The sequence below is a fragment of the Poromitra crassiceps genome (assembly GCF_964638095.1).
Source record: "Poromitra crassiceps genome assembly, chromosome: 13".
NCBI lineage: Eukaryota > Metazoa > Chordata > Actinopteri > Beryciformes > Melamphaidae > Poromitra > Poromitra crassiceps.
The window spans coordinates 21521732-21652560 of record NC_139644.1 but is presented as its reverse complement, the minus strand read 5'-3'; the positions used below and the strand labels follow the sequence as shown (position 1 = coordinate 21652560).

Below are 130829 nucleotides of genomic sequence, written 5' to 3'. Positions count from 1 at the left end.
TGTGTTACAGTCAACTGATTTGACCCTAACCCTGACACGACTGTAAATGCACACACAATACACACACGCGCGCGCACACACACACACACACACACACACCGTACGAGCACACACTGAGGCCTCATTACTGTACATTGCCCTCAGGGGGTTCTGTGTCTGGGTGAGCCAGCATGCTTGTGTGCCTGTACTGTCATGGAGGTTAAGCACAGCGCTCTGTTGTACTCGATGAGTCGTCTGCCCCCTGAGACGGCTCTAAAATAGTCCTGCTCTCCCCCGCTGACCGCCTCTGACACCAGCAGCCTGAGTCAGCAGTCCAGATGAATCACTCCTGTCACATCCACACCTCCCCATCTCTCCTCCTCCTACTCCTCTTCTTCCTCCTCCATCCTCCAGACGGTGAGATGGAGCGGCTACGCAGGCGGGGCCGTGTCTGCCATGAAGAAAGCCTTCAGCCAATACAGCCTCACCTCCCTCTCCTCGCAGGTCAGTGGCAGGGGAGGCCGAGGGGCGGGGCTTGGAGGACTTTAGGTTTGGCGATGGGCAGGAGGGGAGTGAGCAGAAATGCTGAATCAGTCACGTTGACATCAGAAAAGCTGTAGTGGACTGAAATGGGCCTGCGAGGCGTATCTGTGTCGTAGTGCTAGCATTAGCCTGTAGTGCTAGCATTAGCCTGTAGTGCTAGCATTAGCCTGTAGTGCTAGCATTAGCCTATTGTGTGTGATTGATTAATGAGTGTTCCTGAGACAAGCCATCAGGCAGCGGGTTCTCTCTGGGGCCGGTTGCACAAAACTCCTTAAGCTAAGATTTTCCTTAAAGTTTTCCTTCAAATAAAATCGCTTGCGCGATAAAGATTTAAAATCTTCACTCAAGTATTTTAAGATTTTCACTTTATCTTGGTCTTATAACTTAAGGAGTCCCTTAAAGTTAGTTAAACAGTTGCACAAATGACCTTTGCAACCAAAGTAAGGGGGGAAAACTTAGTGTACCTCTGGCTCTATCTTAACTGCAACATGGCTGAGTTTATGGCAGTAAATGAAGAAAATAAACAGACTATCTATGGGCCAACTATGTGAGATAACAGGTGAGAAGATAGGCTAACAGCTATCATAAGTGTAAACAACCGGTCTCCATGGAAACTAGAATTGTATCGCTGTAAAATCTCTTTCAATTCAGTAAATGCCTTAAAGTTTTTCCTTAGGAAACCTTTTAACCCATTGATACCTGATGCAGCATTTGTGTGTGTATCCCTTTAAGGCCGCGAACCGCGTGAACGCGGTTTGCGGTCTTAAAGGGATACGCACACAAATGAGGAATATACACACAAATGCTGCATCAGGTATCAATGGGTTAAGGGATTCTGTGCAACACCCTTAAGTAAGTTCCTCAGCGAAGGACAAATTAGCCTTAAGTGTCATACTTAAGGAGAAAACGTAAGGTGTTTTGTGCCCCTGCATTTAGTGTGGGGAAAATGTGTGAGGACAAGACAGTTAGCTTCAGTACTGTAACTACTGTGCTGTGCGAAAAAGGCCATGATTTTAGGAAACGTGAGTAAATGCATGGCCTTCTGGCATGAGCCTGTTTCCTTGTCTTGTATTTGTCTTTCTCGCCCTCATCGCTTCCCCTCCTGTCTTCTCCAGACCAAACTGGCCTTCCAGAAGCAGCTGACCAAGAGCTTGACTGGCTTCATGCCCAGCCCCCTCACCACGCCCACTCTGTGCACCATGGCTAACCCGCTGGCCCTGCGCCACCCGGCGGGCACCACCACCTTCATCCAGACCCCCTTCCACTTCCCCTCACTGTTTCGACCGGCCCCGGGGCCACTGCGGGCCACTCACGCGCCCATCATCTTCTCCCCCTACTAAAGACTCCACCCGCTTCCCTTTGAGCTCCGCCCTCGTCCCTTTACCGAAGCCCCGAAGCCCTCCCTTAGTGTGATCCCACGTGACAAGGGCCACACGCACTATGCAGCCCGCCAGACCCAAGATGAAAAGCGTGCACAAGCCCCGCCCCTGGTCGGCCGTGAGGCCCGAGGTCCCGCCTCCCCGCCATGCCTTCTGTTTGCTCCTGCTATCATGACCTTAGCAGCAGCACCGGCCTCCAGACAGTGACTGGTGCAAGGAGGTCTCTTTTATAGCCATTTCATGGGTCAACATTGTTTGGATTATGGATATTATTGTGTAATTTATTAGAGAACAAACATAGAGAAGTCTAGATGTATGTTTAGTGTGGTTGCCACAAAATAAGGTCCCTTTACTTGATGCTCTTTTAAAACATTTTTAACTTATTGGTTTTGGGGTCATCTTCATACGGCTGGACACGACAGGTGGACCAGCCTTTTTCAGATCCACAAGCTCAATGCAGTCAGGATCATCTCGTGTCAGATGGAATCGCACAGTATCTGGAATATATGGCTGAGGTCAAACAACCTTCTGGACAAGTAGCCACTCTCTAGATCAGCTTTGGAAGGACAAATATGCAGGTCCTTGTCATGAGCCTCATGTGGACCTGTATCTGTGTCCATGATGAGGTTCTATAGCACCATATAGACCTCCAGCCCTCTCGCCAGCCGTGAACTCATGATATAATTTCTTCCTTTTCGCTCTTTGTTTCTGTGTCACAGCCACAGCCGTGGTCCCTCATCATTTATTTCCTGTCCTGGATTAAGCACTCATTAAGGTCCTGAAAAGGTCAGCCTGTCATCTTGACTTTGTTTCCATTTTCAAATCTGTCCCCTAGAAAAAAAGATTATTATTATAATTTTTTTGCTCCAATAATTCACACAATGCAGCTTGAGCATTTTTGCTCTCGCCCAAGCTAGCAGCACAAAAAACCTTTCTTCAGATATGTGGTGTCTTACATTGTGAAATTGCCATTATTTATTTTCCCTCGTGATTGATAGTTTTCCTTCCCTCCTACTCCACACCACTGCCCCCCCCCCCCCCCCCCCAGCACACACACACACACACACACACACACACACACACATGATGGAAAGACAAAGGAAAAGGATTTCAAAGCTGATTGAAACGTTTGGATGACAGTGGTTGGAGGGACTTGATTGACACCCTCACTGCAGCGTCTGCACACAGCGAGCGAGGGAACAAAGCACAGTGCCATGGCAACCACATTAAAAGCACCTTAAAACAGAGTTACTTACAAAAGCAATGACAATATTGTTTTGATGTTTATCTTTTCTTTACTCCTTTTCTTTTCTTGCTCTCGGTGTACATTTTCACAATCTCATGTCGGTTTAAGTGAGCGTTTAACTTAAAAACAGAAGAAGAAGAAGAAGAGGAAAAAAAAGAACAATCAAGTGAGAATGATGGCATTATGGTTTGTCCATGACTACGACAAGTCTGGCTCTCAGATCTCACATTTAAAGCAATACATTCAAATAAGTTTATGTTTAGGATGTTTCCGTGTGTCGATGGCTTTATCTATTATAGCGTACACTCCCGTGACGATGTATTATGTACTCCTACACAGCCACGGGCCCAACTCTGAACTGTGAGTGAAGAGCCATTGTGAAATGACAAGGCTGTCTGGATGGGACTGCCCTTGATGCTTGATGCTCATGGTCAGTCTGTGCATGTTGTTGTGACTCGAGGCTGAACTGTTCCACTTCTAACTGTTCTCCTCTGGCTGTGGAGAGGCTGCTTCAGCTCAGTATGTGACATTGCTGTTTCACCTTTCAGGGGGAACAGCAGAACTTTTGTACGACTTTCCGCTGAGCGACCGGAGTGATGAGTGTCACAAGTGCAACATCACATGTCATTATTGCCGTTCATGCTATGTACTGTCCCCCCAACCCCCCCCCCCCGCGCCCCACTCCCCAAATGGACACCTCTGGCGAGGTCTTAAGAGGACTAAGAGGACACTGAAGGAGTCAACCCTCCTTCAGTGTTTTACCCAACAACATCCAGTTACAGCAATATGCATTTTCGTTGTGCAATATGTAGGCTATTTGTCTGTGATGCAGCAGCGCCATCTGTCGTTGAAACCCTGTAATTGCCATCCAGTGCTAGTGCTTCTCCCAAATCCTTTGATCCTACCATTCTGTTTGAGCCCCCCCCACCCCCAAGTCTTTGTGGGAAAACGAAGCCAGCGGGTCTCCTTGCCATACTGTCTGTGATTGTCCCCAGTCGCACTACTCAGTGAACCAGCCAGCCTTTAAAACGTCACTTATTTGTTTGTTTCTATCACTCAGTGGGAACTCTGACCTACAGAACTGAAAACAACTTCTTATCAAATAAAGAATCTATAGAAGGCAGATTATATGTAGAGACCATAGAATAACTATAGAGATTTTATCAGAGTTGCTATTGTTATTATCTGTATCATGATGAATTGCTATCATAGAAGAGAGTAGATGATGTTATTGTAGGCTCTGTGCAGCATACAGGGGAAGGGGAAATGCTTTGCTTGTTTCTTTTTCTCCTTTGTTTATTTACATGGTTTTACCTACATGTTTTTTCTTTTTTTAAGTACAAGAGACAAAAATATTTAAAACAAAATTCTTGAGTCGGTTTTCTTTTCCTTGTTGAAGGTGACTGAATTAATTCATTAATAAAAAAGGCCTTTTCAGAAAATATCCAGAACTTAGCCGGGCCTTCTCAGGGGTGACAGGTTGAGCGAATGCTAACACACGGCCATCCATTCAGGAGGTCCCTCCATAGCTCCAGAGAGCAGGAAACACTGTACTTATGGGTGGAATGAAATAAAAACTTACAGAGAGGACAAGGGATGGATCATTTTGGACAATAAAGCATTTAGAACTTGTAAAGAAAAGTTAAGAATATGTAAATACCGGTGTGTGTGTGTGTGTGTGTGTGTGAGTGTGTGTGTGTGTGTGTGTGTGTGTGTGTGTGTGTGTGTGTGTGCGTGTGTGTGTGCGTGTGCGTGTGCGTGTGTGTGTGTGTGTGTGAGAGTGTGTGTGTGCGTGTGTGCGTGTGTGTGTTACGATTATGTAAATACTGGTGTGTGTGTGTGTGTGTGTGTGTGCGTGTGCGTGCGTGTGTGTTTGTGCTAACCCTGCATTCTGGTAACATCCTGGAACATAATTGCTCACATAGTTTATATATCCTGAGCCAAAATAACACTCTTCTAATCTCCTTTGGATGGATTTATTTTCGGTTCAGTCGAATCAAAGAAAGAGAGGAGCTTGAAAGAGAAAACAATGCCATTTTAAATGTATTTATGGATCACATCCTAGTCCTAGCTGAGGAAGTGGGATTTGATGTGTGATCGTGAGGTCTTTGGGCTCCTGTGAAAGTGGGCAGCACCCTCACAGCATCTGTTCTTGTGGCAACCCAGAGCTAAACTCATGTTCCGCCCATTTCAGGCAACAATCTGTGACTGTGGGTTTGGTTGAGATGTCGAGATACAGGTGCAAAAAGAGAATGCAAATAAGTCTAAGATAGCACATCCGAGCAGTGTTGCCTCGATGGCACAGAGTGGAGTGATGCAGTAATATACACTTGAGTAGCTGATGTAGTTTAAAGACAGGCTAATCTTCTTTATCTTCAGATTATTCTCCACAGATGGCCACTACGTCGTAGTGTGGAAAAGCTCCAGCTACTGCAGGAAGATTAGGTGCTGAACAATGCTTCAATCCTACTGAATTATGGAACAGCAGAGATGACTGCTGTATCCTACCCAACATGTGTGTTTGGCACGGCACAGACAACTGCTGTATCCTACCCAACATCTCCTGTGTTTGCCAATCAGGACAGTGTGTCCAAACCCAGTGCTGCCTGTTTGATTACATTTACACCTGGTGTTAATATGTGTCTCCAGTGTCCACATTGAGATCCGATTGCGACCTGTTCAGGAAGCTCCATAGCGTAGAGCGGCAGACAAACAGCGGTGACTGTTGTTGTATGTGGTTTGAGAGGACACATTGCATTTACACTTGTGTTCAATGTGGGCACAATGCGTACCTGACCACCTCTGGAGGTGGTTTGGCCGATCAGATCGCAATCCGTCCTCAATGTGTCTTGGGGGCGTTTACACTTGTACTTTCAAGTGGTCAAGCAGACAAGCACTATCCGATTGCAATCTGATCACAGGAAACACATGTTAGTGCCAGGTGTAAATGGCCCCACTGAAACCAAGCAGAGGAGCCTCTGTCCCCGGACTGCTTCTTATATTGTGATGAATCGTGACATCCCGGCATTTAGTGAATTTCTCTCTCGCGCCCCATAAACATGTGCTTTGCTCCATTGGCTTTGTCTTTCATTTCCAATGTCTTTGTTGATTTGAAGGAGAGCCCTTCTATGTGTTGTTGTTGTTGTTGTTGTCCTCTGCGCCACAGGCCCTCACGCCCGCCCTTCCCTTGTGGAAACGGTAGATAAGCACAATATCAAGTGCAACGCGTCCTGTGGTGCCAATCAAAGCAGCGCCGTGGAGCCCTGGCACTGAGTGCAGGAGGACCGTGACCTTGGCTAAGCCGTGACACCGCTGTGTCGGCTGTATCGATCCAGTACCTTATCTGAGCGCTCGAGAGGGATGGACTGACACCCTTATCTCCTGTTGTGGTCTGCCACCAGTGCACCACACCCTCCTGCACTCAATGTCAACCCACAAAAACATAGCCTCTGTGTGTCTGTGTGTGCGTGTGTGTGTGTGTGTGTGTAAATGCATACGTAGATGTACCATATTCATATGATCTGTTTAAAGCAGTGGTGTAATGTAACTAAGTATAAATACTCAAGTACTGTACTTAAGTATTTTTTCTGAGTATCTGTACTTTACTTGAGTATTTATATTTCTGTCAACTTTCACTTTTACTCCACTACATTTCTCAAATAAAATGGATACTTTTACTCCACTACATTTCCCCCAAGCATCTTAGTTACAAAGTAAAATCAGAAGAAATTGCGTAGCCTGCAAGCGATCAGGTTTGGCAAATCAGTGCTCCTAGTTTGCAAGTTACGTTAATCACGATCCACACGCCATTCCATTTGGTGGCTGTAAGGCAACATAACGTTGTTTGCCAGCGGCTATAAAAGTCAAGAAGAAGAAATAGACTTCCACTCAAGCCCAGGCATGTCTTTTGCTTGATTTTTTTTTGCAGCATTTACATCTACCGTACTTTACTTTTTACTTTCAATACATAAGTACATTTAATATCAGAAAATTACTTTTGATACTTAAGTACAGAAAATATATAAGTACTTTAAGACTTTTACTCAAGTAATATTCTAACGAGTGACTTTGACTTTTTCTGGGAAGATATCTTTACTTTTACTTAAGTATGGTTTTCGAGTACTTTATACACCACTGGTTTAAAGCAAATGGAATTTGACAAAAAAGTTGATGATGTAGATGAAAATAATAGGTTAGTATAGTAAGGGACAGTTTTCTGTTGCGACACCTTTTCCTTAATATCTATTGTACACTTTGCTATCATGCCTTTTATGATATAACATGATAACTGTAAGGTGGAAAATAGATATTTTTAAAAGATATTGCTTCAGTGGGATCTTTCCTCCATCTGTATCCTGTAGAGCAGATGCTGCGAGCTTATACTAGAAGGATGGAAGGAGGAGGCAGAGGGACGAGTTGAGCAGTGAAATAAATCGATTAGTTCCTCAGCTTCCACGGTGTCTTTATTTAGAGCTTTATTGGGCTTAAAGTGTCCGTCTATTGACTGGAGGGAGACAAATGTGTCAACATGTCCTCCTGCATACTGTCAAAGGTGTCAAATACGTTCAACATGCTCCGAGTACACATCCAAAGACACACATGCACACTGCATGGTTTAATGAGGACTCCAAGCGACAACTAAGATCCCATTTTTGCACAGTTCAGTATGCCTTAAGCTTGACTTATCCCAGATTAAATCATGTGCGTTCAGGCTAAATGATAGGCCTCAGATGATCGTGGGCAGACAGCAGGAAAACGTAGCATTTGACATAACTGACGGCTTGAGGGCAAGTGACATTTCCAGCCCACAGAAACAGCCTGATACCTTGACAGTATAAAGGTGACCACTGACATTAAAAATGTGTGCTCAGTGCGCTGTGGAATTGTTTCTCTCTGAACCCGTGAGTCCCTGGCCTCCTGATGGTGACATGGTGCTGGCTCTGTGACAAGAGGGGTCAATACAGCAGCTGCCAGGGCTGAAGTCCATCATCTCCATGTGTGAAGTAAAGGGATCAAATCCTATTTGTTATATGTGCCATGGGAGAGTTGGATGCTCAGTTGTGGTTGTTCTGTGTGCCATGGGAGAGTTGGATGCTCAGTTGTGGTTGTTGTGTGCCATGGGAGAGTTGGATGCTCAGTTGTGGTTGTGCCATGGGAGAGTTGGATGCTCAGTTGTTATGTGTGCCATGGGAGAGTTGGATGCTCAGTTGTGGTTGTTATGTGTGCCATGGGAGAGTTGGATGCTCAGTTGTGGTTGTTGTGTGTGCCATGGGAGAGTTGGATGCTCAGTTGTGGTTGTTATATGTGCCATGGGAGAGTTGGATGCTCAGTTGTGGTTGTTCTGTGTGCCATGGCAGAGTTGGATGCTCAGTTGTGGTTGTTCTGTGTGCCATGGCAGAGTTGGATGCTCAGTTGTGGTTGTTATGTGTGCCATGGGAGAGTTGGATGCTCAGTTGTGGTTGTTGTGTGTGCCATGGCAGAGTTGGATGCTCAGTTGTGGTTGTTCTGTGTGCCATGGGAGAGTTGGATGCTCAGTTGTGGTTGTTATGTGTGCCATGGGAGAGTTGGATGCTCAGTTGTGGTTGTTCTGTGTGCCATGGCAGAGTTGGATGCTCAGTTGTGGTTGTTCTGTGTGCCATGGGAGAGTTGGATGCTCAGTTGTGGTTGTTATGTGTGCCATGGGAGAGTTGGATGCTCAGTTGTGGTTGTTATGTGTGCCATGGGAGAGTTGGATGCTCAGTTGTGGTTGTGCCATGGGAGAGTTGGATGCTCAGTTGTGGTTGTTCTGTGTGCCATAGAAGAGTTGGATGCTCAGCTGTGGTTGTTCTGTGTGCCATGGGAGAGTTGGATGCTCAGTTGTGGTTGTGCCATGGGAGAGCTGGATGCTCAGTTGTGGTTTTTCTGTGTGCCATGGGAGAGTTGGATGCTCAGCTGTGGTTGTTGTGTGTGCCATGGGAGAGTTGGATGCTCAGTTGTGGTTGCACTGCCATGGTAAAGAGGAGCATTATTGGTGGAGACACAGAGGCATTGTCTTGTTGTGATGTGACAAGCAAGGGGGAATTTCTCTTTCTGCGGTCGGCACAGGCTAATGGAAGAGGAAGGTTCATAAATCATATACGGGCAAGTGACAAATCCATCCCTTAGTTCTGGTGTGCTCAGAGAGCGTATTTCATATTTTGTATTGGATTTTCTCTCTTTTTTTCTTTTTTGCTGGAGGTCAGTCCAGCCATGGAGCCATTATAGACTGCAGAAATGGCTTTGGTGATCTTTGACAGGGAGATGTATTGACAGTGCAGGATGCCCAGCGCAGGAGCCTGTTTGAACTCTGGCCTTCTGTGCCGAGACATAAAAGGCTCGTTATTGTGTATTGTCATCATCCAAATGTGTTGTGATACAATAACTGAACCATTTTGTGCGAGGCAACACTGGCTGTATTCTAGTCATTACAAAGGACATGATTGAAATGAGATGTTACATGATAGCGCCCTGAGGGGAAACTAAGGTGAGTGCAATACCGTTTCATAAATGTTCCACTTGAGGTTTTCTCATTAGACTGCATTAACCTTTCCAGTCAGCGGGCCTATGTGGAGCTAGCGGATCGTTTCCTCTGCCCAAACTACTGAATAGACCCTTCTCACGGGGGCCATTTTGTGCCGAAAAGGCAGGGCAAACACAGGTGCAAGCAGAACACTAATGAGGGTTTCCAAATTCCAATCATGGAAGTTGGAAACCCTCATTAGTGTTTTGCTTGCACCTGTGTTTAACCTGCCTTTTCGGCACAAAATGGCCCCCGTGAGAAGGGTCTATTGCAGCATTTTCACAACCAGTCAAAAACTGCTGCATCGCAATGCTGGTGCAACGATTGATACGATGAACTGTGTTTTGACTCGGTAAACTCTAATGCATATCTAGGCAGTAGTTCATCATGGGTAGCCTAGCCTCCAACATTGTTGCAATGTTAGAAGAAAAAAGTTACATTCATGTTTTGGTCAAAGTGGAGGAAAAAAATTAATAACTCAGTAGTGAGTAGTAGAAACTGTATGGCACCATTCACACTAATCAGCGTATCTCTCTCTGGCACAGTAGGGGGCATTTCCTGTGAATCTGTCTGACATGAATATTTCATTTGTTTTTGTGTCTTTTAGAATTTGCATTTTGCAGGTAATCAAAAATCATCATGTACCGTACGCTGAAAAGCTGACAGCTCACTTTGCTCCCTGGCCCCCTGTTCAGTTTTATTTAAGTTTTTAAAACCGACTAAGAAACATTTGGGAACATTTTATTTGTTCATGAGCATTTAAATAATTAATGTAGCCAATGAAACCAAGAGAATGCATCATAAATACAATTTGCTGTTTACAGGAATAAAAGGGCTGTAAATCCTCCCAAATGACAAGATATTCAATCAAAATGCATAAAATAACTGTGTACACAGAGGAACCGAATAAATCATCCCAGTAAACTCATCTTGTAAATCTATCTTAATTACCATGGATATTGATATTTGATGCAGAAATCAGGTAGCAGCATTATGAAGGTAAATGAAGCATGAACATTTCTATATTGATCCTTGATCACCCATTTTATATCCAGTTTCACGACCCCATCCTCTCTGTATCCTGTGTAGGCCAGGGGTGCCAATAGATAGATCATGATCTACCGGTAGATCTCGGACCATCAATAAGTAGCTCGCCAAAGAAATAATTTTTCTACTAAACTAAATCCCAATCATGTAGCTAACTCAGTATCTACAGTATTTAACATTATAACATTATTAAATAATGTTAAATAAATAATATATTAGTTAAAATGTGCTAAATATGTACTTGGGGGGGGGGGGGGGGGGATCAAGGTGCTACAGTAGATGACTTCCTTTTTGCAGTTGGAGGCTTCAATAGCTTCACTACTACTGACACTGTACCCGTGATAAGGGGGCAGACAACCTTTTTATATAGTGTGGGTTTTACCAGCCCAGCCCATCATGATCCATTGAAATCCATAGACTTTCATCCATTACTGTATGCTGAATGTTTGCCCATCTTGATATAACTCTCTTACCACATACAAATGAATTATCACCATTCTTATTCTATATCATTTGAAATTTCTCTTTTTGATTTATGCAAGTAACCAAGGTGTTTGTTGGGCCATCTATATTGGACAACATATTTTTTCATAAGCTAACTGAATACTGTAGTTCTTGTCTTAACTACAAATGCAATGCACACTTTTGAGTATCTGGAACAGACTCAACAGCTTGTTGAAGTAATGCGGTATTTGTGCTGTAGAAACGACGTGGCATTGTTTTTTTTTTGCAATTGTACGAATCACAATCTAGGAATTATTATTGTCCATTATGTAATCCACAAATGGTCTGGAGGACTGATTTCGCAGAACATCCAGAGTCCAACTAGAAGAGCAGAGACATCTGCTGGCCATGAAAAAACATACAATGAAAATGACTAGCTATCAGTGATCGTTGTGTTTATATTAATTAACCTTTTAAAATGTATGTGTTCCATTTTCTGATTTGACTCAACCTTTTCAACTCCACATTTAGGGAGGGTGACCATTGAACAACCTCGGTGTGGCAGCAGCTCCCCCTGCTGGCTCCCTGCTGGCTCCCTGCTCAGAGGGACGTGCTACTCGTGGATGCAGAATCATTTCCATGATGAAACTGTGACTGCACTGCATCTAATTACTTTATGAATCATAGCACAACCACTACCACCAGTCAGGCACAGGGGGGAAAATGCTTTTATTTGTTTACAAAAACATGCAAACAAATATCAAGTGAACACATCTCAGATAATATTGATATACACTGATAAAACACAAAGATAAAAGACACAGGTAGTGTTGATATGATACCGGCACAGCCGCATGAATAGTCACAAAACAATAGCAACGTATCTGCCCTTTTTGGATGAAACAAACATGACATGCTGCACAAATTCACACCCTGAATAAAGCCAAACATCTCAGTGATCATCGATTAATGTGTATTTATGCAATTATTTTCATTTTACAGCTGAGTGCTTGAGTAATGACTCCTATAATGAGTCATTTCTTGAAATAATGTCTTCTTACATGCTGTGCTCTGCAGCTTTTATTCACAGCAACTTAAAAACATGAGAATACCACCTGAGCCTGCAGAAATCCTTCTCACTTGGAGACATGTTTTTTCTCTCTTTTTTTGTCTATTCAAAATCCTACAGCCTGTGCAGAAGGCAGTTGCAGTATGTGATTCTGGCAAATATGTTGAGGGAAAAAGGAATGGATCTTCTTTAAGGAATGTCAATCATTCATTGTACAACAGTCAATGTTGAATCTCAGCAGAGGACATAGCAGTAGTGTAACAAATCTTCACATTAACAAACAGCATATTTACATCATCATCCATCATCCAAACCAGCGTGGATTCCAACATTTATGTGATGAAAACATCTGCTTACATTTAATGCTTCCATATCTGATTCAGTCTGTGTATACATTCAGTAATACACATGTATATGGTACTTATATTTATATACAATGAACACCATGAGTATTGGACTTCATACAATTTTGGATTGTCAGTGTCAGATGAGTATGAGATTTACATGTAATGTTGATTATCAGCAGATTGTGATGATTTACAGCAAAATCAGTGAAAGTATTACCTACATTTTTTGTATAGTGTTCCCCCGTTTGAGTGCTATCAATTGTAGTGGCATCCTTGTGGGCAGAGCAGCCGACCACAAACAGGAAAATTGCAATTTGATCCCCGGGGAGTGGAGAGTGTAACTGAGTGAATGTGAGTCCTCGTGAGTCCTGGGTGGTAGCGAGTAAGTTGGTTAAAGTCACTCCCCAGTATAAAGGCCCGTTAACGAGCTCCGCCAAGTGAGCTAGCTCTCTTGGGGTTGAGAGGTTAGCGCGTGCAAGCGGAAGATCGGTGGATCGAATCCCGCCTCCACCCCTGGGCAAGCCGTTTACATGAGTTGCTGCCAGAACTGTCAACACAACGCAAGCTACCGCAATGGAAACAAGCCTATGGCTTTATTGTGTTTTTATCCTCGGTGATTGTCTGTATTCCCTGTCTCATTGTTGACATTCACCAAATAAAGTCAATCAATCAATCAATACAGGAGCAGATGGGGAAATGCTGTGGAGGCCATGAAGTGGACCAGTATCTCCGCTCCCCGACTCCTCCTGATGTCACCAGTGAAGATACTACGCCAAGGCCTCACCAGCAGCACTCATGTTGCTGTACTTCACAGTGCAGCACACATAGAATACATAGTATGCAGGACATAGTATGTATGTAGCATGTAGGATATATAGATAAGGCATTCGTATTAGGTAGTAAGTGAATGGAGCAACTTGTCAGCTAAATCACCAAACCCCCCATGGCTATTCCACTGACTGGGCAATTAAAATAATTTTGTAAAAGACTTTAGATGAATGCTCTATTTATAATTGCATCCACAGTAAAACGGGGATGACATGTACAAAGTAAACACACCCTGTAGTTCTTACATTTTCCCATGGCAGAACATTTCTAATTAAAGTTAAAGATCTGCACTTTTTTGCCATTTCATAGATTTAAATTCCACATCCAAAATAAAACCGCATTCTGCTAAAACATCAAACGCTATAGAAATACGGATGGTGCTCACTGTATATGAATGTTCATACAATCATCCTGCCTTGCTTTCTCTCACCACAACCTCTCCTCTTTCTAATAACTCACGCCGCGCTCACCTTCCCTTTTGCGTCCGTGTTGATCCTGAGCATGTCTGCTGCTTCAGCTGTCTAGAGAGCCACTCCCCTTGTTCTTGTTGCGGCTGAGGGGGAAGGTGGACTTGCTCTGCGGCTGGGTCATCTTGCTGGCCAGGTAGACGAAGGGCTCGATCAGAGTGCGCCGATCCACCACCGACACCTCCCACAGGCGCACCTTCTCAGTCTTAGCCCAGTTCTGGGCCACGTTAGAGTCCACTCTCCTCTCCTCCTGCTTGTCCAGCTTGTTCCCCAGCACCACAATGGTCACCTATGGATCAGCAACATCACATCAGTGGGATCTCTAGCACTGCTCATTGTGCACCTTCACTATATATATCTCAGCTGTAACTGTGGCATTCTGCTGAAGATAGGCTTACTGTGCATGTTTGGCAAACAAGTTCTCTGTTCTCTTATTTAAGGGAAATAACATTCCAACTGTGGGATAATTGTGTGGGTGGCAACTAGGAATTCATACTTGTTATTGTAATGGTCTAGGACGGCTCAATCAATATTTGTGAACATGAACAAGTCTCTCCCAAAGCCAGAAACCGGTGAGCCAACAATTTAAATCTGTCATGATAACAAGTGGTGATTGGTGACTGAGAGGTTCATGAATATATAAATATTAAGATGTGGCGTATTCTGCACAGTCTATATTAACATTTCTATTAAGTTTAGTTTACCAATGATCTTTATATGTACATGCAATTATCAATCCAGCCAGCAGTAGTTTGGTTTATAATATACTGGTACCAGAGCAAGTTTAATAAGATCTGTTTTGCAATGTGTGCTACAAACTAAACCACAATTTATGATAAAGACAATCGGTCCTTCATTCCTTGCCTATAATTGAATCGTATTTTTAGAAAAGGAAGTACATGTTCAAGACTTCAAGTCTGTGTGGGGAGTTATTTCAGTACCACATTCTGAGTGCTATTCTATTACATTTGGGACTGATGGAGTATAGCATTGCAGCTAGACTGATTTCTGCATTTCCTGTGTAAAAAAGTAAAAAAACAAACAAGCCAAATTAATCTGCGACACCTTCAGAATACAAATACAAACACCGGATGTTAATGGGGGGGCATGTATCAGTAACATATTCCGTAACGTTGGCGATTGATAAGCACCTAAAGATCAAACAATTGCGAATACAAAGACTAGCACTTTCTCTGGACATTTCGGCGTGCCTCTAGTTTGGTCTAACACACCTCCAGACTTCTTTGCTCCTCACCTCTTTCTTATCTCTTTGACGGTCAATGTCCTTCTTCAGTGCCTCCATTCGCTTGAAGGACTCTTTACTGTCGATGCTGTAAACAAGTACGAAGCCATCGGCAAAAGAGTAGTAATGTCGAGGAAACTCCATTCCGTCCCGGAGGCCCCGAGTGTCGTAGAAGCGCACCTGCTCTCGCGTGCCACGGTCCGTTTCTATGGAGCCGATGTAGATGTCCTCCAACGTCTCCATGGGCTCAGAACCTGACAAGTGGACAAATAAAGCCAGGTATGGGACTACTGCATATAGTGCAGTGTTGGGCAAGTTACTTTCAAAATGTAATATACTACATATTACTAGGTAGTTACTTTCATTTGAAAGTAATAACTTACTTTACAATATTACTGTCTGTGTAGAGTAACTTGTTACTTTTTACACTACTTTTGCATTACTTTTACCAAAATAACTGCAGTAGCAGAATGACATCGCCAGCCCAGAACCATCCCGAAAAACAATTTCAACCATCTTGAAGTCAGTGTAAACCGTCCAAAATTCAAAATGTTATCTTTTTTCTTTGTTATTCCCAATAGTGGTTATTTGCATAAAAAAAAAAAAAAATTTGATTAGGAAATGATTATATCTTTATTTAAATATGTGCTTTTTATAAAAGAAAATGTAACTCAATTTGTAACTTGTGTTACTTGACAAAGTAACGTATAATATTACTGAAATCCTATTGTAATACGTTATATTACTGAGTTACTGCTAAAAGTAATATATTACATGTAATATGTTACTTTTGTAATGAGTTACCCCCAACACTGATATAGTGATACACCATACAGCTATTAGAAGGATTGCTTGCATCATCAAAACACAGACTTTGAATGATGAATATGAAATGCATTCCTGTATTTCACTATACATGAGCATTTTCACAGCTTTCAAATCCATTGTCTCTGTGTGTAGTTCCTCAATATTCCATTGCAGTATCTTTTTGTATTTTGTAGTGTGTTTTTGAAGTGTGTGTATTTTCAGAATTTTACAAGGCTATAAAAAATGGGTTGACAACTAATACTGCATTCAATATTTCGATATGCACACTCACAGTCATGTACTGTATACTTGTAATGTGTATACATAAGTATAAGTGTAAGTTTTAAAATGTGTCAACATTCAATTCTGCAATTTAAATATGCTATTCATATGACATTCATATGACATTGGACTAGAGCTAAAGACTACTAATACTACTACATTATCTGAGTCTCCTCATCCCCTAATCTGTGACATCCTGCTGATGCACACTCCATAAAGGATGGATTACTATTAATCTAAAATGTGAATGAATGCAGCCAGAGATTTGATGGGGATACGTTCAGACATACTGTTAGTTAGTTCTATTATAAACAGAGCTAAGCTGCATGGAGGAAAAGCTTGAACTATGAGCTATGAATCCATAAAATATTTTTTGTATCCATTATCAATGGAGGAGACATCACATGATCGGTGTCAATAAAATGTGAGTACATAGTCCATAACCAGGTGGCTCTCCATACAGAAATATGACTTAGTGAAGTGTTAAACCATAATTAGAAGCTTTCACCAAGCTCACTTTGATGGTTTAAGGAAAAGTTATTTATTTTATTATTTATTTTGCGCAAAATCCAAAGTTGTGCTGTGACAGGTCTATTGTTATTCTGAAGTTAACTGAACATTTCAAACGGCACATTTCCACATCTCTGCACACTGTCACAGGTGACTTTGTTCCCAGTAGAATACAACAGATGGTCGGAGTGTTACGTTTTCCTGCCAAAATCAATGGTCTCATGGCACAGATGGGAAAGTTGGTCTGATTAAAACAAATAACAAATTTGGAATAATTAGCACAGAGACTTTGTCACCTGTCAATGGGTGCGTCATAGTGCATAGTGACACCATTGGACTATCAGTGGAACAACTTGAGCATATAAATGTATAGAACATCACAGATGAGAGTCTTAGTTGTCTGGCTTCCACCTTTTGGAGCAAGTTAATTATATGCTGCAATCACATAGACCAGAGGTTTTCAAAGTGGGAGGCGGGCTTCCCCAGGGCTGCTCCAAACAAATAGCAATATCGGGCTATCTTCGGGGGTGGGGGCTTTTTCCAAACTTTGTCTGAGGGGAGGCCCACAGTCTCAGACTTTGAAAACCCCTTGTCTGGAAACCTAAAAACCTCGCTCCGAGTCTTCCGGCTATGGGCGGAATGTAGGAACCAAAGTGCTGTACTCCAGGAAGATATTCCGCTCAATTCTTGCGTTCCGTTCAGACGTAATGTTATGGAACCGTAAAGTTTCTTCAAGTACTTTGAATACTTGGTTTGGTATGTCCATGCTTCTCATTTTTTCTCTAACTTGTAGCGACTTGCGAGGTTAGGCTGCCTACTACTGCATTTCTATGAGGGAACGAAAACACTGCGGACCACCGGATGATCCACCGGAACGAGGGGCGGGTGTTCTTCTGTATTCCTGCCTGTAGTTACGCGTAGTTAGAAAACCCCTGACTTCTGAATATTTGTTCTTTTGTTGTCAATCCAATATACCAAATATGCAAATAATTATATGTTTGAATTGCTTGCCTTGAACATAGCACTCTCTCTCAGCGAGAGCTGCAAAACTGTGAACTGTGACTCAAATGGCCAACCTGCACACAACTGCCTTTGCAACCAATTATGAATGATTATGTGAGCTAATGCACATTAGGTTTGAATGACGTGGACGCGCTGACCTCTAAATAAGAACAGCCGTGTGTAGGCTTACTACTAAGCTATGATGGAATGCATGAACTATGAATGACCTACCTGCAACATGATTGGCATACAGTAGTTGCTCCAAGACAGCAGTTTTGCCAACTGCAGCCAGGCCACACACCACCACTTTACAGCTTTTGCCCATGATGGCTTCTCACTCTCCGGTCAAGAAATCTGAAGCAAACAGATGGAAAAGTCAATGTACGATGAAGAATTGTAACGCTAATCGTAGCTTGCTGATCAAATCTGACAAGTGTTGTTGAGCTACACAACATTCAACATTTAGCTTAGCATTAGCCTTCGGAGAGCCACGACATCAAACACCAACTCGCAAACGTTATTTGAAATTGAATAGTTTTGTAAGTTGACTCAAAACTCATGACTTAAACATACAAACTCCAACATCAGCTACTGATAGGTACTTTTGTCTCTATTTGCTCATGGATTTACTTGCCAGCTAAACATTTACCTTCTCACCTGACGAACTAGCGTTACTTCCTGTTTACAGTTTTACGTAACGACTGCAGTGTTCCAAGGGGGCGGGGCCTGTAGTTCTGACACGCCCATCCTCGCTATCGGCAAAATGGCGGCGACGGTGGACTGTGATGATGTGAACATGGACCCTGACATGGAAATACTCAGTGACGAAGAATTGGAGAGGTATGACAAATAAAGGTTATGTCGTTCAAAGTAGAACTATAACTGTCAACTAAATATCTTATTGTCAATGGAATTAAGTGTCATATCCATGTCAATTTTCTTGTCGCACCATAAAAGCTAATTGTTAGCTAGCTAACGTCCTCCACTCAGCTCATCAGTTCTGCATTGCCAGGGCTGGAGTCATCCATTAGCTACCGATAATAAGAAGTGATAATAATACTGTGCTGATAATAATAGTGGGTCGGGAGGAGTGGTCTGCTTTGTGTTTCTGTTATACTGTGATTAATGTAGCTAGATACTGACTGGCTAATGACACCATTCACTCAGACCGTTTAATCATGAAACAAAGGCTTCAGAGATACACACTTGTCACCTTTAGGTGACAGTCATTTTTTTTAAATCCCAAAATAGGGCTCTGAATGAGTTCGGAGTAGTTTATGAGTCTGTTGTGGTATCTGTCACCCTTTTCACTCTAAGAGTTTGGATCCCTCTGGGCCTCCCAAAAAAGCAGTGGCAGTTGCCCACTGTCCACACCATGGTGTCATATGTTCCTGGCTCTCATCTCAACCGTCATAAAATACCCACGTGTTGGAGTGGAGTAGACACTTCTGCACTGCTCGTTTGGCTCTTGCTATGTTTAGCTTATGTTGTCCAGTCAGGATGTGCATAAGAGCCCCCTCAATGCATACTGCCATTCACTATGACATGTGCTTGGGAAGGTAACTTGATATCACTTACATCATTATGAATGTGAAGCACAGACTTAACACCCTTGCAGTGTGCATGCTTCTGTGTGTAAAAGATAAGAGGTACAAGTATGTACTGTCTGTAAAACACACCCAGAGTGACGTGACCCGTATAGCCTCAGTCTCCTTTTGTCTTCATAATGGCAATGGCACAGTGATATTATTATTATAACAACTCCTTCATCTCAGACTCTTCTTAACTGAATTTGCATTAAAGCATTTTCTTTGTTTCCACTCCTTTTATCCAGGGAAGCAGAGGTCTTCAAAGAACAAGGCAATGCATATTATATCAAGAAGGATTACTCTGAAGCATACAATTACTATACCAAGGCCATAGGTAATTATTTAATCAATATTTTTGATTGTTCGTCATTTTGTTAGTTAAGTGGGTGATGTTGATTACCACATTGGACCGGAAACAAAATGTGGACTCTGTTCCACTGTGAGTAGGTATCGATAAGTTGTCGATCTTTCCACAGACTTGTGTCCGAAGAATGCAAGTTACTACGGAAACCGGGCGGCAACTCTAATGATGTTGTGTCGGTACAGAGAGGCTTTGGAGGACTCCCAGCAGGCGGTGCGGTTAGACGACATGTTCATGAAGGTAAGTTGTGGAAAATATAAGCTGAGGCAGCACTTTAAGACGGGAAGCAGTCAGGGTTAGTCATTGTTTTTTAGTTTGTTTTTATGTGCAAAATACCCAACTGAATTAAGAGGAATGAACATTCCAGTTAGATTTAATAAGGGGATGTTTTCACTCCAGTATGTGAACTGTTCATCTTTTGCCCACAGGGCCATCTACGAGAGGGGAAGTGCCACATGTTGCTTGGCAACTCAATGGCAGCCAGCCGTTGTTTCCAGAGGGTTCTGGAGCTGGAGTCCGACAACAGCCAGGCCCAGCAGGAGGTGAGACAGAGCGTGATCTGACAACTTCCACATGATTATTCACTATCAAATCAGCTAGTGCAAGGTACAAAAGTCTGATACCGAGCGGTTTAGCAGGAGATTATGTAGAGTACTGTTAATTCCCAATGATCAGACCAGGAGGCCAATATCAAGTCATTCAGAGGAAGTAATGCTGTCTGAACGGTTCTGATTTGACTAGCCCTAAGCATGGCACAAAAGAGTGGCCCGTGGAAGCTGGAAGCAGTGAAGTCAATACAACTACTACAGGGGCCAAATGTGTACACATGAAAAGTGCTACACCTTTCCACAAAGGTTTCCCAATTTATAAAAATGGAGAATGTGCGTACCGCTACACAATACACATCTCTCACACCATGCATACTACTGATGCACGGGTCAGGGTTTTTTAACGCCCAACCCAACCTGTCATTATCTGTCAATATCTGAAAATGCCAAACCCAACCCAACCCACCAGCCCAGAATTGGCAAACGGCCAATTTAATGTAATATGTCTCTGGACTCAGGATGAGTGCAGCAGAGCTCTCCAAGGTGTCCAAACTCTGTCTCTCTCCCCTTCTTTCTCTCTTACACACAGGCACACACATGCGTGCGCTACGACCATTTTTACTGCGCTGGATGCGTTAGGCGGCTGCTTTTACCTCATGCGCTCTCATTTGTTCATGTTGTAAAGTCGACAAATAGATCACATTCAAATCCACACAGAAAATCTGCGGTGGGATTCGTTTTATGGACACTTCAAATAATGTTTACAGCAAATTATCCTTCCGAAATGTTTGTTTTGAGGGCGCATAGGTTACCTCATCTGAAGCGTTTCTTTACTCCACCATGTAGGCTATAGCAGTGGTTCTCAACTGGTCTAACCTCACGACCCACATTTTTCTTTAGTCTTAAGTCACGACCCAAATTTCTGAAATTCTTTTAGGCCTATAGGCTTTTTAAACAAGTTTAAACTGGTGATCCTCACAGCTAGCATGAATGTTTGGTAACAATGGATGCCTTAGGCCAGTGATACTCAACTGGTGGCCCGCGGGCCACATGCGGCCAACTGTGTGGCCCGCGATGGAATTGCAAAAAAAAAAATCATTCTGGCCAATACTCCACTTCTGTTATAGCATTTCAGTCTGGAATATGAAATATCTTTCAATAATCTATGATTTAGCTGCTAAATTGTCAAATACCGCCGTCTGCTCGCTACCCAGGCACTTATGTATGTACTTAACCTAACTAACTATCCGGTGTGCACAACATTGTCAGACTAAACTCCGGCTGACACCCCAAAAACCTACAATCCGCTACAGAAAAATGTAGGCTATATTGATTGTTTATTAACTGGCCCCTGGCCTTCTATCATTTCACGAAAGTGGCCCCCAGGCAAAGCAAGTTGAGTATCCCTGCCTTAGGCCTTCTAGTTTCAGAGGATACCATATCTGGCTTTAGAAATGTGCCTGCTACAGCCTCTGAAAGACAGCAATGTTGGCCGTGGACTCCAGCATCCTCAAGGAGTAGAACCTTTTCTTTCATGCACACATCCGTGGCCCACTCAAAATGGCCCCATGACCCACTTTTAGGTCCCGACCCACCAGTTGAGGACCACTGGTACTAGAGAGTGCAGCAGGTGCAGACGGCTTCAGACTCGCCTTGTCTATCTGACTGTGTACGTGTGTGAGAGAGTTCATGTCTTAATAAAGTGTTAGTCTGCGTGTTTCACTGCTGTAAGGCGGCGTGCACATACAACGTGTGTGAACGCTTTGGAAATCATGTCAAGAGCGCTTCCATTGCGCACAAAACACAGCGCAAGTGACGGAGCGGTTTTGTTTTGTTTTCCCCTGCAGTCGCGTGCAGTACAGTTCAGGACACAACGATCACACGGACGGTAGCCAGCTGGTTTCGTCTGTTTGATGTTGTTGACTGAACATGAAAGCCAAATTATTGGCAATTCTGGGAGCAGCGGAGGTTGAAGATAGATCCCCCTGGGAGGAGAAGAGGTAGGAGGAGTGAAAAGACGAGCAGCGCGCTTTTCCTCCAAATGTTGAACTTTTTTCCGCTTGAGACGCCCAGAGAAGGAATTGCAGAAAGGTGCTGGCAGCTGAAATAACTGCGTTGTATGTGCCCAGCCGCTAACTCTACTCTAAATTATTTAATACTTTTGCTTTGTCACGTTCTGAGCCTGCCCCGCCCACACCCGTGATATTTTCATAATTTGCCAACCCAGACCGCCTGTGGGGCGGATCAGCCCGCGGGACCCGGCGGGTTTAGGTTAGCCCGCGCATCACTAATGCATACTGTACGCCTCTGAGTCCGACTAGTGTGTTGTGGCAAAAAAAGGATAATGTCAGTGTGAATTTGGGTTTCATTTTATTTAGTGCTTTTTTGGGATTACACAGATTGCTACACCTAAATATACACAGTTTTATACATTTGGCCCAAGGTCTTTTGCATCTTCACTGAATACCACAAATTCCTTTCTCAGCTGAAGAATGCAGAATCCATCCTAGAGTATGAGAAGATGGCTGAGATTGGATTTGACAAGCGTGACTTTCGGATGGTGAGCTTTTTATCAATTACATTCTTATCTAATTGCATCTTTTGTGTGGAAAATGCCAGCAATCACAGTCGGGTCTAGCAGCAGAGACGGCAAGTGTGCTGCTGTTTGTGTCTCTAGGTGGTCTTCTGCATGGACCGCGCCTTGGAGTCGGCCTCAGCCTGTCACCGCTTCAAGATCCTGAAGGCAGAGTGCTTAGCCCTGCTGGGCCGCTATCCTGAGGCTCAGATTGTAGCCAGGTAACAGGGCAGAGTTGAAGAATACTTGATTAATAAATTATTTATTGACATGGGTTTAGTATGACTTCTCGAAGTCACGCGTCTTAGTCTTTTTCCTGAGAGTAAGAGGTAACTTAAATAGCATTCTTAAGCACGATGAAACAGTCCTTTTTCTTTCTACGACTTTTAATGTATGCTTTTTATTTATTTGTTTTCTTTTAGCACTGACTTATTTGTTCCTTTTTAGTGATATTCTGCGAATGGACTCTACTAATGGGGATGCGCTGTATGTGCGTGGTGTCTGTCTGTACTATGAGGACTGCATTGACAAGGCTGTCCAGTTCTTTGTGCAGGCCCTTCGTATGGCTCCTGACCACGAAAAGGCTCGGCTGGCGTGCAGAGTGAGTTATTCTTTGCATAACAGAGTTGATCGTATGCATACAATGGGGAGTATGGGTATTCCCTGACTACTAACATGAGGGTTGCAGGTTCGAGCCCTCGTGTTAACTCCGGCTTGGTTGGGCGTCCATACAGGCACAATTGGCCGTGTCTGTGGGTGGGAAACAGGATTAAGGGTATGTGTCCTGGTCGCTGCACTAGTGCCTCCTCTCTGGTCAGTCGGGGCGTCTGTTTGGGGGGAGTGGAACTGGGGGTAATAGTGTGATCCTCCCACGCACTACATCCTGCCTGTGAAACTCCTCGCTGTCAGGTGAAAAGAAGCGGCTAGCGACTGAAACATGTAACGGAGGAAGCATGTGCTAGTCTACAACTTTCAATGAAAAAGGTAGAGGCCGCACACTGTGGGAGCTACAGTGTGCGGCCTCTACTTGTTTCATTCACTGCTGTTTTGATTGGGTCCAGCACCTGCTTTGAAGACCGGTTGTTGGGATGTGCATGTCTCTTTCACTAGTCTACAACTTTCCCTCGATCAGCAGAGGGGGCGGAGCAACGACCGGGACAGCAGGGGGAATTGGCCAAGTACAATCGAAGAGAAAATGGGGGGAAATCATGAAGGAAAAAAATCTAATTCACACAACAGTGTTTATACTAGTTTTATTTGTGGACAACTTGCTATGAGCACAACCATTAGTCTGTGGTCTAAAATGTACTGGTTACCTGTGAATATTTACAATATATTTATAATATAGGAACAATGGCCTCTGAAAATATCACAACGTGGGTTTCACTGACCCATTTTGTGTCAGAATTGCCTTGCCGCTAAGGTCGCTCAGACTAGATTGTAAGGCTGTGTGTGTGTGTGTGTGTGTGTGTGTGTGTGTGTGTGTGTGTGTGTGTGTGTGTGTGTGTGTGTGTGTGTGTCATGTCTTGTTTTCCCAGAATGCCAAAGCACTCAAAGCCAAGAAGGAGGATGGGAACAAGGCCTTCAAGGAGGGAAACTATGAGGCAGCCTATGAGCTGTACTCTGAGGCTCTGACAATAGACCCCAACAACATCAAGACTAACGCCAAGCTCTACTGTAATAGGGGCACTGTGGGATCTAAGGTGAGCAGCAAGCACAGGAGAGACAGCAGTTGTCTTTGTTTTGAGGCATGGTTGTATCTGACAAGTTGTTTTGGACTAACCGGCAGATTACACCAGGAACGAAAGCATTGCAGTTTGTTCACTTCAATACAGTTTTCAAATTTGTTCAGAGTAAACCCTGTTCCCAAACAAATCAATAAAGGATCTCTTCTAAATTAAAATTAACCTAACATCTCCGATGAACTTTTGTACACACAGGACAGTTTGTTAGGTTAAGTTACGGTAGTTAAGTACATATAATTGCGTGGGCGGTGAGCAGCCAGCGATATTTGGAAATTTAGTGGGAGCTCAGTCAAACTTGATTTAATGTTAGTTTTCATTGTGAATTAAAAAATGGTCGATGGGCCACTCTGCACCCGACTGCGGGCCGCATCTGCCCCTCGGGCCGCAAGTTGAGTATCGCTGCTGTAAATCCTTCAGGAGGTTTCACACACTGGAACAATGTCAGGCTGATTTGGGCCAGAGTGCTTGTCCCGGGTGAAAATCTGCCCTCTAGTGAGTAGAGTAGAGTAGAGTAGAGTAGAGTAGCACAAGCACAGACCTTGTGCAGAGAGCAGCCTGTGCCCCGCTTACACTGTGTGGTTTTAGTAGTGATGACTTTGCCATGTTGCACATGACTTTGCTTTGTCTGACCAACAGAACTAGGCCAGCATCTCCCCTGGTCGGTCTCCTTATGTGCTCACTCTTTTTTCTTTTCTTTTGACAGCTGAAAAAACTAGATCAGGCCATTGAAGACTGCACGAAGGCAATTAAACTGGACGAGACCTACATCAAGGCCTATTTACGGAGAGCACAGTGGTATGTCAAAGAATTCCAACTTTGCATATTAATGGTTCTATCTTATCTGGTTTTCAAACACAGAGAGACAGAAGACAGCATCACTATGATTAGTTGTACTTCCATTTCATTGTTCGAATTGAGCAAAGAGACTGACAGGGTTGCATGTGTGTGTGTGTGTGTGTGTGTGTGTGTGTGTGCATCCTGTGCTGCAGCTACATGGACACAGAGCAGTATGAAGAGGCGGTTCGGGACTATGAGAAGGTTTACCAGACGGAGAAGACAAAAGGTGAGGATCAGACTCTTCTAGTGTGGCTGAGCTGCCAGTCCTGTAACCTCACACACTATTCATCACTAGTATTACATTATGCCAACATCGGTATCAGGTATCACTGTTTGAGGGTCTCAAATACAGTGTTTTGCTGCCTGCTGCCAGGTTAAGGATATTGCTCCTGTTACTGCTTGCTACCCCGTTCTGTCTTGTCTTTTTCTTTGTCCCCTAGAGCACAAGCACCTCCTGAAGAACGCCCAGCTGGAGCTGAAGAAAAGCAAGCGGAAAGATTACTACAAGGTGCTCGGCGTGGACAAGAACGCCACCGAGGACGAGATCAAGAAGGCGTACCGCAAACGGGCCCTGATGCATCATCCAGGTGACTGACAGAACAGTTTCTCTATAGCCATGAAACAACGATTGTTGATGACGCAGTAGATGCCATGTTGTTGAACACACACAAAGATAACATAGTATATGCTCTTGTCCTTCAGTCTGAATGACTTCTTTTGTTCTTCTTCTCCCTTCCAGACCGCCATAGTGGAGCCAGCGCTGAGGTGCAAAAGGAAGAGGAGAAGAAGTTTAAGGAGGTGGGCGAGGCGTTCACCATGCTGTCGGACCCCAAGAAGAAGTCTCGCTATGACAGCGGTCAGGACCTGGAGGACGACGGCATGAACATGGGAGGTCAGCAGCTGGGCGGGGTTGGGGTGGGAGGGGCTTGGAGGGTGAACAGGTTTAAAGTTCAGCAGAGCTTACCTAGAGAGAGAACATATCAGTAGAGCTTACCTAAAGGGAGAACATATCATTTATGTTGAGAAATTGAATAGACGTTTCTTTGGTCTGATGTTATTCTTGTTTTGTTCTCCACCAGACTTTGATGCCAACAATATTTTCAAGGCGTTCTTCGGAGGCCCAGGAGGTTTTAGTTTCGAAGCTAACCAATGTATGTACACAAAAAGCTGTGGAGAGACTGTGCTTTTTCTACTTCCTAACATTTTCAACAAGATTTTCAGAATGTGGTAAATCATTTCACTTATTTATTTGTTTCTTGTTTATTTCAGCATCCGGACCAGGAAATTTCTTCTTCCAGTTTGGTTAATTGGAGGATTCATGTACTTCAACAGCTGCAAGACTCTTCAATAAAGTCAAGCGAAGCCCCCCCAAACCACCACCCTTATTTTAACATATCTGACTGTTTGCAAGTCAGACTCTTGTCTATGCTGTTGACTGAATGAATGCTACCCAATGACGACATGCAGCAAATGAAAACCACTCTTATAGCAAGGATACCAAGAAGGCTCAAACCGAGTTGATGTCGTTACTGGATTTGAAGGTTTTTCTTCTTTCTGAATGAAACAAACTTGAAAGTCAGTAATGGCTAGCAACCCTGACGTTGAGAACGGGAGAGATTGTGCAGCTGTCATGTCCGAGCTTTTAGGGATCCATACGAGAAGTGACACCCCGGGGGAACTCTTGAAATACAACTGAGCATTGAGCAAGCTATTATCAAGCTCACCTCAACTGACTGCCGAGGGGGGTCTTCTCTGCATGAATGTTAATAACTTGCTCAATGATTTCTAAAGGAAGTGGCATCCTTGCGAGGTGAATTATGTATGGGCAGAGCAGCACCTCCCCCTTTTATAAGCCAGGCTAAGACAGTTGGCCGCCCCGAATTTGCACTTCAAACTGCCTCCTTGTCATAAGCCAACAGGAGCAGTTAAAGTGGAGCTTTTTGTTTGTCCTTTCACTGCAGCTGGAGCCTAGACTTGTATACAGTACAGCGGAAGCACAGTATGAAGAAGGCAGTGGAGATAGCTACGCTGGCTCGTCATGCCAGCACCGTCACCCTCTTGTTGTTACCTTCCTCACCACAGGTTTTATGTTTGATGTTGCCATTCACCGATTGCTGCATTGTACATTTATACTGGAATGTATCCCGGTAGTTTTTATTTGTGATGATAGTTGACGATTTTTCTGTTCTTTTTTTTATTTTGATATGTATATTTATTGTATAGTATAAGATGAGGATGCTCTTCTCTTACATAAAAGATTTAGGGCCCCAATGGTGAGCATCCCTCTGGCTCAAACTTGGGAAAAGTTAAGTTTTGCTTGTTCTGCTGCTCCGCATCGTAAAATATTGCGCAGACATAGAATATGCTGGATATGTTCCTTGACTGATGCAAACTGTCAGATTTACAACGCTACAGATAAGCATATTTATATCTGTAATTGCATTTAAGTACAATATTGTAGAAGAATGCTGACTGATTTATTTTACTTGTCTGAGGAAGTCTCTGTCACTCTTTTGGGGATTTGGAAGGCTTTCAGTTATTCTGGCACTATATGAACGATATGATAAGCCTGTTAAATGACGGAGTGTGTTGTTCACTTGGTGCACTTAATGAAAAAAGGAAAGCATCCTCATCTTTGCTCTGATACATTTTGCTCTCAAGGTGAAACAGCAGTCCTCTCTTTTTCATGGAAAGTTACCAGCCATGTCAATAAAGTTGGCCTCCTCTGGGTTTCCCCTAAACTACTTGTACTCTTTTTTCCCCCCCAGTCAACTATACTCGAATTGTTTAACAAAAATTCTGTCACACCACTGGAATGACTAACAGTAAGCTACCACACTTATTGATGTTTATCCTGTGAAGTGCAAAGTTCTTCCGCACGGGGGCGCTATTTCATCCAATTCAAATAGAATAGTTTGTGGTTGCTAGGATACCAGCTGAGGTAAACCTCTTGAGTTTTGGGTTTAACGTTGGCTTTATTTTAACATTACATTGAAGACGGAGTTTGGCCTAAAGATGTCAGACGCAGATGGAGACCAAGTAGGCCAAAGACCCAAGAGCACATTCTCTACTTACATAGCCGAGGGAGAGCAGCTGTACCATAAAGGGGAGTATCTGAAGGCAGGAGACAGCTACTCAACGGTGAGGAAAGCTATATCCAGGGCTAGCAACTAGCGTTAAAGTTACATTAGTTAATTGGCTAACTAGTCCTAAATTCAAACTGAGAAACTACTCGTGGCATATTTACCAATCAGTGTAATGCAGCGTTGTCTGTCACTGAATAATCTCTCGAGACAGACTTTCACTGAATGACTCAATGAAACGTGTGTGCAATTATAGTTGCAGGTTGCACATTAAACATTTTGCTACCAATCAATCGTAGGCTACTGTTGGTATGCCAATGTCATCGAATTGATTTAGAATTGGTGCCTCATATTTGACCAGTGTGAGAAATTATTAAAGTTGGTCGCCAAACTGTCTTGTACTCTTGTACTACACCTGTCCTATCTCAGTTGTTTAAGTGGGGTCAGCAAAAATGGTAATTTATTTTCACAAGAATTCCAACAGACCCCTCCCACTCCTGGGATCAGCCTGATGATGGTGTTGGTCTTTAGGCTGATTGGGTGCACCTGACATGAAGAAGCTTGAGGACCACTGCCCTATCTAATGTCTTAGTATATTTGTGTCACCCCCCAATCTTTCCATTACAGTGATCAAATGTTTTACTAATTTCGTCTTCGGTATGGCATGTGCCACATCCCTTAACCATACAGAACTGATGCACATAATCTTATGATGATAACAGGAAAAGACAGGCAGTGTAGATTGTTTATTTCTTGTGATGGGAGACTGTAATTGTTGTGATTATATTAAAATGTGTCACTGCAGCTTTAAGCAGCATGTAGGAATGACTTCTGTTGGTCTTTGTTTAGGCGCTGACTCTTCAGCCAGATGACAAGAACTGCCTCGTTGCTCGATCCAAATGTTATTTGAAGATGGGGGATTCTGAAAATGCTTTAAAAGATGCAGAGGCCTCCCTCAAAGAGAACAAGGAATTTTTCAAGGTAAAATACAGCTTTGATTTGCGGAACACAGTTTCTGTTGAAGGTGAAAACAAATCATAGGCTTATAGACCCATTTCAACCATTTTGAGGTTGTGAAACAGGAAGTAAAGCAGGTGTAACCAATACCATTAATGACGCTTCCATTCCATTTAGGTGTTCCAGTGCCAGGGCCCTCGTTAAAGGGATACACCACTTTTTTGGAAGTTTAGCTCATTTGCCACATCCCCCCCACATAACCAAGATACACCATGCCTTACCGGCACTGTCCGCTCAGTTTACAGTGAGCTACAGTCGTGAAGTTAGTAATTATTGCCATAGAATGGAGGCTAATGGTACAGCTGTTAAAAATCTGCCAAAACACACATCTCACAGCCCCAAAATACATGTGCTTCGGGTACTCGCCACACAATGAAATGTTAATCCAAAATGCACATAATCTGTCTTTTTGGAAGGAAAAGAGGTCGGCGGCCATGTCTGGAAAGTAGTGCCGGCTACCTCTTTTCCTTCCAAAAATACCAATTATGTGCATTTTTCCATTCTTCACGACTGTAGCTCACTGTAAACTGAGCGGACAGTGCCGGTAAGGCATGGTGTATCTTGGTTATGTGGCAAATGAGCTAAACTTCCAAAAAAGTGGTGTATCCCTTTAATGTTATTGGTTACACCTGCTTTACCACCTCAAATGGTTGCTGTGAAAAGGGCCTATAGGTAAGTAAATTGCTGTTAGACTACTTCGTACAAAATTAGCACATCTCAAATCAGCACACCATGGAGCATTTCTTAATAGTAAAACCTGCACTTAATGAGCAATGATTTGTACCTTCAACTTTCATTGTCCAGGGCTTGTTTCAGAAGGCGGAGGCATTGTACACCATGGGAGAGTTTGAATTTGCGCTGGTGTTTTACCATAGGGGACATAAGCTGCGTCCAGAGCTTCAGGAGTTCAGACTGGGTATCCAGAAAGCACAGGAGGCCATAGAAAACTCTGTGGGCAGTAAGTCAATGACATTTTGTGGCATACTGTATATTGTAGCCTCACCTTTTCTAAATAATTTGTTTTTCTCCACCACAATCTTAGGTCCTTCCTCCGTCAAACTGGAGAATAAGGGAGACTTGTCATTCTTCCGCAAGGGTGAGGAGGTAAGCCTGTGTTGAATTCTCCAGGTATACTGTAGCGTAAATGCAAGCACTTCCACTGGAACAGGGTTACCATAGAGAGCATTACACTATTCTGTATACGCTAGCCTATTCTATCATGCCAACCCTATTGAAGTACAGTATTCTGTTTATGAATGGTTGACAGGTAAAGAAGAGAGTGCCAGTTAGTATCAGTCACACTCGGAGGAGAGCGCAGAAACAGCAGAACCAGCAGAACCAGCAGAACCAGAAGACCACTAAGAGTGACAGGACAACCAAACAACTGCTGGGAGAGCTTTACACTGACAGGGAGTATCTGGAAAAGTTACTGAAAGATGAAGGTAGTGTGTTGTTTCACTCAGCCCTGTTCTTCTCTCTGGTGTCCTTCACTGAAATGCTTTATCTGTCTTCCACTGACTGTCAAATGTTACCGATTACTTTCTCCTCCAGTCCTTGCAGTTCAATTCCACTTATTTGTTTGCACCACATACTGTAGCTATTTTCACTGATGACTGCATACATTGTATTCTAAACTGTCACATTGATGGTCTGCAGACCTGGTAAAAGGCAAGATGCGGGGTGGGGAGAGACTGCAGGATCTCATTCTGAACTGCATCACGTACCTCGACACTCGTACCGAGTTCTGGCACCAGCAGAGGCCCATCTACGCGCAGGAAAGGGACCGGAAGCTCATGCATCAAAAATGGAACAAATCCCGTCAGAGTCCACCCTCTGACCCCGCTCGGTTCGTGCTGGAGAGCCTCGAGGACATCGATGCAGGTGAGACAGGTTTCAGGTTGAACCTTTTGCGTAGTTCTTCACAGCCTGACTAATGCTTATGTTGGCCCTCTTAGCTTTGACTCGTGGAAACGCAGAGGGTAGCCTCAAGAACGCCCGAGTCGTCATGAAGACAGTGCAGGGCTGGTCAGAGAAAGTGCTGCCTAATAAGAAAGATGTGATGGGCAACCTGCACAGTTGCATTGGGAATGCCCTGATTGACCTGGGAGAGATGGACAAAGCACTAGAGCATCATCAAAAAGACCTGGAGTTGGCTACACAGTGGTGAGCAGTGTGGAGACTGTTGAAATTACATGGGAGCAAACCTATATTTCTTTCGACTTGAATAAGTTATTCAAATACTCAAACTTCTCTTTCTTGTTAACAGCAAACTCTCAGATGCAAAGTCCCGGGCTCTGGACAACATTGGCCGTGTCTATGCCCGAATTGGGAAGTTCACGCAGGCTATTGAAGTGTAAGTCAAGTACGAATCAAATGTTGCGTTTGGGTAATGTATCGTATGATAGGGCCATCTTTTGAAAAGCATGTGTGATTTTAACGGTGTCCACCCGCTATGCCGACCACCCGCAATGCCGATCTTAGGTTTAGGCGTGGGGGGTGGGAGAGGTTAGGTTTTGGGTTAGGGTCTGGGGGAGGTTAGGTTTTGGCGTGGGGGGTAGGAGAGGTTAGGTTTTGGGTTAGGGTCTGGGGGAGGTTAGGTTTAGGCATGGGGGGTTTGGCGTGGGGGCTGGGAGAGGTTAGCTCCACCGACACGCTGCACGCCGCCTCGCTCAGCTGGTTCTGCTTGTGGGCTATCGGCATTGCGACCTGTCGGCACTGCGGCCTGTCGGCACATAGACGCGGCACCGATTTTAACACAAACATTGCTTTTGCTCCATTTTCTTTCCCAACTTTTTTCTTTGAATTCAGCTGGGAAGAGAAGGTTCTCCTGGTCCGCAGTGGTTTGGAGAAGACCTGGTTGTTCCATGAGATCGGTCGCTGTTACCTGGAGCTGCAACGTCACACAGAAGCCCGAGACTATGGCCGCCGTTCGCTCGCTGCAGCTGACGAAATTGCAGATGAGAAATGGCAGCTGAATGCCAGTGTTTTGGTGGCACAGTCAGAATGTAATTCTTGCTCAATGTTTTATTTACTTATTTCTGACTTAATATTTGAAGTATAATAGATGAAAAAAATAGGTTGGAACAACATGCCAGCATATCTGCTTGGTGCATTTGTCTGACAGCTAATACCCTATTCTGCCATTTCAGTGAAACTTGGGAACTTCAATTCCTCTGTCTCCCACTTTGAGAGAGCCTTGGACCGAGCCAAGGTGCTTCAGGACGACTCCGCCATGGATGCCATTAAGAAGGTTGCCTCTATGCTATCATCTGTCCTCCTTCTGTGTCTTATGAGTTCTGTCTCATGGAATTATTGCTCACTGACAATTTATCATTCTGTCCTTTCAGGCACTCCATGGCGCAAGGCAAGATTCAGCACAGTAAGGCTCTCAGATCAAGACCGGTGGTGCTTCAGTGGACAAAGATCACCAAATGAAATTTGAAAAAATAGACAAATAAATGCACATAAATAAAGACTACTGAGTTTTTGAACCTGCAGAAATGTGTAAACTGCTCAAAAGTACATCAGTGATCTCCAGTGAGAGGATATAACCATTATACAAGGTTATTATAAAGCAGGCTGACAGAGCATCACATGCACATTTCTTATGACTAGCAGAATACCCATGCGTACAGTGATGTGTGTCCCTGTGTGACCGGTGGAGGCTGTGCAGCCATTGCACAGCATCATACGTTTGGACATTAATCTGTGCAGTCATCGCAAATTCGGCCATTAATCTGCCCTAATTACCTAATTAAGAAATCTGGCTCCATTAGGTCACCTGCAGGGGTGCTCTTTACACTTCCTGAAAGATTCAGTGCCATCTCACATAAAATGGCAAAGCTGTGGCCGAAAACAATTTCTACTCACTCACAGAGATTAACATTCTTATTATAGGATCATTCTGATGCACGTAATCACTGGCCATTTAGTCAGGCCTTCCACACAAAGTTGGCATGCAGCCTATCCTCTCTCTCCCCAGATGGTTTTCATAGTCCATTTCCCTGGCTGATTCCAACTCCGCTCAGGTGTGCTCCTCCACTCAGGTCAGGTGTGCTTCATCACTAACTAACGAATGGAGCTCTCCATGGTGCTAAACCTGTGTTGACACATTAAGCACTAAGCACAATTGTGTTCGGCCACAGCGATGCCATTTTACGTGCGATCACACTGAATCTTTCAGGAAGTGTAAAGAGCACCCTGTTAGGTCACTCTTAACAGAGTCTGATTTTTGAATTGGGTAATTAGGGCCAACTAAATGGGCAAAAATGGCTAATTAGTGAGTCGACAGGCTCAGCACCATGGAAAGCTAGCTCCATTCGTTAGCTACTGATGGAGATCACCCGAGTAGAGGAGCACAGCTGGGCCAAGTTGCAATCAGCCAGGGAAGTGCACTGAAACCTCTGGGGAGAGACTGCATGCCAACACTGTGAGCGAGGCCTGATTAGATGGCCAGTCACACAGTAGTCTCTTAAAACAGACTGTATCATCTACATCCGGCGAATGCAGCTATATACAGTCTGTACGTTACACCCCCAGAACATGCACAAGGAAGTTGGGAAAAAAAACCTTCAAACTGGAAGGAAGTTCTACGGAATCCGACCAATCACGACACGCGAATGCGGCGGCATATTGGATTCTGATTGGACTAATGAGCGGAAGACCCGCCTTTCTGCCGGCATATTGGATTCTGATTGGACTAATGAGCGGAAGACCCGCCTTTCTGTTTCCCATTCCGGTTGGTGCATGATTCTCCCCCACGAAGTACAGACGGTATGGCGGAAGCATTTGAAAATTGCGGAAGCCAACTCGTCTGTTCTAAGAGACTATTCACACAGGGACGGCTGTTCCGCTCATGGTCTGAAATACACGTGCTATCTGTAGTCACTAGTTTAAATACAACCATTAGCATCAAACCCAAATATAAATTAGACATTGGATGAGGATGGAGGTTCTGATCAGATAAGATCAAACTGAAGACGAAGCTTCAAAATTCCTTTTGAGTAATTTGGGTTGGTGGTGGGGCAGCAAATAATAGGAAATAGATAAGAATAGAGGAAGAACATATTGAAGATAATGCAATTATTATAATAAAAACATTGATACAGATAATTTTGTTGTTATGGCAATACAGAACTCTCGTTGGCTTGAAAGGATTCTTGCTATTAGTTGCCTATTGACAGATTCACAGGTGAAGCTGTCAGCAGTTTAAACTTTATAGATCTGAATTTACAGCATGTGTGCAGGCCAGGGTGTGCAAATGTGCATAGTTGGATTAAAGTGAGCTCCTGAACTTGGCAGCACAGTGGATGTTACAAGACAGCCACTGAATCCAGATCATGTTGTGTTCTCTGAAGAGGCCAACGTTTCTGCTTGTCATAACATTTTCCACAGGGAATTAGGATGTAAAAGTTGCAATCCTCCTGACCTACTGGTTGGTGTCCAGTGTCAAAAGTCACTGGAGCCAGGTGGCCAGACATTGTCACCTCACCTGTAGAAATTACATTGGGAAGTGGAGACACTAAGGTTATGCAATCATTATGCATTTAAGCTTACTTTTGATCAAAGCTCTTTCATTTTAATAGCACAATTTCTTGTGTGCTATTATTTTCATTGTTCTTATTGCAATCCAAATTTGAGTTTAGCTTTTAGCACAAACCCATGTAATCGAAAAACACAATTATTTACAAATGAGTCGCTGAATACGGTGCCTGTTACACATTGTAACCTGTCAACCTTGAAGTGCATTTCCCCATTGTTAACTTGCAGTTCCCCACCAGAGCTTTACTCACTGCAGGCAGCTTCCCTGTCATGCATCTATTACGTCATTGTTACTAAGGCAGACATGCTGTGATTCACAAGCAGGTGACTGCTGCTTGCTACATTCATTTTCATTTTCTACTTTCCTTTGAGGTACCATATTACTGTTTGCTGATGCAACAACAACCCAATTTCCCCTTGGCCATCATCAGTTTCATTTCATCTTCCATGACATAAGAAAACATATGTGGCAGCCATCACAGGTCTACTTGAGTCAACAAGTTGAATCAGTACTTTTACTTTTTTTAGACAAGTAACTGTACTTCTATAAGTAAAGAATGTGTCTCTGTCAGTTACCTGAGACATGCAGAATGCTCTCTTAGCAAACTTGTGTGTGAATGACTCAAGTTTAGGCTATATTTTCATCTGATTCGTATTTCTAGTACTAAGTAGACATTTTAACAATGGAATGTCAATTCTAATACAGTATTTCTTCTAATTGTACAAAGATCTCCTTGCCTTGTCTGAGATCTTTCACAGCCATATTGAAGCATCAGTGTAGACTAGAGTCCAGTGGCGGACTGCATAATCGGGCACGTCGGGCAAATGCCCGGTGGCCTGGCCTGGCCTGGCAAAAAAAAAAAAAAATTTTTTTTTTTTTTTTTTGCAGGCCAGGCCAGGCCACTCACTGAACAGCAGGCCAGGCGCCGCCTACTGGTTTACTAGTGGTTTTATTACTTTATTCAGGTTTAAAGTGGGTGCATCTCATTGTAAAATTGGACTTGGCCCAAATTGGGCTTCAAACGGCCCAAATTGGGCTTCAAACGGCCCAAATCGGGCTTCAAACAGCCCAAATCTGGCTTTAAACGACCCAAATCTGGCTTCAAACGGCCCAAATTGGGCTTCAAACGGCCCAAATTGAGCTTCAAACGCCCCTAATTTTTCGCCGCCGCCCTTTGGACGGCGGCACACGCGTCGGCCCGTATCGGCCTGGCCTGCTTGGTATCTAATGCCCGGCCTGAATTATGATCCCAGTCCGCCCCTGCTAGAGTCTACTCTACACTGATGCTCTGTAGACCTAATGCTAAGTTCTATATACTGTAGTTTTGTTCAGATTCAGATTAACTTTAATAGTCACAATAAGTGATCAGATTACATACAATGAATTTGATTCAGTGCAAGTTACTATGCAGTGTAGTGGTCACTTCAATAGAGAAAAGTAGAGGAAAACACAAACAAATTAAAGTGCAGTCGTTTACAGTAAAGTGATGTATGGGGGCGGGGGGGGGGGTAGGATCATGTCAGTGGGGGTCCCCGGCCTGTTACCAATTGCCGGCTGTCGGCTCGGAGCATCGGGAAGGGGGGGTGATAAAGTCCCTTATTCGTGGGGGCTTTTGGAGCTTGTTGAAGAGGCGGGTGGCAATAGAAGCTGTTCTTGTGACGAAAGGTTCTGGTTCTACTTCTACCAGACCTCCGTCTCATGCCAAGGGGGAGTGCCACACAAAGTTTGTGGCCTGGGTGGGAGGGGTTGGCCATGATTTTCCGAGACCACTTCAGCATCCTGGTGGTGTGTACAGGTGCTGAAGGGATGGCAGGCTGCATCCGATCACCTTTTCAGAACAGCAGAGGATGTGCTGTAGAGGCCTGCTACCCGACCCAAACGTGACGGGACCCAATGGACCAGGTAGGGCCTGCTTTTTAAATAAACAATAGGGCTTGGGTCAGGTATGGTAGGCACTAGGGCTTGATTGTCTCGAGCGCGGGCCGGGCCTACATTTTGGGCCGGGCTAGGGCCTGCAAACCTCGAATGTGCTGCAGTCTGCAGATGTCCTTGCGGGCAGCATACCAAACGTGATGGAGGAGGTGAGGATGGAGTTGACGGAGGTGTGAAGAGCACCATCGTTGCTTTTGACACTTTGAATTTTTTCAGCTGCCACGGGAAATACATCCTCTGTTGTGCCTTCTTGGTAAGAGCTCTGATGTTCAGCTTGTTTTGTTTAAAGTTATTGGTTCTCTTCTCCAAGTATTGTTTGGATTTGATTGTGACATTGACCTTCCCCCTCTTTCCGGTCGCGTGCTTTCTCTCCATCAGGGGCGTGGCCGTAGCCCCGCCCTCTTGCGCGTCCCAGACAGTTGTTTCCGTCTTTTTTTCCCTTGAAGAGTGAAGCGGGTGCACGTCCATGCCAAGGATTGCCCTGTCATTGTAGAGAAACGCGTGGTCAGCGGCACTACAGACAGCTACAACTGCAGCACATTTGGTAAGCCGAAACAAAAGCCCTTCGAGATGAATATCTCTTTCAGTATTTGTACGCGAACTTACTGTAACTTAATGAGTTTTACTTAGCGTCCCATCACTCCTGTAACACGCTAGTTTTTGCTACAGATGCATCCAACTTGTTTAGACGTGGCGCTGTGGCTGCTTTATTGACTGCCTCGCTCTGTTTTGTCTGGCGTGCTAGTAGGTGCATGCCACTCCCCGCTCGCCACATTGTTGTTAAATTGTAACACCGCCTTTGTCAAGCCAAAACGGCATTTATAGAGCTATCTTGGTCGCGGCCTCATACTCATACTCTTATTGTTATTCTTTTCTGGCTGTGACTTAAGTGTGTGTTTGTGTCGCATGTTGGGGGCAAACTTGCCTCAACAAAAGACCATGCCATGCTCACCACACTGCGCCATTTACGCGTTGCCACCCTGCATATGGGAAATCCGCGATTGCCAAACCTAGCCTATATCAAACCCAGAGCGAAAGGATTTAAACAACAATGATTGGCCTGCATGTGCGTGTCCCGTTAGATTTTTTTTATGTGTATCTTTCAAGCAGGAAAAATCCTGGTATTCTCTCGTCTTTGTTGCGTTGTTTGTTGTGTCGTGTGTCAAACTTGTGCTTGTGACTGTTCTTCCTGTTCTGTCCCATGACACAATGACAGATCTGTTATATCCGACAATCATTAACAGATCTAAAGACCTTTGGGAACACGTATATGCCACATGGCATCTAATAGCTGATGCTCACACTTGACCAGATTCCCTGTTTCTACTATTCTTTGTTTTTATCAATACGAGTTTTGGCACAGACAAAAAAACGTTAGCCAAACATGTAGGGTACATTAGATTGGGCCACACACTTTTGTAGGACGCTGCCCTTCTGCCACCAGTAATTGTGCATGTCTCACATGCTTTTCAAGGGTCAAATGAAAAGGGGAGAAGGTTTAAAGGAGTATCTTATTTTTAAAATAAGATGCTGTAAATTAAGCTACTTCACTTGCAACCTTGAACCGTGTCTCAAACTATGCCGTGATGGGTCCTTGAATCTGAGGGAATTGGGCCTGGAAAGTCCTTGAATTTGATGTTTAAGAAGGCGTGGGAACCCTGAATGTAGAACCTGCAGAACAGCAGCTGACTAACAGCAGCTGTACTGTATTGCAAGCCCTTGGCCTTCTCACTACACCCTTATTATCCCACTACATTTAACCATATTAGTGTATTGGGACTCTCCAGTTACTGCCTAAAGAGGATCTGCAACTTGCACCCCCTCGTGTCTTTCTTAAGAAAAATAGATATTGAATTGCACTTCCTGTTGTGGTAATCTGACCACAGGCGGCACGACCGACAAACAGACGGATATGTCTTTAATAGCGCAGGAGGCCAAAACAAATACAGAATAGATAGTGGTGAAAGATTTGGGATGGTGAAGTAAAATAAACTTGAGGCCAAAAAGAAAAAGCAATTTTAGTAATTGCTGGTGTATCTGTTTCTCTTAAAAGGTTAGCATGCAAATAAAAAAAGTACCACAAAAAGTGTATTCACATCTTACATCTTTGTATTTTAACAGTTCAAATCCCTGATTTCACCCATACTTTTACTATTATAGTATCGCTCAACATAAGATTTTCTCAAAGTGCAATCATGAGGTTGGCTGTTGCTTAAGTCTTTTATGTATAGTTGTTTGATTTCCATCATGATTGGACCGTTTTAAACCATTTTGTCTTCCTTTATAATACATTTAAGGTACATGGTGGCCTGTACAGTCATACATCAACCCAGACATGGATACTGAGAAGAGCAGTGAGATTTTAGAAGCTGCGTCGGAGACTCCACAGCAACAGGAGAGTGGAATGGAAAAAGTGGTTGCGTCAAAATTGGAGACACCAGAGAAATCCACAGAGCCTGAGACGCCACCGCCCGCTGAGCAAACGGCAGTGAATGGTCATGATGCAGACCAGTCACCCGTGAATGTCAAAGAAACAGCGGAATTGATGGTGTCAGAAATTCTGGCAGAATCTGTTAAGCTGTCTGAGGAAACACCAGAGATGGAGACCAAGGACAGCTTGCCAAAGGAAATGTCTGAACAAGAGAAGTCAATTGAGAAAGGACAGATGACTATGGCAAAACAACCAGAACCACATGGCTCACCAGAAAAGATCTCTGAACCGGTCACACCATTAAATGCAGAACCAGAAAACATCCAGCTTGAACAGCAGCCAGTGCCAGAGAACATCCCAGAACCTTTGCACAAGCCCGTGGCAGAGAGTGCCCCTGAACCAGAGCCAGAGAAATTGGTAGAACCAGTCCCAGAAGTTAAACTACCAGAGCAAGCATTACCCGCAGCAGTCATGCTGCAGCAGCCAGTGGATGCACAACTGCCCAGCCAGGCAGAGAAAGCTCCAGAGCAAGTGGAGACTGCAATGGATACTCGGGCAGAAGAAGTTGTCAAAGAGGTGGTGGCAGAAAAAGATGTGGTCGTCGAACCTACAAAGGTGGAAGCAGAAAAGCCAGCAGAAGTGGCGAGAGTAGCAGAGACCCAGTTGGTGACCGAAGCGGTGGCAGAAAAGCCAACAGAAGCTGTGATGGTGACATCGGAGAAAGTAGCTGAGATTGAAAACACAAAGCCTGCAGAGGATGTGAAGGGAGTTGAAGCAGAGAGACCAGTTGAGGCTGCCACTGAAAAGGCAGTTGAGCCAGCAGCTGAGGGTGAAGCAGATAAATCTGAGCAGAAGGCCACAGAGGAGGAGGATACAGTTCCTGCCCCTGGCTCTCTGTCTTTTGCCCTCCTGGAGCACGAGCAGACCAAAGTTGTCCTGCGAACCTCCCGTACCCTCATCGTCCTCAAAGGCCTTCCAGGCAGCGGCAAAACTCTCCTGGCACGCACCATAGCTGATGCCTACACAGACCTCTGCTCCGTCTTCTCTGCTGATGACCATGGTGTGAAACCAGAGAGTCCAGAAGCATCTGCAGCTGGGTACAAGGCTCTGGACGAGGCTGTGGTGGCCCACTGCAGTGCAGGAACAGCTGCCTCCGTGCTGGTAGTGGTGGACGACACCAACCACACCCAGGATCGGCTCGCCCGCCTGGCGGAGATCGCAGAGCAACACCATCTTGTTGCTATGTTCCTGGAGCCCCGTACTGAGTGGAGGAGGGATCTGTCCCAACTTGCCAAGAGGACCGGACGTGGACTGGAGGAGGCCAAGATCAAAGCCATGAAAGGTCCACTCGAGGAAATGATCCTCCCTCTTTTCTTTGGATGGTTTCTTCTTCCTACCATCCAGGAGAAGGTCAGGTGCACATCCATGGACTTCCTGAAAACATTGGACACATTGGAGCCTTTCAAGAAGCACATGAATGACTGTGAGTGTATTTCAAATCTCGAATTCTATTTCATGTGATGCGTAATGTGAATTGACCAGTTTTAATGTTACCAAATCTCTGAGCAGGCTAAACATCTCATTTCTTTGCCATCACTGTGATGGAACTGATTTTGCTTTGTTTGTACAGTCACTGGGGAAGCTGAGAAGGAAGTGGACCTGGAGCAGTATTTCCAGGCCAAAGGACCTCTTCATTGCACTACCAAATTCTGTGACTATGGGAAAGAAGAGGGTGCCATGGAGTACGCAGAGAAACAAGTATGAGACCCTTGTGTTCTTCAGGCATGTGCATTGAATGTATATATTGTATTGTTCTAGGGCTGCAACTAATGATGATTGTAATTGTTGATTAATCTGTTGATTATTTTCTCGGTTAATTGATTGGTTCTCTGATCTATGAAATGTCAGAAAATATTCGCATTTAAGAAAAAAGTATTGATTAATCGATTATCAAAATAGTTGTTGATTAATTTAATAGTTGACAACTAATAACAGTTGGAACTCTGTTTTTTTTTTTTTATTCAATGACCTTTTCCCCAGACATGTTGATGTTATGGTAACTTTCATTTTGAATCTTGAAATAAGTCCTCATTAGTTTCTTTTTCCACTCTCTAGGCTGTTAAAGAACTGTATGGTTCTGCGTTCGAGCTGTCTCTGAGCGCCCTCTTTGTCACGCCGCGCACCGTCGGCGCCCGAGTGTCCCTCTCCGAGGAGCAGCTTGTGCTGTGGCCAGCCGACGCTGAGAAGCAGGCAGAGTCTGCTGCCCCCGCAGCTGCCTCCCTGCCTCTGGGCAGCCGCGCCCACATCACTCTGGGCTGTGCAGAGGCTGTGGAGCCAGTTCAAACAGGCCTGGATCTGCTGGAAATCCTGGCCCTGCAGCAGGAAGGCCAGCAGGGGGAGCTGGTGGAGGAGATGGAGCTGGGCTCCCTGGCCTACTACGGCAAGGGCAGGTGGCTGCTGAGTCTCAGAGAGCCCATCTGTGTCCAGGCCTGCTTCTCCAGCCTCTATGGGCCCAGGAAGGCTGAGCAGACCAAAAAAGAGGTTGCGAAGAAAAGGAAGAAGTGCCCCATACTGTAAATGGCAAAGATGGGGATGTGTGGGATAACTGCTGTGATCAGATTGAGGTTTCACTCGCTGTGGAAGGTTGGTGTGTTTGTGCTGTTTAGGGTTTCCATTATAGCCGCCCTAAGTCCACAAGCTGGGTGCCTTTTTACTATTGATTTGCACCACAAGCCAAGATGCCTTTGATCCATTTAGGTCAAGCTTGTTCAGTATGTTGTCATGCATATCATCAGTGCCAGAGTTGTTGCAGTACCTTGCTATTTGCAGAGGAAAAGTTCTTGTTAGATGCCATTTTAGTTCAAGGTAGTACAGCCTCCCTCCCACACCTCCACAATTCTTGTCTGAAACTCTAGATTTCCTCTTCGATAAATGTCAAAAGTGTTATTCAATATTCTGAAGAGTGAATGATACACTAGGTATTTTCATTGCATGCATCCCAGGTTTTACAGTATATCCGCTTTATCATAATACACATTTCCAGTCTGCTACAAGTAGCTCTGTCTCTTTGACAGACTTGTTAATTTTTCAGTTGATTGTGGTTAAGTTGTGAGTTCCTGGGCAGCTGTCATTTCTGTGCAAGTGTGTGCAGCTAAAGGAAAAGAAATGGTAATTGCATATGGGCCAGTTATCTGTGATACAAGTGTATTGGAGTGAATGTCATTCATCGAGGTCCTTTGTAAAATCTTTGCACTGTGCATAGTTTGAAAGGGAGAATGCTGATGAGTTTGTCATTTGTGTCATTAGCTTGCACTTAGTACTTATCGAATGCTGTGAATCCAAGTCCATGTTTTGCAATCTTTTTCTACTGCGCAAGACTGCACCGTTGATCCCTTTCACCCTCTTTGAACAGCACTTCCTTTATCACATTTCAATTTGTACCCACTTTGAATGACTGTAATTTTTGTAGGGTGAGTCCTGCTTTGTAGCTCTTATGAATCACTATTTTTGCACTTGTTTTGTACAATTAATAAAAGAATATGCTTTGCTCTGAACCCAATAATGTGAGTTGTAGTCTTTTCTGCTCTTGCCATGGGAAGCCGATAAGAACTAGGTAAACTTGGCCTGTCTTCTCACACCATGCTGCCACTTCAAATAGTGTTTTTTTTACAGTGTAAACCAGCAGAGGGCACTCATTGCCTCACAGGTACATTTGATAGAATCCATGTTCTTTGGAACCACAGCTAGCACCCCCTCAGTGTTGTCTACTCTAGGCTACATCTATTTGACCGATTTTTGTACCCATGTACACTGTCACTGACTGAATTGACCCATTTGACTGGGACTGTTTGTTATCCCTTCAACCTACCCTTGCATCAGAATCTGGTACATGCCAAAAATAAATAAATTGCAACATTTATGATGCAGTACCTGCCAGAAACCAATAACTGTCCTTGACTCCATCTTTGGACAAATCAGAATCATTGCTTTAGGCTAAGGACAGGACAGGTGATGCACATACAGTCCAACTTATCTAACCAACCAACTTGTCTAATTTGCAGAGGATAAGGCACGTGCCTCGTCCTGTAGGTTTATGCACGATAAAGTTGTTTTGTCATTGGCTGCTATGTAACAGTGTCAGCCAATCAATATCGGCGTCCGATAGGCTAATTGCCCAGCTTTCTACAGGAGGATGGGAGGGCGAGTTTTTGTGAAGCAATCCGTGATGCGTTCAGGTGCTACCTGTAAACCCCTACTTTAAAAGTAAAATGATCTTAAATAAAATTGATCACGAATTCACGTGCTTACTATTATGTTGCCATAGCCTACATCAAACTACACAACAGAAACTGCACATACTGCACTACTACACTATGGATGTTAAAATAATCTTGAATCAATTGATTTAAATGCCAAAAACAATAATATGCAATATTTAATTGCATCACATGTTGGCACATGTTCTACACCATCCTCTGCAACCCCTGTAATTTCACATCATTGCAAATTCAGACTTTCCCGTGTTTCTCAATATTCACCACTTTGTTAGTCTCACGTAGTCAGATATCATCTACGGCTGGCACTGACTTTGTTGGCTCCTTCATGTGTCTCTCAGTGTGTGCTCACATTGCAAATGCGACATTTCCGACAGCTTCTGAAGGCAGCAATAGAGCATGGTGTGGAATAAACCAATCAGAGAGCAGGAGGCATCAGCCAAGCCTATCGGCTGATGGGGAATGGAGACAAAACTCAGGACGCTCCCGGCTCCAGTGGTCCCACAGACAGACGGACAGCAGCGAGAGTTCATCACTACGACAGAGCTCCACGTCCATCCATACATCCATCCCACCACAAGACACCAGCAGAGTCCTCTCAATAAAACCAGCGTGTTGGATCAAGGTAAATGAAGGATCGTGTTTAAAACTGTTTCCCCCGAATCTCTGTGTCTCTCTCCCTCCGCCTCTCTCTCCGTCTCAGTCTCTCTCTCTCACTCTCTCTCTCTCAACACTCTCAAACACACACACACACACACACACACACACACACACACACACACACACACACACACACACACACACACACACACACACACACACACACACACACACACACACACACACACACACACACACACACACGGAACAGAGATAAAAGAAAAGAACAAGTTGAACTGGTCAGTCGACTCAACCGCACTCTAAGGGTTGAACTCTTTCAAGATAGTCACCTTGTCATTGTAACAGTAATTATTCTTTCTTGTAGCCTAATAGGCTACAAGAAATGTCTCCATCTCTTTTCTGTGTTCATATAATTGAGTGGGGTAAGGTGGCTGAATCCTGATTTCTCATATGACTTAATACCTTTGGAAAGTCAGGCAGCTGTTGTTGTTTTGGAAGTTAGTAGTTCAGTCAGTTTGGGTAGGCTATTAAAGTTAGAAGTGAACCCCCCCTCTCTCTGCATAACTGGCTTGCGAGGCAGTTTTTCTTAACCTCACTATAGTGTGTGTGTGTGTGTGTGTGTGTGTGTGTGTGTGTGTGTGTGTGTGTGTGTGTGTGTGTGTGTGTGTGTCTGTCTATACAGTCTGTGTGTGCCTGATATTGCCTCCACCCAGCCATCCATCACCCCTGCTTTTAAATGCTATTGTGCGTCATCTGATCCAGTGTTAATGTTGTTGTGAGTCGGTGATATTTAATAGCTGTGGCAGGTCTGTATGGATGATGCAGGGAGTCTGAAGTAATAGCTGTGGCAGGTCTGTATGGATGATGCAGGGAGTCTGAATGAGCTTTGGGAGAAAGCGTGTCCCCCTGGCTGGGGCCCAGCACTGTGGTGCCTCAGGGACAAGGATGATCAAGCTCCATGACACTCCATTACTCTATATAAGCAATGGCTGCCCGGGCCCCCGTAAAGAGCAGGGAGTCCAGTTCCAACCCACATCAAGGCTTTTTGCTTAATGAACCAATGATGCAGACGGACTGGCTGGGTTCTCCATCCTGCAAGGTTACGTAATAGAGGTGGTTGCTTCAGTTAACCCATGAGTTATGGGAGCTGGTCATTGGTGAAAGCATTTATTAATCACATGAATAAGGGTCTTTAAGAACCACATTTATCACGATGTCAATCTGGTTTAGATAAATGAACAGACGTGTTGTACCACCTTAACATCAGAGGGAACAGACAGACTGGGTACCATCATAACATCAGAGGGTACAGACAGACTGGGTACCATCATAACATCAGAGGGTACAGACAGACTGGGTACCATCATAACATCAGAGGGAACAGACAGACTGGGTACCACCATAACATCAGAGGGAACAGACCGACGTGTTGTACTACCATAACATCAGAGGGAACAGACAGACTGGGTACCACCATAACATCAGAGGGAACAGACAGACTGGGTACCATCATAACATCAGAGGGAACAGACAGACTGGGAAGAAGTGATGAATGGATGCAGTGATTGGTGGGTGTTTTACAATGCGTGTCATGTAAAAAAAACATACAGAAATATGACAGTTCAATGTTGCTTATTGGCAAACGTGTGACTTAAGATCTTTTCTGAATCCTTAGGTTCTACTGGTAAACTCTGCCTCATGTATGATCCACCACTTATTTTAATAAAAGATCCTCATGTAAAATGGGTTTGTGCTGCTCACGACCACGTTGGTTGACCACGTTAGTTGTAAAAAATGAAGAAATCACAGGTGAAGTGCAAATGTTAAATACAGGTGTAAATGTTAAGATTTTATTGCAGTAAGTTTGGCTAGAAGCATCTTATGTAGTATGTTGAATTTACCAGCCAGCATCAACGCTTTGGAAAAGGTCAAAAGGTCATGTTCTGCAAGGTGTGTTTGCTTGCCGATATATGAGGGAACATTAAGCTACCGTGCCACATTTCAGTATGGAGTTTGATGTGGTGTTCTTCTCGCCCACACAATAACACAATGGCACATATCAGGGTTAGGTGTTGTCCCTCAGTGTACTAGCAATGCATGTCACCTTTTTGCCGCAAATACCAAGTTAAAAAACAACAACAATTTATTTTGACTGAGTAGTACAAGCTTAGAACCATAGTGGTCATTGGACAAAATGAAAAAAAAAAAAAAAAAAGCATTAGAGAAATCTAGTGTTCTAATTCTTGATTTCAAAATTGACAGGTGGGCGGTGCAGTGAGCTTGAAACACCAACAGCATGTTATGAGCATGTGCCTGGTGCTGGCCAGAGAGTAAAGGTCACAACCCCTCCCTAAAGCAATAAGATTCATGAATGTTATTGCAGGTTATTTGTGTTATTGTTGTGTGTGCCATGCATATCCTGCCAGTAAAGGAAAGCAATCCCACCACCAAAACACCTCAGTCATAAGACACTTTTCACATAGATCAATCCTTCACTTCCATGATGAGATTACTCTGCAGGTCTAGGCTCGTGACAATGTAGCATTGGCATTTAGTTCTAAAAAAATTATCTGATAAACTATTTGATGGTGTTTTTTATTGAGTGTATTATGATGATAATCACAGATCTAGGGCGAAGAGGACAGTTCTGTGCCCGTTTTCACCACAGCGCTGGACCAGCCGGGGTCAGGGAATGGAAAAGTCAGTCCTCACGGAGTCTCTCAGTCAGTCAGTCAGTCAGTCACTCATGGGTGTTTTGTGAGTTTAGTGGGAAAAGGGGATGTAGGGATAGGAAGGTGGTAGAGAGTCGGGATTCGAGTGGTAGGTAGGTGGACTGGCTAGAGGGATATGGGTGGTGGTGGAGACCCAGAAGGTTCCTTCCTTGAAGAACCCTTTCACCAAGGGTTCATGAACCCTGACTGTTCCACTAACCTCTGGCATGTGGGAGGTTCTTCAATTAGGGATGCACGATATATCGGCAATCATATCGGTATCGGCCAGTATCGGCCGATTTTTTAACATATCGGTCATATCGGTATCGGTCAGATGTTGCAATGTTAATATCGGTTATCATTATCAGCCAAATTCTTCACATTGATATGAAATAATGCAGTAAATCTATGATTTATGGGCTTTTCCAAAGGCTTTGCAAATAAAGAAATGCATAACTTTTTCAAATTCAGTGTTAACATGTGTTTTTCAGTATGTACAAAATGTGATGATCATAAAAATGTGGTTTTATACAGATCATATCGACATCGGTAAATATCGGTTATCGGCCATAACAGCAATGTTAATATCGGTTATCGGCATCGGCCAAAATTTTCATATCGGTGCATCCCTATCTTCAATGAACCGATTCAGAATTTGTTTTCTTGTAAGGAACCATCATTTGCTTATTGGCTCCCTTTTGGATGCTAGACTTCCCCCCACCACATGAAGCCCGAGTGCTTCAGAGGGCAATTAGTGCCCTCTCTCCACCTGCTCTCTGCTGCAGCTCCAGTGATTACATCTGGATAAATCTCAGTGGGAACCTGATTGTTAGGCCCAAACCAGCCAGTACCTAGAAATCAATTGACAAACTAATGGGATGTCCTTGCCACTGACTCTACTGGAACAATTGGAAGCAGTCATCACCATGGCAACCGATAACAGGTTACTGTCACTATAAACACAGAACATCCAAAACTATGAGAATGAAATGTGAAGTCCACCAGACTATTTTCATTTGCATAAAGACTCATGAGTTTGCTACAAGTTAAGCGACCATAAGGACAAAGTGATATTCTTCTTTTTTGTTTTGTTTTAAACTTCACCGCACATGCTGTGATTTTGTTTGAGGCTGCAAGTCAGCCTTTGAGTGGCACATAAGTGCTGTCATTAGTGTGTGGCTCTTCTAAACCGAGGCTAATCATGTTAGCCGTGCCTTTAACCACTCCACTGGCTGCTTCTTCTGCAACACGGAGACACACTGAAAAGGTGACTGTGCAAAAAGACAGAAGCCAGATTTTCTAGCCCTGTCAAATCTGTGCATTTATCCTTCTCACCAATGTTTGAAATTGGTCTATTTTATGACAGAGCTTGAGAGTCCTTCAGCGACCTAATAATTAGATTATAGTTATAGTCCTTGACATTTCTGACAGCTGAAGAAAGAGCAGAGCTTAATTGTTGGGACGACAAACGCATCAGTTCAGTCAGCAAGAAGGAAAACCTGGCTGCCCTTTGATCACCTCCCTTTATTCCTTGTCTCTATATTATCATCATCTCTCTCATCCATCTGTCCTCTCTGTATCTGTCTCTCCATCTCTCTCCATCTGTCCTCTCTGTATCTGTCTCTCCATCTCTCTCTCCATCCCTCTGTCCTCTCTGTATCTGTCTCTCCATCTCTCTCTCCATCCCTCTGTCCTCTGTATCTGTCTCTCCATCTCTCTCTCCGTCCCTCTGTCCTCTCTGTATCTGTCTCTCCATCTCTCTCTCCATCCCTCTGTCCTCTCTGTATCTGTCTCTCCATCTCTCTCTCCATCCCTCTGTCCTCCTCTCAGGCCAGTGCAGCCTCAGCAGTCATGTCGGCCAAAGCCATCTCTGAGCAGACGGGAAAGGACTTCCTCTACAAGTACATCTGCACATCGGCTGCCGTCCAGAACCGGTTCCGCTACGCCAACGTGACCGCCGAGACCGACTTTGACCGCCTGGCGCAGGACCACCCATGGCTCCTCACAGAGGTGAGGCGGAAGAAGACGTTGTGCTTTAAGTTTAGAGTTACTAGTTACGGAGGATTAGAACTGACTCAGTGTTCACACTCGGTGTCCTTCACCAGAACAGCAGAAGCACAGGATTCCTAGAACGGCTTTAGATAAGAATGAATGTGGAAGGAGTCAGATGAACTTAAGCAGAGTACACAGTTAGTGAGCTATATCATAAATCTGTAGCCTTTAGCCATCTAAAACACTGTCTCCCTTATTAGCCTGTGTAAAACGATCTTCAGTTTATGGGGACAATTACTTAGGCTGGCAGCAGAGTGCTCTCCTGGTGCTTGTTAGCCAGCAGCAGAGCCATCTTCTGGCTTCTTAGGGAAATGAAGCAAAGTAAATGTGGTGGAGAATTGAAAGCTACATCATGGGAATGTGTTGCGGCTAAAAGGTGACGAGCACAATAGGCAGAGACGGCCTCTTATCAATAATAATAATGATCATGTGACGCTTATTGATCGCTGTAGGTACATTCTCGCTTGCCTTTTCCACATGGAGGTCAGCTTCAGTACAGCCGCTCTTTAACTGGAGAACCTAGTTTAACAGTGGTTCCTCTACTCGCTACGCCCTCCCTATGGGATCAACCCGCTACACCCTCCCTATGGGATCAACTCGCTACACCCTCTCTATGGGATCAACTCACTACGCCCTCCCTATGGGATCAACTCACTACACCCTCCCTATGGGATCAACTCGCTACACCCTCCCTATGGGATCAACTCACTACACCCTCCCTATGGGATCAACTCACTACACCCTCCCTATGGGATCAACTCACTACACCCTCCCTATGGGATCAACTCACTACACCCTCCCTATGGGATCAACTCGCTACGCCCTCCCTATGGGATCAACTCACTACACCCTCCCTATGGGATCAACTCACTACACCCTCCCTATGGGATCAACCCGCTACACCCTCTCTATGGGATCAACTCGCTACGCCCTCCCTATGGGATCAACTCGCTACACCCTCCCTATGGGATCAACTCGCTACACCCTCCCTATGGGATCAACTCACTACACCCTCCCTATGGGATCAACTCACTACACCCTCCCTATGGGATCAACTCGCTACGCCCTCCCTATGGGATAAACTCACTACACCCTCCCTATGGGATCAACTCGCTACGCCCTCCCTATGGGATCAACTCGCTACGCCCTCCCTATGGGATAAACTCACTACACCCTCCCTATGGGATCAACTCGCTACGCCCTCCCTATGGGATCAACTCATACCCCTCTTCATAGCGAGGGGAGCCACAGACAGAGGGACTGTAATAGTAGTTAATTGAATTAGATGTGACTCATCTTGCAGGGTGAAACGTCACTCTCCTGCTCTCTCTATCGGTCTGTCTCTTGGCAGAATGTTGTTTATCTGTAAGGTATGAGGAGGCGTGGGCGGGGCAGGAGGAGGAGGGCAGATAGAGGGAGATAGGTGCTGCAGGAGAATTGATTAGGAAATTGCATTAACTTTCACCCTGGGCCGTCTCTTCTCTTCCTCTGCTGGCTGGCAGGCGCCCAGATACTAATGGCTCCGCAGTCGTAAGTCATTCGTCCAATGAGAGGAAGTGGGCTCGGTCGGCAGGGGGTTAGATTTAATCCTGTATTCACGTCATGTGGGAAAGATGGTAGATACGTACGCGCTTCCTACGTGGAAACACCGTTCACCTCAGCATTCAGGTGGTAAACATGACTTGGGAACCTACTGTCCCGTGCTGTTGGACCCCGGTTTCTCCCACTTCCCTAATTCAGACATCACCAAACAAGGAAATATCTGCAGAAAATGATATTTGCATTTCAGGCCAAACAACAGAATGAACAACATGACATACATAGTACATAGTTGGTTTGTGATGCTAAATCTTCAAATGCTTTGACAGGACACGACTCCTCTCTGGATTTGTGTGTTTGTGATTTAACATTGCAGTGTTTGGTTCCTCTAAATCATGAACTCACTAAAGGCATGTGTTTGTGCGGGGCAACACTCAGGAGGGTGTGGATGTTCTGCTGAGGAGATGTAGCACAAAAACAATAAGGTTCACAGGCGGCCCAAACCAGTTGTTTTTACTGCATCAATGGAAGTTTATTTTTTTCCCCTTTCTAGTTATTTGCTGTTCGTGCACCTCGCTTTGAAAAGACAAAGTTGTGACAGTTTTTCTCTTGAAGCGTATAAAGAATCTCACTAGTTTTTGTTCACTTTTTTTGCCCTCCCATTTTGTCCCCAATGAATTGTATTTGGCCAATTCCCCCTGTTGTCCAGGTTGTTGCTCCACCCCCTCTGCCGATCTGGGGAGAGTTGTAGACTAGCACATGCTTCCTCCGATGCATTGTGCAGTCTGCCAGCTGCTTCTTTTCACCTGACAGCGAGGAGTTTCACTGGTAGGATGTAGCGTGTGGGAGGATCACGCTATTGCCCCCCTGGTCTTGTGTTTTGAGCGTGACATCCTGTTCTGTGTGTGTCCCTCCTGCAGAGGCTGGTCTTGTGTTTTGAGCGTGACATCCTGTCCTGTGTGTGTCCCTCCTGCAGAGGCTGGTGGTGAAGCCGGACCAGCTGATCAAGAGGCGAGGGAAGCTGGGCCTGGTGGGCGTCAACCTGGACCTGAACGGCGTCAGAGAGTGGCTGAAGACCCGCCTCATGAAAGAGACCATGGTACGTCATCCACCCTCTTTCTCTCTCTCTCTCTCGCTGTCTGTGTGTGTCTCTCTCTCTCTCTCTCTCTCGCTGTCTGTGTGTCTCTCTCTCTCTCTCTCTCTCTCTCTCTCTCTCTCTGACAATCGCATCCACCCACCATGTCTGCCTGTTCCTCCTTTTTAGAACACGCACTTTGCTGACCGCTCCTCCGATCAATATGTATGTGTGTGTATGTATGCACTTGCATTTATTGAAAGGATATAATCCCTTGATATGCACTTCAAGGGGCTCCTATAGAAACAAATACAAGATTATAAAACATGGGCATTAGCCCATGTGACATTCATTACAAATACACAGATACAGACAGCTCCCTCACCCACAGACCTCCTGTTACACACACACACACACACACACACACACACACACACACACACACACACACACACACACACACACACACACACACACACACACACACACACACACACACACACACACACACACACACACACACACACTCTCAAAAGGTTACAATGCCCAGATAATAAATCAATCTGTTTGTCTTCAGTTTATTTGTAGCACAATTCAAGATTCAATAGTTTATTGCCATGTCAACAGAGTTGATAGGAATTTGTCTGAGTGCAGCTCTTAAAAACAGATGAAGTGAAAAACAGAACTGATGTATGGTATCTTTACCTACACGGTGTCGGCTTTCCAGGTTGCTAATGAGCTGGCTGTCAGCTGAAGCAAGGCCGGCTAGTGAGTCAACATTCAGTGAATGAGTCCAGGCAATGGAGCCACACTACAAAGTATCTGTCACTTGCCACTTAGGCCTTAGGTGACGCTTTGCCTCATAAACCAAGAACCTAGAGACGAGAGTGAGGATGGTTCATAAAGCATGGAATAGCTGTGTGTTACAGACAGGCAGGCAGAGCAACAGTGAGATCGCTTGGAGGGATCACTCACCTCACCACACCGTCGAGATGAAACTGTCATCAGCTGTAAATAACAATAAATAATGCTGCAGCTGTACTGTGGCGTCAATTTATTTGACGAACCGTTATAGAAAGACTATATTATCTCTTCTGGAGATTTGTCTTCATAAATTAAGCAGCCAACCAGCCAGGTTAAGGGCAGTAATGAGAAAACGGTGGATAAGCAGTTCACATACAGGATGATTAAAACAGAGGATTAATTGGGGCTAATTCAATTAATTGGTTGGATAATAACAGGGTTTCCACGCGGGTCCTTAAATAGTCTAAAATCCATTCGTCAGAATTTCAGGCCTTGTCATATAAAATTTAAAGATTTTTTTCTGATGGAGACCGTTTGGTCGAAACGTCAATAAACTGACCTGGGAGCTGACAAAATATCAGTGTGCGGACTCTATTTATTTTCTAAGTTATTTGCCTTTTGTCCTGCACCTGACCTCCTTTAAGCGGATGTGCACGCCCCCTACTTCTTTCTTCTTACCTGTCATATAAAATGTCATGAATACGATTTTGCCAGGTCTTAAATTGTTTGGGTTATGAAGTTAACGTTACTTTTATTTTCATTTATATGTATGTAAATTGGTGTGTGATTTCAGTCTGGAAATGACTGCGAAGCACTAATAAAACCTACTACTACTACTTTTATAAAGATTATAGAGTTGCATTAAAATAGCAATGCATAACAAATTTGAAGGCGCTGCACCTTGGGCAAGAAACCGCTGAAATTAGGAGCGTTGGGTATAAAGGCATTAGAGTTGTACTGTATGGGAAGTCTTAAAGACATAAACCTGCTGTAAAAAGCCAGCAGCAAACACCTGCTGCCATCTCCCAATATAGTTTCACATCAGGAGCATCACAGTCCGATTTCCCTTCATATCCCTCATACTTGTTTTTGCCAGTATGGATGTGAAATACTGTAGGTCTTAATTTTTTTTTTAAACCTGCAAAAACCCACTTTGTTGGTCTAGTCTAGTGCGTACTCCCCCCTCCCAAAACCTCTGTAGCAGTATTTGAACTGTGTGAGTTGACTGGCAAACACCGCTAACATATAGCACAGCTTTTGTTTGGGAGCATATTGTTTGTGTAGCAGCTAACACTGAGAGTCTCGGAGACCAGTTGGAGGTCAGTGACATGTGGCAGCACGAGTACTTCTACTTCTTTCTGTTTACATTCTATCACCTGCTTTCACGCATGTTTTATTCTTAAGTCATCCTATGCTCACTGCAATTTTAAAGTTGCAGTTGTACAAAATTAGCCTTTTCACAGTTTTGTGGTATAACCAGAGTCCAGGTGTCCGGGAGTCATAGTCATTCTACTGGAATGAATTCAGTTATTTGTATACAGCATGACTGTCTCTCTCTGCCCTCTTCTCGTTCTCCGGGAGACAGTTGTGGAAGTGTCGGCTCATAGATACAGTCTCATCATAGACGCTGGGGTAGCTGGCTGGGGGTGTGGTCAGGTTGGGGTAAATCCCCCCGTTCTCCCCATTCAGCATAGTTAGCATTTAGCTGCTAGCCCAGTCCAGGCAGACAGAATCGGGGATTCAACCACCACAGTAAACACACATGTGAACAGATGTATATGTACCTGCTCTAGAATCCCCAATCCTGTAGTGTAGAGCCGCAGCACCGTCCTTTGGTGAGTCAGCCCATTGAGATATATGGGGGGTTTGTTTTATCCCACTCGCGCGCCAGCCATAGTAAGATTTTGTGGGCGTTACCACACAGACCGACTGTATCTATAGCTGAATTGGTTGGAGCCCCATGTGGGTTTTCAGTCTGATTGTTCCATCATCAACCTTCCCTCATTTGTACTCCTGAAAATGGCAACTCCCTCTCTTCCTCTCTTCTCCTCTCTGCCTGACTGCTCTGTCACTCCCTGCTTACTTTGTGCCTGCTGGCCTTTAACGCAAGAACGGTGACAGACAGGTCAAATGAGCTGGCTGTCACCGAGGCCTTGCCTGCATTAATACATGGCAACCATTTCTTTTCCCCTCTTCCCAGCTTTATTGCCTATATACATACATTTATTTTGAAGACCGTTCACTTGGGGCTAGATGAGCTCCTGTTTTCATTGTGTATTTCAAATGTTATTTTGCCATTTCAAACAAACCTCATGAAATTTGTCCAGTTTTGCTATATTCATTCTCCCACTTATTTTCCAAATTTGTGTTAATTGTAGAGATGTATGTTTTCTGTTGGTATTTGGTGTTTTCCCCGTAGCGTTCTGACCCCAGCCTGAGTGTACTGTATGTCTGAAAACAAGTGCAGTGAGGCATTCATATGGAAACCTCCTGAGAGAGAGATAGCGGAGTGTTTGTTTTTCTCCCATGGGAATTGATGCTAATATTTTGTTTTGCTCCCAACATCTAGATTCGATTTACAGCTCCTTTTCTGAGAGAATTATTTTGTGTGCTCCTCAGGTGGGAAAAGCCAAAGGAATGCTAAAGAACTTCCTCATCGAGCCGTTCGTGGCCCATAAGCAGGTAAACGGCAGAGATGAGAGATGTCTAGCTTCCCCTTCACTCACTTTAATCCTGATGCATCCTGTAGCCGCCAGATCTCTAGTAAGAAAACATTCATTCATTGACACTTTTGTTGCGGTTTGAATCCCCGTCCTCCAGGAAGAGGAGTTCTACGTGTGTGTCTACGCCACGCGGGAGGGGGACTACATCCTGTTTCACCACGAGGGAGGGGTGGATGTCGGAGACGTGGACGCCAAGGCCAAGAAGCTGCTGGTCGGAGTAGACGAGAAGATCACAGAGGAGGCCGTCAAGAAGGGGCTCCTCACACACGTCTCCAACGACAAGAAGGCGTGAGTTGAATGAAAAAGGGGGATCGAGGTGACATGCAGAACTTGAGCTATGCTTCTGTGTAAAAATGTATAAACTATTAAATTAATGCCCCCCCCCCCCCCACAGTGGATAGATGGACCTATATTTTATCTTTCAAAGGTCATAGGAGCTCATTCAGGAATTGTTTGGATCTTCAAAACATGTCAGCATAACTTTTTTCTTTTCCTTTTCACATGAATCTAATTTATCTTATTGCAAAATCTGTGTGAGACACGCATTTATTATAAAAGCCAATTTTCCTTTATATTATTTGGCTTGTGGCCAGTGCTGGAAAACAGAAGCAGCACATAATTGAAGTAACGGGGCACTTGGAGACGGCAGTAAAGGTGGGGGAGGAGAGCGAGGAGAAGGGAGGAGGGGTTCCATTAGAGAAATGACAAACTCCCTCCTCTGCTTGGCTTTCATTCGATCGCACCCCCCCCCCCCCCGTCTCTTTTCACGACAGTCCATTCAGAGCACGTCCAGTTTTTATGATTGGTGTGATACAGTGACCCGCCCTGTCCCGACCCCCCCTCCCCCTATCCATCTTCCCAGCAGTGCTCTTTCCAAAGCCTTTCTGGCTGGACTGGCTGTCTTGGCTGACATTGAGGAAGATGCCCCTGCCTGCATACACTCTGCCAGCCCCTATGCACCTCTTCACCCTGCTTCCTCCTCCCCCCACTCCCCCTCCTCTGCTTTGAAGAGAGGAGTGGAACTCCCCACACCCTCCCCTCCCCTCCCATCAGAACCAGACATGGGAAGCTGAGTCACTCTGGGTTGGGTCACGGTTTTCTCCCGCGGGGCAGCCGGTCCTGACGGCAGGCTGACATGGTTACAAAAGGCTCCGTGCTGCTGCCTACTCAACTGACAGGCAGGAGAGCCCCCCCCCCTCCTCCTCTCACACCCCCTCATCACTGCTCTGCCCCCCCTCCCTCCTCCTCTCACCCCCCCCCCCCACCCATCACTGCTCTGCCCCCCCTCCCTACTCCTCTCAGCCCCCTCCTCACTGCTCTGCCCCCCCTCCTCTCACACCCCCCTCCTCACTGCTCTGCCCCCCTCCCTCCTCCTCTCACCCCCCCATCACTGCTCTGCCCCCCCTCCCTCCTCCTCTCACAGCCCCCTCCTCACTGCTCTGCCCCCCTCCCTCCTCCTCTCACCCCCCCCCCATCACTGCTCTGCCCCCCCTCCCTCCTCCTCTCACACCCCCTCATCACTGCTCTGCCCCCCCTCCCTCCTCCTCTCACCCCCCCCCCATCACTGCTCTGCCCCCCCTCCCTCCTCCTCTCACAGCCCCCTCATCACTGCTCTGCCCCCCCTCCCTCCTCCTCTCACAGCCCCCTCCTCACTGCTCTGCCCCCCCTCCCTCCTCCTCTCACACACCCCCCCCATCACTGCTCTGCCCCCCGTCCCTCCTCCTCTCACAGCCCCCTCCTCACTGCTCTGCCCCCCTCCCTCCTCCTCTCACCCCCCCCCATCACTGCTCTGCCCCCCCTCCCTCCTCCTCTCACAGCCCCCTCATCACTGCTCTGCCCCCCCTCCCTCCTCCTCTCACAGCCCCCTCCTCACTGCTCTGCCCCCCTCCTCCTCTCACACCCCCCATCACTGCTCTGCCCCCCCCTCCTCCTCTCACACCCCCCATCACTGCTCTGCTTTGACATGTGATGGAGGAAGCAAATTAGATTTGTGCTTCTCTGTAGCAGCCAGCCCTCTGCAGCTAATTTACAGCTGCTGGTTTGTAACTGCTGGACTGTTGCCCCGTCCGACCCCCCCCCCCCTTCCCTTCCTCCACAATCCTTTAATGTTATTGGCTGTATTTGTTCCTCCACAATCCTTTAATGTTATTGGCTGTATTTGTGTGTGTGTGTGTGTGTGTGTGTGTGTGTGTGTGTGTGTGTGTGTGTGTGTGTGTGTGTGTGTGTGCACATGCGCCTGTGTGTGTGCACACGCGCCTGTGCGCGTGCGTGCGTGCGTGTGTGTGACTCACTAGCATTATTTGGGCATTTTAATTGCTCTGCTGTCAAGTGGTATTTTTTTTAATGTTTTATTCATTTTTACAATTTTATCACCTGGCATAAGTGATACAGGGGTTCTTGTTAATCTTGTGATTTAAGATGGCTCAAGATTGAACACGCCCTGAGAAAAAACAAATCGAATGCATCCTCAATGTGTAAAGTTGCATAATGGAACATGTTGTCATGTGCTTTGATTGATGTCTAACGGCACCTATGAAGATTTCAACACCAGTTTGAACTTCAGAAACAAATCCATAATAAAGAATAACACATGCAGGTAAAACAGTTTAAGTTCAAAGATAATGGACCCGGTATTTGTGTAGCCACACTATACAAATGATTTTTTAACAACAGTCAAAGTAAATCATGTTCAAATTCTATGTCAGAACCAGTGACACTATAGTGAGGTGTTTACACAGGATTGGGATTATCAGAGAGCTGTTGTTTTTGTCAGTTTGCAGTGGAATTTTCCCTTTACAAATAGTTTTTTTATGAATATCATTGATATGTAATTAAAATAGATGGTGATCTCAGCACGTGATACAAAAAGTGCTGCACCAATAGAGTAGAGTTTGATGTGTCGAATGTCCTCTTCCTGCAGGGTCCTGGCCAGTTTCATTGTGGGACTCTTCAACCTGTATGAAGACCTGTTCTTCACATACTTGGAGATAAACCCTTTGGGTAGGTTTTTGCCTCAAATCCCTGACATGATTTTCTATGTCTGAGCAAGTCACCATGATGCCATGTGCGCTCAGTTGCAACACAGACCCATAAATATGTCATAAGGCTATGAGATTGGAAAGGCAACATCAAAAGGAAATCGCAGCGGCAAAAACATCTTTTTATGAAACCGACACATTTTAACACAGAGGGAGGGGAAGATTCAATAATTTATGCAGTTCCTGTTTGATGATTGCAGCGTGTGTGTGTTTATTATGGAGTAATGGGGCACCAGTGTATGCCCAGTGGCAGCTGCTGTTGTGGAGGTATCTCTCCCTGCTTTGATGTCCCACCACCACCACCTCACACTATCCCCAAGCCTCCCACCTCCTGCGGGGATAGCAGCAAGGTGTTGGCACCACCTGTGGGTGGACATGGTCCTCTCTCATCTTCCTCTGCTCCATTTAAAGCTCAGACCCCACTCTGTCTCTACTCAAAATATATTTACGCCAACTTGCCAAGTGAAGATTAGTAGGTGTCTCCTCTTTTTACCACGGCACTGGACCAGAGGTCCCGCTGGGGTCATGAGATGGGAAAAGTCAGGATAGTCACCCACCCAGTCAGTCACTCACCCATTCATGGACGTTTAGTGGCAAAATGGCCGTAGCTATGGATAGGAAGGTGGAAGATTTGTTGCTAGGGGGATATGAGTGGTTTTGGGTGGGGGGGGGGGGCAAGGGGAAAAAAGCCCCATTGTCTAAAAGGTTTGTACTTGTTATCTTCATCTCTTCCGTTCTCTTGCTCTCAGTGGTTACAAAAGATGGCGTGTATGTGCTCGACATGGCAGCCAAGATCGATGCCACGGCCGACTACATCTGCAAGGCCAAGTGGGGAGATGTGGAGTTCCCTCCACCCTTCGGCAGAGAGGCCTATCCTGAGGTGAGGGGGGGGGGGGGGGGAGGAGCCAGAGAGAGAAAGAGAGAAAGAGAGAGAGAGCGAGAGAGCTAGCGGGTCAATCTGTCAGCATCCAGTAGCTGCTGCTGTTCCTCAGTGAGAAGCTTACTGGAGCGTTTGAGTAGGATGTAAAAAGAACAGATTGGCTAATGTTAGAGATAACGTCTTTCTTATTTTTTCAAATGATATGGTCACAGTAAATGTGCAGTAGCTTCAGGAAAATAAACAACGTGTCCTAGTCCAGCTGTACATTTGTCAGCTGACATGTTGCATACCTCCAGCGCCCACTGTAAATCAACTCATTTGGATTCTATGATGTATGATGATGCAGTGGGTAATTTATGGCCTACTGCCATAGGGTACAGTTGGCAATTATCATAACCATAACCACCATTATTAAAAAAGCAGCTTTCTTCCCCTCAGAAAAGTATAAATGTATGCCCCCCTCCCCCCAGAAAAGGACCTAAACTTGCATACTTTCCATTGTGCTCATGCTCCTTACTATGAGATATATGCTGGGTATCTTATATAGAAAGACTAAAAAGTAAACTGAGTTTGGTGGTGGGTATTATTCCTCTTGATACTTCTGTCCCAGCTGCCCTTCGGAGCACTAATGAGAAAGAGGAGTGTCCGCATCACAGGTGTTACTCAGCCTGTAATGAGAAAGAGGAGTGTCTGCATCACAGGTGTTACTCAGCCTGTATGAGTCATTGTGGAGAGAGAGAGATTCTCAACAGACAGACAAGGGAGCCCACCTTTACCCCCACACAGTACAATGAGAGTCCTGTGTAATTAGGAAGTGTCCCTTTCTAAGGCACACTGGAGATTTGAGATGTGAACAGTCTTGTGAGTGTGTCTTTGCTGGTGCCAGTAGGAGCTTGTTTGAGACGGACCGTCTGTGTGCCAGACGGGCTGGTCTAATTGGGCTGCTGTGAGTGTGCAGTGGGGATGAGGGACAGCGGGGGCCTTTGATTGGCTGTTTTTACACTCTGTTCCCAGCTGTGGCCTTCGCTGTCACAAACGAGCACCGAGGAGCATCAGATCCACTCTGGCAATTTCATCCAGTGTTAAAAACATGTTAATTCAAGGTGCCACCATGTGTATCACACCTACCGTATATTAGTAATAGCTGGCTCTTTAAAATCCATGCACGCTCTGTAGCAACGATAATGTAATAACGGCCAGATAATGTAATAACTTGTTAAAATGTCATGTCCCTGTGAGTCAAAAGTGTAACGAAAAACGTAAATAATAACTTCAATGTAAATTGCCGGATGGATAGTGTAATAAAATGACAGATATTTTAATGACTAATTATTACATTTGACATTACATTACCTATCAGTTATTACATTATCGGTTTCTCTCCCTCGGCTTTCCCAGGAAGCCTACATTGCCGACCTGGATGCCAAGAGTGGCGCCAGCCTCAAGCTGACCTTGCTCAACCCCCGCGGCAGGATCTGGACCATGGTGGCAGGAGGAGGCGCGTCTGTAGTTTACAGGTAACCAGTCACAAACCCATAAGTGAACTAAAACTACATCAACAAAGCCTGAATGAATAGGAGATACAAAACTCCATATATCTCCAATAATCCACTTAGGTGATTCTTCTGGCTCCTTAAATTGCCCCTTGGCTTTATCCTCATTATAATGAGTACAGTGTGACATAATTGGGTTTGGCATTAGGGAAGCATGCCAGGGAAGCAGCAGTGAGATTGATGGTGCAGCAGCCCAGCTCCATCTCTGCCTGTTCGCCTGCGAGCTCAATTGGATTCTCTGACGGCGCCATTTTAGTGGGAGTCTGGAGGAATGAGCAGCGTTTCCCTCCGCACCGTCTGTCAGGGGCGAAAAGCCTGGATTCAAGACTCACCAGCCATAACTAATGATTCCCTGTGTGCACTGTTAAAGTGTTCTGTTTATTTACATAATTAAGTCAGAACTGAGGGAAAGAGTGCATTCAGTGTTATAGTGTGATGTGAACTGAAGAAGCCTGGTGAGCTCATGCTTCTTATGTTATGTTAGAACTGCAACACTGGCAAGTAGACCAACCTAATGCTGTCATAGGAGACCAGTTGTTGCTATTGACCAATGAAAACCTCTCCTAGTGACACAATCTGTGACCTGGGCGGGGTCGACGAGCTGGCCAACTACGGGGAATATTCAGGAGCGCCGAGCGAACAGCAGACCTATGACTACGCCAAGACCATCCTGTCTCTGATGACAAGAGAGAAACACCCTGACGGTAGGAAATATGGCGTTGACTCAACTGACTTTGACTGGTTGCACTCAAACGTATAGCATCTTTTAATATCACAAAACAAAAACACAATTTGTTTTGCAGGAAAGGTTTTGATCATCGGAGGGAGCATTGCAAACTTCACAAACGTCGCAGCTACATTTAAGGTAGATGGAGAGAAAATGTTTCTTGTTTGCAAAGTTGTACCGACATCCCATTGTGGACCTGTTATTCAGTGAGTCTTTTCTCTTTGCTAGGGGATTGTTAGAGCTATCAGAGACTACCAGGGGCCTCTGAAAGAGCATGAGGTCACCATTTTTGTCCGCCGTGGAGGCCCCAACTACCAGGAGGGGCTCAGGGTGATGGGAGAAGTGGGTATGTACTTCTTCTATACAATTTCAAAAATGTTCATGTTTTTTATCTGTTTTTGCCAAAAGGTGTACATAGAAAAACATAAATCCCTCTCTTATCATCTCAATTGAGTGTATTGAATATTTTTCTTATGTAAACTTGTGCTCATTTTCATGCACCACAATAACTAGCGTCTGGATGCTTCTCCTCAGGCAAGACCACCGGGATCCCCATCCATGTGTTTGGCACAGAAACCCACATGACTGCCATCGTGGGCATGGCGCTGGGCTACCGACCCATCCCCAACCAGCCCCCTGTTGCTGCCCACACTGCCAACTTCCTCCTCAACTCCAGTGGCAGCACATCGGTATGACACGCGTTGGCTCCGTGGAGACAACAAGCCGTCGTCATGTCATGTCCTGTCCGCTTAGTTACTGCGCAGTAAACTGACTGCAAAGTCCGCAGGCTGTGTAGTCTAGAAGCAGAGGCAACAGAAGATCTACGTGCAACCGCTTCGCTTTGGGTCATTACTTTCTTGGGAACCGGGCCGTGTAGTGAGGTTATCAGATGCTCAATGGGTCTTTTGTGTAGAGAGCATCACTTTGTGTCCTCCTCTCGTTCAAATGGCGCTCAAACCACAGTAAACCACTGCTACTGCCTGGAGGCGGCCATTAAAAATGTGCAGTGTGTGTGGGCTTTCAGCAAAGCGTGTGTGTGTCTGTCTGTCTGTCTGTGTGTGTGCGCTTGTGCGTGTGCATGCACGACACGTGTGCACTTGGACATACCCATAACCTTAGGCTATATCACGCTTTTCTTTATGCCATATTTATGCACTTGTGTCATTTAGATGTCGAGTTGGATGTAAGTGGATACCGTGGAGAAATGGCTGGATTTCAGCAGCATAATAGTATAGTACAACATAGTAAAGATAATGTGATACCAAAAAATATGAAGAAACAATAAATAAAGGGAATGTATTTTTAATAAATTCCAGGACCAATCATTGTAAAACCCTCTCTGTTTGAGGTCTTATTTTAGGGGTCCACTGTAGCCCTGTGTCTAAAATGTAGTTACTCATCCTTATGTTTTACCTGTGTGACCGGTGTCACAGAAAGAGTGTCATTGTGTAACTTGTGTGCAGGTGATGTCTTGTTGTAAAACCACCTGAATGTTTAAGGCTAGCCTGCTCCATTATCTAGCTCAGGAAATATAACAGGGAGCACTATTTATAATTAGCTCTGTTGTCACCTGAGCTCTCTACGTAACATTCTGTACACGTGTTTTTTGTAATGGATAGCAGAAGAGAAATACACCTTGACCCACGGTCACTTGTTTGATCCTCTTTCTCCATCCTGTTCAGACTCCAGCATCCAGCAGGACCGCCTCCTTCTCTGAAAACAGAGCTAAGGTTGAGGGTTCACCAGCCAAGAAGGCCAAGGCAGGCGTCCCCCAAGGTGAGAACACGTGCGCGCAACACACACACACACACACACACACACACACACACACACACACACACACACACACACACACACACACACCCCAATTTGGACTAGGAAATGTGTGAATGCTGAGGCTTTGATGTATCTTGTGTTCATACACTGCTCTGCTGGGGTGCATGACAGGAAGAAAGCTTGTGATCATGCTCGGCTGAAATTAGATTTGAGGTATTACAGCTCCCTCCATGGACAGCTAGAGAGTCCTGCAAGCCAATCCCAATATACTGGACATCTAACTAATTAAAAAATATATATTTCTGTTGGACTTTTCTTAATGCTGCTGTTCTCTACTGCCTGTCTGCTAGATGAATCTTATTGGTGGTGTTCTGACAAATGTGCAGAAACTTTAAACTCTGCTGCACCTGTTTATCTGTTAGCAGTTGTCAATGTCTTTTTCTCCTATAACCTTTTCACTTCTCACGGTGTCCCTATCACGTTCATGTGTAGTGTATGTGAATATGGACTTGTGAAACCTGATAATCTTTTGCTTCTTGGATATTATATAACGTCTAAAAACTTCATGTTTCTTTTTATATATGCATGCACATGAAGTTAGCAAATGTTTCACAGGTGGTTCTACGGAGCACATCCACTTTTTTTCTATCATTTCCATCTGTATTTGCTCTCCTCTCCCTGTAGTCAAGACATCAACCCTCTTCAGCAAACAGACCAAGTCCATAGTGTGGGGCATGCAGACACGGGCGGTGCAGGGCATGATGGACTTTGACTACGTCTGCTCCAGAGACGAGCCATCTGTCGCTGCCATGGTCTACCCCTTCACGTAAGTGTCCTCTGTCCCTTTAATCACTGCCATGGTCTACCCCTTCACGTAAGTGTCCTCTGTCCCTTTAATCACTGCCATGGTCTACCCCTTCACGTAAGTGTCCTCTGTCCCTTTAATCACTGCCATGGTCTACCCCTTCACGTAAGTGTCCTCTGTCCCTTTAATCACTGCCATGGTCTACCCCTTCACGTAAGTGTCCTCTGTCCCTTTAATCACTGCCATGGTCTACCCCTTCACGTAAGTGTCCTCTGTCCCTTTAATCACTGCCATGGTCTACCCCTTCACGTAAGTGTCCTCTGTCCCTTTAATCACTGCCATGGTCTACCCCTTCACGTAAGTGTCCTCTGTCCCTTTAATCACTGCCATGGTCTACCCCTTCACGTAAGTGTCCTCTGTCCCTTTAATCACTGCCATGGTCTACCCCTTCACGTAAGTGTCCTCTGTCCCTTTATCACTACCATGGTCTACCCCTTCACGTAAGTGTCCTCTGTCCCTTTATCACTGCCATGGTCTACCCCTTCACGTAAGTGTCCTCTGTCCCTTTATCACTGCCATGGTCTACCCCTTCACGTAAGTGTCCTCTGTCCCTTTATCACTACCATGGTCTACCCCTTCACGTAAGTGTCCTCTGTCCCTTTATCACTACCATGGTCTACCCCTTCACGTAAGTGTCCTCTGTCCCTTTATCACTGCCATGGTCTACCCCTTCACGTAAGTGTCCTCTGTCCCTTTATCACTGCCATGGTCTACCCCTTCACGTAAGTGTCCTCTGTCCCTTTATCACTACCATGGTCTACCCCTTCACGTAAGTGTCCTCTGTCCCTTTATCACTACCATGGTCTACCCCTTCACGTAAGTGTCCTCTGTCCCTTTATCACTGCCATGGTCTACCCCTTCACGTAAGTGTCCTCTGTCCCTTTATCACTGCCATGGTCTACCCCTTCACGTAAGTGTCCTCTGTCCATTTATCACTGCCATGGTCTACCCCTTCACGTAAGTGTCCTCTGTCCCTTTATCACTGCCATGGTCTACCCCTTCACGTAAGTGTCCTCTGTCCATTTATCACTACCATGGTCTACCCCTTCACGTAAGTGTCCTCTGTCCCTTTATCACTGCCATGGTCTACCCCTTCACGTAAGTGTCCTCTGTCCCTTTATCACTGCCATGGTCTACCCCTTCACGTAAGTGTCCTCTGTCCCTTTATCACTGCCATGGTCTACCCCTTCACGTAAGTGTCCTCTGTCCCTTTATCACTGCCATGGTCTACCCCTTCACGTAAGTGTCCTCTGTCCCTTTATCACTGCCATGGTCTACCCCTTCACGTAAGTGTCCTCTGTCCCTTTATCACTGCCATGGTCTACCCCTTCACGTAAGTGTCCTCTGTCCCTTTATCACTGCCATGGTCTACCCCTTCACGTAAGTGTCCTCTGTCCCTTTACCACTGTTTACGTTGGCCTGCTGTTAATGTAATGACTCCTGGCTGAACATTTAAAAGTGATCAAGATCTCCTCTCATAAGCAAACCGTTTCCTTTGACCAGTTTCTAAATGTAACAAATGCCTTTTATATGCGTTTTCCAGTGGAGACCACAAGCAGAAGTTCTACTGGGGCCATAAAGAGATCCTGGTTCCTGTGTATAAGAACATGGCCGATGCCATGAAGAAGCACCCAGAGGTGGACGTGCTCATCAGCTTTGCCTCCTTGCGTTCTGCCTTCGACAGCACCATGGAGTCCATGCAGTACCCACAGGTAAAGGCTCCATCCGCAGGGTACAAAACCAAACGGTAATTGTTCTATTTACACCTGAGTCTTTCTATTTCATTATTCTCAGATTCACACCATTGCCATCATTGCTGAGGGAATCCCTGAAGCCCACACCAGGAAGATCATCAAGGCGGCGGACGAGAAGGGCGTCACGATCATTGGACCAGCAACCGTTAGTCTTACTTGACCTCCTCGCAGGATTTCACGGTGTGCATTGTCATCTGAGCAACATTGTCGTCTGAGCAGACCTGAGAGTTTTCTGTGTGCGTTTTGGTTTGTCCAGGTTGGAGGGATCAAGCCAGGCTGCTTTAAGATAGGGAACACAGGCGGCATGCTGGACAACATCCTGGCCTCTAAGCTGTACCGCCCTGGCAGCGTGGCCTACGTGTCCCGCTCTGGCGGCATGTCCAACGAACTCAACAACATCATCTCTCGCACCACGGACGGTGTTTTCGAGGGTGTGGCGATTGGCGGGGACAGGTGTGTAGCCTGTAGACTTTTATCTGCAATATGCCGGCATGTAGGTATGAATTGTTTGTAATGTATAATGCTGGACTCTTTTTTTCAGATATCCAGGCTCTGTGTTTACCGACCATGTGCTGCGCTACCAAGACACTCCTGGAGTGAAGATGATTGTTGTATTGGGAGAGGTGAGGCGTAAACCCACAGACACACACTGTGCTGTCTACTGGCCTGAACAGTTATTTATTTATTTGCACTGCTACCTGTCCTATATCTCTTTTTATATCCCACAGATTGGAGGCACAGAGGAGTATAAGATCTGCCAGGCAATTAAACAGGGCAGGATCACAAAGCCGATGGTGTGCTGGTGTATTGGCACCTGTGCCACCATGTTCTCCTCAGAGGTGAGAGGGCAGCTGCTACACCTGTACTGACATTGAAGGCGCTCTCAGGCAGCTGCCTAGTGAGACAATATATTCCATTCTGACCCATGATGCACCTTGTTGTCCCTCAGGTCCAGTTCGGCCATGCTGGAGCCTGCGCCAACCAGGCTTCCGAGACAGCGGTGGCTAAGAACACGGCTCTGAAGGAGGCCGGCGCCTTCGTCCCCAAGAGCTTTGACGAACTGGGAGACATAATAAAGTCAGTGCACAAAGATAGTCCTTCAAAATGACCATGTCATCGTCCATACTGTAGATTCCAGATGGTTATTAGTGGTGTGTTTGTTGTTTAGGTTTATTGAATGCAGTGTTTTGTAGTGGCGATCTGTTAAGTTTCTTATTCTCCTGTGCAGATCGGTGTATACAGACCTCGTTGCCAAAGGAGTTATCGAGCCGGCGGAGGAGGTCCCCCCTCCCACTGTGCCGATGGATTACTCCTGGGCACGAGTGAGTATGGCAGCAGGTCTTTGGCGCGCCAGCAAATTTTCACTCATGAGATCAATATGGCTCATGCTCTTTGATGAGCGCTTATCAGCCGAGAGTTCACTGCTGACATCCATACAAGGAAAAGGCGCACTGAACCGCAGCAGATTGGGTTAAACCCAGACAGATGGAACACAATGTGTAGTGACATTTTCTCTCGTCTTTTATTTTCTTCCGTCTGTTCGCCCCACAGGAGCTGGGCCTGATCCGTAAGCCAGCCTCCTTCATGACCAGTATCTGTGACGAGAGGGGCCAGGAGCTCATCTACGCCGGCATGCCCATCACCGAGGTCTTCAAGACGGAGATGGGCCTGGGAGGAACTCTGGGGCTGCTGTGGTTCCAGAGGAGGTCAGCTTCTCAATCCACTAGTGACGTGAACAAACTCTTGAGAAAGAAATCCCTTAAATAAATAAGCTGTTTCCCCCGTCGGTGTGCAGGTTGCCCAGGTATGCCTGCCAGTTCATTGAGATGTGCCTGATGGTGACTGCTGATCATGGCCCCGCTGTGTCCGGTGCCCACAACACCATCGTCTGCGCCAGGGCTGGCAAAGATCTCATCTCCAGTCTCACCTCCGGCCTTCTCACCATCGTAAGACACTTCTCAGCAGGAGACATATACTATTGACAGCACTATGAGTGTAGCCCACTCTTGTCAAAGCCCACCATGAGTTTGAATGTCTACTTCCGTGTGTGTAATGTTTTTCAGGGGGACCGCTTTGGAGGAGCTCTGGATGCTGCAGCTAAGCAATTCAGCGGGGCGTTTGACAGTGGCATGCTGCCCATGGAGTTTGTCAACAAGATGAAGAAGGAGGGCAAGCTGATCATGGGCATCGGACACAGGGTCAAGTCGGTGAGTCCCGCGTCTCCTTTGGCCCGTGTGCTTCCATCTTTTTACATGTTCATTTTACAGTAAGTGGAGCAGAATGAGCTTAAACTATCTGTCTGTGTCTTCAGATTAACAATCCCGACATGAGAGTCCAGATCTTGAAGGACTTTGTGAAGCAGCACTTCCCAGCCACCTATATGCTGGACTACGCTCTAGAAGTAGAGAAGATCACCACCTCTAAAGTAAGCATGATCATTCACAGCCATTACTGATGCACTTTAATTCAATCGAAGATTCCAACGATCTCGTTTCTGTTTTCCCTGTGCTGTATTAGAAACCTAACTTGATCCTGAATGTGGATGGCTTCATTGGTGTGGCCTTTGTGGACTTGCTCAGGACCTTTGACGGATTTACACGGTAAGCCAATACACTTTTCTTTCACGTGCAGTAAGCTCTATTAAAAAGTAAAAAAAAGAGTTAAAAATAAGATTTACAGGAGAGAAACAGCCATTCAAGATGTAGTTTTCTATTTAAGCTCTGTTCTCGGTTTGATGACTCAGATCCTTGTTTACATGCACTGACTTAGCCTCCCATATACTCCATGCTACCTCAGACAGAGTAGTAGAGTCGAGTCAAACCTGGAGCTAAATGCCAATGGTTTCATGGGGAGGGGGGTGATGATAACAATAATGCAGACAGTAGTTGATGTTTAGGGATTTCAGACTTTGAGAAATCATTGCCCAATAACTATTTTTGTCTCCATACTAAAAAATGATTAGTGCTGTATTTTATTTTTTATTTTTACTGTTCATCCCCCCCATTTTTTTTCTTTACTTTTCTTTTCTGTTCCAATATGGATGAAAGTCTGTAAATGAATCAAACTATTGTCATTATGTAATTTTATATACAAAATAAGAACACTATAGAATAGGGGTGTCACAATATATCGTCCCACGAAATTTCGCGATAGTAAAACGTCACGATATGTATCGTTGAGATGAAATCTCATATCGCCAAAAAAAAAAAAAAAAATTTTTTTTTTTTTTTTTTTTCCCTTCCAAAAATAGACTAAGAAACGTCTTTGTTTGTTGAAGTTCAATGTGTGGAAAGTAGTTCAGTTGAACAAGTCTCTGAAGAGACACATGAGAAGTTATACAGGAGAGAAACCATTCAATTGAGTTTCTGGCAAAACTGTTTACTTGACAGGAAAAACTGGAGATGCATAAAAAATAGACTAAGAAAAGTCTTGTTGTTTGAGTTTGAAGAAAAACTGAAGATGCATAATGAGAATTTATACTACTGATAAACATTTTAGTTCAAAGTAAATCTAAGTGATGGTGTAACTCATTCTATTTCAAGATAAGCCTTATCTCCAATCTCATGTTTTTTCTAGTTGTTATTGTAATAACAATTTCCCACAACAGCATGTTTTGTATCTGTGCATTTCAAATAAAATACTACTTTTCCAGTCATATATTGTTATTATTCAAGTTTAAAAAAATATTGTTAAAATCGTATCGTATCGTATCGTTATCGTGAACCCAGTATCGTGATACGTATCGTATCGTGAACTGAGTGTATCGTGACACCCCTACTATAGAATCATAACATCATAACATTGTGGAGCTTGTTGTATTATTACACCTGCATTCGGTGCTGCCCTCTTTAATTTCATCACCTCTGTCTCCTCTGTGTTCTTCCGCCTCTCTGCAGGGATGAAGCTGATGAGTTTGTGGAGATCGGCGCTCTGAACGGCATCTTCGTCCTGGGACGCAGCATGGGATTCATCGGTGAGCCAGTTGTTGTCTAAATAGCTACAGCACAATGTCTGAATACTGAAACGGAGAACCTGTGCGAGGTTGCAAACTCTTTTGACAGTCCCGCTTCTGCTCGTCTCTCCTCAGGACACTACCTGGACCAGAAGAGGCTGAAGCAGGGTCTGTACCGCCACCCCTGGGACGACATCTCCTATGTGCTCCCAGAGCACATGTCCATGTAACCGCATCAACCCCCTCACCCCGTACTGTCATCTGTCACCCCGAAGCTGTGGCACGATATAGGGAAGGTGTTGCTATTAATATAGTTCTAAATTTCAGATATTAAAACAAAAAGAGGAGTTTAGAGCCCTGTGAATAGTAGAAAGACCTGATGAACTGTGACTGAGACAAAGCCGAGGTCTGACCTGATCTGAGGATGAATTTTGACACTTTGCCCTGTAGTGTTGAGGAGATCACTGGAAATCCTCTTGCCAAGATTGGTAGTGAGGATTCAGTGCCGCCTTGCAGTGTTTACCACAACTTCTCTCACGGCTACAACGGTGAAGTACTGGGATTTGCATAATTATTATATAAACCTATCACAGGCTATTGTGTCTCTGTGCAGTGCTCTGCATCTGTGCCGTATGAGAATCATAAGCTTGCTGTAAGGAGCGAGCCTGTAGTGCAATAATGTCTAACTGTCATGTGAGAATATACTGTAGATCAGAGCTTTATTTATGGATAGGTGTATTAACACTGTGAAAATTAAATGGTACAAGAATGTAATCGTTTTTTGATGTTCTGTAATGTTTTCAACACGCTGGCCAAGATGAGACGGCAGGAAGTCGGCTCGCTGTGGCAAACGGGACCATTTTATGAGTCATTCCTGGTATGCGGTGCCATTTTCTTTTCCCAGGAAATATTTTCTCTTACCTAGTGGAAAATGTTTCCAAAAGGATTTAAATGTAAGGTAAAGTGTTTATTATTATTATTATTATTATTATCTCTTGGTTAGCACTTAAAATGGATTTGAAATATTCACCATCTTTACCATGATCTAGTCCTGTTTAAAATTGTTAACTTAAATGCACTAATCACATTAAAATCTGTTTCATTATGGCAATAGAGTATTAATTCCTGTGTCCCATCAACCTCCCCTTGAAGTAAATTGCCCAGTCCCATTTAAGACGTTTTATGGTGAAAAATCAATTCCAAATGATGATTATTTCTCCGCTAAGTAATCACTGACTTCTAATTATTTGACACAAACCAATGAATGTAATGAAGGGACAATTCACACGTCCGTATAACATCATGGAAGTGCTTCATGGTTGTGAAGTCTGCTCATATTTATAATCTGCTGAGTGCTGAACTTGGCCAAAACCCTTCTTCTGTGATAGAACCCAGACTTGTTCAAATGTTTTTCAAAGTTATGAGATCCAAAAGGTGCCGCATAAAAGGCATTACCCATGTCATCATTTATCTGAATGTTGCTAGGTGTTCATCACCAGTGTTGTCTTGTCTTTTTTTTTTTACTTTGTCTAATGTACCACTGTACTGATTTGTTGTATGTTAAGAACTGTGTAAATGAGTAAAATAAAACATGTACACAATGCCTCACTGTAATGTGACTCTTCTATTATGACTTGTTGTTCTCACAGAACACATGTTTATTTGCCTCTCCAGACAATGGCAAAAGGTTAACTTGGTAACCGTGTGTGTCACTGTGTACGAAAACTATTTGTAGTTTCAAGATCGCAGTATTGAAAAACAAGACATCTCATTTCTGTTCATCTTTTTCTTCTTTTTTCAGAGGGCAGCGGATTTCCCCATAAATATCTTTATGGAGCTTTCCCCCAATATTCCCCATAACACATTTTCCCACAGCCTGACGAAGACCGGCGAGGTTGAAACATGTTGTGTTTTGTTGCCCGTGTTTGATTGAAGATGTACACTGTTGGTAAACTTTTTCAGTACACTTGTACGTTACTTTAAATTGTGCTCCTAAATATCCAAGAAGCTCCCTTTTTTCTCTTGATTAAATATAATGAAGGAAGAGTTAGTTTGCAACAGAGGGTGAGAGAGGCTGGACGAGGATGGGATTTGGAAGGGATACTATAATTCTTAAAAGACAGGGTTGTTTAATATAATATAGTAGTTTATTAATTTATAGTATATTTCCTAGACTAATGTAAACTTGATGCTGTTCTACATACCCCGATACAGTAGGCGGCGGTATGCACCTTAAAAGTTGGATTGAAATCCGCCAAGAAAAATGCAAAGAAGAACAACCACGAATACCAAACGTACTTCAACGTCGCTCTGTTTTGAGTTCGCGTAGTGTCTGCGTAGTCGCCTCCTTTCCTTTACTACCGTAGTTTACTTCATTTCCCAAATTCCCACTCGTCTCTCACCTCCACCGCCGGCAGCAGAATGGCAGCCGCGGCCCCCAACCCGGAGGATCCCGCCCGGAGCAGCAGCGGTGGTGCCGTCACACCCAGCGCACTCGCCGGGGACGGGGACGCGGAAGAGACCGAGGACTTCACGTCGTCCTCGCACTGCGCGGAGCTGTCTCGGCGGCAGAACGAGCAGAGGAAGCAGGGCTTGTTCTGCGATGTGACGCTGGCCTTCAGCAGCGGGCCAGCGGCCTCCGGCTGCAGCGTGCAGAGCTGCGAGTTCTCAGCCCACCGCTCCGTGCTGGCTGCGGCCACCGACTACTTCACCCCCCTGCTGGGAGGACAGTTCTCCGAGTCCCTGTCCGGACGGGTGGAGATGAAGGAGTGGAGCTCTGAGCTCGGGCCCGACCCGGAGACGGTGGAGAGTGTCATCCAGTACATGTACACTGGAGAGATACGTGTTCGCACCTGCAATGTGCATGAAGTGCTGGAGCTCGCTGATAGGTATGTATGTGCATTTTATAATTGTTTTGTGTGTGTGTGTGTGTGTGTGTGTGTGTGTGTGTGTGTGTGTGTGTGTGTGTGTGTGTGTGTGTGTGTGAATGTTGTGGTTCAGCCTCAGGTCAATAATACACACATAATTATTGGCTTCTATGGTGTAGACCCACTCTGTCCACAGTTTTTGTTGATGTGAAGAATACTATTCAGACAGAGGGATGCTCTTATTACCCAGCTGCTGTCAGCATGCATGATATGAAATACACATCAAATAAAATCCAGTCAATAGGGTCTGGGAAACATATGGAATTTTAAAATGGCAACCGTGTAGGAATCCTACCATTACCAATCATCTCACATTTCTGATATGTGCTTGTGAAGAACAATCTTCTACAGTGTCAGTGATATGACCTATTTAGCCAGGGCAAGATGTATCTGCATAAAATCTGCATAAATCATATTGAACACCTGACACAATCTTCAAAACAAATGGAAAAAGTATGGATTTTTTATTTATTGAAAATGTGTAGGGACCCTGAGTCAAGGAGTCAGGCCTATACCCCAAAGGCTGTTCTAGGGCTGGTGACTGGATTGTTTATTATGTATCACCAGTGTAGGAAATTAGCAAGGGGCCCCAAAATGCCCCAAGAAATCTCAGAATGCCTCTAAAAACCGTGATCGGGGGGCAAAAGTTGCCCCCAAGATTTGGATCAATTTATTTACGTTCAATTCATTTAATTTCCATTTCCATCTCTAACACACACTCAGCAGCTGGCTGCAAGCTGTTTGCCATAAGAAGAAGATGAAGAACACACTCACACAAACAGCGCTGATGTTCACACTACACTTTAGCAACTTCAGGGTTGCCACTGTTTCGTAGTGATACATTTCAAGGACTTTTCAAGCAATAAAGCCAGGAAAAAAGAGAGATTAAAACAAAAATGTATCTACCACAGGTTACCTAGGCGACCAGCCGCATATTTCAGCCAAACCAGAAGTAGTAGCTTTTCTCTCTGACATGCTGTGTTCTTTCTGTTGGCTGCAGGTTCCTCCTGGTACAGCTGAAGGACTTCTGCGGGGAGTTCCTGAAGAAGAAGCTGAGCCTGACCAACTGTGTGGCGGTGCACAGCCTGGCCCACATGTACACTCTGGACCAGCTGGCTCTGCGCGCCGCGGACATGATCCGCCGCAACTTTCACAAGGTGATCCAGGACGACGAGTTCTACACGCTGCCCTTCCACCTGGTCCGTGACTGGCTGTCTGACGCCGAGATCACGGTGGACTCTGAGGAGGTGCTGTTTGAGGCCGTGGTGAAGTGGGTGCAGAAGAACGCAGAGGAGCGAGGGCGCTACTTCGAGGAGCTTTTCCGTCTTCTCAGGCTACCGCAGATCAAGCCCACCTACCTGACCAGGGTGGTGAAGACTGAGCGGCTGGTGGCAGCCAACGAGGCCTGTCTGCAGCTGGTGGCGGAGGCTGTAGAGGGCCACGCCATTCGCTTCGAGAACCTCAAGTCAGCCGATATGGAGTTCTGGTCTTCCCACATGGCCTCCTTTCAGCCTCGCTTTGGCCAGAACATGGACGTCATCATGGTAGTGGGAGGGGTGTCGGAGGGAGGGGACTACCTGAGCGAGTGTGTGGGCTACTTCATCTACGAGGACCGGTGGGTCAACCTGCCGCACATCCACAACCACCTGGACGGCCACGCCATCGCCGCCACAGAGTCTCACATCTATGTAGCCGGCTCGATGGAGCCAGGCTTCGCTAAGACAGTGGAGCGCTACAACCCCAATCGAAACACCTGGGAGCAGGTGAGCAACTTGACCACACGTAAGCACTCCTTTGGCCTCACCTGCATTAAGGATATCTTGTACAGCATCGGCGGCCATGGCAACTTCAGCCCGGGTTTCAAGGATGTGAGTGTTTATGAGCCTGAGCAAGACAAGTGGCACAACCTGGAATCTGCACCCAAGATCCTGCGGGATGTGAAGGCGGTGAGCGTGGAGGACCGCTACGTGTACGTCACGGCACGCACACCTGTGGACACAGATAACGAGGACGGACTGAAGACGGTGACAACGCGCTATGACACAGAGAGCCGCCAGTGGCAGGACGTCGACTCCCTGCCTCTCATCGACAACTACTGCATCTTCCAGATGGCCGTGGCCGCCACTAACTTCTACCACACGGCCTCCTGCTGCCCCAAGAGCTACACGGTGCGGGACGAGGTCGCCAAGCAGAAGATCAGCGCGCGCATCACGGACGAGATCCTGGAGAGCCTACCGCCGGAGGTCACCAGCATCGAGGGCGCCGCCATCTGCCACTTCGACGAGGACGTCTTCATCATCGGAGGCTGGAAGAACAGCGACGACGTGGACAAGCAGTACCGCAAGGAGGCCTACCGCTACTGCGCCGAGAGGAAGCGCTGGATGCTGCTGCCGCCCATGCCCCAGCCGCGCTGCCGGGCCACCGCCTGCCACGTGCGCATTCCCTACCGCTTCCTGTACGGCTGCCAGCGCTACCCCATGCCACAGAACCTGGCGCGCCAGCGGGACCGCATGCAGCAGATGCAGCAGCTTCACCGGCGCACCCTCACGCTGCGCCGGCAGCTCCAGTCGCAGATAGAGTGCTGAGCAGGTCCCCGTCCGCTTCATCCAACAACTACAAGCCCCTCTCCAAGGATACACAGCAAGCACCGTTCTATGGTGGACACCATCATCATCCTCATCATCATCGACCCCCACTCATTCATATCTTGTTGCAGTGGGTCCTGTTCCTCTGTTGCTTTCTGACCTCTGTGCCATCAGCTCTCATGCTGTGTTGTGTGTTTTGTTGAAGGCTGTGAGATGTGTGTGTGCGGCCTGTGCAGACCAGCTGCTGTTCTGTGTGGGAGGATATGGCGAATGTAAAAAATGAATAAAAAGCTTGCACACTGCAAGGGCTCCTAGTTTGTGTTTTTTATTTAAACACCCAAAAAAGTGACGTTTCGAGCAAAGCTCTTCATCAGTCTGATGAAGAGCTTTGCTCGAAACGTCACTTTTTTGGGTGTTTAAATAAAAAACACAAACTAGGAGCCCTTGCAGTGTGCAAGCTTTTTATTCATTTTTTACTTGTTGTTCACCTTTGAGCTCAGCACCTGCCCAACCTGGTTTTTGGATGTGTGTGTAATGTGTATTCTCTCTGATAAGGATATGGCGAATGTATACATGTGAATAAGAGAATAATATATACAGCGACCGACGGCTAAAGACCCTTTAGCCAAGTATGTCGGCACAGATGATAGTTATTGTACATACATAGTATAAAGTTGTATATGTATATGTTTATATTAGATATTTTACATCCCTTTATTTCATGCCTGTTTGAGAGAGGCTACGTGATACTATTAGTATCTACATTCCTACATTCAATCCAACTAGCTTAATGAAGTCACATTCCATAGTAACACTGTGACAATCTCTTTCATGCAAGTACAACACCAGACCAGTCCAACAGTCAGACACTCCAGCCATGAGGTTCAGTGGTGCTTTATATCATAGTAGCTCTATGGCCATGTTCACACTACAGGCAAATCCGATTAGCTGCTAAAGTCATTAATCATCATTATCTTGATTGGTTCCCAAATCTGATTTGGGAGTGTGTCCACACTGCCACAAATCTGATTTGGGCAAGTGTTCAAGTCGGATCTGTGTGTCCAGACCTCCATATGTGGTTTGGGACAAGTGACACAAATCAGACTTGGAGCGTCCAGACTCATAAAACCAATCTGGATAGAATCATTAATAGGCCATTAAAGTTCACAAATCAGATTTGGCCTCCTAGTCTGAACATGGCCTATGTGGATGCTTATGACGCTGTAGCCTCAACTGAACATGTATGGAAAGAGAAAGGCTTTAAATCTTAAAGTTCTGTTGATGATTGTGCTTTTAGATTGCAGTTTCCCAACCTACAACAGCAGCTTTATGGAGTGCGTTTCTCTCATTTCTGTTGCTCATGTAACACTTAACAATCAGTAATATTTTTTACGGGTATGTGATGGGGTGAAATGATGAGATCTGTAATCTCCGGATCAGGCACAAAAGATATGAAATCATTCCAGTGTGGTTACATAACCAACAGCTTAAAAAGGATACATATATTTTCCATGTTTCTGGTTCAGAGCATTGATTCATCTTAACATTGTAACTTTTCTTCCTTTAACATGTTCCAGGCAGTCAGAATTAATGCGTCAATCATTCCTTTCCTTTGCACTTTGGCAGCCTACTGCTCATTGCATTCCCATGGGTTCAAGAAAGATACATTGTGTGTGTGTGTGTGTGCGCGCGCGTTTGTGGGCATATGTGCGCGTGCATGTTTATGCATTTCATTTGCAGGGGGTTAGTTGACGTTTTACAAAGATGGAAAAAGCGTCTCTACTAGTGCACTTTTCGATATCTAATCTTTGTCAAGTCTTATAGAAGTGTAGGTTGAAGTCGGTGCCTTTGCACCTTGACTTTAGTTTGCTTCCCACTTCAGACGAGGTGATTGTATTTTGGAAATGCGTTGTTTTTATCCAGCTTCCAGCCAACCCATTTTGATCTCCTTTTGACAAAAATGTTAGGATTATTGGCGTTTACTATTGGATTATTTTGGTTTCCACATGTGTTCTAAAATAAAATATTTTGTGTTATTGTACTTCACTCCATGTTGGGTGTATATTAGGGATCCTGGTGTGTTGTTTTGTGGTCTCCTTTCACCCTCCAAAGATCATTGTAATTGAGATGAAAAACAACAGAAAAAAATAAAAAGTGAATGTCATTGTGAATGTGTTGGGATGACATTCAAAAACTGCAACACCTTTATAGCACCTTTATAGCATAAAGGTTAGGGAAGGCAGAAATGATATTCATTTCCACTTTATGACCAACTGAACTAGCACTGCAAATATTACATGGAATAAGCTATATATTTTACTTTGCATGTGATAGTCTGACATTGTGTCCTTATATTGTATGTAAGAAATGCTAATGTCATCACTTGCAATTAAAGTCCTTTTTATAAAACAGATGGGGGCTGATCTACTGTGTCATCACTGTGCTGGACTTCATAAGTTTAATACTGTATAGTACCTAGAAGTGATATGTTGTGTCATGTAGCTTGGGTCTAGCTAAATTCTTTGTTAAAATACTGTTGATTGCATAGTCCTAAAATGAGACAAGACTGCACTTTATTGATCCCCTAGGGGAAATTCAGAACTATACCTATAGTAATCAGTATACATACTTTCCTATTACATTATTACATGGGGCTATAAAATAAAGTGTGCATAATATACTATTACTACTACTGATGATAATATATTGAGGCTATGCTCCAGCAGTAGTCAGTACATAGATTGATGATCTGTTGACTTCCATGATGGGAAAGGGAATGTCTTTTGTGGAGCAGTAGGCCTATCTAACCTAGAGTGGGTCACATACTGTCAGTAGTAGGCCTATCTGTAACCTACAGTGGGTCACATACTGTCAGTAGTAGGCCTATGTCTCTGTAACCTAGAGTGGCTCACAGACTGTCAGTAGACTTATCTCTGTAACCTAGACTGGGTCACAGACTGTCAGTAGGCCTATCTCTCTGTAACCTAGACTGGGTCACAGACCGTCAGTAGGCCTATCTCTCTGTAACCTAGACTGGGTCACAGACCGTCAGTAGGCCTATCTCTCTGTAACCTAGACTGGGTCACAGACCGTCAGTAGGCCTATCTCTTTGTAACCTAGAGTGGGTCACAGACCATCAGTAGGCCTATCTCTCTGTAACCTAGACTGGGTCACAGACCGTCAGTAGGCCTATCTCTCTGTAACCTAGACTGGGTCACAGATTGCCAGTAGGCCTATATCTCTGCATGTGTAACCTAGACTGGGTCACAGACTGCCAGTAGGCCTATCTCTCTGTGTAACCTACAGTGGGTCACAGACCGTCAGTAGGCCTATCTCTCTGTAACCTAGACTGGGTCACAGACTGTCAGTAGGCCTATCTCTCTGTAACCTAGACTGGGTCACAGACTGTCAGTAGGCCTATCTCTCTGTGTAACCTAGACTGGGTCACAGACTGTCAGTAGGCCTATCTCTCTGTGTAACCTAGACTGGGTCACAGACTGTCAGTAGGCCTATCTCTCTGTAACCTAGACTGGGTCACAGACTGTCGGGCCAGATGGGCCTGGAAACCTTCATATGACTTGGGAGAAGAGTACGGAGTACACACTGTCCCAGTTATACAAGTAGAAATGATGCCTTCAAGTGTTCCACGTAAGCTTCAACATTCCGCAAGTTGAAAGTACGACTCTCACGCTTTCAAGTGCTCTTGGTTTGAAGAAATGACAGCGTAGACAATACATGCTGCCCACTAAATCTCACATCTCGGTAACTCGAGTATCCCAGACAAATCCAATTTTGCGAGTCATATTTTAACGACTTTTGTTGGGTCGTTCGCGTGCGTTCTCATCGGATCATCCCGACAGCACCCGAAGGCGGCACCAGCTGCAGCGTTCTGAATCGGTCGTCCACCGAGCAGCATAGCAATCTATGACAGACTTTGTTGTCAAAATCAACGTCTACTGATCGAAAAAGCACATTCCCGGGAAAATGGTAAGCACATTCACCAAGTTGCTAATGAATGCTGGAGCACCAAAAATGATGCATTCGTACATGAGCTAACGCGCTAGCTAGCTTAATCAGCTAGCTGTAAAGTTCTGTTAGTTTAGCTAACCGTCTGTTGTTGTGAGTGACAGTACGACTACGATTAACTAGCGTTAATGTTAATTGCACAGCGAGAATGGGTTCATTTTGTGACGTTAACGTTACCCTTCAGTGTTTTGAGCATTTAACTTACTAGCGTTACAGAGTCAGTGAGTAGTTATGGTAGCTATTAGCTAGTGCTGGTTAGTCAGCTAGACGCATATCTGATGCTCACAAGCAAGCTACTAGAGTCAGTTTTATAAAACACATTGTGACATCTTGCGCAATCTCTCCCAATTTCAATTTTCAATTAGCGTTATTTGCATGAAAAGACAGTGCTTATATTGCCAAAGTAAACACATAACAATAATGCAACAATAAGGACATTATAATAAATGTACAATATATTATGTACAATCTCTCTTTCTCTTTCTCTCTCTCCCTCCCCCAACACACACACACACACACACACACACACACACACACACACACACACACACACACACACACACACACACACACACACACACACACACACACACTTACTTTACTGTCTTTGGCACAGATCACAGAATTATCCAATCCCACGGTGTGTATGAGAGACCCTCAGAGGGTGCAGGAGCTCCTTCAGACCATGCAGAAGGCTGGCTCCAACAGCATGCAGGTACACGATCCCCTGATCTTTGACAGGTGTTCGCACCACCAGTAACATCTGCACTATGTGGACAATGTCTAAGTGTGTCTGTCTGTTTTTCTACCTAACGTAACGCCAGGTGATCTCAGACTTTGACATGACCCTAACAAGATTTGCATTTAACGGGAAGCGGTGTCCTACCTGTCACAGTAAGTCCAACTGCATGTTTGCAAGCTTTGACATGAACATAAACACTCGGTTTTGTTCAAAAATAGCCATGACACTTTTTTTTATTTCCGTTTTATTTGCAGACATTCTGGACAACAGCACACTCATCACTGATGAATGCAAAGAAAAGGTACTTCTGGCATTTCCTTGGGTTTGTGATGTTGGTGTGATGTGATGTTGGTGATTATGAGGCTCTTTTTTTTTTTTTTTTACAAAATTTAAATCATTGTAGACTCAGACAGATTTGCTTTTCCTACATAGTATTCATTACAAGTGAGCCATATCGGTGTATACCATTGTGCAGAGATTTGCATTTTTTCTGCTAAATGATCAGCTAAATGATCATTCTAATCTAATGGCTAACTGGGTTAAACAGGACTGTCTTTTCTATATGCATTCTAGCCAGTTACATGTTTCTGAGTATTCTCCCTTCTCCTCCAGCTGAAAGAGCTGCTCAACAAATACTACCCCATAGAAATCGACTCTTCTCGGTCAATAGAGGAGAAGCTGCCCCTCATGGTGGAGTGGTGAGTAGCACCTAAGTCAGCTTTCACACACTGACACAACCCGCAAATATTAGGCTGGGTTCACACCGGCGACCCAAGCCTTGCCTATGCCTTGCCTTTACCCATGCTTTTAAATAGGCGTCCGTTTTAGTCAACGAGGCTGTGTACACCGGCCGCCTGAGCGTGAACCCTGCGTGTACCCACGCCTTGCCTGTGCCTTGTCGATTTTATCGTTTAGGCGTGAGTTCTATTTTCAAGCCGACAAGGCGCGTGCAGGCAGGCTTCTTCTGTCAAGCCATGAAAGAAAAACGCGACAATATCCGTGGGAAATGGCAAAGTCAACTGAATTTCAAAATAAAATGGAGTACAACAGTGTTGAGCAGAGAGAGAGAGAGAGAGATTGACGGGTGGCTATCACGTGGGGCTTTCTCCCTGTCTGCAAACAAATCCTCATGAGAGAGAATAGCGACCGAAGAAGCAAGATGGACAATGTTGTTGTGCCAGCACATATTCTTGCAAGATCACCTCTCTAAAATGTCCGACTATAGTCAGACCTGGTTATACATATCCAGCATCAATAGAACATTAAATATATCCGATTTATTTTACCTATGATAATTCGGGACCACACATGAAAAAATACAGTCGGGAGAGAGAGGAGAGGCGCTTGTGACTCGGCTCCAGGTTCGGCGTGCAAAGGCGTGCGGTGTGGTCGCAAAAGCGTGTAATAGGTTCACGCCCAGCTCAAGGTCTGCAGGCGTAGGCGTGGGTTGAGGCAAGGCAAGGCGTAGGTTCTCTGTGTGAACCTATGCTATGCTGATCTGGGTCCACCCTGTCTGTGTTGGAAGCAGCTCTCTGAGTCTCATACACAGTAGAGCCCTCTCACTTCTCTTCATAATAGACCCACAGACAGACTGGCTTATGCAAGCATACTTCCTTAAAGTCGAGCTGAACCCAAAAATGACTTTTCTTTTCTTTTAGTTCAAATACCTGGGTATGCAGTGCACCTATTTAATAATGTATGCCAAAAAAAAATCACAAAAATCTAATTTCTTTAGTTTTTCACACTTTTTCACATCAAAAGTTCATTTTTCAAGATTTCATTCATAATAGTAATCTACAGTTTGCTGACGTCACCTAGTACTATCAAATTGCTACCCCATTTCAACCAATCATATCACGACATGGCAGCTGTCAATCAAATCTTCATTTCAGGATAATTTTCTCTTCCAAATGAAGGAGAAAATGGCGCCTAGTGCATTTTTTTTGAATTTTTAGCCCATAAACTAACTACTAACTTGGCCAATTGTATGGGGAACATACTAAATAAATCAAACGGTAATGTCTGAGAATGCAAAGAAATGTAACTGGCTTATTCAAACTCGCATTCCAGGAATATTGTATTTACCGCAATAATGGCGCGCGCCTGAGAGCCTGGTTGTCAGGGGTCGCCCCTCGGAGATTCCAGGCCAGCGGGCAGCACCCATGCATCGGATTGTCCGCTCGTTCCACACAGAAGTAGCTGGCTGCCTGGTACTCGGCGGATCTCACTCGCGTAGCACAACAACACGCTGAATCCCACTCGATTTGCGGGTGGAACACGCCAGGATTGGCCAATACCAAAGCCAGTCCCCAGAATTGTCAAATCAAATCATCGACATGCTACTATGACCCGCCTTTCAACCTGTCATCTCAGACAAGTTATGTTTTCAGTCTGAAACAGACTCCGACCCACGCGCCACTACGCGTTCAGTTCGACTTTAATCATCACTTCTCCATGGGCTTTCACATAACATCATCACAACATGATGTGTTCAACATCACTGTTGGTTTTTACGTCACACTCGTGCCAGAAGCATGAGCCAAGGAGGTTTGGCCCCAGGACACACTGATGTTCACATCAATCATAGCAGGGAGGGACTTGACCCCGGTCTTTACTGGGCTCATTTTGCGGGGTCGACTTGCTCAGGGCGACCCTTTCCCACTGACCCTGCATATTTCCCGGGTCACCAGTCCGGTGTGAAAGGGGAGACACAGACATCAGTACAACTACACTCAACTCTTCTACTCTGATGGTCAGACTGAATGGGCATTTCATTACCACTAAATTATTCAGCCTGAAACCAATCACTAGTGACTGACGTCCAGCTGCTTATTTACTGCGATTGCTTATTCAACATTGATGCTGCACAGCCAGTTAAGTCATTTATAAGTCAGTTATATCCATGGTTAGCCAGCATATTTATCAACTTTACCAACAATGTTGGTAAATCTTGACCAAAAATGTTATCTTTGCAAAGACAGTTTGTCAGTGAAGGGGTTTTCAAACTCAAGAAATCTATTTTTCCAAAACACCAGTGAAAAACCGTTGCGTGAACGGTTCTGAAATAATGGAGTAATTATCCAAAATAAACTGGATGTCTATTCCAGAAGGATATTATGTGCCAAACATCACCAACTTTGGTCCCAGCCACAAAGGCAGTAAGGACTGATTGCTTCTCCAAGCAAGAACAAACCATTGACGAGGGCAACACCAGACTGTCTGAATCGCTCGACAAAATCAGAAAAGTGGGTGGTATGCTATTCAGGACTCTGCTGTTCCCTTCACCTATGCATGACCATACAGCACTGCTGCTTCTACACCCCCAGGTGGACTAAAGCCCATGAACTACTGGTGCAGCAGAAGATCAGGAAAGACCTGCTGGCCATGGTGGTGCGGGATTCTGATGCCATGCTGAGGTTAGAGTCAGAGCCTGGTTTCTCTCAAAGGCCAGAACATCTATATTCATGTTCTTGAGTTAAAATGTTTAAAACAACATTGACAACATGGGTAATAATTGTAGTGTTATCAGTTCAACTCCAGTAATGACTCGATGTTTCAACAGGGAGGGCTACCAGCTGTTCTTTGACCACCTGCAGGAGCACAGTATCCCCCTCCTTATCTTCTCAGCTGGGATAGGAGATGTCCTGGAGGAGGTGATTCGCCAGGCCGGAGTCTTCCACCCCAACGTCAAAGTCTTCTCCAACTACATGGACTTTGATGAGACTGTGAGTAGCGCCACCACAAGCGCACTGTGATTCGCACACTTTAGGAATAAAGAATAAAGCTCCAGAGTCCAGATCAAGCCAGATGTCCCCTGTGTGCATGTGTTGCTAACCTGTTCTTGGCTCACATGTACAGGGAGTGTTGAAGGCCTTCAAGGGAGAGCTAATCCACATCTACAACAAGAGGGAAGGCGCTCTGCTCAACACCGGCCACTTCCAGGAGCTGCGAGCGCGGCCCAACGTGGTGCTGCTGGGAGACTCTCTGGGAGACCTGACAATGGCCGACGGGGTGCAGGACATGGAGAACATCCTGAAGATCGGCTTCCTCAATGACAAGGTAAAAACACACAGGCATTTATGCCCCTATCACCACTATAAGTAACTTCAAGTTGAAGGTTTATCCAAATTTGAGGCTCTGAGAAGTCTTAAATGTTTGATATTGCTTTTGAGTCTTAAATACAGTTTTCAGAGGTCTAAAAAATGTTAGGCCTACTTTTTAGATTTGCTCTGCACATTACTATTCAAATTAGAAATATCCTAGTCTATTTGTAGCTGTTTGCATGATCTCTCTCTCATTTATCACAGGTGGAGGAGAGGAAGCAATCCTACTTGAACTCATATGACATTGTGCTGGTGAAGGACGAGACCATGGAAGTGGCTAACGCCATACTGCTCTACCTCACCGGTAGTAAGTGAACTGAGAACATGGTTCATTTCACTGGCCACTGAGTATTGGACAATCCAGTGCCACAGGGGGGCGGTGTCATCTGCTGAGGAAGCCCCTGTTCAGAGAGTGCCAGTGGAGAGATTCCTTACAACCAACTAGTTTTTTTTTAACATTTTCTATTTGACTAAAAGCTACACACTTGTGTCAATATGTCTGAGTTCATCAGAAATTGTTTTGCCAGACTGTTTTCTGAAGTGCAGTTTACAACCACAACTCACACACATCACGTCACTCCTCTAGTATCCATTGGTCATCCACTCATGTTCATGGTAAAGCTGCTTTTGTTTCAGATAAAACTGGGGAACAATGAACATTACCCACAGGACCATACATACATTGGAAGCCAAAGGTTACCGATGATATGCACCGTCTATCTAGTGTGCAGAATGTAGTGTGATGTGTGCATGTGGTTATGGTGTTTGGATTACTTTGTGTTTTTCAGGAGCAAGGTTGGTTTTGTCCAACAGGTCATTGTCTTGTATCTGGATCCTCATATGTGACATAAGGATAAAGGGAAACGCACAACATTATGGGCAACACTTACTTTTGCCATTTGGTTTGAAATGGCCATTGAAAGATCTCCTTATACAGCTGAGTTTTAACTGAAGTTAAGTTGTGTGTCACATCATTCACTATTAGTGTTACAATATCAAGTCCTCCAATTATTTTGACTTCTTGCCGGTACAAAATGTATACAGTACTACTGTGTTGTTTTATGGAAATGGTTATTTCTCTTGCGTGATGCCACAGTGCACCCAAGTGTCGAACTGGGACAACTGCACTTGATTTTACAGGAAACGCAGCAGTCCTGAATGCTTTTACTGATCTAACACAATTGGTTGTCAAATGATTCATCAGGACAGACTGCCAACTTGACTGTCGGTATTTTCTTTCGGGTTTACGCCCATTTCATCACATAGTACCATCCACTCCCAATTTATCCCAAACCATTTACTGTAACTTCAGGATGGCGTTGAGATATCAAAAGGACAAGAAGCATAAAAGCAGTTTATCATAATTAATTTAGTTTTACATGACCTTTGCTAATCAATGTAATTTTAATTGTATAGTTTTGAAGAATGAGTCAAAAGACTGCTGCCTAAACATTGCAACAATGATTTACTGTAAATCTTTAAAACAGATTTCAGTGTAGTTTCAAAAGATGACATAGTATTTCTGTAATCCGCAGACAAGGTGCTTGCCATGTACCGTGATTCATCCATTTTGTTTTCTCTTCATCTGTCCTAAGGAATTACCTCTTCACGTTCCAACTTGCCTGAAATAAAATCTGGTTCCATCTGTTTCTGATCTTCATGTCTCATGCAAGACGAGCTGCCAAATGTCAATCTACCATGTTGATCTCCAGGTACATGTCTGTACATAGACAATGTAGGAGGAAGGAACTAGGCATTTTCTTCATTTTATTATAAAACAGTTTATTGTGTGATGCGGTCCACAACACATGACACTTTTAGAATAGAATTTCTGTTATTGCACAAAATAGCCACTCTAAAATTTACAGCATTTTCAATTTGGGGGAAGGTCTAAGGCACAGCACTGACTGTACGTCCATAGTCCATCAGCCAATTACATGAATTGGCTGGATGTTCTGGGAAGATGGGCCCAGCCCACATGGTGGTATAGGTAGTTCAATGGTTGAGGACAATGGCTTTTTCACTACAGAACACATCTCTACTGACCATTTCTTTCACATTTTCAAAAACCTGTTTTCCAGAGTGTAGCATATATTGACAACCCTTAAATACTGACTGCATAAATGTTTTCTTGTTCTGTCAATGTTGCTCAGCCACTCTGGACTGTTTTCATGTACTTATTTCTACTGCAATAGTTGTGAGATCGTTTGCATATTTGAACAGAATGTAGCAAAAATAAACTAACAAGGCACAACACACTGAGGCCATCCAAATGGATCCTACTCCAATATCTGAAATAATTTCCAAACCTCAAATTAGTCGTCCCCCAGTTACTAACATGGCAGCATAACCAACCACAGTCAGCCACTGAGAGCCTGTGCTCCTCTGCCCCGCCTCTTGCACACGCGCCTCCTTCACAGCTCGTCTCGTATGGTCCTGTCTGGGTCCTCGTCGTCCTTGAGTTTCAGTTCATCCGGGATGATCTTCCCGTCCTCGTTGCGGTCCTGGTTGTTGAACATGTCGTTAATGATGGCGTCAGCGTCCATCCCCGGCCGAAGACGACCTTTGCCCTCTTTCACCTGGAGCATGATGAAGGCTGAAAACTGCAGACGGAGTAGCGCTGTTAAATAGCATTGCCACTGCCAAATTGATGCATATACAGTAGCAGACGAAAGTGGGGTTGGCTTGAGTCCAGAGAGTCCAGGGCTGTTAAACTAATTTTAGTTGATGGGCCACATGCGACCCAATTTGGTCTCAAGTGGGCCAGACAAAGAAAATCATTGCCTAATAACCTAAAAATAATATCACACCAAATCTTCACATTTCTTTCAGTGTAAAGAAGTACAGGTACATTTTCAGACTTTGCAAACTCATCCCATGGGCCGGATTGGAGCCTTTGGTCGACCGGTTCTGGCCCACGGGCCGTATGTTTGACACCTCTGGGCTAGATGTTCCTAGACTTGGACCGATATGGCTTGTGGGCTTACCTCCTCCAGTGGGACCTCTTTGTCTTCATTGAGGTCCATGGCAGGGAAGAGGGGATCTGGGCTGTCTCCCAGCCACACAAACATGTAGCCGTCGGGGACGCCCTTCTTCAGGTCCAGCAGCTCCAGCTCGAAGAACAGCACGGCACTGCTGGGGACGCCTCTGGCTGCAGAGAGCAGAGAAAGGAGAGAGAGAAGATTGTGCAGAGAGCGGGAGAGAGGAGAGCATGAGGAAAGGAGATAGAGGAGTGTGCAGAGAACAGGCGAGAGGAGAGCTTGAGGAAAGGAGAGAGAGAAGAGAACAGGCGAGAGGAGAGCTTGAGGAAAGGAGAGAGAGAAGAGAACAGGCGAGAGGAGAGCTTGAGGAAAGGAGAGAGAGAAGAGAACAGGCGAGAGGAGAGCTTGAGGAAAGGAGAGAGAGAAGAGAATAGGCGAGAGGAGAGCTTGAGGAAAGGAGAGAGAGAAGAGAACAGGCGAGAGGAGAGCTTGAGGAAAGGAGAGAGAGAAGAGTGTGCAGAGAGCTGATGTCTTCTGACTGACCTCCTTCTTCTCCGTGGCCCCAGTGTGGCGGAACGATCACCTCCCTCTTCTCGCCCACACACATGCCCTGCAACCCTTTGTCCAGACCCGGGATCACCTTGTTAGCTCCGAGCGTGGTGGTGGGAGCCGAGTCGTAATGGTCCCTGGAAAGAGGCAGAGCTAAGCCATTAACGTTCAATGAAAACTATAATATTCCAATAATCTTTCTAAAGGAATTTACAGTGTGTGTATTAAATGGTGAGTTTGCAGTAATTTTACCATATTTTATGATAGTTTTATCTCCTATGGATTCATTCCTATAGCATATTAGATATAGCTTATACTTTTGTTGGGACTATTTGGGTAGCAACTCCTACATTTTAATATAGGATTACATATTTTTCTTTTTAATAAGGAAAATAAGCAAACCAAAGCCAGAGCATTCAGAACTTTTCCATATATCGAGGGCTTGGAGCTAAAGGGACGTAAGTGCGTTATAGTAGATTTTACAGGAGCCAATTTTTTTTTTAATCAAACTTGGATCAGCTACCATCACCACATACTAAGCACAATATTTTAACTTTTTTTTTTATCATGTTGAGCAATACTATATAAGTGTAATTATATTTGTTAACTTTTTTTTTAATGGCAAGAGTGAAATACGCCTTCTTGGCACAAGCATTGCCCCAATACAGCCATGCAGAATATGGGCGTATGTAAGGAAACAATTGTAAAACACATTAATTTGAATACAAATGAAGCAATTACACTTCAATCAATACTGAAATATAAAACAAGATCAGAATGAATATGTTTATATGGAAGTAATGCTCAGCAAATTTCACCAAGGCCTTTAAAATTATAAGCTACATGGATCATATCAAATTGTTGTTGTTTTTCTGTTAAAAACTTCTAATAAACCTTTTTAATAAACCTCTATAGACATAAGAAAATACATTTTATTCTACACTACAACTTTTTTCTTATTTTGCTAGTAGAATATATTGTTGTATGTGTCCCGGAAGGAGACATCACTTATTGACAAATTCAAAGACCTGTAAAACTCGTAATGTAATGATTGTGTATGGGCTGAAATCGCATCGGCTGACATTTCTGTTGGGGTATAACACAGGGATCACTTCAGCTACCAACAGTCACTTCACACTCCTAGCATGTTGCCACGCTTGCATTACTTACATCAGCATGCATTTTGAGTTGACCTGAGTGTTGTTAGAATCGACCCACAAGGCTTGTTCGTGTCAAAAGTGGGGTTTTGCTTGGTGTCAAAAGCGGTGTCAGTGCAGTTACACCCTTTTGACAGCAAACATAACCCTACTTCTACTGTTACGGCATTAGGTTTTTGTTGAATTAAAACGTATGGGTCATGATTTAACTTGTGTCCTATTGGCATTGAAAAGATCTCACTGAGACCTTGCAATTGATATATACTGTAATACTCATATTTCCCCAAAATTGCACTTCCCTTTGACTCCAAGCCCTCTATATAAAAACCTCACATCATGCATATATAACTGTCACAGATGATGGTGTTGGTGTTGTAGCTGTGGTTTCAGGCCTACTGAAATCTGTCAGACAATGAAGCAGCAGAGGTTACATGCATGGAGCGGGAGGAGGATGCAGTGTGAGGAGCAGCAGGGGGGCGCTCACGAGGAGTACAGCAGGGTGCCGTCCATCATGGAACAGTTATAACGGTACTGGATCATGTCATCAGCTTCGCTGGTCACGTTGCATTCCTGAGGCTTGTGGGTAACCTTGATGACGACTGAATCGTCGGGGTTGTGGAAGTCGATGACGTGGATGTCGAAGACCAACACAGCCGAGGCGGGAATAAGGTCCCCTGCAGCGGGAGAGACACTAATTTAACCAGAGACGGAGTAAGAGCTCCTCCCACAAACAAGCCTAAGGGCGTGGCCACACTCATCTGATTGACTGACTGATTGATTGACTTTATTTGGTGAATGTCAACAATGAGACAGGGAATACAGACAATCACCGAGGATATAAACACAATAAAGCCATAGGCTTGTTTCCATTGCGGTCCATTCTGTCATGTGTGTCTGTCCGTTCATTTCTCTGTTCATTTAAATTCATTTTCAAAGACAGCTGTCTGTTATCTTGGCAGCCTCCGGCAGATTTCCATCTGTTTTGACGGACAGAAAGTTCAACCCAGTTGAACTTTTTCTAGACGGATGGATTCGTCACCGTCCATTTAGCATAGGAGACGTTCCTACAATTGTTCTTTTTTTAATCAATGAATGTTGATGTTCCAAAACAGCCCAACGGGCAGAAATCTGGTTCTCAATATTTCTGTCAGTTTTCCGATGGATTAGTGTGGCCAAGAGCTTTATATTTCCTTTCCAACATTTTTTTGAATCCAGTCTTTACATAATCAACTCATGCATGTTATATTGCGTCTTGTTTCACTCGTAAACCCGCTAAAGCCGAGCTTCAGACTCACCCACTCCGCCTTCTCCATAGGCCATGTGAGGTGGCACAGTGACCCTCCTCTTCTCCCCCATACACAGCCCCTGCAGAGCTTTGTCCACTCCGGAGATCACGTAGCCCTTCCCAATGTAGGTGTTGTAGGTGCTGTTCCTCTCGTAGCTGCCGAGGAGAGAGAGAGAGAGAGAGAGAGAGAGAGGGAGAGAGAGAGGGAGAGAGAGATCATCAGTCAGTGTGGATTTAGCTTAGACTTGATCCAACGTCTTCTATGTGAGCGGACAATGTGAGGTTTGCCTGCCTGGAGTCGAAGGCGGAGCCGTCCTGGAAGGTGCCGTTGTAGTGGTAGCGGATGTAGTCTCCGGCCACCGTCCTGCGGGTGCAGGCCGCCGGCACCTCCTTCACCTCCACCTTCAGGTCGTCTTTAGGGTTGAACAGATCCACCATCAGCACCTCGAACACCAGCGTGGCCTGAGGAGGGATCAGGGTGCCTGTTGGGGTGACAGCCAGTGTTTACCAAGCGCCAAATGGCACTAAAATGTAATTAATACACGTCACACTGGCTGGTAACTTTCTGAGATGATAACATTTCAATATGCCTTGATTATATGCGGTCACTGGTCTTTGCCTGCTCTAAAATGTTGTCCCTGCTGACCATGGTACCGGTCCACTCTGACCATGACCCTGCTGACCATGGTACACGCTCTCTGACCAGGCAAAGTTAATTGAAGCTTAATGCTACTCCCATGTGGCAAAACACATCAGGTATGAAGCCACTCAAGCTATAAGCACGTTTTAAAGACCCCCTCCACTCAAAAATGTCTTTTCCTCCCTGCTCCTTCACTTGAATGTTTGAGCTTCACTGTGTGCAGAGTTTGACACTAGAAGGCTGTATCCACAATTGTCTGCTGAAAGTGGAATGTGCTCACTTTTTGACATCACAAATACTTGGGAGCCAATCCCTATCCAATATTCAGCAGTTAAACTTTAAAAATCAACAATATTTGCATATTTATAGATTCCTGAGATTTTAATGAGGGAGAAGGAGTGGAAGTCATTTGAAGGATTCTTTAACAAGATACATTTACTTTTTGTGTGGAAAAACCATCAGACACAAATGCTTAGTCAAAGTAGAGTATTTGAACTTTGAAGAAAACACTGTGCTGTGGAAACATCACTGATGTGTTGAAAGTTTTTGTTAAAGATGACCGGTGTGCTCCAGTGCCGTCCTATTTGATGCCAGAGTATTTTATATACATCTTAAAACATTACTTTAGTATTTTATATACACCTTAAAACATTACTTTAGTATTTTATATACATCTTAAAACATTACTTTAGTATTTTATATACATCTTAAAACATTACTTTAGTATTTTATATACACCTTAAAACATTACTTTAGGGGCTCTTTAAATTGAAACTCTAAAACGGCTCTTGTAGCTAATTCTATGCATGAAATACCACTGACAATAGGGATGGTGACATTATTTTGCCTGGCGAGAAATATTCTTGACAGGCATCATGAGTTCGTACCGGAGCCCTTCTCTCCATATGCCAGGAAGGGAGGGACGAAGATGACCCGCCTCTCTCCCACACACATGCCCAGCAGACCCTCGTCCATGCCTTTGATGAGGTCGCCCTGTCCCAGGTAGGTGTCGTACGTCCTGTTCCTGGAGTGACTAAATGAGACACAAATCGAAACTGTTGGAAAACACAGAAATGACAACTGAATCATGCTACTTTGAAGTCAAAACTGTTGAAATATTTGCAGGGTACAAGCGATCTCACCTGGAGTCAAAGGGTTTGCTGTTCAGCAGGGTGCCGTTATAGTGGTAGCGGACGTAATCTGACGCCGCAGCGGTGCGGTTGCAGCTGGCCGGTTTGAAGAGCGTGCGGATCTGGACCTTGTCCTCGCTGTTCCAGATGTCCAGCAGGAGGACGTCAAACACCAACACAGCGTCGGGAGGAATGACGCCACCTATCAGAGAAACAAAACAACTGCAACTAGAATGAACCACACTTGTGGCTGCCCAGCAGCACTCCGAGTGCCAGTTTGGTGACAGCGTCTAGTTTTTCTCTCCGTTAAGCATGACACACCGCTTCCACTAAAAATGATCTGTAATGTTAAGCCTTTCCTCTGCTCACATGATGCTGAGAAATTGGTTCATGCGTGTTACTAGTAGGATTGACTATTACGATGCATTTCTGTCAGGTTTGCCCAAGAAAACCATAAGACAGCCAACATACACTCAACAGCTTTCTGTTCACACACTGGTTTAATTGTGCTTTTAGCCAGTATTGATTGCTTACCTGTCCCTATGGTCCCGTAGGCCAGGTGTGGGGCTTACCTGTCCCTATAGTCCCGTAGGCCAGGTGTGGGGCTTACCTGTCCCTATGGTCCCGTAGGCCAGGTGTGGGGCTTACCTGTCCCTATAGTCCCGTAGGCCAGGTGTGGGGCTTACCTGTCCCTATGGTCCCGTAGGCCAGGTGTGGGGCTTACCTATCCCTATGGTCCTGTAGGCCAGGTGTGGGGTTTACCTGTCCCTATGGTCCTGTAGGCCAGGTGTGGGGCTTACCTGTCCCTATGGTCCTGTAGGCCAGGTGTGGGGCTTACCTGTCCCTATGGTCCCGTGGGGGTTACCTGTCCCTATGGTCTTGTAGGCCAGGTGTGGGGCTTACCTGTCCCTGTAGTTCTGTAGGCCAGGTGTGGGGTTTACCTGTCCCTATGGTCCTGTAGGCCAGGTGTGGGGCTTACCTGTCCCTATGGTCCTGTAGGCCAGGTGTGGGGCTTACCTGTCCCTACGGCCCTGTAGGCCTGTCCCTATGGTCCCGTGGGGGTTACCTGTCCCTATGGTCCTGTAGGCCAGGTGTGGGGCTTACCTGTCCCTATGGTCCCGTAGGCCAGGTGTGGGGGGATGGTGATCCTCCTGCGCTCGTTGACACACATGCCCTGAAGCCCCCGGTCCATCCCCGTGATGAGTCTGCCCAGGCCCACCTGGCTGATGAAGGCCTTGCCTCGGTCATGACTGCAGAGGGGGAGGAGAGGAGGTCATGGTTAGAGATGGTGGAGATGACCAAATAGAGATGTCAGGTCTATACAATATGTTCATTGTTCACTGATGAAAATAGTTCTCTCCAATAGGAGGCACATAACATACCACCATAGAACGTTTATGCTGTAAAGAAAGCATTCTTTACTGTTCCAAATCAGCAGTAATAAAGGGACTTGAATGCACCCTTATTCTAATTTGCCTGATTTATTTTTATTGTCACAAATTAGAGGGTTCTTTTGAGTCATTACCATTATATAACCACAACACTAACTAAAGTACTAAACTAACTTTACTACTAAAGTACCTCTCCCTTTTCTGTGTGCATCTTGATCCTTTATCATTTTATAAGGATACTACAAATACCACTGGGGGAAATCATTAGTCCCAAATCAATAGGAATACAGTGAAACCATAGGAGATGAATGTGTGATTTAAGAAGTACCATATACCATAATGTAATGTCGTAATATACTCACACTTCAATGCCACGGACCAGACCTATTGCAATTATGCAAAGTGTTTATGTTTTCAGGAAGAGAGCCAAGGCTTGACACGTCTGCACTCTGCATTGACAACTCGCTGCAATGGTCTGCAAGCATGAAGTCAGCAACGAAAACCACTGATGGTCCCTATTACTATAGGAATGGAAGGAGGATGGAACTCCCGCGGGAATAGAAAGTCTTGGCTCATATTTCAGACATTCTAGCTACAAAAAAAGTATACAGTAACAGTAGTATGTTTGTCTGTGGATGCAGCTGTGGCTGTACAGTGTCAGCGTTAACTGTATTTTGTATTTGGGTGAACAACTTTACCTGGAGTCAAACTTCTTCCCGTCTGTGTGGAAGGTCCCGTTAAAGTGATAACGGACAAAGTCTTCGTTCTGCACTTCGCGAGGACATACTCTGGGTATGTCGTACCGATCGATAACAACATCCATTAACGGGCTGGCGGGGTTGCACTGAACAACGACATGAATGCACAGTATAATCCAAGATATTGCCGACTCCATTTGTAACATGCAACGTTGAGTGCAACCAGAGGAGAGCTGAGAATACACCGCCAGCCAACTGATGTGAGGCGCTGCACACAAACTACTTGTTGCGACGGCGTAACATCCGTCAAGATTGACAGATTAAAATAGCACACTTCCGGTCACCATTTTCAAACTAAAGACCGTGGATTTAACAAAAAGGGCAGGGATATTCTCCAATACAGCACCAGTCAGTATCATTGATTGATCAAATGTCTAGTCAGATTAACACAGAAATTAACCATAGTGTAGCACATACCCTGTAGTCAGTCAGTTTAGAAATGCAATCAGCTGTCTGTACTCATTCAGAAAGCTAGGCCCCAAAAATGTCCGCCAGAGGGCGCATTACTGAAAACTCGATGCTTTTATTTTAAGACATATCGGCGTGACTTCCGGTATTGTTCTGTGTGTCTCCAGTCAGCTTGACGGAGCAGGCAGCTGTAGCTGCAGCAGAGGAGGAGCAGCATGAAGAACCCACCTCTTAATGGAATTCTGCAAACGTGTAATGCATGGCTTCCTGGGCCCAGGACGAGCTGGGCCCAAATTATTTATGCTTGAACCAGCCCATTTATCCTTAGGCTATGCCCACTTTTAGACAATTATTACACACTGCTTCTGGGCAAATCTGCCTCAGAAAAAAGCTCAATCTTGTATCCTCTTGGGTCCATACGGTAATACAGTCTATGGGTACTACCCAGAATATGGAATATATTGAGTCACCTAAAATAAAAGACTATAGGCAACACTTATTTGTCAACCATGCAGATGGATCTACTGCTCCATCCCATGTCTCAGCATGCAGGTCTGTAGCTAGAAGTCCAAGGGGCTATAAATACCAGAGGTCCGGCGGCCTGCATCGGCAACATGGTCAGAGGAGCAAACTGGTTTAGACCACTGGAACCCTAAAAAGAAAATCGGTATTTTTCTTTTTTAATGACTTGAAGTCTGCCCACTATAATTTTATTTTTAATAATGAAAGAGTTAGACACTATTTATAGCAACAATAACATAAACCAACTACTAAATAAATAGTGTGCTATGAGTGTGTTGGGTGTTATGACCCAGTAAACATGGACAGGATGGAGCCTCTGCCTCAGAAGTCCAAAAACTCGGACCGTGATTTCTGCGTCAAGCCAGTCAGAGTTGGCAAAGTTATAGCAGAAGTGAGGTGAATTCACTTTCAAAGTAAAATATTAAAATGTGTCACTTTCAGTACCAGACCTGATATTCTGTAGTCTTTTTTAGTACAGAGATCTAGTTTTTTTTAAACATTATAAGATCACGTGAAGAGCTACAAGCTGAAACGGTCAGCAAAACTGTATGACGATGAGCACAATGCATCTCCTTTTGTTTTCATCCTCTCCATTAAAGCATAAGACACTTGCCTCCTTCTCTTATCCAGTCTGTTCACATGTCTATCGGCTATATATCTTATTCAATTTGTTAATTCTTCCACATCATAACTGTATGATTACTTGTGGTCTGAATATGGGCCATATTTTTGAAAGCATGTCAAACAACCAAATACAATGATTCTCAAAATGCATCTTCACTGTAAGCAGTCTGCTGGCAGCTGTTTTTGATAAGATGCAACGTGGATCAAATAGGAAGTTCAGATTTGGAACTATTTAAAATGCCAAATACCAAGTGACATAACCCAGATTACAACTCAGTACTAAGTGCTTCCTTCCTTCTTATCTACATGTTTTTCTAAGTGGTTGGAAAAAGGAAATGGAAACTGGCTAAACAAAGAAACCGGTACAAAGTAGTATAGAAGTACATATTTCTCCCTTGAAATGATGCCACTGTGTAAAAACGCACTCACATGGCTTGACAAGTTGGCAACCCTTCATTGATTATGTATAGGTAATAAACAACTACTAGATTATACCTAATGTAAGATGTCAATAATCACCATGCAAAGTAACTTTGGACCTTGAATGCCATTTATAGCCTATAGGCCAGGGGTGTCCAAACTTTTTTGAATGGGGGCCAGATTAGATCATGTGAAAATGCCGGGGGGCCAGGTGCTCGCATAATATGGGTTATAAATAAAATAAAATAAAAAATCACATACAAATGTAGGCTACTCTTTAAAGATTTTGTTTACCATCTGAAAACACGAGTTCTGCATGTGCTGTTCCTACTTGGCGCTTGTACAAACTGTATGATAGTGCTGTCATTAGGTGAAGGGGAAAAATGCAAATTGAACTTGCTTGATTAACCAATACTGTGTGGAGGGCCACATATAGTATATTTTGAGAGACAAGCCGTGGGCCACAATTGGCCCCAGGGCTGGACTTTGGAGTTTGGACATGCCTGATATAGGCTATACGTCATTGTTTTATGTCTCTGTGCATGCAAAGTCTGTAGTACTTTTTGTAATACAGTATTTTATATAATTTGTACTGTACTTATTTGCTAATTAAAATGCCAATAAACAGATGTAAACAAAAAGTAAAACACCAGATTTTTAAAATAAAATGTTGTAGGTTGAGTATTTTATTTTGAAAAGGATGACCAGAAGTCTAGTTTACTTCCAGCTATCTTGACGATGTTAGCATAGCATTAATTAAAGCGTACGTGCGGGCGGACATGTCAATCCCCTGATGAAAAAGCAGCCTCCTGGCCCATTCAAAAACAAGAGTACAGTTCGGAGGAACCAGCGAAGGGAAAAGCAATGCTCTTGAAAGGCCTCTGCCTGTTTGTCCTCCTACCGGCCCTGGTGGTCGAGGCTCAGTACGAAGAGTACAGCTTTCAAAGTTTCCCCCAGAAGGACCTGATGCCGCTGGACACGGCGTACGGCCATGCCCTGGAGCAGTACGGCCAGCAGCGCTGGGCCGACAGCATCAAGTACCTGGAGCTCAGCCTGCGCCTCCGCCGCCTGCTGCGGGACAGCGAGGCGTTCTGCAGACGCAACTGCAGCTCCGTCAGCCGGGACAACGGCACCCTGTTCCCCGACAGCACCCTGCGCGTCGTGCGGCATTTTCTCCTCCGGGCTTCGTGCCTGAAAAAGTGCAAGGCGACCTTCCCAGTGTTTAACATCGCCTATCCACGGAGGGATCTACTGGAAGATTTCGACAAGAGGACGCCCTATCGGTACATACAGTATGCATACTACCAGGTGAGGAGGCCCAAACACTTTGTGTGTGCGTGGAACTGTGTGCGTAACAGTGCCCAAGATTGGATGATGCGGTTACTTATTAAACTATTCTGTAAATAACGTTTACAACCAAAACTATACCACAGAAAATCATATAGCAATACTTTTGGATGTAAAAACAAACACAGAAGTCACGATTGGGTGCAACAACAGACACACTTAAAGTCCTTATGGTATATTAATATTTTAGTGATGATAACCATACCATAAAGTAGGGTTACTTTATGTCAATCTAAAGTCATGTTAGACTACCGCAGACATAAGCCCTATGGCAATCTTACAGTGATTTTGTGTGCCATAGCTTAGTGGAAGAGCATAAACTACAAGGGAAGAGGTGTGTGGAGTCGTGATAACTGTGATGTGTACTGTACTGTAATGTGGGACGCAATCATTCAGCATGGAGTGTATAGTCTCTAGAGAGTCTGCAGTCGGTTCCTCGAGGCCGATTCACTCGCCTGAGAGGCTGATTTTGTCTTATAACGAGAAGTAAAGACTCTCCTCAACTCTCCATGTGGACAAAGCAGCTCAGATGAGTGTGTGCCACGTCAAGCCCCACCAAACAATCCCCCTATTCTCCTCTGTCCTCCTGTCAGACAGGGCGATGCAGGCTGAAGAAGTATTCTCCTCTGTCCTCCTGTCAGACGCAGGGCGATGCAGGCTGAAGAAGTGACTGAATCAATGGAGAATAGATTTGCTGCTGGGCAGACTAAAAAGTGATATATTAAAGGGGAATGACACCCCTTAAGAATTCACATGTTACTGCTCTCTCTGCCCCAGCTGCTTTCAGACAATGCTTGTGAGCTTGCTTGCTTGCCCCACTCTTTTCCCAAAGCTAATAGTCAGAGAGAGAGAGAGCATGAATTTGTGAATGGGGTGTAAACTCGTGGGCTGCTCCATATACAGTGAATAGAATGGGCTACTGACCTTGTGAAGTTTATTCTAGCTTTGCTAAAAATATATGGGAGCCAGAAGTTAAACTTAATCTAGGTTCTCTCTCTCTCTCTCTCTCTCTCTCTCTCTCTCTCTCTCTCTCTCTCTCTCTCTCTCTCTCTCTCTCTCTCTCTCTCTCTCTCTCTCTCTCTCTCTCTCTCTCTCTCTCTCTCTCTCTCTCACTCACTCTCTCACACTCTCACACACTCACTCACTCACTCACTCTCTCTCACACACACACACACACACACACACACACACACACACACACACAAAGTCAGTTTCCCATTCACTGTCTATGGATCAGTAGCATCACACAGATTCAAGGGTTCTCAAGCTTTTGGAAAGTGTTGCATGTTCACACAAGTATTGAGTGAACTGTCCTGGGGCTGCGTGTCGTGGCTTTACCCTCCTCTACATATCTGAGTCCAGTTTTGTCCATTCTATGTGCATGGTCTTCCTCATCTTTTTGACATCACCTCTGCACTGCCCTACCTTGAGACTGTCCTATGAAATCCTAGTCAGCAGTCAGGCAGGGATCCAAGGCAGTCTGATTTTGAAGGTAGAAATGATGGATACAGCAACGTGTTTGAATGTTTCCATTCAGGATAGACTTTGTCAGGGTGACACTAGTAGTGACAACATGGACAGCTGACACCTGATCTCCATGTTCAATCAATCATCAAGCATATCAACCTTCTTCTGCCTTCTATCTCAAACACTAAAGCCTGAGACCTCATTGCAATTCCATTATGATCATTTTGATTCAGCTGAACAACATGGAGAAGGCTGTGGCAGCGGCCCACACCTTCCTGCAGAAGAACCCAGATGATCCCTTCTTAACCAAGAACATGAACTACTACAAGACCCTGTTAGACGTGGATGAGTACCTCATCGACCACGAGGAGCAGCCGTACGAGGTTCGTAACTCAGCATTGGCATCCTTCTCCAGCGTGCCAATCACACGCCTGCCTGCCACACTGTATTCAAATTGTGCTTTCTGCTGCCTGTGTCGCTCCAGAATGTGTTTGTGAAGGCGGTGAAGCTCTACAACAACGGCGACTTCAGCAGCAGCGCCCGCAACATGGAGCAGGCCATCACAGAGTACTTAAAAATATATGAGCTCTGCTTGGCGGGCTGCGAGGGCTCGTACGAGATCATAGAGTTCAAAGACTTCTACCCTACGCTGGCAGGTGAGCAGAGGACCTCCTCCTCTTCTTTCAGGAGACGTTTTGGGCAAAGTCCAAGCGGGGGGAAATAACCGATGTTGGTTTTTGCTTCCTTTGTTGTTTCCTCTCTCTCCTGCTTCCTTCAGACCTGTACGCTGAGGTGCTGAAGTGTAAGGTGAAATGCGAGGAGGATCTGACGCCCAACGTTGGAGGTTTCTTTGTGGAGAAGTTCGTAGCCACCATGTACCACTACCTCCAGTTTGCCTATTATAAACGTAAGGACTATGATAATGACGGTTATCCTGGAGATCGACAGCATGTTGCACGGCACTACTAAGGCTACGACTAACGATTATTTTCATTATCGATTAATCTGTCGATTATTTTCTCGATTAATCGATTAGTCGTTTGGTCTATAAAATGTCAGAAAATGGTGTTACCCAAAGCCCAAGATGGCGTCTTCAAATGTCTTGTTTTGTCCACAACCCAAAGATATTCCGTTTACTGTCATAGAGAAACCAGAAAATATTCACATTTAAGAATCAGATAATTTTGACTTTTCTTGTCTTAAAAAATTACTCAAAACGATGATCAAAATAGTTGTCGATTAATTTTCTGTCGATCAACTAATCGTTGCAGCTCTACATGGCACATTATAACACATTGTCATAACAGCCATACTATTTTCTCTCCCTTTACAGTGAATGATGTAAAGAGCGCCGCTCCGTGTGCGGCCAGTTACATGCTGTTTGACCCCAAGGACCAGGTGATGCAACAAAACATAGTGTACTACCACTTCTACAAGGAGCAGTGGGGACTAGAAGAAAGTCACTTCCAGCCTCGGCCTGTGAGTGACACAACCACCCTGTTACTCTTCTCCGCACCTTCCACGACCTTGAGGTCCAACCTAACATGACTCCAATGGTTTCTTCAGTCCGCTGACACGAACTGAAGTAGATCAGATTGCTGGGAAGCGGCAGAACGAGGCAGCGAAGCTCACATATATTATATACGATACTAAACTAAAGCGACTTGCAAGAAAAGATAGCAAAGCGGTTTAGTGTGAACGTTAACACAATCTTGGTGGTAGTTAGGATGCCATATACTTGTATATAATGTGTAAAGTATATGCTCATGCTGTGCCAGTGTAGCGTTGGCGGTGTGCCAGCTTTGCATGCAACCGAGCTAACCCACAAAGCTCATGAGCTTAAGGAAATGGCCTCAGTTGGCCTCAGCGCTGTAAACACTTGACGGCTTCCGAAAATCAAAGGCAAAAAGAGCAGTAAACAAAAGCAGGCCAAATGTGTTGCTTAGCAGACTCGTCTGCTGTAAAACAGCACGACGTAGCTTTGTTCTCGGCCTGACTCAGGTCTGATTTGTTCCTCAGGAGGCGCTGAGCTTCTTCAACCAGACGACCAAGCAGAAAGAGATGCTGGAGTTTGCGATTAACTACCTACAAACAGACGACGAGGTAAGGTTCTTATGATGGGGTCAAAATAGTGCGAACATTGGGGAACAGAAACCCAGGTTCTTCACTGGACCTGGGTTCAAGCTCTTGTGTCGGCCGCCGATTGTTTAAAAGGGTCCGTGATCAAGAAGCCACTGAATCCTTCTGTAGCTGAGCCTGACCTCTGACCTCGTAGGCAAAAAGTAAATATCGGTATACATTTCCCTACAGAATCAATAAATTATCAAATTATTATTATTACTATTTTTAAGAGAACAACAAATTCTGGGCAGATTGACGTGGCTCAACATAAGAAGTTAAATCAGCCGATCCATGTTGGTTTGACAATTTCAGACATTTTCATTGTTTTTCTTTTAGTTACTGTGAACGAAAATGAAACCTCATAAAACAAATTTGGGCTAGTAAACCTTTAGTCTCTCGCGTTATTTTGGAGGAGCAGATCCAGAGTGCAGAGCGACTGCCTACGTGATTACTGACTACACTGTGGAACGGATGAAAGGGGGATGAAGACGGGGGAAAGGAAGAAAGAGAGAGAGAGAGAGTTGTATGTGTTTTTTCCGCCAGCAGCGTGTGGTATGTGGCTGGGAGGTGTTGGCCACTGAGGCCCTGCCACATGCATTTAACACAGGTCAGCCCCTCCCACCTCAAATCACTGCCTGGACCTGAGGAGAGGGGGCGGAGTCAGAGTCAATTACAGGCTGCTCAAGTGAGAGGTTTATAGATGCAAAAAAGGGAAACGCTGACAGAAGTGCCAGATGCAGTAAAAGTGAGGGGGAAATGCTTGCTTAGGTGTTTGCCAAATGCCAACTAGGTCCGTGTAACAGAAAACACGTGTTGCCGTTGACTGTGAGTGTTTTGTGTTTGCTGTTAGGACGTGGTAAGTCCGGAAGAACCCGGCGCCACTCACTCAGAACCTCCTGATGGCGAGTTCGAGGGCGTGGGAGACTACGAGGAGTCCTTTGTGGCCGACTGGTGGCAGGAACCCAAAACCAAGTGGGACACTGGAGAGACCGTCGACTGAGATCTCTCATCTCACCTCCCTAAATCCATCTTCTTCATCCAGCTCTGTCATGACAACATGCCAAAGAGTGTTGGACAGCCTACAGAGACAGACCCTATACAAACATTCCAAACAAGGATTTGGCAGAAGAAGAAAAAACACAACACAGTTATGCGCTGTGAAAAAAGGAGGAATTCATCACTTCATTCATGTTGATCGAGCTCAGATCAACGTATTCTGTCTTGGCTGTCATCAGCCTTTTAAAAGCCTTATTTCTTATAATCAGTAGCTGGCTTGTATGCCTCTGTTCCATCTTTAATGAGGTATGTACTTGTTAATGAATTTGTTACAGGTTTTATTTAATGAAAGCAGGAATGCTTCCCTCTGTGCCTTTGCTGTCAGGAATGTGATATGTGCTTTTGTCTTGTACTGAATGACTTGTCAACCACCTATGGTGTTACTGAACTGAGTGGAGAAAGCAAATAATTTGTTTATAATTAAAGATATTCTTTTAATATACACTTTTGCTTCCCTCCATTTAAAGTTTAGGGGAGAAGTGCACAACCAATTTGATCGTGGTACCTCTCGAGCAATTCAGCAACAATTCAGCGAAACAAAAAGTAGATGTAGGATCCTGTTCTATCCTTAACGAGTGTTTGTCCCATACCCACTGCAATTTCATGTCGAGACAAATACGTTATGTAAAAACTTTGGTTTTCAGACGCAGCCGGACACTTCCATGTCTAGCCATGTATTTAACAGTGAATCAGCAACGCAGCGAGGGACAGAGAGGAGGAAGTGTGGTTTATTTATTTTTGTATTTTATTTTCCCTTCATTTCAAATCATCTACATTTCTTTCTTTTTGTCTCAATTCAAAAAGATAGCATCTAAAAATATGGGGCTAAGATGCATGTTTCTTTGCTTCCATCAAACAGATTGTATTTGATACTCTGTACATACTGTAGCAACGATAGTGCATCTGCCATAGTGCAAAGCTCAACAGAATCAAAGCGACCTCACACACGCATTATCAGACGAGCTGCGTCCTCAACCCCAAACTAAATCTCTTCATGTCATTTACAGCGGGGAACCTGGGGATCGTTACAAAGTCTCTGGGCTGACGTCAACCCAGGGCTCGAGGGCTATCCACAAATATACAAAAAGTTCCTGACATGTCCGTGATAGCTGGAATGATAGAGAAATGGCTAGGCGGACAGCTTAGCCGTTACGCCACATTGATAGATGAATGGATGGGACAAGAGACAGACAGGTATGTCTGCTGAAACGGATAAAACAAATTTTCTAAGATAGCTTTTAGATTAATTTCCATACAGTGTATTTAACATTCAGTACATCTCGCACGTATTTACAAAGAGGTGTGCATACAGTTGGCTAGGTGTAGCTACATGACATTAAAAACCGTTTAACTCCTTATGTGCTGTCGTTATGGTGCTATGGCTGCCGCGCACAACGGCTCGTAGAAAGAGATGAAATTCTAGAGGTAAAAACCTGTCTACCTGTGACGGCAGGAGTGCCAAGGTGTGTACGGACACACAACTGCCCCTAACACTAGTGTAAACATACGGTACATTCTCTCTTTTCTTTAAAAAGCTTTCAAACCCATACATTCACCCATGAAAAAACACACATATTAAACCTTAGCGTACAAACTTTGGGCCTCAAGAAGGTGGCGACCACACACAGACTGATTTTTTTTTGTTAACACTAAAGGTGGAATGTATGTCGGTAGGTCTGTGGTTGAAAACACTAAGTGACGGTCTCTGCTGCTTCAAGGTTTCCGTGTTTTAAAATGATCCCAAAACCATAACGCCTAGCTTCCCCTTTTGTACCTGAAAACGTGTGGGGTGGGCAGATAGGATGCTTCAAGTTAAATGAACAATTAACGCAAAACATAAAGTCAGTTCTCAGTCTGGGCTCTGGCTAATGGTTTACTGGTTATGCTGTCATGTTCTTGTATGATCGTTGGTCCTTCCTCAATCTCTCTTTGGAAAACTTGTCACCAACAGTCCAATGCAGGAATTCTCTTCAATTAGACCCATGTTTCCATAGCTTTGTAGATTAAACATTTACGGGCAGATCAATGTCTATTTTGAGCCGCACCTAGACGAGGCCTGAGCCTCAGGTCCTATCACATTATTGCTGTCCTATCACAGCATTGTCTGTTAGATGGTCAGTCTGTGCTTGTCCAGCAGTTAACTGTGGACTCAATCAGTGGCCAGATAGTTTGTGTACAGGCAGGCAAGCAGGCAGGCAGTGGAAAGACTCATGTCTCATGTTGAATTGGTCCACCGTTGATATGTTCTTCATCAGACTGTAGGAGACGCAAGGAGAGGAGGTTCACAGACACCAAAGCACATTCTCAGAGCCACCGGACTGGAGGAAGACCCTGGTGTCTCCCACAGGGAGAGCCACCTGCTCGTTCTAGACATGGCCGGGAACACAATCCTCAGTGGCCTTGCTGGCAGCAACCACAGGAATATGATTTGGCTGGGATGCTGAGAGGAGCTCCACGGGTCCCAGAGGAGGGCGGAGCCAGGCAGGGGGACAGACAGGAGAGTGGAGGAGACAATATCAGAAGAGGTTTGGGGAGATCTAGGACAGGAGTGGAAGACTTTTTGCTCCCCCCTTCTCCGATGTGGAAATGACACAGTGTGAGGACGAAGACAGGAGTAGACGAGACAGGAAGACAGAAAGACAGACAGGCATCTTATCCTCCACCAGATCTGGAAGGGGAGTAAAAGACAGCGCAGGAGAAATCGTTAGAGGCAGAAATGCAGCTGTAGAAAGATGCTATGAAAATGGGAGCATGGAGGAGAGGGGATGAAGATGCGTGAGAAATGGAAGTGAAACCACACTGCATTACAGAGTGCATTCTGGGTGATGAGGAGAGGGGATGAAGATGCCTGAGAAATGGAAGTGAAACCACACTGCATTACAGAGGGCGTTCTGGGTGATGAGGTATTTTGATAGCGTTTTAGCAGAATGGAGCATTCAGGCAAGAGGAGTGGTGAGATGGCACTAATGCTATTAGCAGTAGTAAGACAGCTAAATGGTCTGTGGAGATGAGCCATGGGATGAGCTCCAGATGGTGGCTGATGGAGTCAGTAGCCGTGCTGAGAGAAGCTGGCATAGGATGGGATGGGATACGGCTGAGAGAAGCTGGCATAGGATGGGATGGGATACGGCGAGTTTATACCTTCCTCTTCGGATGTTCCTGCATCCGGGGAGGACACGTTGTGAGAAAAGACAAGGTCAGGAGACATCAGTAACAACAGGTAAAAAGACATGTTGACCAGCAATAATGTAAATGACTTAGAAGAAGCACGTTATAAAGCCCGTCAGCACTCAACTTGCATTAGAATTGGCATGACATTTCAAGATCTACTCAAGAAGCAGTGACAACAGAATCGTGCACAAAAAGAGATCACTTAATTCTGCACAAAATGATGGGCTTTATACACTAATATGAAACGTAATCATATTAAAGCTCAAATAACACTTGAATAATTTTCTTTCATTGTCGAACGGCTCGTACTCAGCTGAGATTTAACCACGGCAGTGTCAGATTTGAGAGCAAAAATATGTATCAAGCAATGAGTCAGTCGCTCCATCATTCATGTGCCAGTCCTATCCAACATGGCTCTTGCCAGGTTAGAGTGTTGACAACACATGCAGCAGCTCTTTAGTAGCCGTGGCACCAACCCTCTCAGTCCCATAAGGTTTGAGTCTGACAGAGTCTGGCACCCGGCCAGGACTATGATCTTCCAAGCCAGGCGTCGGACTACCACGAGATGCCTACCTGCTCACAGCTCATGCACACATGCACAGACACTTACCTCTGGCCCTAAAAGGATCATTGACTACTGGTTGCTTTTGAAGTAACCAGACTTTCCAGAAGAACCAGAACCAGTTCTTGAATATGAACGTTGGAGGGGGAAGTGGTCGCAGTCCTTTTAGGTCAGAGCATAAGGAGTGAACAGAAGTGAGCATGCAGAGGTGGAGCAGCGCAGAAGAAGCATTTCAGCGAGGGCATCTTGGGTTAGGTTAGGGCTACAAACAGGCTAAGAGAGCACTACAGGTAAGGCGTGTCAAGAAAGGCTGCTGAAGATAATCCACTCTGCTACATGGAGACTGAAGGCACTGGAGAAGCGTTATGCCTGGGGAAAATAAATAGCAAATAGGGGAACTTCCAGATGTGGCACCAGTGGATTAGTCGGGTTAGTAGCATATATGTGAAGCAGCCAGGGCTGATGAATCGAGTGGACTCCGTATCGCTCGCTGACAAGATTACTGTAGTCAAGTGTTTCCTGGCAGAATAGCATCTCGGTCCTGCCCTATCAGAATTGGGGGTGGGAGGCTAGACTAATGCGGGGCAGGGGAGGGAGGGGAAGGAGAGGTGCAGGATGGAATTTAGGGTTGATCTTGCCAGGTCAGATTGTAAGACAACAAAACAACCAGTGTGGCGTTTTGTATGCAGTAATGCCACAGCAGTCCAAGCATTAGCACGTCTCAGACTCGACCCCCCCACTTCCCCACGCCACGGTTTGGGCGTTGAGTTGCAAACGGGCGTTTGTTTCAGGGGGTGTGAGTGAGGAGGGGGCGGGGCCTTTAGGTAGAAGCAGACAGGTACACAGAAGCATGCCAGAACTCTTACTTAAATCCCCATCCTGTTCCCCCTAGGACTATAGCTGCCAGGAGAATAGCACCTGCGATGGACCCTATTATGATATTGGTGCCACTGGGACCTGCGCAGAGGAAGGAGGGGGGGAGGAGGGGTGCGGAGGAGGAGGAGGGGCAGAAACAAAACAACACCACTAAAAACACACGTCAGAGGACAGCATCAACACTGTACACGTCAACAACATCAACTAGAGAGATAGAGAGAGATCAGAAGATACCTGCAGACAGAGAGAGAGAGAGAGATGAAGGGAAAGAGAGGGTCCAGCACGTGGGGTGGAGGTGGGAGAAGGGGCGGGTGAGCGAGGGAGGTCAGAGGTCAGGGGTCAGACAACAGTTATAAAAAAGGAGAGCGTGTTTCATTACTTTGTTCTCATTCCCCCTCTCCTTGCTCAGGGTGGCTTTGGTTTTTTGCCCTATGAGAGCAGCTGCTCAATTGCTCTGTGTCATTTGGCAGACTGCAAGAAAGCAAGGAAGACACTTGAAGATGGCAGTGCCTGCAAGACATACATGTACACACATGGTCTAACCAGTGCCTGCAAGACATACATGTACACACATGGTCTAACCAGTGCCTGCAAGACATACATGTACACACATGGTCTAACCAGGAGGCAGTGCCTGCAAGACATACATGTACACACATGGTCTAACCAGGAAATGTGTCGCAACCCACACCCACATAAATACAAAGACTCGGCAGGTGGTCCAAACATTGATGTTAACGTTCTCACAACTGATTCATACATTTGGTGATGCATTAGGTGGACTATTCTTTTTGCTAGAGCAGGTCAAGATAGTACTCTCCACTTCAGTACACAGAGAAGCTCCAGTGATTATGGGCAGAGATGATGAGGGGGGTATAAGACAGACAGACAGACAGACAGACAGACATACAGACAGACAGACAGACAGACAGACAGACAGACAGACAGACAGGCAGAGTGAGAGTGCTATGGACCTTTCTTCTCTGTGCCCGTCGGGACCGTAGGCTCGGGGATTGGGTCAAAGACGCTGCAGTCCTTCCCTGTGTGGTCCCTGTCACAGATACACTTCACCTCATTACTACAAGTCTGAAAGAGAGAGAGACGAAAATCAACTCAGACAGAGGCCAAGACTCAGAGCGAGAGAATCACCATGTAGATGCTCTCAGGACAGGAGTCTTTCAAACAAGTCAGTGAAAAGCAGTGTCCACATGTAGGACTTTTACCCCGTGGTCAGAGCAGGTGCGTCCTGAGTGTGACCCGGGGCAGGTGCTGAGGTTGAAGGCTGCCACCGGGAGGCAGCGTCGCTCCAGACACATCATGTTGGGACCACAAGGAGTGCCGTCCTCCACATAGCCCAGGTCTGAGCCATCCTCCAGGAGAGCGTGCCCGCCTCTGAGCCAAGCATCAACACACGCACGCACGCGCGCACACACACACACACACACACACACACACACACACATACACACACACACACACACACACACACACACACACACACACACACACACACACACACACACACACACACACCATTGTGTTTGACCACATTGTTATCGCTCTACCTGCAATGCCTATATTCATGGAATTCTGGACAAAACAATAACAATGAGCTGTAGGAGATGGGATGAGATGATGTGCTGGAGTAACACTCACCGGCAGTCCAGGTACTTGTTCTGGTGGTAAATGGTCAGGCTGGTCACCTCCCCCTGCAGGTCTCCAAACTTTGGCTTCACCGTCATATTGGCACAGAACAGGAAGCCACATAACACATCCCTGAAATGAGGGATCAAGCAATGGCAAAGAATTTAAGGGGTGTTCACACTATTTTACCTTTTTCAAACTGCCAGCACCTTTTTAAGGGGAAAAGAGGAAACTGTTGTTGGAAACAACAGTGCTGTGTTGGTGAGTGTTTCTAACGTTGCTAAAAGTTCAGCTTTATAGTGGAGCACACATGATCTGGACCATTTTGTCGTAATTTGACCAGTCAAAACCCAGAATAGGTTCATTTTCACACTACAAAGTCAGTTGACTGTTCACAACAACAACTAGAATGAAAATAGACAAAGCACTGGTATAAAAGTTGATTGTAGTTGAGAACAAATTCCCAGAAACTATGCTCATACACAGTGAGTACGGAGCACAGCGCCTGTGCCTCGGGAGTTTCTGCTAAATGTTTTGAGAGTTGGATGTAAGCACCGCCCCCTGCTGACAGTGGCAGCTACCTGACCCAGTTTGGGCCAGACACTACAGGGCAGCAGGGGTGTCAAACTCATTTCAGTTGACGGGCCATATGCGACCCAATATGGTCTCAAGTGGGCCAGAGCCGCCAGACAAAGAAAATCATTGCCTAAAAACCTAAAAATAACATCACGCCAAATCTTCACGTTTCTTTCAGTGTAAAGAAGTACAGGTACATTTTGAAAACATTCACATTCACGGTTCTGGCCCGCGCGCCATATGTTTACCGGTGTGAAAGTGGCTATAGGATAAAAAGGCTGTTTTCTCTTTCTCATACTCTTAAGCCAAAAATCTCCACTTCAGTAGCAGCTATCTATTCTGAAGGTTTGTACAGAGGAGTTTGTTCATATTTATCATTTATAGCCTGATTTATATAACATTTTATTCCTAAAACATGGTGAAAATGGATTTAAAAAAATACTGTTGACTATTTTATTATATTATATATTTTATGGAGTGATAAAAAAAAGGGATAAAAATAATTCTGTAAAGCCTTTGGCTCTTATATGTCAACAAAATGAAACAAGAATCAAGAACCTGGCTTTATCCAATGTTCAGATTCCTGTTCTGGAAATGTGAATTAATGTATGCCTTATTTGCATATTTAGACATACAGAAAACTTGTAAATAATTATCTTAATGTAAGTAATCAGCTAGGGAAGATTCATGGTGATATCAATTCTATTCTACAGTATATCTAAATTTTACCCTATTGATTTGCCATGTCTCACCAAATTATCAGCACGTGGTTGAGGCATTGCTTTTTGTATTGAAAGAAAGAAAGAAAGAAAGAAAGAAAGAAAGAAAGAAAGAAAGAAAGAAAGAAAGAAAGAAAGAAAGAAAGAGAGAAAGAAAGAACCAAAGAAAGAAAGAAAGAAAGAAGCTGAATAGTGTGTACACACCTACGCTTCAGTAAGATGAATAGGAATAACATGACTCACGGCTTGTTGCATTGCAGCCAGCCCTGGCCTTCGGGACCCGGTCCACAGTTTCCTTTCTCCGTTCCCTCAGCGTTTAGCTTCTCGTAACAGAACCGATCTGCTGAATCTGGGAGACCAAGGAAGCAAATCCTCACAAATCAGACAAACACCCACACGGTGGCAGCGGGCATGATACTACAAAGCCAGAAAGAACTATAGCCTATAATATGTAGACTATATGAGTAAACAGAAACACGCCCTCTGCAGATACAAGGTGTTGTAGATGAATACTCTACTTACTGTAACCCCAGAGTCCCCTGCACTGTCCATCACGAGTCCTGCATCGACCTCCATAACAGCGACCCTGGGAACAAGAGAGGCAACAGAGTATAGTCCAGGACAGAGCCAAGGGTGTCGCCTGATTAGAAAACATTGGAAACAAAAACAGCACTTACCTGAACACTATCACACGTGTATCCATCCAGCTTGTGGACGTTATGCGGGCACTACAAAAGGAGAAAATACATGTTTTAGTGGAGACTGGAGGTCGTGGTCTCAGTGCTTCCTCTATGCTGCAGTCCATTCTACCTGGCTGGAGTCTCCAGTGCAGGTCTCTGGGATGTCACAGTCGTTCACCGCCTCGCGACACACCACTCCCCTCCGCTCATACTGAAACACGGCATCAGAAGGCATCAGATAACAACCAGACATGTCTGGAAATGCACCAACAGCTTGTCTGAGTTGTAGGAGTTGCACACCAGTTGTCATGATGGTCAAGTCGTTTAGGGAGCCAGAGTTCCTGGAGGCGTGAGTTTGAATCCAACTTCTGACAAGCAGTTTTGATGACTGGATACAATACTCACATTCCACTCATTTAATGGGGCAAACACCACAAAACATTTGAGTCGTTACATTCTCTGATGAAGGTTGTTCTTGCTGAAATGTGTTTCGTGGTGTGTGCCACAACAAATAGGTGAAATGTCAGCATTGTTTTCAGTCACTTTTTTCTCTAAGGTCCCGTTTAGATGACAACGGTCTCTGCATAAAACGGCTGCTTGGCCTTTCGATCCGCGTTCATACGACAACGTTGTGATAACGATGCTTGTGCAGACGGATCCCCCAAAAAACATTGACAACGCTGTAGTATGCATGACAGGCCAGTAGGTGGCAGTGTATCTTTGCAACTCAACACCACAGAATAAAAACCATACTTCTGCGTACAAATGCTTCCTTCTATATAGCGCAGTGTGGGTCCAAACAAACATGGCGAAAGCACGCTCGAGAACAGATCATTCTGTCTGTCAGATGGACGGACGATGAAGTAAATGGTGCAGCAAATCCACACTTTGCTGGAGGAGCGTTAATAAACTCAGTAGAGTCTGCAGCACAAACAGCTCGATTGGCCGCCATTGTTGTTCTTCTTCTTCTATTCGTGCGTTTCTATTAGGCTGAAAACATAATAGCTATACGTGAAGTGGGGCCGTGTCATCACAGTTTTCACAAGAATGACTGCGACAGTAAGGGTGGCATTTGAAAAAGATTACACTCTTGAACCCAGTTTAAAAAAATTGCGTTTTCAGGCCCTCAAAACGCTGTTGTCATGTGAACGAAAGGCCCAAAACGCAACAAAGGTTTGCCATTTTATACAGAGACCATCGTCGTCTAAGCGGGGCCTCTTGTTGGAGTAGTGAAAGTGGATTGGATTGTATTGGACTCAAACAAACAAGAGTGTGATTGTTGAAGCGCACTCCTCTGCCTCGCACAACTCCGTTTTAAATGACTCACCTTGCAGCCACTGCAGCAGAGTCCGTTACTGCACATGGCATCATGGGTAAGTGTGCACTTTTTACAGCAGGTCCCTCCACTGCGGGCGCACTCCTACACCCACACACAGCAAAACAAGCTGTCAGTTGTGTTCCACCACACCCTCCCAGTGCCAGCACCGAGAGAGACAGCATGGACGCACTGCCCATCTGCGGCAGGTTTAGGGACTCGCATTCACCCAGAGAGATGTAAACACGCGTCACGTCTGATCGGCAACTCACCACTTGTGATCCACAATCGCACTCTTCTCCTGGCTCCACAAAGCCATTCCCACACTCTGGAGGGTCCAACAGCTGATGGAGAACGAGGGACAGATGGAGGAGAGGTCAATGTGTCAGGAATGTAGGCGATTGTTGGCAGCAGGGAAAGAGACATGAGAAGAGAGCAAACAGCCAAGTGTGTGAAGTCAGTGGCTACCGTCCTGTAAGTGAATATGTGTTCTGAGGGAAATTAGGCCATAGGAACAAGTAATTAGTCTGTAAATAATAATGCTCAGAGGCAATCAGCTCCACTCCATCCTCCATCCTCCATCCCCACATGGCCCTCACCTTGTTGGGCTTGTTGAAGAGGCAGCTACCGCCCCCCTGGATGAGGAACTGGATGTACTCATCAATGCTGCAGCGAGAAAACTTTCTGGGCAGATAGTATCTACATTCATACACAGAGACGCGCACGCACGCACACGCACACGCACACACACACACACACACACACACACACACACACACACACACACACACACACACACACACACACACACACACACACACACACACACACACACACACACACACACACACACACACACACACACACACACACGGAAAGAACGAGGCCAAAACGAGGAGAGAGGCAGGAAAAAAAATCAGAACAATGTTTTTCTGGCCAGTAGGAATGCCAGAACCAGTGTGGGAGTCTGTGCCATCACCACTGCAATGTGACAGAAATGTTACCATCTGTAGTAAGATATTACTCAAATGATAATTAGGTCTGTATTGTTCCATCTGGTATGGAGAGCCAAATCAATAGTAAATGCTTTTAATTCACCATTTGTACTTCTTTCATGTTGGTCGACTGCTACTTTTTGATGCTTCAGCTAATTCTCTTAATGATTATCGTTAGCTTGGCTCATGGAGATCTGAGTAAACGTCAAAGTAACTCTCTGTTACAGGTGTTCAAGTGTCTAATTGAGTGAAATGAATGGAACTAATTACAGCTTAGAGAGAGACTGACAGGAAACAGGCCTGCTGTCTGCTTCCTGTTAATGGTTCAGTCTCTACAAATATGGAATGGTGAGAGAGCTCTTTCATGGTTGTGTTATGTTCCCCCCCCTCTTGACTCCAGTGCACAGTGACATGGATCATTACCCGGTGTCTTCCATGATGCAGCCCAACCAGGCATCTGGACACCTGCAGTCTCCTGGGAGAGAGGGATGGAAGGAGGTGAGAAGACAGGAGGACAGGCAGGAACGAGGAGGGTAAAAGTAACATCAATAAGTCGCTGGATAAAATAACTGGTGAGAACCATTTACGACTCAAGCTGTAACACTTCACTAGCTGCAGTGAGTCCTGAGAAATAGATGTTGGGTGGACAAGAAAGAAAGTAAGGAATCTAAGGAGGCACCTAATGCATTGTACAGTACGATGAAGCCGTTCCTAGATACCGAGAGCCTTCCTGAGTGATGTAAAGGGCCCAGAGCGTGTGCACTGAGAGCCTTCCTGAGTGATATAAAGGGCCCAGAGCGTGTGTACTGAGTGATGTAAAGGGTCCAGAGCATGTGCACTGAGAGCCTTCCTGAGTGATATAAAGGGCCCAGAGCGTGTGCACTGAGAGCCTTCCTGAGTGATATAAAGGGCCCACAGCGTGTGCACTGAGAGCCTTCCTGAGTGATGTAAAGGGCCCAGAGCGTGTGCACTGAGAGCCTTCCTGAGTGATATAAAGGGCCCAGAGCGTGTGTACTGAGTGATGTAAAGGGTCCAGAGCATGTGCACTGAGAGCCTTCCTGAGTGATGTAAAGGGCCCAGAGCGTGTGCACTGAGAGCCTTCCTGAGTGATATAAAGGGTCCAGAGCGTGTGCACTGAGAGCCTTCCTGAGTGATGTAAAGGGTCCAGAGCATGTGCACTGAGTGATGTAAAGGGCCCAGAGCGTGTGCACTGAGTGATGTAAAGGGTCCAGAGCATGTGCACTGAGTGATGTAAAGGGCCCAGAGCGTGTGCACTGAGTGATGTAAAGGGTCCAGAGCATGTGCACTGAGTGATGTAAAGGGTCCAGAGCATGTGCACTGAGTGATGTAAAGGGTCCAGAGCGTGTGCACTGAGTGATGTAAAGGGTCCAGAGCATGTGCACTGAGTGATGTAAAGGGTCCAGAGCATGTGCACTGAGTGATGTAAAGGGTCCAGAGCATGTGCACTGAGTGATGTAAAGGGTCCAGAGCATGTGCACTGAGTGATGTAAAGGGTCCAGAGCATGTGCACTGAGTGATGTAAAGGGTCCAGAGCGTGTGCACTGAGTGATGTAAAGGGTCCAGAGCATGTGCACTGAGTGATGTAAAGGGTCCAGAGCATGTGCACTGAGTGATGTAAGGGGTCCAGAGCATGTGCACTGAGTGATGTAAGGGGTCCAGAGCGTGTGCACTGAGTGATGTAAAGGGTCCAGAGCGTGTGCACTGAGTGATGTAAGGGGTCCAGAGCATGTGCACTGAGTGATGTAAAGGGTCCAGAGCATGTGCACTGAGTGATGTAAGGGGTCCAGAGCATGTGCACTGAGTGATGTAAAGGGTCCAGAGCATGTGCACTGAGTGATGTAAAGGGTCCAGAGCATGTGCACTGAGTGATGTAAAGGGTCCAGAGCATGTGCACTGAGTGATGTAAGGGGTCCAGAGCATGTGCACTGAGTGATGTAAGGGGTCCAGAGCATGTGCACTGAGTGATGTAAAGGGTCCAGAGCATGTGCACTGAGTGATGTAAAGGGTCCAGAGCATGTGCACTGAGTGATGTAAGGGGTCCAGAGCATGTGCACTGAGTGATGTAAAGGGTCCAGAGCATGTGCACTGTGCTCCTCCTGGCACTGAATGATGGAGCTAATGGCTCTTCAACATTCATCACCCAGCCCCCCACCCTCGCCTCGGACTCAGGTGACTAATCACCTAATGGAAAAGTCTAATTACAGATGACCCACAGCGCAGCACTGTCACACTGACATACCAGCACCCGCCTCTCTCCCTATCCAACCCCCCACCCACAAAACCCAACCAGCTCTCCCTTCCTTCACTAACTGCCCTGTGTTTTACCCTATGTCTCTATCCACGCTTTGCCCTGGTTTTATAGATCCCTTTTGTCTCCCCCTATCCCTCCTAACTGCTGCCTTATCTCAGTCATTCCCTCTCTCTCTCCATCGCACAACACATGAGACACCTCTTTGTTATTCCTTCCATCCACTGCTTTTCCCTCGTGTTTCTCACCTGCAGAGTTGCGCGCGTGGTTCCACCTCATCCCAATGTTCTGGCCGAGGCTCTGGCACAGAGTGATGGCCATCGGGCCGACGTTGCCGTACTGCCACAGACACGCACAGGGGACAACACACATACGCTAAGCGTTATAGGAATATAAAATACTACAGTTGGCGCAGTACAATGCACCGACGCAGATCTTCCTCACCTCGTTGATGCCCCCTCCCCTGGTTAGAGAGCACACCCCTCCTGTGTAGGCCGTCCCGCTGCGGCTGCTCTGAAATGTGCGCCCTCTGGGGAACAAAGGAGAGATAGGGAACAAACTCAATCAGATACGAAAAAATGTACATATATTTTCTTATCAAGTTTTGCTGACCGCAAGGATCACGCAATTCCCCTCCCCCCTGAACAGGTGCGCCCTGACCGACCAGAGGAGGCGCCAGTGCAGTGACCAGGACATATACAGTACCTTTAATCCAGCTTCCCACCCGCAGACACGGGCAATTGTATCTGTATGGACACCCGACAAAGCCGGAGGCAACACGGGGCTCGAACCTGCGACCCTCATGTTGGTAAGCAGGGAATCTACCACCAACCAGATACTATAATTCAAAATAAAACCTGCAGTAGCTTCCAGAAGTCAGACAAGCCTTTTTTTGTGTGGTTTGTGGCCTCTTACGAGAACAGGTGGACGACGTCGCTCTGCTCCTTGATGCTGTCCTTCCTGTACTTCATGAAGTTCTGCAGCGTTGTCAAGGGGTCCGCCACCACTGGCATCATGTTGTCAGAGGACCAGGTCTCCATGGCAACCAGCACGATCCTCGTGTTCAGCTGTTCCTTGTAGATCTGGGTACCAAAAATACCCATCAGTCTACCGGTTTGCTGGCGTGACATCTGTGCCACCAACACCTCGCTGAGATCAGTGTAATTTCTACATTCATAACGCATGGAATAATTCACTTCCAAACATAGACTTCTGTGGTGTGTATGCAGAGTAAATAGGAGGAGAGGAATTAGAATCCCACAAACATAGCTCTTACCGCATCCGCCATGTTGACCACCGCTTTGGCAAAGTTCTTGGTCTGGCTGCTAGAGCGACGCAGCTGTACAAACTGTGGGCAGATGAAGACACACAGATGGTATGTACTGTATGACAGATGGATCACACTCACAAACACTTACACGTAAGGTTTAACTCACCATTTCATAGTCATTGACCACCATCAGCTCAATGTATTTGGTCTCGCTCTGGACAGAGGGCCTGCGGACGAGTCTTTTCGATCGCCTCAGCCCCCCCGTCGGCTGCTGCTCCCTCATTTGGTCCAGTCTGTCGCCATCATCACCATCACCTCCTCTGTAGCTGTCCCACTCACTATCCTCAGTACAGTCTGGAGTGGACACACAGGAGCAGAGCTGGGTAGGGTACTTGGTAAGGTAATATTTTGAAATTAGCTATTTTACTTTTCCTGGCGAACAAGTCCAACACTGTATTCACAGTATTCTGTTACATGTACATCATCACTCAGCCATGTTGATAGGAATATAACAGGTGATTACAATCAAATGACAAACACACCCAATGGGCTATGTCTATGTGTATTGTAAAGTTCCATATTGATAGGAAATGCATGAGACATCTTGGGAATTACTATCAATAGGAGGTTAGGTCTCATTTATTTACCCATGTGTGTGGCAATGCTACTGTAAATAGAGAGTTTGGGCAAGAGTTGCAGTGTCAGACAGAGAGCCCTCCATTTTAAATCTGCTTTGACATAAGAATCAAGTCGTTTGTACTCAGATGCACTTATGTACCTGTGCAGGTAGGAGATAGTCTGATATCAGGCATCCTGCGGATTAAGTGAGCAGCATCATCCTACAACAGAATAACAAAATAAGACATCGGGATCTCACAAACAACACAATAAACAGCTAGACTCAAATGAAACTGAATCTCCTTGCTATGATTATAGCCATATCACGCGGGTCAACAAAAATATAGTTCCCCAAAAAATCAGAGCAATTATTACCACCTGGCCCCACTGCTTACCTGATTGCTCCCATTGAGACCAGGCTCAATCCCGTAGGAGAAGAACCCATCTGAGAACATCCCACTGAGAAGCAACAAAAAGAGAAAGACGGAGAGATGGAAAGCAGCAAGGGGGATAGGTTTATAATTACATGACAGTTTTTAGAGAAAAAACAGGCAGGCTGTTGCTAACATGATTGTATTTATGGCAATCATATCACACTGATCAGCTTGCACAGCTAAATAGAATAAGTAAAGTATGTGATGTAAGTGTAAATAAGAGGTGTGGAGGAGAAGCTCACCACAGGCCATGGCAGGTGGAGATAGCTGCCCAGGACTCTGGCAAACCTCGTAACCTCCCCTGGTAGTAGCAGTGCTCCCCTCCCTGCGGACACAGAGCACAAGCAGTGCTGACACACGGGCTCCCACACTGCTGGCTTTAACAGAGCGCCTTCATACTTCATTTGGTATCCCGATGTATTCTTTTTTATATATATATATATTATTTTCAATTACGAACAAAACAAACGAACAAGCTCAGACACAGGAAAAGAAAAGAAAGAAAAGCATACATATAATATCGACAATGTGCTGCTACATCCATATAGGGTGCTTATGTGCTTGTAAGAGATGTTGTGCATGGGGTCTCACGCAAGGGGTCCAAGAGGAACCAGCCGGGCAAGTCACCCACCGCCCCCAACCTCGAGGTAGGCCAGAAACGGGTTCCAAATAGTTCGAAACTTTTTAAGTGAGTTGGTTCTCAAGGATCTGAGCCATCTCCATCCTTATAACAGAGATCATGTCCGTCAACCACATTTGGAAAGAAGGTGAAGAGGGCGACCATTCCTTCAGAATTAGTTTCTTGGCAACAGTTGTCCCCAGTGTCAGAGACTGTTGTACAGCTGTGGGGAAGCCCAGAGAGGTCTCCGAACAGCTGAAGATGGCGAGTTCTGCCTCTGGCTGAAGGGTTATTTTATAGGCCTTAAGTCAGAGTACTAGACCAGTCAAATATTTTGGCCCAGAATCCCGTCAGTGAAGGGCAGAACCAGAAGGCATGAGACAGAGTGCCCTCTGGTATCCCCGATGTATTCAACATGCCTTCATACTTTTTACTATTTGGTATCCTGATGTATTCAGCGCAGAGGAAAAACCTCTCACAACCCCTGCAAGCATGGCTCCCTTGGTGTTCCTCTCCCTCCCCATGGCACAGTTTGTGACCTACTTGTGTCGTGTGCTCTACTCCGTTTTACTCTGCTCCACTGACGATTGAAGTAGACTAACCTGCACAAGGATCTCTGCAATAAATCACTACCGAATTTGCCGGGAGTCCGGGTTTGTGCAGCGGTACATTCCCTGCCTACCAACACCAGGGTCGCAGGTTCAAGCCCTCGTGTTTCCTCCGGCCTGGTCGGGTGTCAATACAGGCACAATTGGCTGTGTCTGCGGGTGGGAAGCCGGATTAAGGGTGTGTGTCCTGATCGCTGCACTAGTGCCTCGTCTGGTTGATCGGGGCGCCTGTTTGGGGGGGAGGGGAACTACGTCATGGCAGTGAAGATGAGGACAAGGTGAGAGAGGTGAGAAACCTGGGCTCATCTGGGTCAAACTGAATTCAGCAGGCAGTCTGAGCTGAGCCACAGCGGCTCAGGCAAACGCCCACTATGTACATTTGAATTGGAAATGAAATCATAAGATATCTGTGTGTGTGGGGACGTGTCGTCCTGAACGCATCACGCCTGTCAGCTCCAGCAGCAGTGGAGATTCGAGGGAGGCCTGATCTGGCTGAACGACAATCTGGCTTGACTGCAGGTCTCCATCCCCAGCCCTGCGAGACTCCTCTCCCACCCACCGCTCTTGGAAGAAGCCAACTGTCTACACACATATGCACACTTCCAAAATGACTCCTCCCGATGCCAAATCCCATTGCGCCTTTGTATTAACTGGCATTTACTCCCATTTTCCCATTTCTCCTCTTCCCTCCCTCACGGTCTTTCTTCTCTGCCAAGAACTTAATGACACCGCTGAGCTAACTGGTTGCTATGGAAACAGGCTCCTGATTGGTCAGGATGACCGAGGGAGAGTTGGGAACGAGAGTGGGTGGGGACATGGCGTGCGGTGCTGGATCGGTGGGTGGTGCTGGGAGGCGGTTGGGGGGGAGGCGGTGGGTGGGGGGGCAGCTTATAGCACATTTGTACAATGAGCACTATCTGTCCCTCCTGGCTAGCAGAATGCAGTGACATTCCTCTAGTCTGCTCTGTCCTCCCCAGCACACATCACAGTAGATGTTAAGGCTTTCATCCCCGCTCTTATCTCTAGATGATTCTCTCTCTGAGCTCGTGCTTTTACACCACAGGCATTCATTCAGAGCAGATAGAAGATAGAAGAGATGCATTCATTCTACTAACAGACAAGCCCATGTCTGTTCTGTCGGTCTGTACCCGACTCAGAATTATGTCAGTCGGAGTGGATTTGGCTGTTCAATACAAATAATATTCGACTTTTCTTTTTTTCTTTTTTTAATAAGACTATCTGGCAATCAGAAAATCCATTGGCATGAGCTTGTTTGATTAGTTTGTTTAATTGGGATTTGGTTTTATTGTATTAATAGGCTGATACTTCTACCAATATATAGGCTATATATCACGATGTATTGGAAGAAACCAAGCAATTCTATGTAAAATCAGACATTCAGCACCCCTAGGCTGGAATGGAATGATCCTTTTTTCATAACCACATTTTGCGACTACTCGACTGTGAGTCGAATCAGGCTCGTTCGAACGAATCATCGAATCGTGGACTATTTGGGGTTACTCCTACTGTACTGTACATAATAAGTGAAGTCTAGACGTAATTTCAATCAGGAAACTACTTAGCCCACGCCCTGTTTCATTCACATTTCTCCCTATTCAATCACATTCATCCACACCCAGTTCATTCATACCTCTTCCTATCCAATCGCAGTTATCCACGCTCACCCGCGCTCTCAATAGCCAGCGATCTCAATAGCCAATCGTTGCAAGCCATCTCCTTCCCTCGCTTTGCCGCTGAACCAATCATCTAAAGCGGTTGAGAGTATATTAAGTTCACGTCTCTATGTGGTTTCCCTACTCACAGATACAGCATGCTGTCACTCTGCAGTTGTTGTCGTTTCCGTTTATCAGTTGTTTGGCCCCGCCTCCTCCCCTGCCACCACCAACGTCATGGCTCCAGAGGGATTGCCCATGGGGGGGGATTTCTATTCTATGCATTCCTGAGGCCCTCCCCTCATCATCGCTGGAGGAGCGTCATCATGGAGCCATACACCAAACTTTAATCTTGTTTGTTGTATCAATAAATGTGATTTTGATATGGCATATTTCCAACAGAGAGCACAACACACTTTCCCCAAATACTGTACATGAAACAGGAAGACGATACCAAAAAATAAACATGCATCATACATTTGAAGAAGAAAGCACGTCTTCTTTTTGAGCTGAGACTCTTGACATATTTAATCGAGACTTGGCAACAGATTTAGAAATAGGCTATGTGAAGGATGTAATACAAGCTTCAAAACTTTAAAATCAATTCTAAGATTCATTAGAGACCAGAGCAGCCGGCGGCGGGGTAACATCTAACAAACGTTTAAGGTCTCTTGGTTAATGATAGCCTAACAACAAGCGAATGCTGCACAATGTGAATCCTCGGGTGGCTAAGATGGGTAAAAACAGATGCAAACTAAATCACGTCTGTGCGCACATGCAGGACCCACGCAGATAGTCTTACCTCAGACTGTGAGGGTAGGCCATCTTGTTTAAAGTGCCGCTCCACATATTCAGAAGAGAGGAGGTGACTGCAAAGAGAGGACAAGACACACAGTGAAGACATCTAAAGAGAGGACAAGACACACAGTGAAGACATCTAACAGCATCTTCCCATCACCCTGCAGTCAAGAGAATCAGTTTCATTAGTGATATTTATCTCTCTCCGTCTCTCTGTCTGGCTCTCCTCATACTATACTCATACTATACTAAGAATAAGTCTCTCTGTCTGGCTCTCCTCATACTATACTAAGAAGAAGTCTCTCTGTCTGGCTCTCCTCATACTATACTCATACTATACTAAGAAGAAGCGAACACATTCTTGTTATAATCAAATAATGGTTATGGTGTACTCTGTCTGAATGCACTGTATAGCTTGACCATACGTATATCATCGCTGGTGTTAAAGCCAGTGTCAGTCATCATAATCCAGGCCACATTCTCTCTATCTATCCCTCTTCTCCTCTGGGTAGAACTCTGCACTAACGCACCACTCAACATTGTGTGTGTGTCTGTGTGTTCCCGTGTACTCTGTATTCCCCGTCTTATCACGTAACCTAATAGTGGTGCTAAGTGCATTTGCTTACCGTGCAACAAATTGGCTGATGTTAATGGCTGCAGTAATTAAGAACACCTAATGATCGTTAATGGCTGCGGTAATTAACAACACCTACTGATCTAAGTGCGTATAAAACATCAGATACATAATGATATGATTGGTGCAAGGTGACACTAACTGGTTCAGCTCCAGGTCCAGAGTGAAGGTGTGTCCAAAGGCTTCCACTTGGAAACAGCTCTGGGCCAAGTGGAGCAGCTGAAAAACACAGAGGCAAAGAGCGAGTGAGCGTTTGGCTCAGTCCAAGTGTCACAAAACAATTGTGGAAAGACGTCTCATGAATAATTCAACCTTCGACAGGGATCAATAGGGCGCGCGCTCTAAAAGCATCTCGGCAGCTGGAAAACATTATGATTGATAAAGTCTCCATCGATCTTCATTGGTCGCCCACATTCCAGCAGGCCTGAGTGCGGCGCGGGACGGATGGAGAGGGGCTTGACAGAACGAAGGCAGGAGGAGGAGAAAGCGTTACTGATCCATCTATATTTGCTGGTGTCGCGCCAATGTCCTCTATGGACAGCTGCCAAAGCTGGTGAGGTGAGGAGACAGCAGGGGAGATAGAGAGAGAGAGAGAGAGAGAGAGAGAGAGAGAGAGAGAGACAGAGAGAGAGAGAGAGAGAGAGAGAGAGAGAGAGAGAGAGAGAGAGAGAGAGAGAGAGAGAGAGAGAGAGAGAGAGAGAGAGAGAAGATGTATTGCAACACACCAGCATGGCTTTGATCTCAGTCTGGAGTAAACAGTCTGCAGTGAATCACTGGGCCTTTACAGTGAAACACCATCCAGGAATGATTCCCTCCATTGACTCTGGACAACAGATCTTCTGCTAATGTCTGGAAGGGCTAGAAACAAGGTCCATCCGTCCGCTGAAGCGCTCAGTGTGTGTGAGATTATAAAGTTTGTCCATCGCTTTACATTGGTTACACCTGGATAATACTCATCGTGGAGGGGGGCGCTGAGGAACAGTGGGTCGTCCCCTCCCTTCATCACCCATCTCTTCTCTCTCTCTCTGTTCCACTATCAGACAGGACCATTGTTACACTTTTGTTGGACCCAATACAGATCTTATTAGATGATCAATCATCAATATATTTGTCAGTCCCCCCCCCCTCCCCCAGAGTCAGAAACTAAGAAATGCCATCAGAAAGAGACTTTTCTATGTATTTGGTGTCGTGTGAACTAAGTATGTCAAACAGCAATATCAGGCTATCTTGGCTCAATTGCTGAGTATCTATCTATGAGATCAAACAACATAATCATGATCCCATAGGGATCCAGGAATTGAGCGAGGGAGGCTCCTTTCTCCAGGCTCTGTCTTGGGGGAGGCCCACAGTCTCAGAATATTAGATGTTGTTAATTTATTTATTTTTTAGTGATACATAGAATATAATTTGTGTCCAAGACAGTTTTCCCTGCAGCAGGACACAGTAATGTTCATCTTAACTACAGTATGCAACATCTGACTCTGGTGCGTGTAAGGAGCCTAATGTATTTATGGAGTACACCATCCTCATTAGAGAGAGGGAGAGAGAGAGAGAGAGGGAGAGAGAGAGAGAGAGAGAGAGAGAGAGAGAGAGAGAGAGAGAGAGAGAGAGAGAGACACTATGGAATATGAATGGGGGGGAGCTCAGGAGTCAGGGCCCATGCAGCACTTCTCAAACAGGCCTGTTTAATAATTCATCAGGACATACTTCAACACACCACTGAATAATAAAGCAGTCAGGAGCTGAACACGGCAGCCGGATAATCCGACGTGATATCTGAATATTTCAGGAGGGGCGAAGGCTAAGCTACATTGTGTGGCAATGAGGGCAACTAAAAACACACACGCAAACTCGGATCGCGTTTAGCAGCCGTTTCTATAACTGTGCCTTTAGTATCGAGCTAGTCTGACTGGGTGGAAGCAGCATGGTGGACTTAGCTCTCTCATTGGTGCCGACCATTTCAGTCGGTGCCGGATGGAAATCCCAGTCCGCTCCCTGCAAGCTCTGCATTGGCTCCGACCCGCTCTGACTGCGGCTGCGACCATATTTGGATTTCCTTTCCACGCCCCCCGTGTCGAATCTGTATGTCTCTGCTGCTGTACGTGTTGAATCTGCCGAGCTCAAATGCCTGCGCCGCTGCCTTTGAAACAATAACAACAGCAGCACTAGACGCTAGCTTGTTGCGCTGAAGACGATTGATGTGGATTATGCAATGAAGCAGCCTGCATGGTACGTTCGGTGGATGGCTGTAAACAGACTTTTCCCCCTCTAGTCCACAATAGAAAGCGTCCCCAGCCAGACTCTCCCAGCCCCTTTGCTGGGAGAGTCTGGCAAGCGAGACTAGTATCGAACAGGCTTGGCATGCAAAGCAGGTCAGACGGTTTTGGTTTCAACTTGCTAGATCGGGAAATGGAATAAACGACAAGCAAACGACAAGCGTTCCTTGAGCCTATTCTAGTAATAGTAGCCTATTCTTCCTAGCCCTGCCTGTCTGGGTTTAGCCCTGCTGACATTAATTTCTCTGTGGACCTTCGGAGGCATTTTCAATGAATAAGTGGGTCAAACCACTAGAGGAGCAGAGATTTCAGTGAGGCACCTCCCTGCGCTGTGTAGCTGGATGAGCGGCACAGAGCCGAGCGCGGTGCTGCTTCACAGACACTGGCAAAGGAGATTCCCATCAGCAGCCTGACAGTCTCTCTTGGTACAGTCCAGTGTTGGAGAACTCGAGACTGGTCTTGGTCTCAAGACCACATTTTGATGGTTTCGATCTCGTCTCGGACTCGCCCTCCATCGGTCTTGGTCTTGTCTCGGTCTTGGGCAAGCCGGAATCGGGATTTTATTTCAAGACCAGCCGAGAGCACAACTGCAGTGACATCATTACTTGCCAGTGTATATTTTTTACTGTCATTGGGTGTAATAAATCCCTCCTTCAATCACGACCAATAACCTTGCAGTTTGAAAGTGGCTGGAAAATGTCGTCCAAATCGTCAGTCATATGATTTGCTTATACAATAACAAAGGGGGAGGAGTCGCAGCAGTAGGTGTTTTTACACTTCATTCTGCCCACTGTGTGTTGTGCCTTTGTGAAGGTCATTGATATGGAATTGCAGTGTTTCAGATCAAAGGATTGCCTTCTGTCACTGAGTTTATATTGTACAGCCATTTATATTTTACTATCATTCCTAAATAATGATTTATTTCATTGTTAGCAGAGCAATGGTGTAAAGGTTAAGCCATCATTAGTCATTGGTCTTTTTTTCTTTCTTTTTTTGGTCTTGAAAATGGTCTCACATTGGTCTGGTCTTGGTCTTGGTCTCGCCCGCCCTCGGTCTTGGTCTTGTCTCGGTCTCGGGTTAGGGTTAGGTGGTGAATTGTAACAATATATCGATAACGATACGATATGGCACACCCCTACCACTGACCTATATGCAATCACATCGCTTTAGTCACTTTGTTTCAGAACAGTGTGGCCCAACATGAACATACTGTAAACAAGGCTGGGGACATCTTACCGACATGTCCCCGCTGTTGTTCTTCACCCTGGTATCCAAAAAGCCATGAGCCATTTCTTCCTCCGACTCGATCTGCCGCACCAGCCGCTTTGGATAGGTGACCTCAGCCGCGGTGTCCCCGCTGTCCGGCCACCCCGCCGGGGACAACCAGTCCCACACACTGCCATCCTGCACCGGGCGCCTGTCCACACCTGACAGCACAGTGGGGACACACAGGGAAACAGTCATCCAACAGACAGCACAGACCCAGGGGTGTCCATAGGGCAAGCAAGGTAGGGGCACACCGGAGCCTAATATGTTATAAAATTTCATATCACGATTATAGTGACCAAAATTGTCATGGTTATCAGTGTTATCCTGGCATTGTTAAAATGTGCTGAAAATGTAAAAAAATTACTGAATCATTTCAAAGTTTTATATTGAAAACCCAAAAAGTATACACTCACTGAAATCATTTCACGCATGTGTCTGGGAGACTGTTGCTAACTTTGCTTGATGATGGACAGAATTGTGTTTTTCAAAGCGCTGTAGTGACAGTAACACAGTTTTAATAATGATAATACAAATTTGAAACGATACGGTTATCGTAAGGGAATTTGATCACGGTTTATCATTAAACCGGTTATCGTATCATCCCTACTAGGTGTGTCCACTCCAAATTTGATCTGTCAGTTTTTGTTATTATGTTATTATAATGGGGAGGGAAAACAGTGTTCGAAATCTATTTGGGAGCTATAGCCTATATATATCTTTCTTATATAATAATAATAATAATAATATTAATAATACTAATAATACTAATAATAATAATATAATCATCTTCATCATAATCATAATAATAAAGCACACCAGGGCAACATTCAGACCAATGTTGAGCTGAGAGTTTGGTGACCTACTAATAATTAATCACACTGCACTGACGAAAATGATATTTGGTCAGTCATTAGTTATTGTTCCACTTTATCTTAAGAATGTGATGGATAACCTTTAACAGGTTTTCTAAATGTTGGTGGTGACACTGTATATTAGGTGCAGACTTTGCCATATCTCATATAGCTTTAGTGGACTGACTGACGCCCAATCTTACAATAGCAAAATCTCACCCATCATCAATCAGGCTGCAGATGTGTCTTTACTTTATGACTGACAAGTTGTTTTTGAATCATCGTGATGTTTGATAGAGCACCGCTGGAAAGGGGAATGAAATTGGCTATAGGTTATTATGGACCTGCGGTGGAAATGTGTCGATGCAGCAAATCTCCCGCATCGGAGAGAGGAGAGTGGGGTTTCGGGCCAGTAGGCTGGCTGGCTGGCTGGCTACTCACTTGGCACAGAGACACCACTCAAATAAAATCGCAGCCTACAGGCGGCCGCGGGAAGTAAAGTGGTTGCTGGTGCGAAAAGATGTGAATGCAAAGGAAACGAAAAGGGCGCTCCCTGTCCACCCGTCCTCTCTACCTACCTGAGACTGGAAGCCTCTCGCCCACTGCAGCAAAGACCATGAAGAACCACACCGCCAGCATGATCTTCACATATTCCCCGGGATTATAACATCGAGCGCGGCAAAATGTCACAAACCCGGCCGACGGAGGGGGTAACGACAACAAAACACGCGCAGAAAAAAATGATGGCGAAGATCCAAAGTGAATCTGCTAAACATCTGATGATGCGCGTCCTCTCATCTCTCCCCCTCTTTCGCTCTTCCTCTTGGCTCCGGTCAGAGAATTTGGATTTGCATAATCACAATGATGAAAAATGAAACAGCCTATAGTATGGCCCGTGGCAGGTGATCAACACGGGCCTAGAGATTAATCAGTGTGCGTGAAGGGGAGTGTGCACCATGGATGCGTGCTTCCTGCAAGGCTGTGTGCGGCCGTATGGGTGTATGGAGCACTATGGAGGAGGATGTACTGTATCATGTAGGTGTGTATGCGAATCTGCGGTATGCGAAAACGGAGGGCGAAGAGAAAGCGTTGGGTCTGCGGTGATGAGGACACGTGGGACCGTAGTACCCTCCCTCATCCCGAGCATCACGTACACAGTGTGTGTGTGACACACACACACACACACACACACACACACACACACACACACACACACACACACACACACACACACACACACACACACACACACACACACACACACACACACACACACACACACACACACACACACACACACACACACACACACACAGGCCGAGGGCCGAAGATGACAGGTGGAAAGGTCCAAGCACTGGTGTAGTGGTGCCTGGAGAAGTGGACCCCCCCCCCTCTTTTTTTTTTAAAGCCGCCCATCCAGCAACAGTGTCATTCTCTATTTGGTTTGCCACTTAAACTTATATAGGCCTATTGCTTGACTTGAGGGGATTTTAGAAGTGGGTATAGCCTACTCTTGTCAATGCTGACAGAAAAATAAGTGGGTATACTCCGAATACCTGCATTTACCCTGCACTACACCACTGGCCCGGCATCCAAGAGTTCACTCACTTTTCCATTAGTCTTCCATAGACGATGGAGGAGTGTCTTTTGTGAATGCCGGAGATTATAGGTCCGCAATAGCCTGGTTAAACTCAGAACTCAGAGTGTGAGTTCACGGATCCGGGTCCGCAATGGATGAAGGTGTGTGTCCCCTAGTGTGCCTGAAGCTCACTAACCTAGCTTTATGACAAGACAAAATATTGCTCCATTCCTACCAGGACTAGTCCATGTGCATGTTTTCTCCTATCTACATACGGTACCTGCAAATATCCCTGTGTAGAGAGTTAGCCTATATTTTATCATAGGGTGTGATTGTTTTGTTGTTGTTGTCGTAAGCAAAGAGGATGCCTAGTAGGTGGTAGGTGCTTTTGAGAAATCTTCCAGTAGGCAATGCCTCAGATTTCTCAAACCCACCTCTTGTTTTGACTGTAGAAGGAGGTTAAATGTGTGTGTGTGTGTGTGTGTGTGTGTGTGTGTGTGTGTGTGTGTGTGTGTGTGTGTGTGTGTGTGTGTGTGTGTGTGTGTGTGTGTGTGTGTGTGTGTGTGTGTGTGTGTGTCTGGGGGGGTACGGCTGTAAAGGTTTTTCCACTCTTCTGTAAGTCCTAGTAGCCAAAGGGATGTTAATAGTACAATAATACCAGAAGATACAAAAATGTCAGTATAAACCATAGGTATAAACTCACTTTTGAATACCACAGTCACACTGCAGTAGCCTACCTATGGGGATCTTGCAGTGGTTTTTCATTGGGATGATTCTCAGACATTCTATTAACTTGTGACTTGTGATGTGTGAAGTTGCTTGTGTGTAACTAGAAATAACCGCCTTGCGGTTGTATGCCTCCGCCAACAAGTCAAGTTACAGTATAGACTACATCCATGTCTGTCCAGCCTCATACAAGCACAAAATACGCCGAAGCCCATGACGCAGTGGTCTGGCCATTCATAGCCTGGCTAGGCCATTCAAGCTTATGGCACTTTATTAGAGGCCACCCACATCCCCCCAGCCACTCCCGCTACCCATCCATCGAACCCCAACTCGCTCTATTACCTTCCTATCCCTAGCTATGGCCACTTTCCTCTAGCCCCACCCCTTTCCCTCACCACGCCCCCTCCCACCACCCACTCCCCTACCCACCCCTCAAACCTTCCTATCCCTGGCTAAGGGCTCTTTTACCTAGCTACGCCCCCTTTCCATGATGGAATGGACAGACATGAGGTCACAGTGACTTTGAACTTTGACCACCAAAATCGAATCAGTTCATCCTTGTATCCAAGTGGATTTCTGAGCCAAATTTGACAAAATTCCCTGAAGGCTTCTCAGATATCGCATTAACAAGCATGGAACGGACGGATGTGAGGTCACAGTGACCTTGAACTTTGACCTTTGACCACCACAATCTAATCAGTTCATCCTTGCATCTAACTGGATGTTTGAGCCAAATCTGAAGAAATTCCCTCAAGGCGTCTCTGAGATATCACGTTAACCAGCGTGAAACGAACGGTCGTGAGGTCACAGTGACCTTGAACTTTGACTACCAAAATCTAATCAGTTCATCCGTGAGTCCAAGTGGATGTTTGAGACAAATTTGAAGAAATTCCATCAAGGCATCCCTGAGATATCGCGTTAAAGAGCGTCGGACGGACGTACGTACGGATGCATGTACGTCCATCCGTACCCACAACCCGAAAACATGATGCCTCCAGCCACGGCTATCGCTGGCAGAGGCATAAAAATGGGTAGCATATAGCAAGAGGGATCAATTCAATTCAGCAGTGAAACTTTGAGACATGCATACGTGCTGTTGTCTCCCTACGCTGTCTCGACTGCGTGACCTGTAAGCCCCCCCCAATGCAGTTAAGTCCTCCAACATAGTCCTGCAACACATCCCACTAATGGAGGCACATTGTGCATTCTGACAGCCCCCTCTGAATATTTCATCCACCCCCCTCAGTGACTAACTGGGAGCGAGAGACATAGGGAAGAGATGGGGAAAGAGAGAGGAGAGACAGGGAAGAGATGGGGAAAGAGAGAGGAGTGGGGCATCAAGACTACTGTATGCCCCAAACATAAATAAATAAATCGCCAGCACTGAAGATCCTTGCAACACATAAAGGAGAAGGAAAAAATAACCTGGAGACTTTTTTTTATGGATAACTAAGTAATGTGAAGAGAAATCTTTGAAATTGATGCAGTATCGGCCAAGATCGTTTGGCAGCTGCTTTCCCCACATGCCCCCAAGGATAAATATCGTTTATGCGAGTGTGAACGTCCTACACTCCCCCAAAAGTGTGGCGTGTGTGTGTGTGTGTGTGTGTGTGTCTGGAGTTGCAAAGCGCACCGTTGCTCCAATCGATATTGCCCCATAGAGCGAGGAGTGAGACAAATCGTTGGTGTTGACACAAACAGATGTGAAACTCATATCATCTCTGTATTTGTTGCGTAAACCACTCTAGTCTTATGTGATAGACACATACACACATTGCCCTCTGCTGAGCAAATGGCTGTATCGCAGTTACAGGTTGAACACTGACAGAGTTAACCAGGATAAACCCGAATGTGAGACAAATTTGACGAGTGTAGGCTACAATTTGGGGGCTATATTGGTCACTTTTATTAGGCCTATTGGCGCTATAGGCCCAGCAGTCATTTTGAGTGTAAAAGCAGGATAAACACAGGTATAACCAATAACATTAATGAGGGCCCTGGCACTGGAACACCTTTATGGAATATAACCATCATTAATGGTATTGGTTATACCTGTGTTTGCCCTTACCACTGGAACACCTAAATGGAATAGAACCATCATTAAAGGTATTGGTTACACCTGTTTGCCCTTACCATCTCAAAGTGGTTATGCACTATGCAGTGTAGGCCACAGCAATATACCCATTTCAGAGCAACTGTTGTTGAGGTGGTAAAGCAGGAAGTAAACCAGGTTCCATTCCATTTGAGTGCCAGGGCCCTCATTAATGTTATTGGTTACACCTGCTTTACCACCTCAAAACGGTTGCTGTGAAAAGAGCCTATGGGTTAATACACTTTTTATCAAGATAGCAGACATAATTTCAAGCCTTGTATGACTTGCCATTAAGTAGCCTATTTAGGCTATGTGTATTTTCAGCAGCCCTCATATATGGCCTACTGTATTTTTATTTCTTTGGTAGGGGTACTGTATTTTTTTTGTTGGGGGGCAACAAAATTGTATTGTATTTAGTAGGCTAAATGAAAAATATATATGTCACACATAGATGTCAGAAAAAGTGTAGACTCCTCCGTGTGGATGGCCTTAGTTTCACGTTTGTTTGCACACAGCAGCTTAACAATTAGGGTGATTATTTCCAGCTGAAGGCTACTTCTTCAGCTCACCTTGTCTTCTTGAGGTTGGGCTACGCAAGTAC

At 45.2% G+C, this 130829-nt stretch overlaps 11 protein-coding genes across 12 annotated transcripts in view; 8 read left to right on the top strand and 3 right to left on the bottom strand.

The window, feature by feature from the left end:
- The window catches only part of znf385c (zinc finger protein 385C), a gene marked incomplete at both ends in the record, with an annotated part of 101700 nt that extends 99838 nt beyond the window's left edge, over positions 1-1862 (top strand). Inside the window, 3 exon segments of the mRNA XM_083648749.1 lie at positions 313-365; positions 368-483; positions 1638-1862. Coding sequence (XP_083504875.1) covers positions 313-365; positions 368-483; positions 1638-1862 — 394 coding nt within the window.
- Positions 1863-11896: 10034 nt separating this feature from the next.
- On the bottom strand, positions 11897-18089 carry nkiras2 (NFKB inhibitor interacting Ras-like 2). The gene is made up of 3 exons (XM_083649098.1): positions 17963-18089; positions 15143-15384; positions 11897-14176 (listed from the first exon to the last, which is right to left on the bottom strand). Exons 1-3 carry the CDS (start codon positions 18054-18056, stop codon positions 13934-13936), a joined length of 579 nt encoding a protein of 192 aa, XP_083505224.1. The 5' UTR covers positions 18057-18089; the 3' UTR covers positions 11897-13933.
- A 405-nt stretch (positions 18090-18494) lies between these two features.
- dnajc7 (DnaJ (Hsp40) homolog, subfamily C, member 7) lies at positions 18495-28117 on the top strand (the record flags this gene model as incomplete). The annotated part of the gene is made up of 14 exons (XM_083648787.1): positions 18495-18571; positions 19566-19654; positions 19797-19921; positions 20110-20223; positions 22715-22789; positions 22907-23025; positions 23252-23405; positions 24343-24507; positions 25253-25344; positions 25539-25612; positions 25827-25973; positions 26126-26278; positions 26466-26537; positions 26656-28117. 14 exons carry the CDS (start codon positions 18495-18497, stop codon positions 26691-26693), a joined length of 1494 nt encoding a protein of 497 aa, XP_083504913.1. The 3' UTR covers positions 26694-28117.
- A 284-nt stretch (positions 28118-28401) lies between these two features.
- On the top strand, positions 28402-32869 carry odad4 (outer dynein arm docking complex subunit 4; the record flags this gene model as incomplete). The annotated part of the gene is made up of 11 exons (XM_083649976.1): positions 28402-28527; positions 29319-29450; positions 30291-30444; positions 30529-30590; positions 30754-30928; positions 31143-31367; positions 31442-31649; positions 31753-31839; positions 32295-32491; positions 32636-32736; positions 32834-32869. 11 exons carry the CDS (start codon positions 28402-28404, stop codon positions 32867-32869), a joined length of 1503 nt encoding a protein of 500 aa, XP_083506102.1.
- A 4537-nt stretch (positions 32870-37406) lies between these two features.
- On the top strand, positions 37407-42944 carry cnp (2'',3''-cyclic nucleotide 3'' phosphodiesterase). Its single transcript, XM_083648941.1, has 4 exons — positions 37407-37504; positions 39258-40874; positions 41022-41149; positions 41507-42944. Exons 2-4 carry the CDS (start codon positions 39296-39298, stop codon positions 41966-41968), a joined length of 2169 nt encoding a protein of 722 aa, XP_083505067.1. The 5' UTR covers positions 37407-37504; positions 39258-39295; the 3' UTR covers positions 41969-42944.
- A 1238-nt stretch (positions 42945-44182) lies between these two features.
- Positions 44183-71186, top strand: aclya (ATP citrate lyase a). Its single transcript, XM_083648781.1, has 28 exons — positions 44183-44290; positions 48828-49007; positions 51565-51687; positions 55087-55149; positions 55288-55478; positions 58111-58190; positions 58978-59108; positions 60507-60625; positions 61229-61365; positions 61465-61526; positions 61617-61734; positions 61923-62077; positions 63071-63164; positions 63849-63990; positions 65573-65741; positions 65824-65928; positions 66040-66236; positions 66325-66406; positions 66512-66622; positions 66733-66860; positions 67012-67105; positions 67335-67489; positions 67579-67729; positions 67847-67990; positions 68095-68208; positions 68301-68383; positions 69680-69756; positions 69871-71186. Exons 2-28 carry the CDS (start codon positions 48849-48851, stop codon positions 69963-69965), a joined length of 3279 nt encoding a protein of 1092 aa, XP_083504907.1. The 5' UTR covers positions 44183-44290; positions 48828-48848; the 3' UTR covers positions 69966-71186.
- A 916-nt stretch (positions 71187-72102) lies between these two features.
- Positions 72103-75548, top strand: LOC310787726 (kelch-like protein 11). Its single transcript, XM_083649215.1, has 2 exons — positions 72103-72623; positions 73663-75548. Exons 1-2 carry the CDS (start codon positions 72157-72159, stop codon positions 75245-75247), a joined length of 2052 nt encoding a protein of 683 aa, XP_083505341.1. The 5' UTR covers positions 72103-72156; the 3' UTR covers positions 75248-75548.
- A 3574-nt stretch (positions 75549-79122) lies between these two features.
- LOC310787543 (cytosolic 5'-nucleotidase 3-like) lies at positions 79123-85757 on the top strand. Of its 2 annotated transcripts, none has more exons than XM_083648993.1 (9): positions 79123-79234; positions 79890-79988; positions 80098-80167; positions 80270-80316; positions 80628-80713; positions 83342-83431; positions 83578-83740; positions 83874-84074; positions 84323-85757. In XM_083648993.1, exons 1-9 carry the CDS (start codon positions 79232-79234, stop codon positions 84431-84433), a joined length of 870 nt encoding a protein of 289 aa, XP_083505119.1. In that variant the 5' UTR covers positions 79123-79231; the 3' UTR covers positions 84434-85757. The 2 variants fall into 2 exon arrangements, with proteins under 2 accessions (XP_083505119.1, XP_083505120.1); XM_083648994.1 differs by having other exon boundaries at positions 79227-79234; positions 80108-80167.
- A 139-nt stretch (positions 85758-85896) lies between these two features.
- On the bottom strand, positions 85897-94208 carry LOC310787145 (peptidyl-prolyl cis-trans isomerase FKBP10-like). Its single transcript, XM_083648496.1, has 10 exons — positions 93950-94208; positions 92965-93110; positions 91873-92062; positions 91618-91763; positions 90383-90572; positions 90101-90246; positions 89290-89479; positions 87643-87785; positions 87106-87269; positions 85897-86721 (listed from the first exon to the last, which is right to left on the bottom strand). The coding sequence occupies exons 1-10, from the start codon at positions 94153-94155 to the stop codon at positions 86533-86535; spliced, it is 1710 nt and encodes a 569-aa protein (XP_083504622.1). The 5' UTR covers positions 94156-94208; the 3' UTR covers positions 85897-86532.
- Positions 94209-96800: 2592 nt separating this feature from the next.
- On the top strand, positions 96801-102386 carry p3h4 (prolyl 3-hydroxylase family member 4 (inactive)). The gene is made up of 7 exons (XM_083648688.1): positions 96801-97291; positions 99031-99180; positions 99282-99453; positions 99576-99704; positions 100131-100276; positions 100817-100900; positions 101769-102386. The coding sequence occupies exons 1-7, from the start codon at positions 96848-96850 to the stop codon at positions 101916-101918; spliced, it is 1275 nt and encodes a 424-aa protein (XP_083504814.1). The 5' UTR covers positions 96801-96847; the 3' UTR covers positions 101919-102386.
- A 4183-nt stretch (positions 102387-106569) lies between these two features.
- On the bottom strand, positions 106570-126524 carry LOC310787971 (disintegrin and metalloproteinase domain-containing protein 11-like; the record flags this gene model as incomplete). Its single annotated transcript, XM_083649426.1, has 24 exons — positions 126410-126524; positions 124948-125138; positions 121578-121654; positions 120806-120872; positions 117346-117428; positions 117065-117128; positions 116830-116890; positions 116218-116405; positions 116058-116129; positions 115697-115863; positions 115226-115310; positions 115030-115120; positions 112936-112987; positions 112117-112216; positions 111790-111861; positions 111530-111622; positions 110333-110413; positions 110200-110250; positions 110045-110108; positions 109766-109871; positions 108240-108359; positions 107807-107975; positions 107558-107669; positions 106570-106664 (listed from the first exon to the last, which is right to left on the bottom strand). The coding sequence occupies exons 1-24, from the start codon at positions 126468-126470 to the stop codon at positions 106570-106572; spliced, it is 2322 nt and encodes a 773-aa protein (XP_083505552.1). The 5' UTR covers positions 126471-126524.
- Between the last annotated feature and the right edge of the window lie 4305 nt (positions 126525-130829).

What these genes read in the sequence shown, in the direction of transcription:
- nkiras2 (XM_083649098.1), bottom strand. Translation starts at nt 18,056, where the DNA reads ATGGGCAAAAGCTGTAAAGTGGTGGTGTGTGGCCTGGCTGCAGTTGGC. An exon ending in GTATGCCAATCATGTTGCAG is followed by an intron (nt 15,385 to 17,962) that starts GTAGGTCATTCA and finishes TCCACTTGTCAG; the next exon opens with GTTCTGAGCCCATGGAGACG. An exon ending in GTCAAAGAGATAAGAAAGAG is followed by an intron (nt 14,177 to 15,142) that starts GTGAGGAGCAAA and finishes GCTGATCCATAG; the next exon opens with GTGACCATTGTGGTGCTGGG.
- cnp (XM_083648941.1), top strand. Translation starts at nt 39,296, where the DNA reads ATGGATACTGAGAAGAGCAGTGAGATTTTAGAAGCTGCGTCGGAGACT. An exon ending in CAAGAAGCACATGAATGACT is followed by an intron (nt 40,875 to 41,021) that starts GTGAGTGTATTT and finishes TTGTTTGTACAG; the next exon opens with TCACTGGGGAAGCTGAGAAG. An exon ending in TGGAGTACGCAGAGAAACAA is followed by an intron (nt 41,150 to 41,506) that starts GTATGAGACCCT and finishes TCCACTCTCTAG; the next exon opens with GCTGTTAAAGAACTGTATGG.
- aclya (XM_083648781.1), top strand. Translation starts at nt 48,849, where the DNA reads ATGTCGGCCAAAGCCATCTCTGAGCAGACGGGAAAGGACTTCCTCTAC. An exon ending in CGTTCGTGGCCCATAAGCAG is followed by an intron (nt 55,150 to 55,287) that starts GTAAACGGCAGA and finishes CCCGTCCTCCAG; the next exon opens with GAAGAGGAGTTCTACGTGTG. An exon ending in GGCGCGTCTGTAGTTTACAG is followed by an intron (nt 60,626 to 61,228) that starts GTAACCAGTCAC and finishes AACCTCTCCTAG; the next exon opens with TGACACAATCTGTGACCTGG.
- LOC310787726 (XM_083649215.1), top strand. Translation starts at nt 72,157, where the DNA reads ATGGCAGCCGCGGCCCCCAACCCGGAGGATCCCGCCCGGAGCAGCAGC. An exon ending in GTGCTGGAGCTCGCTGATAG is followed by an intron (nt 72,624 to 73,662) that starts GTATGTATGTGC and finishes TGTTGGCTGCAG; the next exon opens with GTTCCTCCTGGTACAGCTGA.
- LOC310787543 (XM_083648993.1), top strand. An exon ending in CTGGCTCCAACAGCATGCAG is followed by an intron (nt 79,989 to 80,097) that starts GTACACGATCCC and finishes ACGTAACGCCAG; the next exon opens with GTGATCTCAGACTTTGACAT. An exon ending in ACATGGACTTTGATGAGACT is followed by an intron (nt 83,741 to 83,873) that starts GTGAGTAGCGCC and finishes TCACATGTACAG; the next exon opens with GGAGTGTTGAAGGCCTTCAA.
- LOC310787145 (XM_083648496.1), bottom strand. Translation starts at nt 94,155, where the DNA reads ATGTTACAAATGGAGTCGGCAATATCTTGGATTATACTGTGCATTCAT. An exon ending in CTACGGGACCATAGGGACAG is followed by an intron (nt 92,063 to 92,964) that starts GTAAGCCCCACA and finishes TTTCTCTGATAG; the next exon opens with GTGGCGTCATTCCTCCCGAC. An exon ending in CTATGGAGAAGGCGGAGTGG is followed by an intron (nt 89,480 to 90,100) that starts GTGAGTCTGAAG and finishes CTCCCGCTGCAG; the next exon opens with GGGACCTTATTCCCGCCTCG.
- p3h4 (XM_083648688.1), top strand. Translation starts at nt 96,848, where the DNA reads ATGCTCTTGAAAGGCCTCTGCCTGTTTGTCCTCCTACCGGCCCTGGTG. An exon ending in ACGAGGAGCAGCCGTACGAG is followed by an intron (nt 99,181 to 99,281) that starts GTTCGTAACTCA and finishes GTGTCGCTCCAG; the next exon opens with AATGTGTTTGTGAAGGCGGT. An exon ending in CCAGTTTGCCTATTATAAAC is followed by an intron (nt 99,705 to 100,130) that starts GTAAGGACTATG and finishes CTCCCTTTACAG; the next exon opens with TGAATGATGTAAAGAGCGCC.